Raw genomic sequence first — 138,576 nt, forward strand, 5'->3', positions numbered from 1 at the left:
TACTTAACGTGTCATATCAATAAATTTTGACGTCATTAGCAATAAAAGTGATAAAAAGATTAACATGACTAACTTAAAATTTTTAAAGGACAAATTTGATTAAAAAATATTTCAAGAACCAATTTAAAAAATAAATAATCTTTCATGGACTAATTTAACAATTTGCTCAAACTAAAAATACTTAAAAACTATAGAAATTTATATTTTTAACCATAAAAGGATAAACGTCCTAATACAATATTATATGGACATCAACTATTATTATTTTAGATTAATAATAATTTATATTTATATTTATAAAAATTTATACACATAAAATATATAATTTATATTTAATAAAATTTATTTATTAAAAATAATTTAATATTTGTATTGGTTAAGTATTGGCTAAAATTTATAAAATGTCCTAGCCTCAAAACTTTCTGTAACTAAATCTCCTAATCTTGTTGGACTTGCAATTAAAAAAGTCATCTTGCTTTGACTCCGTTGAACCCGATTCAACTGCAGTGGCCATTTCTGTCAATTACATTTGAAAAATGAAGTTACGAGGTTAAATTCTAGCCGGTATTGAACATAGACAATCCAAACCGTTGGGTATGTTTTATTGGTAATTAGTAATAATATACTAAGCCTATCAAAAAGGTAATAGTATACTAAGTACATTAAAATGAATACTTTGGTTCAATAGGTCCTAAGTTAGTAAGTTTCATAAATATGATTTATGATAGGAGGTAGAATGAATATCGTTTCAGACACTCATGCGGCATCCTCCACAGAATAAATCAGGAATGCGATCGTGTAATTACTAATTACCACCACAGCATTCCTAGTTTACAGTCGTTGAATCTGCTTAGTGTCGTGTTGGGCCCCCACACAAATCCAACATCAAAACATTGGAATTCTCCTTCTCTGGCACTCGTGTTCCACTTGCACGCGCTCTTAGTCTCCCACTTTGCAATTTTGCATCTCATCTTATTAACTAATAATGACATTTAATTTAGGCGTGGAACGAGCTAGCTAGCTCCATTAGGAACCCGGGAGGAGAGATTGCAATATGCATGCTTCTCTCCTCTTTCATTCAAACACCTGTCCCCTGATTATCTTCTTCCCCCTTTACTCTTTTATTTTTTGTTCAATCACATTCAATCTTAAAATTGCATTGGTCATCCCCTAATCCAGAACTAGAACTCCACTTTCCCTTTGCTAACTCAATTTAAGAATGAAAGATCCGGACAAGATAATTTGGGAACACGCTAGGAGTCCCAAATCCGGCACCCCTCTAGGTGGCGCCGCCGCCTCACAGCACAGAACATTGCCCAAGCTTCTGGTTCTGCTTATCCTCTTCGTTTCAGTCACCTACGTCGTCTACACACTCAAGCTCCTCACCACCTCACGTGACTGTCACGAGCCCCCATTTTCCACCCACACCCACATCCTCTCAGGAATAGGACTAACCGCAATCCCCACCATCAATGCCACCGCCTCCACCCTCAGGCTCTTGAACCGCACTTCCGCCGTCACTCGCCGCGAATCTCGGGAAACCGCCACCGACCAGACACAGCTCCGCCACGTTGTCTTCGGGATCGCGGCCTCGTCGAAGCTCTGGGAGAAGAGGAAGAACTACATCAAGCTATGGTACAAGGCGAACGAGATGCGCGGCGTGGTGTGGCTGGACAACAAGGTTAGCTCCGGCGGGATGGGAGAGGGGCTGCCGCCGGTGAGAATCTCGGGCGACACTTCGAAGTTCTCGTACACGAACAAGCAGGGACACCGTTCGGCGATCAGGATCTCGCGGATCGTGTCGGAGACGCTGGCGCTGGGAATGGAGAACGTGCGGTGGTTCGTGATGGGCGACGACGACACTGTTTTCGTGACGGAGAATCTAATTAGGGTTCTGAGGAAGTACGATCACAACCAGTTCTACTACATTGGGAGCTTATCGGAGAGCCACCTTCAGAACATATACTTCTCTTACGGCATGGCCTACGGCGGCGGAGGGTTCGCCATCAGCTACCCTCTGGCCAAGGCCCTCCAGACAATGCAGGACCGCTGCATTCAGAGGTACCCTGGTTTGTACGGCTCCGATGACCGGATGCAGGCTTGCATGGCTGAACTCGGTGTTCCACTCACCAAGGAGGCCGGGTTTCACCAGGTGAGTTCACTCGCTAGCTTCTTTCCGTGTTTTCGTTTTATTATTTTATTATTATATTATAATTATTGTTAAATTTGAGAGTCTTATCGTTTTCACTGTGATAATATGATACGTGGTTTCCTGTCTCTGTTTTGCTTCTATTTACCACGGGATGGGATTTGCTCATTTGCATGAGTTTGTCGGCATTATTTTGGTTTGGTGGGAGTGGGACTCTATTTTTCTAATTTCAAAAAGTTTTCGAATCCATTCTTTTTTATTAATATTTCGATTTTAAGGAGAATTGCCTGGGACTCGGGTGCTCTGGATTTTCTTTTTCGGCCTCAAATATTAGTTTTCATTGTATGTTTGTTAGTATTTTAATTTAATTAAAAAATAATACTTTAATTAGTTGAGAGAAAGGTTGGTTCCTGTTTGTGGACCCTTGGATTGATTGATTGAATTCAATAGTAGACTGATTTGGGTTTAGGCCTTTAGGGGGGTGGGCCCTTACGGGCTCGGTGAGTGTTGTGGGGTCCAGTGATGGGAGCAGCTGTGGATGGGGTTGAAAAACTGGGTTACCCATGCATGGTAGCATAGGTCCCCCAAAATAATATGCTAGTGTTGTGTTTGTGCCTTTTGTGTCGGTGCTTCATGGCATTCAATTTTCATCCGTGCCTACCATACGCATTCATCTTCCCTTTGCGCATTAACCCATAACCATAATGGTATTCACTCTGTAAAGATTAAGTGGAAAAAGGACATGTTGAGGATAATCTAACACGTAGATATAAATCTCCCGTTATTGTTTTATTTTCTTCTTTTCTTTTGCCTATTAGTTCATTACAGACACAATTGGACTTAAGGGTGTTCATGAGTATTGGTACCTAATAATTCGTCCGAATCTGAACCGTTAATAGATAATTGGTATAACCCGAACTGAACCGATGACACTCTATTACTTGATTTGGGTAATGGTTTTCGGGGTGCAGAATCTGAACCGACTCCCTATACTTTTTCAATTAAAAAACATATAAATTTAAAATATATATATTTTTAAGTTTTACTGATTATTAACCTAACCCTAAACTCATTGTAGCCTCCCCAATTCCCACCCACACCCATCGTATTTCTCTCCCAAAAGAAGAACCCTAGCCAAGCTTCCTCACAGTTACTCACCCTAGCAAATCGGTGGCAGCTTCCTCTCTGTCAACGTCTTTGTTAGTGTCTTCATCAGCGTCGTCTCTGTCAGCAGCATCGTCGTCTCTGTCAGCATTGTATTCTCCGGAGCGTCAGCATCATCTTCACCGCCGACTCTTCTTCTACTTCAATGCTTTAGAAATCTTCTTTTGCTTTAGTGCTTCAGCCGTCTTCCTCATTTTCATTTTGTTCTCTTTCATTTTTTGTGAATCTTATTGTTAAATTTTGTCAGTTTCTTTGTTTAGGGTTAATATTCTCTTCTATTATTAGTGAATTTTTGCGAGTCTGTTTGTGAATTTGTTAGTTAATTTTTGTAAATCCGTTGGTTTAGGGTTGATATTCTGTGAATCCGACAAAAGAATTTGAGTATGAATCAAGGTTGCAAAAACCAAATCGGTCATTGAACTGATAGAGTGACTGGTTCAATGGTTTAACCGGAATTCAATCGGGGTTAACTGATGTAATTAAATATAAAATAAAATTATTAAAATTTAATATATAATTTTAAATATTTAAATTCAATAATTTTTAAACTAATAAAATTTAAAATTTTATAATTTCACATAATAAATTGTCTACAATTTATAATTAAAAGTTCACAAACAATTTCAAACATCAATCTTTATAACTAATAAAAATCAAAATGCACTTAAAGATAAAGAAATAATGTTCAACCACAAACAATTATTCCAATTTCATAAAAATCATAAAAACAAAAAAAAAAAATACAATAGAATGAGAAAAGTTAACCATAAGAATTATAATGTTCTACAATAGCAATATCATATTGTTGAATACTATTCCTTGTGATGTTCTCCTTCTCATTCTCCTACAAATTTTCAAACCACATCAATTGGAAAAATCAGTACAAAAACAAAAGAATAACAACAAATAAACTAAATAGTCATAATCATAAATGATATAAACCGAGAGTTTTTATTATTATTATCCACTTCCCTTGAGAATTTCACCAACATTAAAACCAGAAACTTTGACAAACCCAGTACAAAGGGACTTGATTGGAATTTTCAATGCAAAAAAATTTGAAACTCTTTCCAGCATACTTCAAAGTTCAAAGAAGTGTATAAATTTAAACAAAAAATGTACAAGAAAGAAATGTAATTTGTGCTACTGAAAGATGAGAAATCCTGAAAAACAATTTTACCATACCACCATCAACAATCCAGAATCAGAAAAAATCAGCAACCAAAACTAACAATTCAGAGTCAGAAAAACCAGCATAAACAACTCAGAAATAACATAAACAACTCAGAATTAGAAAAAATTCTAGCATTAACAATGTTTATCAACAACGCAGAATAAGAAAAATCAACGGCTAGCAACTAAAAAATCAGAATAAATAAAATTAACAAAATAGCCAAAAATAAATTGAGCCAGTAGTGCTTACCGGCGGATAGGGAGGAAGGAAGGTGACGGAGTGGCGAATACTCCACAGCCGAGCAAAGAGAGACATCGCAGTGAGAGAGACAAAGAGAGCTCGGAGCCTCGGATAGAGAGAACTCGAAGAGAGAGATGGACACCAATATATTGAGCAGAGACGACGACGGAGAAGCCCTTTGCGGCGGCGTCGCCAACAGTTCCGAGCAGGCGATGGGATGGGGCTGGGTTCCTACCATAGTTAGGGTTTGCCCAATGAGAGAGAGAGAGAGGTTCCGAACTTTTGAATATTTTTTTAAACCATTGAACCGGAAAAAAATCGGACGGTTTTGACGGTTCACCAATTAACCGTCAGTTGACCAGTTTTTAAGTCAATTTTTTGTATGACGGTTTATCACATCAACCGAACCGGATGGTCCGGTTCAATTTTCGGAACAATGGTATGAATATGATTCGTTTTAATATTGCTAAAATTGATCATATCTGTTTCTAAATTTTGCTACTGAAAATTTTTTCCCTTTTTTCCCAATTTTTTTAATTTTTTTTTTCAAATTTAAGATGTAATCGAGTATCCGACCACCCAAACCAATCCAATCCGGAATTTAATCGGTTTGGATTGGTTCGGGTCTATTCTCAAAAGATGCCTTACCCAATCCAAACCGATCCGATGACAATTTAATTGGTTCGGTTCTAATTTGCCCTCAAACCCGATCCAATCTTACCCATGAACACCCCTAATTGGACTGACTTGACAAATGACAATTACAAAAACTATTAATAGCATATAACTATAATTAGCTTGTTTTACATGGATTTTGATTGCCAAAATTTCAAATGGTGATTGAAATGAAGCAAATGGTTTTTCCCCTAACTAACTAGGAACTACACATTGTACTTTGAATTTGGTGGTTGAACTTATGATGGTAGTTATTTATTTATTTGTACTTTTAGTCTTTATTAGCGACTGAGTCGAGTGGTTGGTGTATTGTAACAGTATGATGTGTATGGAAACTTGTTCGGGCTCCTTGCAGCTCATCCCGTGACTCCATTGGTGTCCCTGCACCACCTTGATGTGGTTGAGCCCATCTTTCCCAATGTGAGTCGCGTAGAAGCCCTTCAACGGCTTACGGTACCAATGAAGCTTGACTCAGCAGGCCTCATGCAGCAATCCATCTGCTACGACAAATCAAAGAGCTGGACCATTTCCGTTTCATGGGGTTTCGCGGTTCAGATATTCCGCGGCGTGTTTTCGCCCCGCGAGATGGAAATGCCTTCAAGAACATTCTTGAATTGGTATAGAAGAGCAGATTACACAGCATATGCATTTAACACGCGTCCAGTTAGCAGACACCCATGCCAGAAGCCTTTTGTGTTTTACCTGTCAAAGGCAAGATTGAATTCCACAACACAACAGACACTGACCGAATATGAGAGGCATCGCATTCCTCATCCTGAATGCCGCTGGAAGATGGCTAATCCCGCTTTTCTCGACAGAGTGGAGGTATATAAGAAGCCAGATCCACATCTATGGGATAGAGTAAGTATATTATGCTAATGCTACCTCTACTACTTCTAAATATGTCATTAACATTGCATGCTTTCGATGGCAGGCTCCAAGGAGGAACTGTTGCAGAGTAGTCAAGTCTTCTAAGAAGAAGAAAGGGACAATGGTGATACATGTGGGGGTGTGTGGGGAAGGTGAGGTAAGCGAAGCATAGTTCTGCCGTGTGGCTCACGCACTCATATACTATATAGTATTTAAATTCTCTCATTGGGTGGCTAGATCTCACGTGAAATTTTTTAGTTTTTTCCACCCCTTCACTGATTGGGAAAAGCAGGAAACTTTGTACAAAGAGAAGAGTTTTGTTGTTTAAACAACAATGCGCACCAGCGAATGGGGGAGGGAGATGTTTAATTTGTAATTTATAATTTGATTATTATTGTTATTATTATTGTTTATTCCCTCGCTGAAGAGAATCTCAAGATGCGTGCTTAATGCGCCAGTATACCATTTATATACTTTAAGAGTTTAAATTATGCCTTCTTCCCGGAACGGAAAGTCAGAAATCAGAAACAGCTGTTCCTTAGTACTCTCCCTAACTAATTCGATCATTAAGTGTAGCGTACCAGAAATTTTAATAATCCAACTTTTCTTCGTAGATCTTATCCCACCTTCTGGGTTATAGTTTCACACATTATTAAAAATGTATTTCACGTGGTAAAGAGAGCTATGTTCCCCGAAATACCTCCAAAACTAGAATCAGCGCTCCCCATGATCTGGTTCTGATACTAATATTAAGCAAAAGTCGAGATTTGAAGCTTTAATTTTATTTGCTAGCTGATAACAGAATGAACAGCGTCAAAAGTTTCGGCATATAATACGAAAGTTTATTGCCAAACAAGGATTAATAAATACTATGGCTTCTTCTTGCCTTACACTCTACGGTAATTCGATCACATGATGAACCAACAATAATATATAATCCAAATCTTTAGATATTAATCCAAATAACGTTGGTCCTAACAAAAGAAATATGAAGAGGGAACTAGTAAACAAGTTGCCCTCCGCAATAATTTATCAATACTCAAGAGAATCTTGTAGAATTAAAAAATGTTCCCTATGGATACTACAAGACAGTACGTAGTTGCAACCCAACGTTTTCTTCTTTCTTCATTTCTCTATCAAATATAGTAAATGTCCAAAATTTCTTCTCTCTAAATTCGACTGAATTGAGACCTTCACCATCTTTTCCTGCAATAATGGGATTCTCTCTTCGCTGCCACTAAACAAAATATAATGATGGTTGTTTCCTACACCTAACTTGCGGTTATATATAAATTAATAAGTGGTTATACTCTTTCATTTATTTACTCAATAATCATTGTGTTTACTCTTTAATAATTCTTTCGCTTCTAAATTCTACTCACACCAAACCAGTCCCTGCTTTCCCTCTCAAATAAAGGGCAGCTAATAAATAAACACCTTTTTTTCGTTTAATTAAGATAGATTTTACTATTATGTTAGGTTCTCTCGCAAAGTCCCAATACCCGATGAACAGAAGTCAAAGAATTTCTTTCTGGGTATTTAAACAGGCCGAGGCCCAAGTTAAAGAAGACTTTTGTTGGCTCATTTTAAACGAGATTTGGGCAATCAGGAAGCAGGCCCACCTTATAATATGTTCCTCCACGCATACCCAGGCCTATATTATCTGGGTTTACGGCGTTGTAAGCGTACTGTTCGGACCAAAAACAAAGATACCTCTGTATCGTTCGGAAAAGGATCATTCATGATCCCAAAATTATTAAAAAATAAAAATAAACATAATAGTGCGGGTCCAGTCTGTTCTAATGGCCACTGGCCCAGCCCAAAAAAACGAAATATCTAAATATATTGCATAAAAGAATAAAATTGGAAAGATTTCATATTTTTAATGTGTTATTAATACATTAAAAATCTATTGAACATTATATTTTTATTAAGAGAAAGTATAGAAAACTAATTTTTAGTTAACTAACATTAGTCAACTTTAGTGTTTAGATTTAAAATTTAGAATTTAGAATTAAAAGTTAAATTTAAAAAATAAATAAAATAATTTTTAAAAATTTAGTTAATGTTAATTAAAAAAAGTTGGTTATCTAATAATATTTCTCTTTTATTAAAAATTCTTATATATAGTGTATGAATAAATATTCTTAGCATACTTGTAACTTTGTAACTTATTAGTGACACTAAAAAATAAAAAAATACTATGTCTAATTCGCACTAAGAATGGATAATTCTATTGTGAAATATAAAAATTGGTAGAGATCACATATCTTTCTATTAGTTATGCATTTTTTATTTTTTTATTTTGGTTACAAGAATATTGTTACAATTTACTAAATTGCTAAATGAAAATTACTAAAAATTTTACAATTTACAATATATAAATATTTCTAAATTGACTACTTTCGTTCAAAATAATATTTTGATATAAAGATATATGTTTTGCATAAATATTTTTATATATCTAAAAAATCATATATTACTTAACCATATGTTCATATTCTGGCCCAAAATATAATCCAGGCCCAATAAATAAAGTTAAAAGGTTCAATCTAGAAGATTGGCCTCTACTGCTTGTCCGACCTCCTCAAAGAGGTCGACATCAACGCAAGCAGGCAATTAACACTTATCCAAGTGAGTAACTGCCTCCCTAAATCTCTCATCACTCCTGGAAGAGAGATCTCAACAATCTTAAGATAAATGGACGGTTATCTACCATCAGAAGTGAAACTACTTCAATTGTGGTTATTGGTTCATCCCCTATAAAGACACTGACACACTCAGGTAAATTTAAATTCCAATACTTTAAACCTGCTTAACCCCTTGCTAACTTAAGCATCGGAGTGTCTTGCAGGTACCACCACCCACCTTCTCACAAACAACTCGGACGACAACCACAAGACGTCGGACAAGTCGGAGCACACTCCATTGGGGATTTGGGCCTCACTTACATGCCCAAAGCGAACCTTGTTTCAGGTAATCCCCAGAACATTGACGTCGTTGTCGGAGACCTGGAGATCAACGCTCAATCGCGGACAACCAATACAAAGACAGATGCTCTGCGTTTGAGTCAGATCAAGAATACCAAGACATGGTCAATAACGACCAAGCTTTAGTAGTATCCTAGCCAAGAAAAGAGGAGCCACACGGAGAAGGCCCTTCCGGCGACCAAAGGAGAATATCATCCGAGATCCGCCTCCCTGAAGAGGAGGGACAGCATCATGACGCCGACCTCATGGGATGGCTACAAGGACATCAAGGCCGACTTGAATAGCTAGAATGGGAATTAGAGAGCGTGAAGCGGAGAGGATCCTGAAAAGAGAGATCAAAAGGCAAAGAGAGCTAGAGGATAAGCTCTCAAAGCTAGAATCCAACCTTCAAAATAAGGACTCTTGTACGGCTCGAGAAGATAGTCCGCTGGGGGGAGAAGACCTATTCTTTGAGGATATCATGTGGGCTAAATTTCTCAGAAACTTTAAAAGCCCCGACATGAACCTGTATGATGGAACAACCGACCCAAAGCATCATCTCAGCAACTTCAAGCGTCAGATGTACTTGGCAGACGGCTCGGACGCTACTCGATGCAAGGTCTTTCCGACAACACTGACCAAAGCAGCCATGAAGTGGTTTGATAGCTTGCCCCCTAAGTCTGTATCCAGTTTTAACAATCTCTCACGCAAATTTCTTACCAGATTTTGAATCCAGAAAGACAAGGTCAAGTATGCACCCAGTCTACTCGGAGTGAAACAAGAGGTCGGAGAACCCCTGAGGGAATACATGGAGAGATTCAACAAAGCGTGCTTGGAGATTCAAGACTTGCCTACTAAGGCGGTGATAATGGGACTCGTGAATGCTCTCCGAGAAGGACCTTCCTCTCAGTCCATATCAAAAAGACATCCGACTTCCTTGAACGATATACAGGAGCGAGCTGAAAAGTACATCAACATGGAAGAAAATGCCAGGTTACGAGAACCGAACTGGCGACTTGGGAACCCTCACCAATCAAAGAAAAAGGAGAGGGAGCCCAAGAGGAAAGAAGAAGTCGGACCCAAGACACCCAGAAGGTGTCACAACAACACCCCGTTGAGGGCCTCCCTTGTAGATGTATACAGGAAAATTTGCCACACCGAGAAGCTCCCTTCCCACCCCTACCCCCGCATGGAAGTCGTAATAAGTATTGTGAATACCACAAGCTTTATCGAAACTCAAAAAATGATTGCTATGACCTAAAAAATGTGATAGAAAAGTTGGCTCGAGAAGGTCGACTGGACAGATATCTCACGGAAAGGTCAAGTAATCAAGGAAAAAGGAAGAGAGACAACGAAGACCTCGAACAGAGAGGTCCACCCCCACAAACTCTAGAGTGACATGTTCACACGACCTCGGGTGGCTTTGCTGGAGGGGGACTTACTAAGTCGTCTCGGAAAAGACGCCTAAAAGAAGTCTATCAAGTCAGAGATGCTGGACTCGAACTCCCTACCATCTCTTTCACCAAAGAGGATGGACGAGGTATCGTATCTGGACATGATGACCCAGTAGTAATCACCATGATCCTCGCCAATGCTCACCTGTACAGAACTCTGGTAGATCAAGGAAGCTCGGCTGACATACTGTTCAAACCAGCATTTGATAAGCTGGGACTGGACAAGAAAGAGCTAAAAGCTTATCCGGATACCCTCTTTGGATTAGGGGACGCCCCCATTAAGCCACTAGGCTTCTTTCCCCTGCACACGACTTTTGGAAGGGGACTGTAGTCCAAGACTTTAAGCATCGACTTCATTGTTGTCGATGTAACCTCCGCTTATAATGCCCTGATAGGCAGAATAACCCTAAATCAGCTAGGAGCGGTCATCTCAACCCCTCATCTTTGTATGAAGTTTCCAACAACGGAAGGGATTGCTACCATCGAGGAAGATCAGAAGTTGGCAAGGAAGTGTTATAATGAAAGCTTGAACCTAAGGGATAAAGGCAAGGATGTCAATACAATTGAACTCGGAGGAGTCCGAGTAAGGAAAGAGTTACGGCCACAACTCGGAGGAAAACCGGAAGAAGTCCAAATTGGGCAAAAGGTCTGAAAAAACACTAACATAGGAGCTAAGTTAACAAAGGATCTGAAGCAGGAACTTGTAAAGCTCCTACAACAGAAATCTGACCTGTTCTCCTGGAAAGCCTCCGACATGCCTTGGATAGATCCCGAGCTGATGTCACATAGGCTGGCTGTCTACCCGGGATCCCGACCTGTCCAACAAAGGAGACGCAAGCTCGAACCCGAACGGGCTCAAGTGGTCGAAAAACAAGTACAAGCCTTGCTAGAGGCAGGGTTTATCAGAGAAGTCAAATACCCGGTCTGACTGGTAAATGTGGTGCTGGTTAAAAAGCAGAATGGGAAGTGGAAGATGTGTATCGACTATACCGACCTCCACAAAGCATGTCCAAAGGACCCATATCCTCTACCCAACATTGACGCCATAGTGGATTCTAACTTGGGGTATCAATATTTATCATTTATGGATGCTTACTCAGACTACAATCAGATCCCAATGTATAAATCGGATCAAAAGATAACATCTTTCATCACACCCAAGGCAAACTATTGGTACGTGGTGATGCCATTTGGATTAAAAAATGCAGGGGACGCCTATCAAATGTTCATGAATAAGGTGTTTTCACCTCACCTCGGAAGCCTGATGAAATTATATGTAGATGATATGTTAGTACAGATCAAGGACGAAACCAGTCTCCTGACCGACCCCTCACAAGTCTTTGGTACCATAAGGAAGCATGGGATGAGGCTAAATCCCACCAAGTGCACCTTTGCGGTGCAAGCTGGAAAATTTCTAGGATTCATGCTAACACAAAAGGGGATTGAAGCTAACCTCGACAAGTGCAAAGCAATCCTAAATTCTTGTTTAAAGAAAGTCCAGCAGCTGAATGTCCGACTTGCGGCTTTATCTAGATTCTTGGTAGGATCAGCATTAAGATCCCTACCACTTTTTTCATTACTTAGAAAAGGATGTCAGTTCGAATGGACTCCTGAACGTGAAGAGGCCTTTCAAAAGTTCAAAATATTTTTGAGCCAATTTCCCATCCTTACTTGGCCAAAGGCCGGGGAAGAACTTGTATTATATTTAGTTGTCGCTGAGAAGGCCATGGCGTCAGCAATAATACGAGAAGATGAGGTCGGACAACATCCCATCTACTTCACTAGCAAGGTGCTACAAGGTTCTGAATTAAGGTACCAAAAACTTGAGAAGTTTGCATATGCCTTAATTGTAGCAGCCAGAAGGCTTCGACCTTATTTCCAAGCTCATACTATAAGAGTCCAGACGAACCAGCCGATGAAGCAGATCCTTCATAAAACGGATATTGCAGCTAGAATGATTCAATGGGCCATAGAGTTGTCCAAGTTCGATTTAAAGTACGAAACTCAGACAGCAATTAAAGCTCAATGCTTTACCGACTTCATAGCAGAATATACAGGCGATCACATAGAGGCCTCCACGACTTGGGAGCTATATGTGGACGGATCATCCAATAAAGTTGGAAGTGGAGTGGGCATAATATTGGTCAATCAAGAGGGAACTCAAATAGAAGTATCCCTGAAATTTGAGTTTTTCGCCTCTAATAACCAAGCAGAATATAAAGCTCTGATAGCGGGACTAAAGTTGGCCAAAGAAGTTGACGCAACTAAAGTGGTAGTCTTCAGTGACTCCCAGATAGTGACTTCTCAAATTAATGGAGAGTACCAGGCAAAGGACCCCAATATGAAAAGGTACTTGGAAAAAACTTTAGAGTACCTTAGGCAATTCCCAGAAACTGAGGTCAGGCATATAACTCGGGAATTCAACAGTAGAGCCGATGTCCTCTCCAAGCTAGTGGTGCACGAAATCACAATCACAATTTTGCAATTCTGCACAACTAACCAGCAAGTGCACTGGGTCATCCAAGTAATACCTTACGTGAGTAAGGGTCGATCCCTCAGAGATTGTCGGCTTGAAGCAAGCTATGGTTATCTTGTAACTCTTAGTCAGGATATCAATAATGATTCTTAGTTTTAATTGCAGAAAGTAAAAGAACATGAAATAAAGAGTACTTGTTATGTAGTAATGGAGATCATATTGGGGTTTTAGAGATGCTCTGTCTTCTGAATCTCTGCTTTCCTACTATCTTCTTCTTCACACACGCAAGGCTCCTTCCATGGCAAGCTATATGCTGGTGGATCACCGTTGTCAATGGCTACCAGCCATCCTCTTAGTGAAAATGGTTCATGTACATGGCTAATCATCTGTCGGTTCTCATTTGTGGTGGAATAGGATCCGTTGATCCTTTTGCACACTATCACTGCACCCAATATTTATGAGTTTGAAGCTCATCACAGTCATCCCTTTCCAGATCCTACTCGGAATACTGATGCTTTAGCATCTTTTCTATCTTTTCCTAGTGAATTTGCATCTAATTTGTTGAGTTTAATAAAGAATTAATTATCTGTTAGCCAATATGGATGCTACTTTGAGTCTTTTGCAATTTTATTTATTTTAGGTAGCATTCGGCTGGATTTGATGGAGTCTCTACATCACAAGAACAAAAGGAGATGGCAGCGAGGAGCGACGCGTACGCGTGATTGACGCGTGTGCGTGATTTAGACTTTCCACAACGATGCGTACGCGTGATTGACGCGTACGCATGATTTGAAGAAATTTACAGCGACGCGTTCGCGTAACCGACGCGTCTGCGTGACTCGTGAAAATGGCCATCGACGCGTACGCGTCACACGTGTAGAAAACACAGAAACCGCTGGGGTGATTTCTGGGCCCCATTTTAGCACCCAAGTTAGGCGCAGATCCAGTGAAGCCAAGTGGTCCCCACGTTGCAAGACTCGGAGTACTTAGTTGATTCTGATTTAAATTCAAATTTGATTTTAAAATAGGAAAATGTATTATTTTAATTTTAAAAATTAAATTTTAAATTAATTAGGATTAGTTATAAAAATGGGAGACTTATCTTCTATTAGAGATTCCATTAGGGGGATTCCATTAGAGAACTGAGTACATTTTACCAGAATCCTAGTTTTCTTCTCGGAACCATGAGCAACTAAACTTTCATTGTTAAGGTTAGGAGTTTTGTCTATTTGTATGGATTGATTCGTTTGATCTTTCTAATTTAATCCATGTTTTGATTTATATTTCAATAATTGTTTTCATTCTTTATTTTATGAATTTGGGTGGAACGGAAGTATGACCCATGTTCTAATTGAGTTCTTGTAAAATTTGAAAAAGCTCTTTACTTGAACAACTGCTTGAAAACATATCATCCTAAATTTCTAATTATTTGTATTTAACGGGATACGTGACATATAATCCCCTTATTTTTGGATAATTAGGATTTTTGTGGCATATAAATTGGAACTCGATCATCACCCTCTAATTGGAATTAATTGACCAAGGAATTGGCAGTTAATGAATTTTAGAGGATACTAGGAAGGTCTAAGGAATTAGGGTCTAGTCACATATAGTTTGCCATGAATTAAATCTTGCATGATTAAAATAGTTAGTAAGAAAAATTAATCCAGAAAAATAGATAACTCTGAAACCTTAACTATCTTCTCAATATTTTATTCCCAACTTATTTATCTGCATGTCTTTAATATTCCAAATTTACTGTTAATGCTTTTGAACTTCCAAACACTATTTTCTGTTTGTCTAACTAAGCCTATCAAATACTATTGTTGCTTAATCCATCAATCCTTGTGGGATCGACCCTTACTCATGTAAGGTATTACTTGGTACGACCTGGTGCACTTGCCGGTTAGTTTGTGGTTTGTAAAATACCGCACCAAATACCACAGACAAGGTTTAGACTTTTTGAATCTCAGGAATGCTTCCAATTGATTCTAGCTTATACCACGAAGACTCTGATCTCATGGATTTGAATGCTCTATTGTCAGGAGAGGCAATCAAACTCATGAACCAGGAGCCCAAGAGATACACACTCAATCTAAAGTAGAACGGAAGTGGTTGTCAGACACGCGTTCATAGGTTGAGAATGGTGATGAGTGTCACGGATCATCACATTCATCATGTTGAAGTGTGAATGAATATCTTAGAATAGAGACAAGCATGATTAAATGAAAACAGTAGTAATTGCATTAATCCATTGAGACACAGCAGAGCTCCTCACCTCCAACCATGGGGTTTATAGACTCATGCCGTCAAAGGTACAATAAGGAATGTAAAAAATGTCATGAGGTAACAAATGAATCTCTAGAAGTAGTTTTTTTATACTTGACTAGTAACCTAGGTTTACAGAAAATGAGTAAGCTAAGATAGATAGTGCAGAAATCCACTTCAGGGGCCCACTTGGTGTGTGTTTGGGCTGAGCATTAAAGCTTTCACGTGCATAGGCTATTCCTGGCATTAAACTTTAGCTTTTGTGCCAGTTTGGGCGTTTAACTCCAACTTTTATGCCAGTTTTGGCGTTTAACGCCAGAAAAGGGTATAAAGCTGGCGTTTAGACGCCAGTTTGCACTACCAGATCTCGGGCAAAGTATGGACTATTATATATTGCTGGAAAGCCCAAGATGTCTACTTTCGAACGAAATTAAGAGCGCTCCAATTGGGCTTCTATAGCTCCAGAAAATCCATTTCGAGTGCAGGGAGGTCAGAATCCAACAACATCTGCAGTCCTTTCTCAGCCTCTGAATCAGATTTTTGCTCAGGTCCCTCAATTTCAGCCAGAAAATACCTGAAATTACAGAAAAATGCACAAACTCATAGTAAAGTCTAGAAATGTGATTTTTGCATAAAAACTAATAAAAATATTATAAAAAGTAACTAAAACATACTAAAAATTATGTAAAAATAATGCCAAAAATCATATAAATTATCCTCTCATCACAACACCAAATTTAAATTGTTGCTTGTCCCCAAGCAACTGAAAACAAAATAGGATAAAAAGAAGAGACTATACAATAAATTCCAAAACATCAATGAAGCTTAATTCTACTTAGATGAGCGGGGTTGGTAGCTTTTTGCTTCTGAACAGTTTTGGCATCTCACTTTATCTTTTGAAGTTCAGAATAATTGGCATCTATAGGAACTCAGAACTCAGATAGTGTTATTGATTCTCCTAGTTCAGTATGATGATTCTTGAACACAGCTACTTATGAGTCTTGGCCGTGACCCTAAGCATCTTGTTTTTCAGTATTACCACCGGATACATAAATGCCACAGACACATGACTGGGTGAACCTTTTCAGATTATGACTCAGCTTTGCTAGAGTCTCCAGTTAGAGGTGTCCAGAGTTCTTAAGCACACTCTTTTGCTTTGGATCACGACTTTAACCACTCAGTCTCAAGCTTTTTACTTGGACCTTCATGACACAAGCACATGGTTAGGGACAGCTTGATTTTAGCCGCTTAGGCCAGGATTTTATTCCCTTGGGCCCTCCTATCCATTAATGCTCAAAGCCTTGGATCCTTTTTGCCCTTGCCTTTTGGTTTAAAGGGCTATTGGCTTTTTCTGCTTGCTTCTTTTTCTTTTTCTTTCTTTATTTCTTCATTTTATTTTATTTTTTTCGCAAGCTTTTTCCTTTTCACTGCTTTTTCTTGCTTCAAGAATTAATTTTATGATTTTTCAGATTATCAATAACATTTCTCTTTGTTCATCATTCTTTCAAAAGCCAATAATTTTAACATTCATAAACTTCATTATAAAAAATATGCACTATTCAAGCATTCATTCAGAAAACAAAAAGTATTGCCACCACATCAAATACTTAAACTAATTTCAAGATAGAATTTAAAATTCATGTACTTCTTGTTCTAAAAAAATTCTACTATTTTATTCATGTTTAATGATGATGAGGAGAATAAATTATAGCTTACTTGGAGATAATAAAAATAAAAATAAAAATAAAGACCCTAATTATTAATACTCATGTAATTCTTAAGATAGGTTTCTAATAATAAAAGTTATCACAGAATTAAGATTAGGACTCAACAAACTTTATCTTGGGAGATGGATGCTCCTTCAATCTGTGGGGTGTCTGGTCCTTCAAGGGAGAGCCTCTGGCGCTTCAGCTCCTGTAGCTCACACCCGTGCTTTTCTTGTTCCTTAAGCAGTTTGCAGAGCATGCTATTTTTATTTTCATGTTCTTCTTTAAGTTGATCCATAGCTTCTTGCAACTTGGTGACAGATGCTTCTAGGCGGGCCCAGTAGTCAATTTGAGGGATTTCTGGGAGGAACTCCTGTGCCCTCCTCTTGATGGAGTTATCGTGCACTTGTTGTCCTTCCATTGACTTTTTGGTGATTGGGTGCTCAAGTGAGATGAACTCATCTACTCCCATCTTTACCCCAGCATCTTTACATAGCAGAGAGATTAAGCTTGGGTAAGCCAATTTGGCTTCAGCGGAGTTCTTATTTGCAATTGTGTAAATCTCACAAGAAATCAAGTGATGAATCTCCACTTCGTTTCCCAGCATAATACAATGAATCATCACTGCTCTTTTGACAGTGACCTCGGAGTGGTTGCTAGTGGGTAGTATAGAATGCCCAATGAAGTCCAGTCATGAAAGCTTCAATGCTCAGCCCAAGCACACACCAAGTGGGCCCAAAAGTGGATTTTTGCATCATTTACTTATTTCTGTAAATCCTAATAACTAGTCTAGTATAAATAGGACCTTTTACTATTGTATTAGACATGCTGGGATCTTTTATCAGTTTTATGCTATCTTAGACATTAGGGGCTGGCCTCACGGCCATGCCTGGACCATCATCACTTATGTATTTTCAACGGTGGAGTTTATACACACCATAGATTAAGGTGTGGAGCTCTGCTGTTCCTCGAGTATTAATGCAATTACTACTGTTTTCTATTCAATTCATGATTATTCTTGTTCTAAGATATCCATTCGCACACAAGAACATGATGAATGTGATGATTATATGACGTTCATCATCATTCTCAACCTATGAAAGCGTGCCTGACAAACACTTCCGTTCTACATGCAAACGAGCTTGAATGCATATCTCTTAGCCTTCTGGTTCATGATCAGAGTCTTCGTGGTATAAGCTAGAATCAATAGGCAGCATTCTTGAGTTCCGAAAAGTCTAAACCTTGTCTGTGGTATTCCGAGTAGGATCTGGGATGGGATGACTATGACGAGCTTCAAACTCTCAAGTGTTGGGCATGGTGACAAACGCAAAAGGATTAATGGATCCTATTCCAACATGAGTGAGAACCGACAGATGATTAGCCGTGCGGTGACAATGCATTTAGACCATTTTCATTGAGAAGACAGACGATAGCCATTGACAACGGTGATCCCCCAACATACAGCTTGCCATAGAAAGGAGTATGAAGGATTGGATGAAGACAGTAGGAAAGCGGAGATTCAGAAGGAATAACATATCTCCATATGCTTATCTAAAATTCCCACCAATGAATTACATAAGTATCTCTATCTTTATTTTTATGTTTATTTATCTTTAATTATCAAAACTCCATAACCATTTGAATCCGCCTGACTGAGATTTACAAGATGACCATAGCTTGCTTCAAGCCGACAATCTCCGTGGGATCGACCCTTACTCACGTAAGGTTTATTACTTGGATGACGCAGTGCACTTGCTGGTTAGTTGTGTGAAGTTGTTAAAAAGAGTTGAGATTACAATTGTGCGTACCAAGTTGTTGGCGCCATTGAGATCACAATTTCGTGCACCAAGTTTTTGGTGCCGTTGCCCGGGATTGTTCGAGTTTGGACAACAGACGGTTCATCTTGTTGCTCAGATTAAGTAATTTTCTTCTTGTTTTAACCATAATTTTATTTTCAAAAAGTTTTCAAAAATCTTTCAAAATTTTTTTCTTTTTCGTTTTTCTAAAAATAATTTTCGAAAAATCCAAAAAATTTTATAAAATCATAAAAACAAAAAATTTTGTGTTTCTTGTTTGAGTCTAGTGTCAATTTTTAAGTTTGGTGTCAATTGCATGTTTTTAAAATTTGTGCATTTTTCAAAAAATTCATGCATTGCATTCTACATGATCTTCAAGTTGTTCTTGACAAGTCTTCTTGTTTGATCTTCATATTTTCACTTTTTGTGTCTTTTGTTGTTTTTCATATGCATTTTTGAATTCTTAGAGTCTAAACATTAAAAATTCTAAGTTTTGTGTCTTGTATATTTTTCTTTGCTTGAAAATTTTTCAAAAATAAGTTCTTGATGTTCATCATGATCTTCAAAGTGTTCTTGGTGTTCATCTTGACATTCATAGTGTTCTTGCATGCATCATTGGTTTTGATCCAAAATTTTCATGTTTTGAGTCATTTTGTGATTTTTCTCTTTCCTCATTAAATTCAAAAAAATAAAAAAATATATATTTCCTTATTTTACTCATAAATTTTGAAATCTTTGGGTTGACTTAGTCAAAAATTTTTAAAATTAGTTATTTCTTGTTAGTCAAGTCAAGATTTCAATTTCAAAATTTTATCTTTTCAAATTCTTTTTCAAAATCAAATCTTTTTCATTTTTCTTTCATGATTTTTGAAAATTTTAAAAATTGTTTTTCAAAATCTTTTTCTTAATTTCATTTCAAATTTTCAAAAACTTTACTAACAATTAATGTGATTGATTCAAAAATTTCAAGTTTGTTACTTTCTTGTTAAGAAAGGTTCAACCTTTAAATTCTAGAATCATATCTTTTAGTTTCTTGTTAGTCAAGTCATTAACTTTAATTTTCAAAATCAAATCTTTCTAAATTTATTTTTCAAATCTTTTTCAAAATAAATTTCAATCATATCTTTTCAATCATACCTTTTCAAACATATCTTTTTCAAAATCAATTTCAAAATCTTTTCTAACTTCTTATATTTTTAAAATTGATTTTCAAAACTTTTTCAATTAACTACTTAACTCTTTTGTTTGATTTTAAAATTCTTATCTTTTTCAAAACCACCTAACTACTTTTCTCTCTCTAATTTTCGAAAAGCACCTTCCTCTTTTTCAAAATTATTTTTATTTAACTAATTGTTTTAACTTATAATTTCATTCCTTTTCTTAATTTTCGAATAATAACTAATTTTTAAAACAAAAACAAAAATATTTTTCTTCTCTTTTAGTTAATATTCGAATTCCCTCTGTCTCATCTCTTTCTATTTATTTTATTTATCTACTAACACTTCTCTTCTACTCATAATTCGAACCCTCTTCTCTTCTCTCTCTGTGTTCAAATTTTTCCTCATCTATTCTTCTTCTCTTCTACTCACAAAAAGAAATCTCTGTACTGTGACATAGAGGATTCCTCTTCTTTTCTGTTCTCTTCTTTTTCATATGAGCAGGAGTAAGGACAAGAACATTCTTGTTGAAGCTGACCCTGAACCTGAAAGGACTCTGAAGAAGAAGTTAAGAGAAGCTAAAGCACAACAATCCAGAGAAAACCTTACAGAGAATCTCAAAAAAGAAGTAATGGCCGAACCCAACAACAATGCAAGGAAGATGCTTGGTGACTTCACTGTACCAAATTCCAACTTCCATGGAAGAAGCATCTCAATCCCTGCCATTGGAGCAAACAACTTTGAGCTAAAGCCTCAATTAGTTTTTTTTGATGCAACAGAATTGCAAGTTTCATGGACTTCCATCAGAGGATCCTTTTCAGTTCTTAACTAAATTCTTACAGATCTGTGATACTGTTAAGACCAATGGAGTTGATCCCGAGGCCTATAAGCTTATGCTTTTCCCTTTTGCTGTAAGAGACAGAGCTAGAATATGGTTGGACTCTCAACCTAGAGATAGCCTGAACTCTTGGGATAAGCTGGTCACGGCTTTCTTAGCCAAGTTCTTTCCTCCTCAAAAGTTGAGCAAGCTTAGAGTGGATGTTCAAACCTTCAGGTAGAAAGAAGGTGAATCCCTATATGAAGCTTGGGAAAGATACAAGCAACTGACCAAAAAGTATCCTTCTGACATGCTTTCAGAATGGACCATCCTAGAAATATTCTACGATGGTCTGTTTGAATTGTCTAAGATATCATTGGACCATTCTGTGGGTGGATCTATTCACCTGAAGAAAATGCCTGCAGAAGCTCAGGAACTCATTGAAATGGTTACAAATAACCAGTTCATGTACACCTCTGAAAGGAATCCTGTGAGTAATGGGACGCCTCAGAGGAAGGGAGTTCTTGAAATTGATGCTCTGAATGTCATATTGGCATAGAACAAAATGTTGACTCAACAAGTTAACATGATTTCTCAGAGTCTGAATGGATTGCAAAATGCATCCAACAGTACTAAAGAAGCATCTTCTGAAGAAGAAGCTTATGATCCTGAGAACCCTGCAATGGCAGAGGTGAATTACATGGGTGAGGCCTATGAAAACACCTATAATCCCTCATGGAGAAATCATCTGAATTTCTCATGGAAGGATCAACAAAATCCTCAACAAGGCTTTAATAATGGTGGAAGAAATAGGTTTAGCAATAGCAAGCCTTTTCCATCATCCTCTCAGCAACAGACAGAGAATTCTAAGCAGAGCCCCTCTAGCTTAGCAAACATAGTCTCTGATCTATCTAAGGCCACTCTAAGTTTCATGAGTGAAACAAGGTCCTCCATTAGAAATTTGGAGGCACAAGTGGGACAGCTGAGTAAAAGAGTCACTGAAACTCCTCCTAGTACTCTCCCAAGCAAGACAGAAGAGAATCCAAAAAGAGAGTGCAAGGCCATAACCTTACTTGGCGTGGCCGAACCTAGAGAGGAGGAGGAGGACGTGAATTCCAGTGAGGAAGACCTCATAGGACGTCCTCTAGACAAAAAGAGTTCCCAATTGAGGAACCTAAGGAATCTGAGGCTCAACTAGAGACCATAGAGATTCTATTGAACCTACTTCTGCCATTCATGAGATCTGATGACTATTCCTCCTCTGAAGAGGATGAAAATATTACTGAAGAGCAAGTTGTTAAGTACTTTGGAGCAATCATAAAGCTGAATGCCAAGTTAATTGGTAATGAGACTTGGGAGGATGAATCCCCCTTGCTCACCAATGAACTGAATAACTTGATTAGGCAGACATTACCTCAAAAGAAAGAGGATCTGAGAAGGTTCTTAATACATTGTACCATAGGCACCATGACATTTGAGAAGGCTCTGTGTGACCTGGGGTCAGGCATAAACCTCATGCCACTCTCTGTCATGGAGAAACTGGGAATCTTTGATGTTCAAGCTGCTGATGAGCAGATAGTTTATATGCTTTTTGGGGGTAATTTCATATAGATTTTAGTATGTTTTAGTTAGTTTTTAGTATATTTTTATTAGTTTTTAGGCAAAATTCATATTTCTGGATTTTACTATGAGTTTGTGTGTTTTTCTGTGATTTCAGGTATTTTCTGGCTGAAATTGAGGGAGCTGAGCAAAAATCTTATTCAGGCTGATAAAGGACTGCTGATGTTGTTGGATTCTGACCTCCCTGCACTCGGAATGAATTTTTTTAGAGCTACAGGAGTCCAATTGGCGCGCTCTCAATTGGGTTGGAAAGTAGACATCCAGGGCTTTTTAGCAATATATAATAGTCCATACTTTGCACGAAGATAAACGACGTAAACTGGCGTTTAACGCCAGTTCCATGTTGCATTCTGGCGTTGAACGCCAGAAACAGGTTGCAAGTTGGAGTTAAACGCCAGAAACAAGTTACAACCTGACGTTTAACTCCAGAAACAGCCCAGACACGTGAGAAGCTCAAGTCTCAGCCCCAGCACACACCAAGTGGGCCCCAGAACTAGATTTCTGCACTATCTATCTTAGTTTACTCATTTTCTGTAAACCTAGGTTACTAGTTTAGTATTTAAACAACTTTTAGAGACTTATTTTATCTCTCATGACATTTTAGATCTGAACTTTGTATTCTTTGATGGTATGAGTCTCTAAACTCCATTGTTGGGGGTGAGGAGCTCTGCAGCGTCTCAATGATTTAATGTAATTATTTCTGTTTTCTATTCAAACACGCTTGTTTCTCTTGAAGATGTTCATTCGTACTTAACCATGATGAAGGTGATGATCTGTGAGACTCATCACTATTCTCAATATATGAATGCGTGCCTTACAACCATCTCCATTCTACCTTCGATTGAATAAATATCTCTTGGATTTCTTAATCAGAATCTTCGCGGTATAAGCTAGAATTCATTGGCAGCATCCTTGAGAATACGGAAAGTCTAAACCTTATCTGTGGTATTCCGAGTAGGATTCAGGGATTGGATGACTGTGACGAGCTTCAAACTCGCGAGTGTTGGACGTAGTGACAGACGCAAAAGGATCAATGGATCCTATTCCGACATGAACGAGAACCGACAGATGATTAGCCGTGCGGTGACAGGCATTTGGACCATTTTCACTGAGAGGACGGATGGTAGCCATTGACAACGGTGATCCACTGGTGCACGAAATTGTGATCAATACTTTTCACAAATCAAATAATCCCCGGTAATGAAACCAAAAACTTGTTGTTCAATACCATGGCATAAACACAACTTCGCACAACTAACCAGCAAGTGTACTGGGTCGTCCAAGTAATAAACCTTACGCGAGTAAGGGTCGATCCCACAGAGATTGTTGGTATGAAGCAAGCTATGGTCACCTTGTAAATCTTAGTCAGGCAGACTCAAATGGATATGAATGATGATATACGAAAACATAAAGATAAAGATAGAGATACTTATGTAATTCATTGGTAGGAATTTCAGATAAGCGTATGAAGATGCCTTCCCTTCCGTCTCTCTGCTTTCCTACTGTCTTCATCCAATCCTTCTTCCTCCTTTCCATGGCAAGCTTATGCAAGGGTTTCACCGTTGTCAGTGGCTACCTCCCATCCTCTCAGTGGAAATGTTCAACGCACCCTGTCACGGCACGGCTATCCATCTGTCGGTTCTCGATCAGGCCGGAATAGAATCCAGTGATTATTTTGCGTCTGTCACTAACGCCCCGCCCTCAGGAGTTTGAAGCACGTCACAGTCATTCAATCATTGAATCCTACTCAGAATACCACAGACAAGGTTAGACCTTCCGGATTCTCTTGAATGCCGCCATCAGTTCTAGCCTATACCACGAAGACTCTGATCTCACGGAATGGCTGGCTCGTTTGTCAGGCGAGCACTCGGTTGTCAGGCGATCAACCATGCATCGTGTATCAGGAATCCAAGAGATATTCACCCAATCGAAGGTAGAACGGAGGTGGTTGTCAGTCACACGTTCATAGATGAAAATGATGATGAGTGTCACGGATCATCACATTCATCAAGTTGAAGAACAAGTGATATCTTAGAACAAGAACAAGCGGAATTGAATAGAAGAACAATAGTAATTGCATTAATACTCGAGGTACAGCAGAGCTCCACGCCTTAATCTATGGTGTGTAGAAACTCCACCGTTGAAAATACATAAGAACAAGGTCTAGGCATGGCCGAATGGCCAGCCTCCCAATGATCTAAGATAGCATCAAAACAAAGATAACTACCCAGATATGATCTAAGAACTAGATGTCCAAAGATGAAAATACAATAGTAAAAGGTCCTATATATAGAGAACTAGTAGCCTAGGGTGTACAGAGATGAGTAAATGACATAAAAATCCACTTCCGGGCCCACTTGGTGTGTGCTTGGGCTGAGCAATGAAGCATTTTCGTGTAGAGACTCCTCTTGGAGTTAAACGCCAGCTTTGGTGCCAGTTTGGGCGTTTAACTCCCATTCTTGTGCCAGTTCCGGCGTTTAACGCTGGGAATTCTGAGGGTGACTTTGAACGCCGGTTTGGGCCATCAAATCTTGGGCAAAGTATGGACTATCATATATTGCTGGAAAGCCCAGGATGTCTACTTTCCAACGCCGTTGAGAGCGCGCCAATTGGGCTTCTGTAGCTCCAGAAAATCCACTTCGAGTGCAGGGAGGTCAGAATCCAACAGCATCTGCAGTCCTTTTTGGTCTCTGAATCAGATTTTTGCTCAGGTCCCTCAATTTCAGCCAGAAAATACCTGAAATCACAGAAAAACACACAAACTCATAGTAAAGTCCAGAAAAGTGAATTTTAACTAAAAACTAATAAAAATATACTAAAAACTAACTAGATCATACTAAAAACATACTAAAAACAATGCCAAAAAGCGTACAAATTATCCGCTCATCATCCACCAACACACAGCTTACCATAGGAGAAACCTTGCATGCGTGAAGAAGATGACAGTAGAAAAGCAGAGATTCAGAAGATAAAGCATCTCTAAAACTCCAACATATTCTCCATTACTGCGTAACGATTACTAATTTTTATGCTCTTTTACTTTTTACAACTGAAACTAAAGAACCCTATCGGTATCCTGATTAAGAATAATAAGATAACCATAGCTTGCTTCAAGCCAACAATCTCCGTGGGATCGACCCATACTCACGTAAGGTATTACTTGGACGACCAGGTGCACTTGCTGGTTAGTTGTGCGGAATTACATAGTGTGAGTATAATTTTCGTGCACCAAGGTTTTGGTGCTGTTGCCGGAGATTGTTTGAGTTTGAACAACTAACGGTGAATCTTGTTGCTTAGGTTAGGAAAATTTTGTCCTTTGGGTCAGAGTCTTTTATTTTCTTTTCAAATTTTTTTTTAAAATATTATTTTTTAAATTTTTAGTTTTTCTGTGAGTTTAGTGTCATGTTTTAAGTTTGGTGTCAATTGCATGCTTTTCTTTGTCTTTCAATTTTCGAATTGCATGTCCTTCGTTTTTCCTTGATCTTCAAATTGTTCTTGTCAATTTTTCTTGTTTGATCTTTGGTTTGTCTTGTTTTGTGTCTTTTCTTGTTTTTCTTGTTCTTTTTCAAATTTTTAGTTTTCAAAAAAAATTTATGTATTAAATACTTTTTTCAAAACACGTTGAATTTATAGTTCAGTTGGCTAGAGCGTTGGCTTATGTTTTTGGCAATTGGGTATCTTCCTTTTAAAACTTTTTTCAAAAATAATTTTTCTTTGATTAAATCTTGTGCCAAACTTTAATTTGGTGTTCTCTTGTTAATTTTCTTTAATTTTCGAAAATTTATTTTTGGTTTTCTAAAAATTTTAAGTTTGGTGTTCTTTCTTTTGTTCTTGTTGTTCTTGTGAGTCTTCAAGGTGTTCTTGAGTCTTCTTTGTGTTTTGATCTTAAAATTTTTAAGTTTGATGTGCCTTGGTGTTTTCCCTCCAAAATTTTCGAAAACAAGGAGCATTGAATTTAAAATTTTTTTGTGTATTTTGTGTGTTTTTCTCTCTCATAATAAAATTCAAAAATAAAAAAAAAATTCTAACTATTTTTAAACAATTTTTTCAAAACTTTTCATAAAAATTCATATTTCAATTTAAAAAATTTTCAAATCTTATCCTTTTAAATTTTTTTAAAAATCATATCTTTTTCAAAAAATATACTAACCACTCTCTCTCCTCACTTTTTCGAAAAATTTTAAAATATTTTTCTAAATTTTATTTTTATTTTTTATTTTAGTTTTTATTTTATTCTATTTTATTATTTCGAAAAATATTTTTCTTATATAATAAAATAAATAAAATAAATCCACATCATCTCCCTTTCTCCATCATAGACCTAAGTGGAAATGAACAGTCCAGAAGGACTCTAGGGTCATATGCTAACCCAGTACTGCTTCATATGGGAGTAGTATCTGTATACCCTCCATCGGAGTTAGTAGCTTTGAGTTGAATCCTCAGCTCATTATTATGGTGCAGCAAAGTTGCCAGTATTCCGGTCTTCCACAGGAAGAACCTACAGAGTTTCTGGCACAGTTTTTATAAATTGCTGACACAGTACATGATAAGAAAATAGATCAGGATGTCTACAGATTATTACTGTTTTCATTTGCTGTAAAAGACCAAGCTAAGAGGTGGTTAAATAACCAACCTAAGGCTAGCATAAGGACATGGAAACAATTGTCAGAAAAATTTCTGAATCAATATTTCCCTCCAAAACGGATGACACAGCTAAGGCTGAGCATCCAAGGCTTTAAATAAAGAGATAATGAATCCCTTTATGATGCCTGGGAGAGATACAGAGAGATGCTAAGAAAATGCCCCTCTGAAATGTTTTCAGAGTGGGTGCAGTTAGACATCTTCTATTATGGGCTTACAGAGAAAGCTCAAATTTCTCTAGACCACTTAGCTGGTGGATCTATCCACATGAGAAAGACAATTGAAGAAGCTCAAGAGCTCATTGATACAGTTGCCAGAAATCAGCATCTGTACCTAAACAGTGAAGCTTCCATGAAAGAAGAGGCTAAAACAGTAACTGATGAACTCAGTCCTGCAAAACAAGTTACTGAATTCAATCAGCAATTAGATTTTCTAACAAAACAGCAAGTCGAATTCAAGGAGATATTGCAGGAAACAAGAATGGCTAATATTAATATGGAAGTGCAGTTGAAGAAAATAGAACAGTAGTTATCAAAACAAATAACAGAAGAGTGCCAAGCAGTTCAATTAAGAAGTGGGAGAACATTAAATACCTCACTTCAAGGCAGCAGGAAGCCAAGAAATGAACAAATTGCTACCCAAAATCCTTCTGAGGACAGTAAGAGCCCAGAGAGGAACAATTCTGGCATTCAAACACCAGAAAGGGGTGGAGGGCTGGCGTTAAACGCCCAACCCATGCTCAGTTCTGGCGTTCAAACGCCAGAAACAGGCAAGAAGTTGGCGTTGAACGCCCAAAGGAAGCTCAATTCTGGCATTCAGACGCCAGAAACAGGTAAGGAGTTAGCGTCTAACGCCACTCCAGTTTCCACCCCTGGCGTTCAAACGCCAGTGGGGGATCAGACACATACAAGTGCTGATAGCAACCCCTCTAAAAAGGCTTCTCAACCCACATCTGTAGGCAATAAACCTGCAACAACTAAGGTTGAGGAATTCAAAGCCAAAATGCCTTATCCTCAGAAACTCCGCCAAGCGGAACAGGATAAGCAATTTGCCCGCTTTGCAGACTATCTCAGGACTCTTGAAATAAAGAATCCCTTTGCAGAGGCACTTGAGCAAATACCCTCTTATGCTAAGTTCATGAAAGAGATCTTAAGTCATGAGAAGGATTGGAGAGAAGCTGAAAAAGTTTACCTCACTGAAGAATGCAGTGCAGTCATTCTGAAAAGCTTACCAGAAAAGCTTAAAGATCCCGGAAGCTTTATGATACCATGCACATTAGAGGGTACTTGTACCAAGCAAGCTCTATGTGATCTTGGGGCAAGTATCAACCTAATACCTGCATCTACTATCAGGAAGCTCAGTTTGACTGAAGATGTCAAACCAACCCGGATATGCCTCTAACTTGCTGATGGCTCCATTAAATACCCATCAGGCATGATTGAAGACATGATTGTCAAGGTTGGGCCATTTGCCTTTCCCACTGACTTTGTGGTGCTGGAAATGGAGGAGCACAAGAGTGCAACTCTCATTCTAGGAAGACCTTTCCTAGCAACTGGACGAACCCTCATTGACGTCCAAAAAGGGGAAGTGACCCTGAGAGTCAATGAGGACGAGTTTAAGTTGAATGTTGTCAATGTTATGCAGCATCCAGACACCCCAAACGATTGCATGAGCATTGATATTATTGACTCTCTGGTAAAAGAGGTCAATATGACTGAGAATCTCGAATCAGAGTTAGAAGATATCTTTAAAGATGTTCAGCCCTAGAGGAACCAGAGAGAATAATAGAACCTCTGAAAATCCCTCAGGAAGAGGAGAAACCTCCCAAACCTGAGCTCAAACCATTACCACCATCCTTGAAATATGCATTTCTAGGAGAAGGTGATACCTTTCCTGTAATCATAAGCTCTACCTTAGAGCCACAGGAAGAGGAAGCACTAATTCAAGTGCTAAGGACACACAAGACAGCTCTAGGGTGGTCCATCAGTGATCTTAAGGGCATTAGCCCAGCCAGATGCATGCACAAGATCCTATTGGAGGATGACGCTAAGCCAGTGGTTTAACCACAGAGGCGGCTGAATCCAGCCATGAAGGAGGTGGTGCAGAAGGAGGTCACTAAATTACTAGAGGCTGGGATTATTTATCCTATTTCTGATAGTCCCTGGGTAAGCCCTGTCCAAGTCGTCCCTAAGAAAGGTGGCATGACAGTGGTTCATAATGAAAAAAATGAACTGGTTCCTACAAGAACAGTTACAGGGTGGCGTATGTGTATTGATTACAGAAGGCTCAATACAGCTACCAGAAAGGATCATTTTCCTTTACCATTCATAGACCAGATGCTAGGAAGACTAGCAGGTCATGAATACTACTACTTCTTGGGTGGATATTCAGGTTATAATCAAATTGCAGTAGATCCCTAGGATCAAGAAAAAACAACATTCACATGTCCATCCGGAGTATTTGCATACAGAAGGATGCCATTTGGTCTGTGCAATGCACCTGCAACCTTTCAAAGGTGCATGCTCTCTATTTTCTCTGATATGGTGAAAACATTTCTGGAAGTCTTCATGGATGACTTTTCAGTATTTAGAAACTCATTCAGCTCGTGTCTTGACCATCTAGCACTTGTTCTAAAGAGGTGCCAAGAGACTAACCTGGTTTTAAACTGGGAAAAATGTCACTTTATGGTGACTGAAGGAATTGTCCTTGGGCACAAAATTTCGAACAAGAGAATAGAGGTGGATCAAGCCAAGGTAGAGGTAATTGAAAAATTACCACCACCTGCCAATGTTAAGGCAATCAGAAGCTTTCTAGGGCATGCAGGATTCTATAGGAGATTTATAAAATATTTTTCAAAAATTGCCAAACCTCTGAGTAATCTGCTAGCTGCTGACACACCATTTATTTTTGATAAGGAGTGTCTGCAGGCGTTTGAGACTCTGAAAGCTAAGCTGGTCACAGCACCAGTCATCTCTGCATCAGAATGGACATTACCATTTGAACTAATGTGTGATGCTAGTGACCATGCCATTGGTGCAGTGTTGGGACAAAGGCATGACAAGCTTCTGCACGTCATCTATTATGCCAATCGTGTTTTAAATGACGCACAGAAGAACTACACAACCACAGAAAAAGAGTTACTTGCAGTGGTTTACGCCATTGACAAGTTCAGATCTTATTTAGTAGGATCAAAAGTGATTGTGTACACTGACCATGCTGCTCTTAAATATCTACTCACAAAGCAGGATTCAAAACCCAGACTCATAAGATGGGTGTTGCTTCTGCAAGAGTTTGATATAGAAATAAGAGACAGAAAAGGGACAGAGAACCAAGTAGCAGATCACCTATCCCGAATAGAACCAGTAGAAGGGGTGTCCCTCCCTCTTACTGAGATCTCTGAAAACTTTTCAGATGAGCAACTCTTTGCCATCCAGGAAGTACCATGGTTTGTAGACATTGCAAACTACAAGGCTGTGAAATTCATACCCAAAGAGTATAGTAGGCAGCAATCAAAGAAATTAATTACATATGCAAAGTACTATCTTTGGGATGAACGATATCTCTTCAAGAGATGTGCGGACGGAGTAATCCGTAAATGTGTGCCTAAAGAAGAAGCACAGAAGATCCTATGGAATTGCCATGGATCACAATATGGAGGGCATTTTAGAAGTGAGCGAACAGCCACGAGAGTCCTCCAATGTGGCTTCTATTGGCCTACTCTCCATAAAGACGCCCGAGAGTTTGTACTTAATTGTGATAGTTGCCAAAGATCTGGCAATCTGCCTCATAGTTTTGCCATGCCTCAACAAAGGATCTTGGAGATTGAGTTGTTTGATGTATGGGGTATTGACTTCATGGGGCCTTTCCCACCATCATACTCAAACACTTATATTCTGGTAGCAGTGGATTATGTATCCAAATGGGTGGAAGCTATTGCAACACCCACTAATGATAATAAGACAGTACTTAAATTCCTCCAGAAACATATCTTCAGTAGATTTGGTGTCCCTAGAGTACTAATCAATGATGGGGGCGCTCATTTCTACAATAAACAGCTTTACTCTGCTATGGTTCGATATGGAGTCAGCCACAGGGTGGCAACTCCATATCATCCACAAACAAATGGGCAAGCTAAAGTCTCTAATAGAGAACTTAAAAGAATCTTGGAACGGACTGTGATTAACTGTAGAAAGGATTGGGCAAGAAGCTTGGATGATGCTCTGTGGGCATACAGAACAGCATTCAAGACTCCTATAGGGACCTCTCCATACCAGCTTGTGTATGGAAAAGCCTATCACTTGTCAGTGGAATTGGAACATAAGGCCTACTACGCAACCAGATTCCTAAACCTTGATGCCAAGTTAGCTGGAGAAAAACGATTGCTCCAGTTAAATGAGCTAGAGGAATTCAGACTCAATGCTTTCGAAAATGCAAAAATTTACAAAGAGAAAGAAAAAAGATGGCATGATAAGAAACTGTCATCCAGAGTCTTTGAGCCATGGCAGAAAGTTCTGCTGTTTAATTCTAGGCTCAGATTATTCCCCGGGAAATTGAAATCCCGGTGGAGAGGTCCATATGTGACTACAAATGTGTCACCATATGGATACATAGAGCTTCAGGATAATGATTCTAACAAAAAGTTCATTGTTAATGGACAGAAAGTCAAACATTATCTTGAAAGCAATTTTTAGAAAAAAATGCTCAAAACTGAGACTTGATTAAAGCTCAGTAATAGTCCAGCTAAAGACAATAAAGAAGCGCTTGCTGGGAGGCAACCTAGCCATTTTGTTAATTAATTGAATTTTACAGGTTCATACTAATTATCTTCAAGGTAAAATAGCAATTGCATGAGTTCATAGAGTTACAGAAGGATTAAGAGGATAAAATAGCAAAAAGAAGCTCACTGGTGCAAAAAAGCCAGTAAGAGCTGCTTTGGACGTTAAATGCCCAAAAGAAGCATCTACTAGGCATTTAACGCCAGTAGAGATAGCCATCTGGGCGTTAAACGCCAGAAAGAAGCAACTTCTGGGCGTTTAACGCCAGCTTGGCAGCATCCTGGCGTTCAGAAAAATGCCCAGCGATAAAGGATTTTCTGGCATTTAACGCCAGCCAGATGCTACAACTGGGCGTTAAACGCCCAGGAGAAGCTACAAATGGGCGTTAAACGCCCAAAACATGCAGTGTTTGGGCGTTTAAAGCCAGGATTGTAGGGAGGAGGTAAATTCATTTTTCATTTCAAATTTTTTCCATTTTTCATGTTTCAATTCATGATTTCTTGCATAAACATGTTACAAACTCTCATCTTTCAACTTCAATTCCAAAAATTTTTAATCCTAAACTTTTTTCTTAATTCTTCTTCAAAATCTTTTCAAACCTTTTTCAAAACTCAATTATCTTTTTAAATTCTTTTCAAATCTTTTTAAATTCTTTTGAAATCTTTTAAAACTCATCATATCTTCTTTTCAAAATTTAGATTTATCTTTTTCAAATATCTTTCATAACCTTTCAAATTTTAAATTATATCTGTTACCTATCATACTTATCTTTTACAAATCATATCTTCTATCTTATCTTTTTCAAAATTTTCGAAAACCCACCATCCTTCCCTTTAAATCCACATTCGGCCTCCCTCCTCTTCTCCACCATTCGAAATTGGCTCTCCTTCTATCCCTCTCCTTTCCTTTCTTTTGCTTGAGGACAAGCAAACCTCTAAGTTTGGTGTGTTTATCCGTGATCACTAAACCAATACCCACTAAGATCATGGCTCCTAAGGGAAAACAAACCACTTTGGAATCAAGGGAAGTTCTTAACCAAAGAACATTCAGACCATTACTACAAAATAATGGGTCTAAGGTCAGTGATCCCAGAAGTTAAATTTGATCTGAAAGAAGACGAATATCCGGAGATCCAAGAGCAAATTTGAAACAGGAGCTGGGAAATCCTAGCTAATCCTGAAACAAAGGTGGGAAGAAACATGGTTCAGGAATTCTACTCTAATCTGTGGCAAACAGATAGGCAGAGAATAGCTGGAACCGCCTTCTATGATTATCGGACCTTGGTCAGAGGGAAGATTGTTCACCTTCACCCTAACAAAATCAGGAAGATCTTTAAGTTACCTCAGCTGAAAGATGACCCAGACTCCTTTAATAGGAGAATGATGAGAACAAATAAGACTTGGATGAAATTCTAGAGGACATATGCCTCCTTAAACCAAGTGGATAACCAGCACCAAGGGTGTCCCAAATCAACTCAAGAGAGAATATCTCAAACCAGTCGCCAGAGGCTGGCTGGACTTCATTGGGCGTTCTATACTGCCCACTAGCAACCGCTCTGAAGTCACCATCAAAAGAGCAGTAATGATCCATTGTATTATGTTGGGAAAAGAAGTGGAAGTTCATCAGCTGATTTCTTGTGAACTTTACACAATTGCAAACAAAAACTACAAAGATGCCAAATTGGCTTATCCAAGCTTAATCTCTATGCTATGTAAAGATGCTGGGGTGAAGATGGGAGTAACTGAGTATATCTCAGTTGAGCGACCAATCACCAAAAAGTCAATGGAAGAACAACAAGTGCAGGATGACCCCATCAAGAGGAAAGCACAGGAGTTCCTCCCGGAAATCCCTCAATTTGAATACTGGGAGTGCCTTGAAGCATCTGTCACCAAATTGCAAGAAGCTATGGAGCAACTAAAGGAAGAACAGCAAAATCAAAATAGCATGCTTTGCAAACTGCTTAAGGAACAAGAAGAGTAAGGGCGTGAACTGAGGGAACTGAAGCGTCAGAAGTTGTCTCCTGAAGAGCCAAGCACCCCACAGATTAAAGGAGCATCTACCTCCCAAAATAAAGGTTGTTGAGTCCTAATCTTTGCCTTAACTCTGTGATAATAGTTCTTATTAGGAATTTACCTTAGAAGTTATATATTAGTAGTAGTAATTAGTATGTCTATTTTGATTTTATCTCCAATTAAGCTATAATTCATTTTTCTCATCATCATCAAACATAAATAAAATAGTATATTTTTAGAATAAAAAGGCAACATTATTTTTTCGAGTTTTTAATGAGGAAAATTCTAATTATTTAGATGTGGTGGTAATACTTTTTGTCTTCTGAATGAATGCCTGAACAGTGCATATTTTTTATATTGAATTCTATGAATGTTAAAATTATTGGCTCTTAAAAGAATGATGAACAAGAGAAATATTATTGTTGATCTGAAAAATCATGAAATTGATTCTTGAACCAAGAAAAAGCAGTGAAAAAAAATAAAGAGAAGAAAAAAGAGAAGGAGCAGTAGAAAAAGCCAATAGCCCTTTAAACCAAAAGGCAATGGTGAAAAGGATCCCAAGCTTTGAGCATCAATGGATAGGAGGGCCCAAGGAAATAAATCCAGGCCTAAGTGACTAAATCAAGCTGTTCCTAACCATGTGCTTGTGGCATGTAGGTCCAAGTGAAAAGCTTGACACTGAGTGGTTAAAGTCATGATCCAAGGCAAAAGAGTGTGCTTAAGAACTCTGGACACCTCTAATTGGGGACTTTAGCAAAGCTAAGTCACAATCTGAAAAGGTTCACCCAGTTATGTGTCTGTGGCATTTATGTATCCGGTGGTAATACTGGAAAACAAAGTGCTTCGGGCCACGGCCAAGACTCATAAAGTAGCTGTATTCAAGAATCAACATACTAAACTAGGAGAATCAATAATACTATCTGAATTCTGAGTTCCTATGGATGCCAATCATTCTGAATTTCAAAGGATAAAGTGAGATGCCAAAACTGTTCGGAAGCAAAAAGCTACTAGTCTCGCTCGTCTAATTGCTTCTTGATTTCTTTTTATCCTATTTTAGTTAGGTTTTAGTATAATTTTATTAGTTTTTAGGAAAAATTCATATTTCTGGATTTTACTATGAGTTTGTGTATTTTTCTGTGATTTCAGGTATTTTCTGACTGAAATTGAGTGAGCTGAGCAAAAATCTGATTTAGGCTAAAAAAGGACTGCTGATGCTATTGGATTCTGACCTCCCTGCACTCGGATTAGATTTTTTGGAGCTACAGGGTTCCAATTGGTGCGCTTTCAATTGGGTTGGAAAGTAAACATCTGGGGCTTTCCAGTAATATATAATAGTTCATACTTTGCATGAAGTTAAATGACGTAAACTGGCGTTTAACGCCAGTTCTATGTTGTATTCTAGCATTGAACGCCAGAAACAGGTTGCAAGTTAGAGTTAAATGCCAGAAACAGGTTACAACCTGACGTTTAACAACAGAAACAGCCCAGGAACGTGAGAAGCTCAAGTCTCAGCCCCAGCACACACCAAGTGGGTCCCAGAAGTGGATTTCTGCACTATCTATCTTAGTTTACTCATTTTCTGTAAACCTAGGTTACTAGTTTAGTATTTAAACAACTTTTAGAGACTAATTTTATCTCTCATGACATTTTAGATATGAACTTTGTACTCTTTGACGGCATGAGTCTTTAAACTCCATTGTTAGGGGTGAGGAGCTCTGCAGCGTCTCGATGAATTAATGCAATTATTTCTATTTTCTATTCAAACAAGCTTATTTCTCTTTAAGATGTTCATTCGTACTTAACCATGATGAAGATGATGATCCGTGACACTCATCACCATTCTCATTCCATGAACGCGTGCCTGACAACCACTTCCGTTCTACCTTCGATTGAATGAATATCTCTTGGATTTCTTAATCAGAATCTCCGTGGTATAAGCTAGAATTCATTGGCAGCATCCTTGAGAATCCGAAAATTCTAAACCTTGTTTGTGGTATTCCGAGTAGGATTCAGGGATTGGATGACTGTGATGAGCTTCAAACTCGCGAGTGTTGGGCGTAGTGACAGACGCAAAAGGATCAATGGATCCTATTCCGACATGATCGAGAACCGACAAATGATTAGCCGTACGGTGACAGCGCATTTGGACCATTTTCACTGAGAGGATGGATGGTAGCCATTGACAACAGTGATCCACCAACACATAGCTTGCCATAGGAGGAACCTTGCGTTCATGAAGAAGATGACAGTAGGAAAGCAGAGATTCGGAAGATAAAGCATCTCCAAAACTCCAACATATTCTCCATTAATGCGTAACAATCACTAATTTTTATGCTCTTTTACTTTTTACAACTAAAACTAAAGAACCCTATCGGTATCCTGACTAAGAATAATAAGATAACCATAGCTTGCTTCAAGCCAACAATCTCCGTGGGATCGACCCTTACTCACGTAAGGCCTTACTTGGATGACCCAGTGCATCAAACTGGCGTTAAACGCCAGAAACAAGCAACAGCTTGGCGTTAAACGCCAGGAAATGTATAAAAGCTGGCGTTTAACGCCAGAAACAAGTAGTAGTCTGGCATTAAACGCCAGGATTGCACATTAAGGGCATTTTTGCACGCCTAAATGGAGCAGGAATGAGAAGTCCTTGACCCCTTAGTATCTGTGGGCCCCACAGGATCCCTACCTACCCCACCTCTCTCTCTCCCCCTCACACATCTCTATAACACTCTACCCAAAACACCACTCACCTATCAAATTCTATTCTCTTCCCTATATTATCTTCACCAATCACCTCAATCCCTCTTTCCTAAAAACCTATCTCTCCCTCCATCTCCTCCATTTTCTTCTTTTTCCCCTTCTTTCTTTCTTCTTTTGCTCATGGACGAGCAAACCTTTTAAGTTTGGTGTGGTAAAAGCATTGCTTTTTGTTTTTCCATAACCATTTATGGCACCTAAGGCCAGAGAAACCTCTAGAAAGAGGAAAGGGAAGGCAAAAGCTTCCACCTCTGAGTCATGGGAGATGGAGAGATTCATCTCAAAGGTCTATCAAGACCACTTCTATGAAGTTGTGGCCAGGAAAAAGGTGATCCCTATGCAATTCAACTGGATTTTTCATAGAGGAAGACATCCTCATTGAAGAGGACAAGCCCATCACCAAAAAGAGGATGGAGCAAACAAGAGAGCCCACTCATGGACCTCAATAAGAGCATGAGGAATCCCCTCATCAAGAAATCCCTGAGATACCTCAAGGGATACATTTTCCTCCACACAACTATTGGGAGCAACTAAGGATAGGAGCACCAAAAGCACTAAGGATGGAGCACCAAAAGCACTCCATTATCCTCCATGAAATCAGAGAGGACCAAAGAGCTATGAGGGAGGAGCAACAAAGGCAAGAAAGAGACATAGAGGAGCTCAAGCACTCCATAGGATCTTCAAGAGGAAGAACTAGCCGCCATCACTAAGGTGGACCCATTCTTTAATTTCCTTGTTCTTAATTTTCTGTTTTTCGAATTTGATGATTTATGTTTGTCTATGTTTGTGTCTTTACTACATGATCATTAGTGTCTAGTGTCTATGTCTTAAAGCTTTGAATAATTCCATGAATCCTTCACCCCTCTTAAATGAAAAATGTGCCTAATTACAAAAGAACAAGAAGTACTTGGATTTCAAATTTTACCTTGAAACCAGTTTGATTATTTTTGATGTGGTGGCAATACTTTTTATTCTCTGAATGAATGCTTGAACAGTGCATATTTTTTATAGTGAAATTTATGAATGTTAAAATTGTTGGCTCTTAAAAGAATGATGAACAAAGAGAAATGTTATTGATAATCTGAAAAATCATGAAATTGATTCTTGAAGCAAGAAAAAGCAAAAAAAAAGTAGCGAAAAAAAAGAGAAAGAAAGAAAAAGAAAAAGCAAGCAGAAAAAGCCAATATACAGCTCGCAGTGACAGCGCATTTGGACCATTTTCACTGAGAGGACGGACGGTAGCCATTGACAACGGTGATCCCCAACATACAGCTTGCCATAGAAAAGAGTATGAAGGATTGGATGAAGACAGTAGGAAAGTGGAGATTCAGAAGGAATAACGCATCTCCATACGCTTATCTGAAATTCCAACCAATGAATTACATAAGTATCTCTGTCTTTATTTTATGTTTATTTATCTTATAATTATCAAAACTCCATAACCATTTGAATCCGCCTGACTGAGATTTACAAGATGACCATAGCTTGCTTCAAGCTGACAATCTCCATGGGATCGACCCTTACTCACGTAAGGTTTATTACTTGGACGACCCAGTGCACTTGCTGGTTAGTTTTGCGAAGTTGTGAAAAAGAGTTGAGATTACAATTGTGCGTACCAAGTTGTTGGCGCCATTGAGATCACAATTTTGTGCACCAATTCCAAAGTGGTTTTGGATTATTCTCTTTCTTAGATTATTCTCTTTCTTGCCTCTTAGAGTGGTTTATTTTCCTTTAGGAGCCATGATCTTGGTGAGTTTTTGCTCAGGGATCATGGAAAAACACACCAAACTTAGAGGTTTGCTTGTCCTCAAGCAAAAGAAAGGAAAGGAGAGGAATATAGGGAGAATCAGTTTCGAATGGTGGAGGAGTGGGGATGGCCGAACATGTATTTAAAAGGGAGGGGTGGGTTCGAAAATTTTGAAAAGGATATGATAGAAAGATATGATTTGTAAAAGATAAGCATGATATGAAAAAGATGAGATTTTTAAATTTAAAAGTTATTCAAAAGATATGAAAAAGTTAAATCTGAATTTTTGTTGATGCATCTAAGAATTAAAGTTGATATGATGAGTTGGAAAAGATTTGGAAAGAAATTGAAAAGATAAATGAGTTTTGGAAAAAGATTTGAAAGAGATTTTGAAAGAATATTAAAAGGAATTTAGAAGATTATTAATTTTTTGAAAATTGAATTTTAGAGATGAAAATTTGTAACATGTTTATGCAAAAAATTATGAATTAAAATATGAAAAATTAAAAAAAATTGAAGTGAAAACAAAATCACCTCCCCTGTCTGTTCTGGCGTTAAACGCCCAAATGGTATCCATTCTGGCGTTTAACGCCCATTTGTTGGCCAATTTGGGCGTTTAATGCCCAGCCAGGTACCCTGGCTGGCGTAAAATGCCAGGAATTTTTTGTCACTATGCATTTTTCTAAACGCCCATGATGATGCAACTCTGGCATTAAATGCCCAGAACGGTATCTTTACTGGCGTTAAACACACCCAGAATGGTACCCATTCTGGCATTTAACGTCCAAAATGCCTCTTACTGGCATTTTCGAGCCAGTGAGTTCCTTTTCTCTGCTTTGTGCTCTGAATCCTTCTGTAATTCTGTGAACTTCTGCATTTTGACAATTAACCTTAAATATAATTTATATCAAACTCCTATAATTATTATTTAAATAACAAGAACATTTGCTAATGACTGGGTTGCCTCCCAGCAAGCGCTTCTTTATTGTCTTTGGCTGGACTTTTACTGAGCTTTAGTCTAGTCTCGGTTTTGAGCATTCTTACTCAACATTGCTTTCAAGATAATGTTTGACTCTCTTTCCATTAACAATGAACTTTTTGTCAGAGTCAATATCCTGAAGCTCTACATATCCATATGGTGACACACTTGTGATCACATATAGTCCCCTCCACCAAGATTTTAATTTCCCAGGGAACAATCTGAGCCTAGAGTTAAATAAAAGAACCTTCTGTCCTGGCTCAAAGACTCTGGATGACAGTTTCTTGTCATGCCACATTTTTGCTTTCTCCTTGTAAATTTTTGCATTTTCAAAAGCATTGAGTCTGAATTCCTCTAGCTCATTCAACTAGAGCAATCTTTTCTCTCTAGCTAACTTGGCATCAAGGTTTAGGAATCTGGTTGCCCAGTAGGCCTTGTGTTCCAGTTCCACTGGCAGGTGACAGGCTTTTCCATACACAAGCTGGTATGGAGAGGTCCCTATAGGAGTTTTGAATGCAGTTCTGTATGCCTATAGAGCATCATCCAGACTCCTTTCCCAATCCTTTCTACGGGTACTTACAGTCCGTTCCAGGATTTGTTTTAGTTCTCTATTTGAGACTTCAGCCTGCCCATTTGTCTGTGGATGATATGGAGTTTCCACTTTGTGGTTAATTCCATATCGGATCAGAGCAGAGTCAAGCTGTTTACTGCAGAAATGAGTCCCTCCATCACTGATTAGTATTCTAGGGACACCAAATCTACTGAAGATATACTTCTGGAGGAACTTCAGCACTGTCTTAGTATCATTAGTTGGTGTAGAAATTGCCTCTACCCATTTAGATACATAATCAACTATCACCAGAATGTAAGTGTTTGAGTATGATGGTGGGAAAGGCCCCATGAAATCAATACCCCATACATCAAAAAACTCAATTTCTAAGATCCCTTCCTGAGGCATGGCATAACCGTGAGGCAAATTACTAGCTCGCTGGCAACTGTCACAGTTACGTACAAACTCTCGGGAGTCTCTATAGAGGGTAGGCCAGTAGAAGCCACATTGGAGGACTTTTGTGGCTGTTCGCTCACCTCTGAAATGTCCTCCATATTGTGATCCATGGTAATGCCATAGAATCTTCTGTGCTTCTTCTCTAGGCACGCATGTGTGGATCATTCCGTCTGCACATCTCTTAAAAAGATATGGTTCATCCCATAAGTAGTACTTTGCATCAGAAATTAATTTTTTTGTCTACTGTCTACTGTACTCCTTGGATATGAATCTCACAGGCTTATAGTTTGTAATGTCCGCAAACCATGGTATTTCCTGAATGGCGAAGAGTTGCTCATTCGAAAAGGTTTCAGAGATCCCAGTCAGGGGAAGAGACGCCCCTGCTACTGGTTCTATCCGCGACAGGTGATCAGCTACTTGGTTCTCTATCCCTTTTCTGTCTCTTATTTCTATATCAAACTCTTGCAGAAGCAACACCCATCTTATGAGCTTGGGTTTTGAATCCTGCTTTGTGAGTAGATATTTGAGAGCAGCATGGTCAGTGTACATAATCACCTTTGATCCTACTAAATAGGATCTAAACTTGTCAATGGCATAAACCACTGCAATAAGCTCTTTTTCTGTGGTTGTGTAATTATTCTGTGCGTCATTGAGAACACGGCTGGCATAGTAAATGATGTGCAGAAGCTTGTTATGCCTTTACCCTAATACTGCACCAATAGCATCGTCACTGGCATCACACATTAATTCGAATGGTAATATACAGTCTGGTGCATAAATGACAGGTGCTATGACCAACATTGCTTTCAGAGTCTCAAAGGCCTGCAAACACTCTGTGTCAAAGACAAATGGTGTATCAGCAGCTAGCAGATTACTCAGAGGTTTTGCAATTTTTGAAAAATCTTTTATAAACCTCCTCTAGAATCCTGCATGCCCCAGAAAGCTTCTGATTGCCTTAACATGGGCAGGTGGTGGTAATTTTTCAATTACCTCCACTTTAGCTTGATCCACTTCTATCCCCTTGTTCGAAATTTGTGCCCAAGGACAATTCCTTCAGTCACCATAAAGTGACATTTTCCCAAATTAAAACTAGGTTAGTCTCTTGGCATCTTTTTAGAACAAGTGCTAGATGGTCAAGACAGGAGCTGAATGAGTCTCCAAATACTGAGAAGTCATCCATGAAGACTTGCAGGAATTTCTCTACCATATCAGAAAAGATAGAGAGCATGCATCTCTGAAAGGTAGCAGGTGCATTGCACAGACCAAAAGGCATCCTTCTATAGGCAAATACTCCAGATGGACATGTGAATGCCATTTTCTCTTGGTCTTAGGGATTGATGAGAGGATATTTTATACGCTTTTAGGGGGTAATTTCATGTAGATTTTAGTATGTTTTAGTTAGTTTTTAGTATAATTTTATTAGTTTTTAGGCAAAATTTATATTTCTGGACTTTACTATGAGTTTGTGTATTTTTCTGTAATTTCAGGTATTTTCTGGCTAAAATTGAGGGAGCTAAGCAAAAATATGATTTAGGCTTAAAAAGGATTGCTGATGCTGTTGGATTCTGACCTCCCTGCACTCGAAATGGATTTTTTGGAGCTACAGAAGTCCAATTGGCACGCTCTCAAATGGGCTGGAAAGTGGACATCCAGGGCTTTCCAGCATTATATAATAGTCCATACTTTGCGTGAAGATAGATGACATAAACTGGCGTTCAACGCCAGTTCCATGTTGTAGTTTGGCGTTCAGCACCAGAAACAAGTTGCAAGTTGGAGTTCAACGCCAGAAACAGGTTACAACCTGGCGTTCAACTCCAGAAACAGCCCAGGCACGTGAGAAGCTTAAGTCTCAGCCCCAGCACACACCAAGTGGGCCCCAGAAGTGGATTTTTGCACTATCCATCCTAGTTTACTCATTTTGTGTAAACCTAGGTTACTAGTTTAGTATTTAAACAACTTTTAGAGATTTATTTTGTATCTCATGACATTTTTAGATCTGAATTTTGTACCTTTTGACGATATGAGTCTCTAAACCGCATTGTTGGGGGTGAGGAGTTCTGCAGCGTCTTGATGAATTAATGCAATTATTTCTGTTTCCCATTTAAACATGCTTGTTCCTATCTAAGATGTTCATTTGCGCTTCACTATGAAGAAGGTGATGATCCGTGACACTCATCACCTTCTTCAATCCATGAATGTGTGCCTGACAACCACCTCTGTTCTACATTAGATTGAATGAGTATCTCTTAGATTCCTTAATCAGAATCTTCGTGGTATAAGCTAGAATTATTGGCGGCGTTCATGAAGATCCAGAAGGTCTAAACCTTTTCTATGGTATTCCGAGTAGGATTCTGGGATTGGATGACTGTGACAAACTTCAAACTCGCGAGTGTTGGGCGTAGTGACAAACGCAAAAGGATCAATGGATCTTATTCTGACATGATCGAGAACCAACAGATGATTAGCCGTGCTGTGACAGAGCATTTGGACCATTTTCACTGAGAGGATGGGAAGTAGCCATTGACAACAGTGACACCCTACATACAGCTTGCCATGGAAGGAGCCTTGCATTTATGAAAGTGAGGAAGCATTATGTTACAGAAATTCAGAAGACAAAGCATCTCCAAAACTCCAACATATTCTCTATTATTGAGTAACAATTATTTATTTTATGCCCTTTCACTTTTTACAATTGAACTTAAAAAACACTGTTGTTGGTATCCTGACTAAGAATAATAAGATAACCATAACTTGCTTCAAACCAACAATCTCCGTGGGATTCGACCCTTACTCACGTAAGGTATTACTTGGACGACCCAGTGCACTTGCTGGTTAGTTGTGTGAAGCTATGAGAAATAGTCCATTAATATTGGCATACACAATTTCGTGCACCAAATTTTTGGCACCGTTGCCGGGGATTGTTTGAGTTTGAACAACTGACGGTGATTCTTGTTACTTAGATTAGGAAAAATTTGTCTTTTTAGTTTAGAGTCACTAGGATTGTATCTTTTATTATTCCTTTTAAAAAATTTTTCAAAAATATTATTTTTCTTTAATTGAATTTTTGTTTTTTTCTACGAGTTTAGTGTCATGTTTTAAGTTTGGTGTCAATTGCATGCTTTTCTTTGTCTTTCAATTTTCGAATTGCATGTTCTTTATTTTTCCTTGATCTTCAAATTGTTCTTGTCAAATTTTCTTGTTTGATCTTTGGTTTTTTTTTCCTATTTTATGTATTTTTCATGTTTTCCTTGTGCAATTTCAAAATATTAGTTTTTTTTTTAAAAAATATTCATTAAAAATACCTCTTTAAAACAAGTTACATTTATAGCTCAATTGGCTAGAGCGTTGGTTTATGTTCTTGGTAATTGGGTATCTTCTTTTTAAAATCTTTTTCAAAAATAATTTTTCTTTGATTGAATCTTGTGCCAAACTTTAAGTTTAGTGTTCTCTTGTTAATTTTCTTTAATTTTCGAAAATTTAATTTGATTTTTAAAAAATTTTAAGTTTGGTGTTCTTTCTTTTGTTCTTGTTGTTCTTGTGAATCTTCAAAGTGTTCTTGAGTCTTCTTTGTGTTTTGATCTTAAAATTTTTAAGTTTGGTGTCCCTTGGTGTTTTCCCTCCAAAATTTTCGAAAAACAAGGAGCATTAGATCTAAAAATTTTTAAGTCTTGTGTCTTTTGTGTGTTTTTCTCTTTCATCATAAAATTCAAAAATAAAAAATATATTTTTTCCTTTGATTTCACATAATTTTCGAATTACTTGGGTTGACTTAGTCAAAATTTTTCAATTCATATCTTTTTCAAAAATATCCTAACCACTTTCTCTCTCCTCACTTTTTCGAAAATCTTCATAAAATATTTTCAAATTTTTTATTTTTTATTTTATTTTTTATTTTTCATTTTTTTTAGTTTTTATTTTATTATTTCAAAAATATTTTTTTATATAATAAAATAAATAAAATAAATCCACATCATCTCCCTTTCTCCATTATGGACCTAAGGAGAAATGAACAGTCCAAAAGGACTCTGGGGTCATATGCTAACCCTACTACTACTTCATACGGGAGTAGAATCTATATACCCTCCATCGGAGTCAGTAGCTTTGAGTTGAACCCTCAGCTCATTATCATGGTGCAGCAAAGTTGCCAGTATTCCGGTCTTCCACAAGAAGAACCTACAGAGTTTCTTGCACAGTTTTTACAAATTGCTGACACAGTACATGATAAGAAAATAGATCAGGATGTCTACAGATTATTACTGTTTCCATTTGCTGTAAAAGACCAAGCTAAGAGGCGGTTAAATAACCAACCTAAGGACAGCATAAAGACATGGAAACAGCTGTCAAAAAAATTCTTGAATCACTATTTTCCTCCAAAACGGATGACACAGCTAAGGATGAGCATCCAAGGCTTTAAACAAGGAGATAATGAATCCCTTTATGATGCCTGAGAGAGATATAGAGAGATGCTAAGAAAATGCCCCTCTGAAATATTTTCAGAGTGGGTGCAGTTAGACATCTTCTATTATGGGCTTACAGAAAGAGCTCAGACTTCTTTAGACCACTCAGCTGGTGGATGTATACACATGAGAAAGACAATAGAAGAAGCTCAAGAGCTTATTGATACAGTTTCTAGAAATCAGCATCTGTACCTAAGCAGTGAACCTTCCATCAACGAAGAGGCTAAAACAGCAACTGCTGAACTCAGTCCTACAAATCAAGCTACTGAATTTAATCAGCAATTAGATTTTCTAACAAAAAGTTAGCCGAATTCAAGAAGATACTACAAGAAACAAGAATGGCTAATATCAATATGGAAGTACAGTTGAAGCAAACAGAACAGTAGTTATCAAAACAAATAACAGAAGAGTGCCAAGCAGTTCAATTAAGAAGTGGGAAAACATTAAATACCTCACTTCAAGGTAGCAGGAAGCCAAGAAATGAGCAAACTATCCAAAATCCATCTGAGGACAGTAAGAGCCTAGAGAGGAATAACTCTGGCACTCAAACGCCAGAAAATCGGTAGAAAACTGGCGTTGAACGCCCAAACCATGCTCAGTCCTAGCGTTCAACGCTAGAAACAGACAAGGAATTGGCATTGAACGCCCAAAGGAAGCACAGTTCTGGCGTTCAGACGCCAGAAATAGGTAAGGAGTTGGTGTCTAACGCCACTCCAGCTTCCACCCCTGGTATTCAAACGCCAGTGGAGGATCAGACACATACAAGTGCTGATAGCAACCCCTCTAAAAAGGCTTCTCAACCCACATCTGTAGGAAATAAACCTACAGCAACTAAGGTTGAGGAATATAAAGCCAAAATGCCTTATCCTCAGAAACTCTGCCAAGTGGAACAGGATAAGCAATTTGCCCGCTTTACAGACTATCTCAAGACTCTTGAAATAAAGATTCCGTTTTCAGAAGCACTTGAGCAAATACCCTCTTATGCTAAGTTCATGAAGGAGATCTTAAGTCATAAGAAGGATTGGAGGGAAACTAAAAAAGTTTACCTCACTGAAGAATGCAGTGCAGTCATTCTGAAAAGCTTACCTGAGAAGCTTGAAGATCCCGAAAGCTTTATGATACCATACACATTAGAAGGTACTTGTACCAAGCAAGCTCTATGTGATCTTGGGACAAGTATTAACCTAATACCTACATCTACTATCAAAAAGCTTGGGTTGACTGATGAAGTTAAACCAACCCCGATATGTCTCCAACTTGCTGATGGTTCTATTAAACACCCATCAGGCGTGATCGAAGACATGATTGTCAAGGTTGGGCCATTTGCCTTTCCCACTGACTTTGTGGTGCTGGAAATGGAGGAGCACAAGAGTGCAACTCTCATTCTAGGAAGACCGTTCCAAACAACTGGCCGAACCCTTATTGACATCCAGAAAGGGAAAGTAACCCTGAGAGTCAATGAGGATGAGTTTAAGTTGAATGTTGTCAAAGCTATGCAGCATCCAGACACCCCAAATGACTACATGAGCATTGATATTATTGATTCTCTGGTAAAAGAGGTCAATATAACTGAGAGTCTCGAATCAGAGCTAGAAGATATCTTTAAAGATATTCAGCCTAATCTGGAGGAACCAGAGAGAATAATAAAACCTCTGAAAATCCCTCAGGGAGAAGAGAAACCTCCTAAACCCGAGCTCAAACCATTACCACCATCCCTGAAATATGCAATTCTGGGAGAAGGTGATACCTTTCCTGTAATCATAAGCTCTACCTTAGAGCCACAGGAAGAGGAAGCACTAATTCAAGTGCTAAGGACACACAAGACAGCTCTTGGATGGTCCATCAGTGATCTTAAGGGCATTAGCCCAGCCAGATTCATGCACAAGATCCTATTGAAGGGTGACGCTAAGCCAGTGGTTCAACCACAGAGGCGGCTGAATCCAGCCATGAAGGAGGTGGTGCAGAAGGAGGTCACTAAATTACTAGAGGCTGGGATTATTTATCCCATTTCTGATAGCCCCTGGGTAAGCTATGTTCAAGTCATCCCTAAGAAGGGTGGCATGACAGTGGTTCATAATGAAAAAAATGAACTGGTTCCTACAAGAACAGTTACAGGGTGGCGTATGTGTATTGATTACAGAAGGCTCAATACAGCTACCAGAAAGGATCATTTTCCTTTACCATTCATAGACCAGATGCTAGAAAGACTAGCAGGTCATGAATACTACTACTTGCTGGATGGATATTGAGGTTATAATCAAATTGTAGTAAATCCCCAGGATCAAGAGAAAACAGCATTCACATGCCCATCTGGAGTATTTGCATACAGAAGGATGCTATTTGGTCTGTGCAATGCACCTGCAACCTTTCAAAGATCACGCTCTCTATTTTCTCTGATATGGTAGAAAAATTTTTGGAAGTCTTCATGGATGACTTTTCAGTGTTTGGAGACTCATTCAGCTCCTGTCTTGACCATTTAGCACTTGTTCTAAAGAGATGCCAAGAGACTAATCTGGTTTTAAACTGGAAGAAATGTCACTTTATGGTGACTGAAGGAGTTGTCCTTGGGCACAAAATTTCGAACAAGGGAATAGAGGTGGATCAAGCTAAGGTGGAGGTAATTGAAAAATTACCACCACCTGCCAATGTTAAGGCAATCAGAAGCTTTCTGGGGCATGCATGATTCTATAGGAGGTTTATAAAAGATTTTTCAAAAATTGCCAAACCTCTGAGTAATTTGCTAGCTGCTGACACGCCATTTATCTTTGATAAGGAGTGTCTGCAGGCGTTTGAGACTCTGAAAGCTAAGCTGGTCACAGCACCAGTCATCTCTGCATCAGAATGGACATTACCATTTGAACTGATGTGTGATGCCAGTGACCATGCCATTGGTGCAGTGTTGGGACAAAGGCATGACAAGCTTCTACACATCATTTACTATGCCAGTCATGTTTTAAATGACGCATAGAAGAACTACACAACCACAGAAAAAGAGTTACTTGCAGTGGTTTACGCTATTGACAAGTTCGGATCTTATTTAGTAGGATCAAAAGTGATTGTGTACACTGACCATGCTGCTCTTAAATATCTACTCACAAAGCAGGATTCAAAACCCAGACTCATCAGATGGGTGTTGCTTCTGCAGGAGTTTGATATAGAAATAAGAGACAGAAAAGGGACAGAGAACCAAGTAGCAGATCATCTGTCCCAAAGAGAACCAGTAGAAGGGGCGTCCCTCCCTTTTTGCCATCCAGGAAGTGCCATGGTTTGCAGACATTGCAAACTACAAGGCAGTGAGATTCATACCCAAAGAGTATAGTAGGCAGCAAACAAAGAAATTCATCACGGATGCAAAATACTATCTTTGGGATGAATCATATCTCTTCAAGAGATATGCAGACGGAGTAATCCGTAGATGTGTGCCTAAAGAAGAAGCACAGAAGATCCTCTGGCACTGCCATAGATCACAGTATGGAGGACATTTTGGAAGTGAGCGAGCAGCTACAAGAGTCCTCCAATGTGGCTTCTACTTGCCTACTCTCTATAAAGACTCCCAAGTGTTTGTACTTAATTGTGACAGTTGCCAAAGATCTGGCAATCTGCCTCACAGTTATTCCATGCCTCAACAAGGGATCTTGGAGATTGAGTTGTTTGATGTATGGGGTATTGACTTCATGGGACCTTTCCCACCATCATACTCAAACACTTATATTCTGTTGGCAGTGGATTATGTATCCAAATGGGTGGAAGCTATTGCAACACCCACTAATGATACAAAGACAGTGCTGAAATTCCTCCAGAAACACATCTTCAGCAGATATGGTATCCCTAGAGTACTAATCAGTGATGGGGGCACTCATTTCTGCAATAAACAGCTTTACTCTGCTTTGGCTCGATATGGAGTTAGCCACAGGGTAGCTACTCCATATCATCCACAGAAAATGGGCAAGCTAAAGTCTCTAATAGAGAACTTAAAAGAATCCTGGAATGGACTGTGATTAACCGTAGAAGGAATTGGGCAAGAAGCTTGGATGATGCTCTGTGGGCATACAGAATAGCATTCAAGACACCTATAGGAACTTCTCCATACCAGCTGGTGTATGGAAAAGCCTATCACTTGCCAGTGGAACTGGAACATAAGGCCTATTGGGCAACCAGATTCCTAAACCTTGATGCCAAGTTGGCTGGAGAAAAACGATTCCTCCAGTTAAATGAGCTAGAGGAATTCAGACTCAATGCTTTCGAAAATACAAAAATTTACAAAGAGAAAGCAAAAAGATGGCATGATAAGAAACTGTCATCCAGAGTCTTTGAGCTAGAGCAGAAAGTTCTGCTATTTAATTCTAGGTTCAGATTATTCCCCGGGAAATTGAAATCCCGGTGGAGAGGTCCATATGTGATTACAAGTGTGTCACCGTATGGATACGTGGAGCTTCAGGATAATGATTCTAAAAAAATTTCATTGTTAATGGACAGAGAGTTAAACATTATCTTGAAAGCAATTTTGAGCAAGAATGCTCAAAACTGAGACTTGATTAAAGCTTAGTAATAGTCCAGCTAAAGACAATAAAGAAGCGCTTACTAGGAGGCAACCCAGCCATTTACAAAGTTTATTTGTTAAATTAATTGATTTTTACAAGTTTATGTCAATTATCTTCAAGGTAAAATAGAAATTGCTTGAGTTCACAAAGTTACAAAAGGATTCGTAGGACAAAATAGCAAAAAGGAAGCTCACTGGTGCAAAAAAGCCAATAAGAGCTGTTTTGGGCGCTGAACGCCCAAAAGAAGCATCTACTTGGCGTTCAACGCCAGTAAGGATAGCCATCTGGGCGTTAAACGCCAGAAAGAAGCATCTTCTGGACGTTGAACGCCAGAAAGAAGCACCTTCTGGGCGTTTAACGCCAGATTTATAGCGTCCTGGGCGTTCAGAAAAATGCCCAGTGACAAAGGAGTTCCTGGCTTTCAACGCCAGCTAGAAGCAACAGCTGGGCATTGAACGCCCAAGAGAAGCTGCGAATGGGCGTTAAACGCCCAAAACATGCAGCGTTTGGGCGTTTAACGCCAGGATTGTGGGGAGAAGGTAAATTCGTTTTCAATTCACATTTTTTCAAATTTTTATGTTCCAATTCATGATTTCTTGCATAAACATGTTACAAAGTCTCATCCTTCAATTCCAAAAATTTTAATCCTAATTTCTACAATCACTTTTTCAAAAATATCAAATGTATCTTAATTCATAAACACAAATCCTTTTTCAAATTCCATCCAACTTCTTTTCAAATCTTTTTCAAAAAAATCAATTATCTTTTCAAATTAATCCCAAATCTTTTTTTTCTAAATTCATATTTATCTTTTTCAAATATCTTCTATATCTTTTCAATTTTCAATTCTATCTTTTTCCTATCATATTTATCTTTTACAAATCATATCCTATCTTTCTTCAAAATTTTTGAAAACCCACCCCCTCCTTCTAAATCCACTTTCGGCCTCTCTCCTCTCCTCAACAATTCGAAAACTAGCTCTCCTTCTATCCATCTCCTTTCTTTTCTTTTGCTTGAGGATAAACAAACCTCTAAGTTTGGTGTGTTTATCCGTGATCACTAAACCATACCCACTAAGATCATGGCTCCTAAAGGAAAACAACCCACTCCAAGAGGCAAGAAAGAGAGTATTCCAAAACCACTTTGGAATCAAAGGAAGTTCTTAACCAAAGAACATTCAGACTATTATTACAAAATAATGGGTCTAAGGTCAGTGATCCCAGAAGTCAAATTTGATCTGAAAGAAGATGAATATTCGGAGATCCAAGAGCAAATTCGAAACAGGAGCTGGGAAATCCTAGCTAATCCTGAAACAAAGGTGGGAAGAAACATGGTTCAGGAATTCTACGCTAATATGTGGCAAACAAACAGGTAGAGAATATCTGGAACTGCTCTCTATGACTATCGGACCTTGGTCAGAGGAAAGATTGTTCACATCCACCCTGATAAAATCAGGGAGATCTTTAAGTTACCTCAGCTGAAAGATGACCCAGACTCCTTTAATAGGAGAATGATGAGAACAAATAAAGGCCTGGACAAGATTCTAGAGGACATATGCCTCCCTGGAGCCAGGTGGACCACCAGCACTAAGGGCGTCCCAAATCAACTCAAGAGAGAAGATCTCAAACCAGTCGCCAGAGGCTGGCTGGACTTCATTAGGCATTCTATACTGCCCACTAGCAACCGATCTGAGGTCACCGTTAAAAGAGCAGTGATGATCCACTGCATTATGTTAGGAAGAGAAGTGGAAGTTCATCAGTTGATTTTGTGTGAACTTCACATAATTGCAAATAAGAACTCCAAAGATGCCAAATTGGCTTATCCTAGCTTAATATCTATGCTATGTAAAGATGCTGGAGTAAAGATGGGAATAACTGAGTATATCTCAGTTGAGCGACCAATCACCAAAATATCAATGGAAAAACAACAAGTGCAGGATGACCCCATCAAGAGAAGAGGACAGGAATTCCTCCCGGAAATTCCTCAATTTGAATACTGGGAGCATTTTGAAGCATCGGTTACCAAGTTGTAAGAAGCTATGGACCAAATAAAGGAAGAATAGAATAATTAAAATAGCATGCTTTGCAAACTGCTTGCGAAACAAGAAGAGCAAAGGCGTGACTTGAAGGAACTAAAGTGTCAGGAATTATCTCTTAAAGGACCAAGCACCCCACAGACTAGAGGAACATTCACTTCCCAAAATAAAGGTTGTTGAGTCCTAATCTTAGCTTTACTATGTGATAGTTGTCTTATAGATTTACCTTAGAAATTATACAGGAGTAGTAGTAATTAGTATATCTATTTTGATTTTATTTCCAATTAAGCTATAATTTATTTTTCTCATCATCATCAAACATGAATAAAATAGTAGATTTTTAGAATAAAGAGGCAATTTAATTTCGAGTTCTTAATAAGGAAAATTCTAATTATTTATATGTGGTGGCAATACTTTTTTCTGAATGAATGCTTGAACAGTGCATATTTTTGAAACTGAATTTCATGAATGTTAAAATTGTTGGCTTCTGAAAGAATGATGAATAAGAGAAATATTATTGCTGAACTGAAAAATCATGAAATTGATTCTTGAAGCAAGAAAAAGCAGTGAAAAAAAAGGAATCATTGGATAAAGAAAAAGAAAAAGCCAATAACCCTTAAAACCAAAAGGCAAAGGTGAAAAGGATCCAAGGCTTTGAGCATCAATGGATAGGAGGGCCCAAGAAAATAAATCCAGGCCAAAGCGGCTAAATCAAGCTGTCCCTAACCATGTGCTTGTGGCATGCAGGTCCAAGTGAAAAGCTTGAGACTGAGTGGTTAAAGTCGTGATCCAAGGCAAAGGAGTGTGCTTAAGAACTCTGGACACCTCTAATTGGGGACTTTAGCAAAGCTAAGTCAGAATCTGAAAAGGTTCCCCCGGTTATGTGTCTGTGACATTGGTGCACAAAATTGCAATCACACTTTTGCAATTCCGCACAACTAACCAGCAAGTGCACTGGGTCGTCCAAGTAATACCTTACGTGAGTAAGGGTCAATCCCACGGAGATTGTCAGCTTGAAGCAAGCTATGGTTATCTTGTAACTCTTAGTCAGGATATCAATAATTATCAGGGTGGATTGTGAAAAGTAAAAGAACATGAAATAAGTACTTGTTTTGCAGTAATGGAGAACAGGTTGAGGTTTTGGAGATGCTCTATCTTCTGAATCTCTGCTTTCCTACTGTCTTCTTCTTCATGCACGCAAGGCTTCTTCCATGGCAAGTTGTATGTAGGGTTTCACTGTTGTCAATGGCTACCTCCCATCCTCTCAGTGAAAATGTTCAACGCGCTCTGTCACAGCACGGCTAATCATCTGTCGGTTCTCAATCAGGTTGGAATAGAATCCAGTGATTCTTTTGCGTTTGTCACTAACGCCCAGCCTTCAGGAGTTTGAAGCTCGTCACAGTCATTCAATCCTTGAATCCTACTCAGAATACCACAGACAAGGTTTAGATCTTCCGGATTCTCTTGAATGCCGCCATCAGTTCTAGCTTATACCACGAAGATTCTGATTAAAGAATCCAAGAGATATCTACTCAATCTAAGGTAGAACGAAGGTGGTTGTCAGGCACACGTTCATAGATGAGAATGATGATGAGTGTCACGGATCATCATATTCATCAAATTTAGGAACAAGTGATATCTTAGAATAGAAGTAAGTGTGATTGAATGAAAAACAGTAAGTGTCACGGATCATCATATCCATCAAGACACAGCAGAGCTCCTCACCCCCAACCATGGGATTTAGAGACTCATGCTGTAGAGGATACAATGAGAAACATGTAAAGTGTCATAAGGTACAGATACAATATCAAAAGGTCCTATTAATAGTGAACTAGTAACCTAGGGTATACAGAAATGAGTAAATGATGTAAAAATCCACTTCCGGGGTCCACTTGGCGTGTGCTTGGGCTGAGCATGGAAGCTTTCATGTGTAGAGACTTTTTCTGGAGTTAAACGCAAGCTTTTATGCCAGTTTGGGCGTTTAACTCCAATTTTTGTGCCAGTTTCGGCGATAAACGCCGGGAATTCTGAAGCTATTTGCAACGCCAGTTTGGGCCATCAAATCTAGGGCAAAGTATGGACTATTATACATTTCTGAAAAGCCCAGGATGTCTACTTTTTAACGCAATTGAGAGCGCGCCAATTGGACTTCTATAGCTCCAGAAAATCCACTTCGAGTGCAGGGAGGTCAGAATCCAACAGCATCTGCAGTCCTTTTCAGCCTCTGAATCAGATTTTTGCTCTTGTCCCTCAATTTCAGCCAGAAAATATCTGAAATCACAGAAAAACACACAAACTCATAGTAAAGCCCAGAAAAGTGAATTTTAACTAAAAAATAATAAAAATATAACAAAAACTAACTAAAATATACTAAAAACATACTAAAAACAATGCCAAAAAGCGTATAAATTATCCGCTCATCACAACACCAAACTTAAATTGTTGCTTGTCCCCAAGCAACTGAAAATCAGAATAGAATAAAAAGAAGAGAATATACTATAGACTCCAAAATATCAAAGAAACTTAGCTCCAATTAGATGAGCGGGACTAGTAGCTTTTTGCTTCTGAACAGTTTTGGCATCTCACTTTATCCTTTGAAGTTTAGAATGATTGGCATCTATAGGAACTCAGAACTTAGATAGTGTTATTGATTCTCCTAGTTAAGTATGATGATTCTTGAACATAGCTATTTTATGAGTCTTGGCTGTGGCCCAAAGCACTCTGTCTTCCAGTATTACCACCGGATACATACATGCCACAGACACATGACTGGGTGAACCTTTTCAGATTGTGACTCAGCTTTGCTAGAGTCCCCAATCAGAGGTTCCAGGGTTCTTAAGCACACTCTTTTTGTCTTGGATCACAACTTCATATATTTTTCTTTTTCTCTTGTTTTTTGTATTCACTGCTTTTTCTTGCTTCAAGAATCAATTTGATGATTTTCAGATCCTCAATAACATTTCTCCTTTTCTATCATTCTTTCAAGAGCCAACAATTTTAACATTCTTAAAACAACAAATTCAAAAGACATATGCACTGTTCAAGCATTCATTCAGAAAACAAAAAATATTGTCACCACATCAAACTAATTCAACTAGTTTCAAAGATGAGTTCGAAATCCTGTACTTCTTGTTCTTTTGTGATTAAAGCATTTTTCAATTAAGAGAGATGATGGATTCATAGGACATTCATAGCTTTAAGACATGAACCTTAAATTTTATTAATCATGAATTAAGAACAAGACTTAAAAATAGATATAAGATAAGACTAATAGTAATAGAAAACAGAATTTTAAATTACTCTAAAATAGACTCTTAATGATAGAAATTATCACAGAGTTAGAACTCAACAACCTTGATCTTGAGAAGTGGATGCTCCCTCAACTTGTGGAGTATTTGATCCTTCAAGGGAGAGCTTTTGGCGCTTCAACTCCTGTAGCTCACGCCCCTGCTTCTCTTGTTCCTTCAGCAATTTGCAGAGCATGCAGTTTTGATTCTGCTGTTCTTCCTTAATTTGTTCCATAGCTTCTTGCAGCTTGGCAACAGATGCTTCTAGACGAGTCCAGTAGTCAATTTCAGGAAGTTCAGGGAGGAACTCCTGCGCCCTCCTTTTGATAGAGTTATCTTGCATTTGTCCTTCCATTGACCTCTTGGTGATTGGGTGCTCAATTGGGATGAATTCATCTAGTCCCATCCTCACCCCAGCATCTTTACATAGCAAAGAGATTAAGCTTGGGTAAGCCAGTTTGGCTTCAGTGGAGTTCTTGTTTGCAATTGTGTAAATCTCACAAGCAATCAGATGATGAATCTCCACTTCTTTTCCCAGCATAATACAATGAATCATCATTGCTCTCTTGATAGTAACCTCAGAACGGTTACTAGTGGGCAAGATAGAACACCCTATGAAGTCCAACCAGTCTCTTGCAACTGGTTTGAGATCTCCCCTCTTGAGTTGGTTTGGGACACCTTTTGAATTGGTAATCCACTTGGTTCCAGGGAGGCATATGTCCTCTAGAACTTGATCCAACCCCTTATCTACTCTCACCATTTTCCTATTAAAGGATTCAGGATCATCTTGTAGTTGAGGTAATTTGAAGACCTCTCTTATTTTGTCCAGATGGAAGTAAATAATTCTCCCTCTGACCATGGTTCTGTAGGTATGAAAAGCGGTTCCAGTCATTCACTGCTTATCTGTCAGCCATAGATTTGAGTAGAATTCCTGAACCATATTTCTCCCAACCTTTGTCTCAGGGTTGGTTAGAACTTCCCATCCTCTGTTTCGAATTTGCTCTTGGATCTCCGGATATTCATCTTCTTTCAGATCAAATTTAACTTCCAGGATCACTGACCTTAGACCCATTATTTTGTGGTAATGGTCTGCACGTTCTTTGGTTAAGAACTTCTCTTGACTCTAAAGGTCTTTTGGAGCATTCTCTTTCTTGCCTCTTGAATTGGTTTGTTTTTCTTTGGGAGCCATGATCTTGATGAGCCTTAGTGATCACAGAAAAACACACCAAACTTAGAGGTTTGCTTGTCCTCAAGAAAAAAAAGGAAAGGGGAGAGAGAGGAGGAGAGCAAATTCGAATGGTGGGAAGGGGGTGTGGCCGAACATATATTTATAAGGAAGGGGGAGAGATTTCGAAAATTTTGAAGGAGATTTGAGAAGATATGGAAAGAATTTGAGAGACATTTGAGTTTTTTTTTTTAAAGAAGATTTGGAAGGGATTTCAAAGAGATTTGAAGAATGATTTTAATTTTGAAAATTTGAATGTGAATGATGAAAGTTTGAAATGTGTTTATGTAGAAAATTATGGATCAAAATAGGAAAGTTTGAAAAAAATTGAAGTGGAAAGCAAAATCTCTGTCCCCCACCTTTCTGGTGTTAAACGCCCAGAATGGTATCCATTCTAGCGTTTAAAGCCCAAATGTTGGCCAATTTGGGCGTTTAACGCCCAACCAGGTACCCTGGCTGGCGTTAAACGCCAGAAACCCCTTCATCACTGGGCGTTTTGCTAAACGCCCAGGATGCTGCACACCTGGTGTTAAACGCCCAGAATGGTGCCCATTCTGGCGTTTAACGCCCAGAATGGCACCTTTACTAGTGTTAAACGCCCAGAATGGTGCCCATTCTGGCGTTTAACGCCCAAAGTACCCCTTACTGGCGTTTTTTTCGCCAGCAAGCTCCTTTTTTCTGCTTTTTACACTGAATCCTTCTGTAACTCTGTGAATTCCTTCAATTTTGATGATTGCCCTTTGATAATATGTATCAAACTTTGATTAAACAAAACAGATAACCTGCTAATGACTGGGTTGCCTCCCAGCAAGCGCTTCTTTATTGTCTTTAGCTGGACCTTCACTGAGAATCATTCAAGCCTCAGTTTTGAGCGTTCTTGCTCAAAATTGCTTTCAAGATAATGCTTGATCCTCTGTCCATTAACAATGAACTTTTTGTTAGAATCAGTATCCTGAAGCTCAACATATCCATATGGTGACACTCCTGTAATCACATACGGACCCCTCCACCGGGATTTAAGTTTTCTTGGGAACAGTCTGAGCCTAGAGTTGAAGAGCAGAACTTTTTGTCCTGGCTCAAAGACTCTGGATGACAACTTCTTGTCATGCCATTTCTTTGCCTTTTCCTTATAAATTTTTGCATTTTCAAAGGCACTGAGTCTAAATTCATCTAGCTCATTTAGCTGGAGTAATCTTTTTTCACCAGCTAACTTAGCATCCAGATTTAGGAATCTGGTTGCCCAGTAGGCTTTATGTTCCAGTTCCACGGGCAGATGACAGGCCTTGCCATACACAAGTTGGTATGGAGAGGTTCCTATAGGAGTCTTGAATGCTGTTCTGTATGCCCACAGAGCATCATCCAAGCTCTTTGCCCAATCCTTTCTACGGGCAATTACAGTCCGTTCTAAGATTCTTTTTAGCTCTCTGTTAGAGACTTCAGCTTGCCCATTTGTCTGTGGATGATACGGAGTTGCTACTTTGTGGCTAATTCCATATCGGACCATAGCAGAGTATAGCTGTTTATTGCAGAAATAAGTGCCTCCATCACTGATTAGGACTCTGGGAACACCAAATCTGCTGAAGATGTATTTCTGGAGGAATTTCAGCACAGTCTTAGTATCATTAGTGGGTGTAGCAATTGCTTCTACCCATTTAGATACATAGTCCACTGCCACCAGAATGTAAGTGTTTGAGTATGATGGTGGGAACAGACCCATGAAATCAATACCCCATACATCAAACAATTCAATCTCTAAGATCCCTTGTTGAGGCATGGCGTATCCATGAGGCAAGTTACCAGCTCTTTGGCAACTGTCACAGTTACGCACAAACTCTCAGGCATCTCTATAGAGAGTAGGCCAGTAGAAGCCACATTGGAGGACCTTAGTGGCTGTTTGCTCACTTCCGAAATGTCCCCCATACTGTGATCCATGGCAGTGCCATAGGATTCTTTGTGCTTCCTCTCTGGGTACACATCTGTGGATCATTCCGTCTGCACATCTCTTAAAGAGATATGGCTCATCCCATAGGTAGTGCTTGGCATCTGAAATTAATTTCTTCCTTTGCACCCTGCTGTACTCTTGGGGTATAAACCTCACAGCTTTATAATTTGCAATATCTGCAAACCATGGAGCTTCCTGAATGGCAAAGAGTTGCTCATCTAAGAAAGTCTCAGAGATCTCAGTAGAAGGGAGGGACGCCCCATCTACTAGTTCTATTCGGGACAGATGATCAGCTACTTGGTTCTCTGTCCCTTTTCTGTCTCTTATTTCTATATCAAACTCTTGCAGAAGCAGCACCCACCTTATGAGACTGGGTTTTGAATCCTGCTTTGTGAGTAAGTATTTAAGAGCAGCATGGTCAGTGTACACAATCACTTTTGACCCTACTAAATAGGATCTAAACTTGTCAATGGCATAAACCACTGCAAGTAACTCTTTTTCTATGGTTGTGTAATTCTTCTGTGCATCATTTAGAACACGGCTGGCATAATAAATGACATGCAGAAGCTTGTTATCCCTCTGTCCCAACACTGCACCAATGGCATGGTCACTGGCATCACACATTAGTTCGAATGGCAATGTCCAGTCTGGTGCAGAGATGACTGGTGCTGTGACCAGCTTGGCTTTTAGGGTCTCAAATGCCTGCAGACATTGTGTGTCAAACACAAATGGTTTGTCAGCAGCTAGCAGGTTGCTCAGAGGTTTTGTAATTTTCGAAAAATCCTTTATAAACCTTCTGTAGAATCCTGTATGCCCCAGAAAGCTTCTGATCGCCTTAACATTGGCAGGTGGTGGTAATTTTTCAATTATCTCTACCTTTGCCTTATCCACCTCTATTCCCTTGCTTGAAATTTTGTGCCCAAGGACAATTCCTTCAGTCACCATAAAGTGACATTTCTCCCAGTTTAAAACCATGTTAGTCTCTTGGCACCTTTTCAGGACAAGTGCTAGGTGGTTAAGACAGGAGCTGAATGAGTCTCCATATACTGAGAAGTCATTCATGAAGACTTCCAGAAATTTTTCCACCATATTAGAGAAGATGGATAGCATGCATCTCTGAAAAGTTGCAGGAGCATTACACAGACCAAAAGGCATTCTTTTGTAGGCAAACACGCCAGAAGGGCAAGTGAATGCTGTTTTCTCTTGGTCCTGAGGATCTACTGCAATTTGGTTGTAACCTGAATAGCCATCCAAAAAGCAGTAATAATCATGACCAGCTAGTCTTTCTAGCATTTGGTCTATGAATGGTAAAGGAAAATGATCCTTTCTAGTGGCTGTATTGAGCCTTCTGTAGTCAATACACATACGCCACCCTGTAACTGTTCTTGTAGGAACCAGTTCATTTTTTTCGTTATGAACTACTGTCATGCCTCCCTTCTTGGGGACAACTTCGACAGGGCTCACCCAGGGACTATCAGAAATGGGATAAATAATCCCAGCCTCTAGTAATTTAGTGACCTCTTTCTGCACCACCTCCTTCATGGATGGATTTAGCCGCCTTTGTGGTTGAACCACTGGTTTGGCGTTATCCTCCAATAGGATCTTGTGCATGCATCTTGCTGGGCTAATGCCCTTAAGATCACTTATGGACCACCCAAGAGCTGTCTTGTGTGTCCTTAGCACTTGAATCAGTGCTTCCTCTTCCTGTGGATTTAAAGCAAAGCTTATGATCACTGAAAAAGTGTCACCCTCTCCCAGAAATGCATACTTCAGGGATGGTGGTAGTGGTTTGAGCTCATGTTTGGGAGGCTTATCCTCTTCCTGAGGAATTTTTAAAAATTTTTTGTTTCCTCTGGTTCTTCCTGATCAGGCTGAACATCCTTGAAGATGTCCTCTAGCTCTGATTCTAGACTTTCAGCCATATTGATCTCTTCTACTAAAGAGTCAATAATGTCAGCGCTCATGCAGTCATTTGGTGTGTCTGGATGCTGCATAGCTTTTACAGCATTCAACTTGAACTCATCCTCATTGACTCTCAGGGTTACTTCCCCTTTTTGTACATCAATAAGAGTTCGTCCAGTTGCTAGGAAAGGTCTTCCTAGAATGAGAGTTGCACTCTTGTGCTCCTCCATTTCCAGCACTACAAAGTCAGTTGGAAAGGCGAATGGCCCAACCTTGACAATCATGTCCTCAATTATGCCTGATGGATATTTAATGGAGCCATCAGCAAGTTGGAGACATATCCGGGTTGGTTTGACTTCATCAGTCAACCCAAGCTTTCTGATAGTAGATGCAGGTATTAGATTGATACTTGCTCCAAGGTCACACAGTGCTGTCTTGGTGCAAGCACCTTCTAATGTGCATGGCATCATAAAGCTTCCTGGATCTTGAAGCTTTTCTGGTAAGCTTTTCAGAATGACTGCACTGCATTCTTCAGTGAGAAACACTTTTTCAGTTTCTCTCCAATCCTTCTTATGACTTAAGATCTCTTTCATGAACTTAGCATAAGAAGGTATTTGCTCAAGTGCCTCTGCAAACGGAATCTTTATTTCAAGAGTCCTTAGATAGTCTGCAAAGCGGGCAAATTGCTTATCCTGTTCCGCTTGGTGGAGTTTCTGAGGCTAAGGCATCTTGGCTTTATATTCCTCAACCTTAGTTGCTGCAGGTTTATTCCTTACAGAGGTGGTTGGAGAAGCCTTTTTAGAGGGGTTACTATCAGCACTCTCAGGTGTCTGATTCCTCATTGATGTTTGAACGCCAGGATTGGGTGAGGAATGGGCGTTTAACGCCAACTTTTCCCCCTTTTCTGGCGTTTGAATGCCAGAACTGGGCAAGAAATGGGCGTTTAACGCCAGCTTTTCCCCCCTTTCTGGCGTTTGAACGCCAGGAGTATTCCTCTCTGGGCTCTTACTGTCCTCAGAGGGATTTTGAGCAGTGGTTTGGTTATCCTCTGTCAACTGTTCCTTTCTTGTCTTTTTGCTACTTTGAGCAGTGTTATTCAATGTCTTCCCACTCCTCAGTTGAACTGCTTGGCATTCTTCTGTTATCTGTTTAGATAACTGATGTTTTATTTGATTCAACTGTGATTCTATGTTCTTGTTGGCAATTTTTGTTTCTTGGAGCATCTCTTTAAATTCTGCCAACTGTTTTGTCATCAGGAGTAATTGCTGATTAAGCTCAACAATCTGTTCTTGAGGATTAGGATCAGTAGCTACTGCCATAGCTTCTTCTTTTGTAGAGGGCTCACTGCTAGAGTACAAATGTTGATTTCTAGCAACAGTATCTATGAGTTCTTGAGCCTCTTCAATCGTCTTCCTCATATGTATAGATCCACCAGCTGAGTGGTATAGAGACATCTGAGCTTTTTCTGTAAGCCCATAATAGAAGATGTCTAACTATACCCACTCTGAAAACATTTCAGAGGGGCATTTTCTTAGCATACCTCTATACCTCTCCCAGGCATTATAAAGGGATTCATTATCCTCTTGTTTAAAGCCTTGGATGTCCAGCCTTAGCTGTGTCATCCTTTTTGGAGGGTAAAATTGATTCAAGAATTTGTCTGATAACTGTCTCCATGTTTTTATGCTTGCTGTGGGTTGGTTATTCAACCACCTCTTAGCTTGATCTTTTACAGCAAATGGAAACAGTAATAACCTGTAGACATCCTGATCTACCTTTTTATCACGTACTGTGTCAGCAATTTGTAAGAATTGTGCCAGAAACTCAGTAGGTTCTTCCTGTGGAAGACCGGAATACTGGCAATTTTGCTGCACCATGATAATGAGTTGAGGATTTAGCTCAAAGCTGCTTGCTTTAATGGGAGGTATACAGATGCTACTCCCATATGCAGCTATAATGGGGTTAGCATATGACCCCAGAGTCCTTCTGGACTGCTCAATTCCACTTAGGTCCATGATGGAGAAAGGGAATATGATATGGATTCACAAGTAAAGTAAATTTTTTTTTATTAAAGGTGACCAAAAAATTTAAAATAAAATAAAATAAAATTTTGAAAACTAAAAAAATAAGATCAAAACAAATTGAAAACCAAATCAATTAGTTAAAAAAAGATTTTGGAATTAGCAATTGAAAAGATATGATTGAAAACTATTTTGAAAAAGATTTAATTTTTGAGATGAGGAAAGAGAAAAACAACAAAATGACACCAAACTTAAAATTTTTAAGGATCAAGAAAGGACTAAGGACATGCAAATTCGAAAAATAAAAGAAAACAAAAGCATGCAATTGACACCAAACTTAAAATATGAAACTAAACTCAAATAAAAGACTCTAAACCAACAAAAATAAAACTGTCCTAATCTAAGCAACAAGATAAACCGTCAGTTGTCCAAACTTGAATAATCCCCGGCAACGGCGCCAAAAACTTGGTGCATGAAATTGCAATCACACTTTTGCAATTCCGCACAACTAACCAGCAAGTGCACTGGGTCGTCCAAATAATACCTTACGTGAGTAAGGGTCGATCTCACGAAGATTGTCGGCTTGAAGCAAGCTATGGTTATCTTGTAACTCTTAGTCAGGATATCAATAATTATCAGGGTTGATTGTGAAAAGTAAAAGAGCATGAAATAAGTACTTGTTTTGCAGTAATGGAGAACAGGTTGAGGTTTTGAAGATGCTCTATCTTCTGAATCTCTGCTTTCCTACTGTCTTCTTCTTCATGCACGCAAGGCTTCTTCCATGGCAAGCTGTATGTAGGGTTTCACTGTTGTTAATGGCTACCTCCCATCCTCTCAATGAAAATGTTCAATGCGCTCTGTCACAGCACGGCTAATCATCTGTCGGTTCTCAATCAGGTTGGAATAGAATCCAGTGATTCTTTTGCATTTGTCACTAACGCCCAGCCTTCAGGAGTTTGAAGCTCGTCACAATCATTCAATCCTTGAATCCTACTCAGAATACCACGGACAAGGTTTAAACCTTCCAGATTCTCTTGAATGCCGCCATCAGTTCTAGCTTATACCACGAAGATTCTGATTAAAGAATCCAAGAGATATCTACTCAATCTAAGGTAGAACGGAGGTGGTTGTCAGGCACACGTTCATAGGTGAGAATGATGATAAGTGTCACGGATCATTATATTTATCAAATTTAGGAACAAGTGATATCTTAGAATAGAAGTAAGCGTGATTGAATGAAAAACAGTAGTAATTGCATTAATCCATCAAGACACAACAGAGCTCCTCACACCCAACCATGGGGTTTAGAGACTCATGCTGTAGAGGATACAATGAGAAACGTGTAAAGTGTCATAAGGTACAGATACAATATCAAAAGGTCCTATTAATAGTGAACTAGTAACCTAGGGTATACAGAAATGAGTAAATGATGTAAAAATCCACTTCCGGGGTCCACTTGGCGTGTGCTTGGGCTGAGCATTGAAGCTTTCATGTGTAGAGACTTTTTCTGGAGTTAAACGCCAGTTTTATGCCAGTTTGGGCGTTTAACTCCAATTTTTGTGCCAGTTCCGGTGTTAAACGCCGGGAATTCTGAAGCTGATTTGCAACGCCGGTTTGGGCCATCAAATCTCGGGCAAAGTATGGACTATTATACATTGCTGGAAAGCTCAGGATGTCTACTTTCCAACGCATTTGAGATCGTGCCAATTGGGCTTCTGTAGCTCCAGAAAATCCACTTCGCGTGCAGGGAGGTCAGAATCCAACAGCATCTGCAGTCCTTTTCAACCTCTGAATCAGATTTTTGCTCAGGTCCCTCAATTTCAGCCTGAAAATACCTGAAATTATAGAAAAACACACAAACTCATAGTAAAGCCCAGAAAAGTGAATTTTAACTAAAAACTAATAAAAATATAACAAAAACTAACTAAAATATATTGAAAACATACTAAAAATAATGCCAAAAAGCGTATAAATTATCCGCTCATCAGACATTTATGTATCCGGTGGTAATACTGGAAAACTAAGTGCTTAGGGCCACGGCCAAGACTCATAAAGTAACTGTGTTCAAGAATCAACATACTAAACTAGGAGAATCAATAATACTATCTGAATTCTAAGTTCCTATGGATGCCAATCATTCTGGATTTCAAAGGATAAAGTGAGATGCCAAAACTATTCAGAGGCAAAAAGCTACTAGTCCCACTCATCTGATTAGAATATGAGCTTCACTTGAAACTTTGAGATATTATTGCTTCTTAATTTCTTTTTATTCTATTTTATTTATCTAGTTGCTTGAGGATAAGCAACAGTTTAAGTTTGGTGTTGTGATGAGCGGATATTTTATACGCTTTTTGGGGGTAATTTCATGTAGATTTTAGTATGTTTTAGTTAGTTTTTAGTATAATTTTTTTAGTTTTTAGGCAAAATTTATATTTCTGGACTTTATTATGAGTTTGTGTATTTTTCTGTAATTTCAGGTATTTTCTAGCTGAAATTGAGGGAGCTGAGCAAAAATCTGATTTAGGCTGAAAAAGGACTGCTGATGCTGTTGGATTCTATCCTCCCTGTACTCGGAATAGATTTTTTCGAGCTACAGAAGTCTAATTGGAGCTCTCTTAAATGGGTTGGAAATTAGACATCTAGGGCTTTCCAGCAATATATAATAATCCATACTTTGCGTGAAGATAGATGACGTAAATAGGCGTTCAACGCCAGTTCCATGTTGCAGTTTGGCGTTCAGCGCCAGAACAGGTTGCAAGTTGGAGTTCAACGCCAAAAACAGGTTACAACCTGGCGTTCAACTCCAGAACAGCCCAGGCACGTGAGAAGCTTAAGTCTCAGCCCCAGCACATACCAAGTGGGCCCCAGAAGTGGATTTCTGCACTGTCCATCCTAGTTTACTCATTTTCTGTAAACCTAGGTTACTAGTTTAGTATTTAAACAACTTTTAGAGATTTATTTTGTATCTCATGACATTTTTAGATCTGAATTTTGTACCTTTTGACGGCATGAGTCTCTAAACCCCATTGTTGGGGGGTGAGGAGCTCTACAGCGTCTTGATGAATTAATGCAATTATTTCTGTTTCCCATTCAAACATGCTTGTTCCTATCTAAGATGTTCATTTGAGCTTCACTATGAAGAAGGTGATGATCCGTGACACTCATCACCTTTCTGAATCCATGAACATGTGCCTGACAACCACCTCCGTTCTACATTAGATTGAATGAGTATCTCTTAGATTCCTTAATCAGAATCTTCGTGGTATAAGCTAGAATTGTTGGCGGCATTCATGAGGATCCAGAGGGTCTAAACCTTGCCTATGGTATTCCGAGTAAGATTCTGGGATTGGATGACTGTGACGAACTTCAAACTCGCGAGTGTTGGGCGTAGTGACAGACGCAAAAGGATCAATGGATCTTATTCCGACATGATCGAGAACCAACAGATGATTAGCCGTGCTGTAACAGAGCATTTGGACCATTTTCACTGAGAGGATGGGAAGTAGCCATTGACAATGGTGACACCCTACATACAGCTTGCCATGGAAGGAGCCTTGCATTTATGAAAGTGAGGAAGCATTATGTTACAGAAATTCAGAATACAAAGCATCTCCAAAACTCCAATATTTTCTCCATTATTGAGTAACAATTATTTTTTTTATGCCCTTTCACTTTTTACAATTGAACTTAAAAAACACTGTTGTTGGTATCCTGACTAAGAATAATAAGATAACCATAGCTTGCTTCAAACCAACAATCTCCGTGGGATTCGACCCTTACACATATTACTTGGACGACCCAGTGCACTTGCTGGTTAGTTGTGCGAAGCTATGAGAAATAGTCCATTAATATTGGCATACACAATTTCGTGCACCAGGGATCTACTGCAATTTGGTTGTAACCTGAGTAGCCATCCAAAAAGTAGTAGTAATCATGACCTGCCAATCTTTCTAGCATCTAGTCTATGAATGGTAAAGGAAAATGATCCTTTCTGGTGGCTGTATTGAGTCTTCTGTAGTCAATACACATACGCCACCCTGTAACTGTTCTTGTAGGAACCAGTTCATTTTTTTCATTAAGAATCACTGTCATACCTCCCTTCTTTGGGACGACTTGGACAGGGCTCACCCAGGGGCTATCAGAAATAGGATAAATAATTCCAGCCTCTAGTAATTTAGTGACCTCTTTCTATACCACTTCCTTCATGGCCGGAATTAGCCACCTCTGTGGTTGAACCACTGGCTTAGCATCATCCTCCAATAGGATCTTGTGCATGCATCTGGCTAGGCTAATGCCCTTAAGATCACTTATGGACCACCCAAGAGCTGTCTTGTGTGTCTTTAGCACCTGAAGTTGTGCTTTCTCTTCCTGTGGTTCTAAGGCAGAGCTTATGATCACAGGAAAAGTTTCATCCTCTCCCAGAAATGCATATTTCAGGGATGGTGGTAGTGATTTGAGCTCGGGTTTAGGAAGCTTATCCTCTTCCTGAGGAGTTTTCAGGGGGTTCTTCTGTTTTCTCTAGTTCCTTTAAATCAGGCTGAACATCGTTAAAGATGTCCTCTAGCTCTGATTCGAGACTCTCAGTCATATTGACTTCTTCCACCAGGGAGACAATAATATCAACTCTCATGCAGTCTTTTGATGTGTCTGGATGCTGCATAGCTATGACAGCATTCAACTTAAACTCATCCTCATTGACTTTCAGGGTCACCTCCCCTTTTTGGACATCAATGAGGGTTCGTCCAGTTGCTAGGAAAGGTCTTCCTAGAATGAGAGTTGCACTCTTATGTTCCTCCATTTCCAGCACTACAAAGTCAGTGGAAAAGGCAAATGGCCCAACCTTGACAATCATGTCCTCAATTACGCCTGATGGATATTTAATGGAGCCATCAGCAAGTTGGAGGCATATTCGGGTTGGTTTGACTTCTTCAGTCAACCCAAGCTTTCTGATAGTAGATGCAGGTATTAGGTTGATACTTGCCCCAAGATCACATAGAGCTGTCTTGGTACAAGTACCCTCTAATGTGCATGGTATCATAAAGCTTCTGGGATCTTTAAGCTTCTCTAGTAAGCTTTTCAAAATGACTGTACTGCATTCTTCAGTGAGGAAAACTTTTTCAGTTTCTCTCCAATCCTTCTTATGACTTAAGATCTCTTTCATGAACTTAGCATAAGAGTGTATTTGCTCAAGTGCCTCTGCAAACGGGATCTTTATTTCAAGAATCCTGAGATAGTCTACAATACGGGCAAATTGTTTATCCTGTTCCGCTTGGCGGAGTTTCTGAGGATAAGGCATCTTGGCTTTATATTCCTCAACCATAGTTGCTGCGGGTTTATTTCCTATAGAAGTGGTTGGAGAAGCCTGCTTGAGGGGTTTGTTATAAGCACTTGTAGGTGTCTGACCCCTTGCTGGCATTTGAACGCCAGAACTGGCAGCAGAATGGGCGTTTAATGCCAGGTTGCTGCCTTTTTCTGGCATTTAAATGCCAGGATCATTCCTCTCTGGGCTCTTATTGTCCTCAGAGGGATTTTGGGCAATGAATTGGTCATACTTTGTTAGTTGTTCCTTTCTTAGCTTTTTGCTGCCTTGAGTTGAGATATTCAATGTCTTTCCACTTCTTAATTGAACAGCTTGGCATTCCTCTATTATCTGTTCAGATAACTGCTGCCTTGTCTGATCCAATTGTGCTTCCATATTTTTGTTGGAATTTTTAGTATCTTGTAATATTTCCTTGAACTCTGCTAACTATTTTGTTAGATAACATAATTGCTGATTGAATTTAGCAACTTGTTCTGGAGGACTAAGTTCAGTGGATACTGCCTTAGCCTCTTCTTTCATGGAAGACTCACTACTTAAGTACAGATGCTGATTTCTAGCAACTGTATCTATGAGCTCTTGAGCTTCTTCAATTATTTTTCTCATGTGTATAGATCCAACAGCTGAGTGGTCTAGAGATATCTGGGCTTTTTTTGTAAGTCCATAGTAGAAGATGTCTAACTACACCCACTCTAAAAATATTTCAGAGGGGCATTTCCTTAGCATCTCTCTATACCTCTCCCAGGCATCATAAAGAGATTCATGATCCTCTTGATTAAAGCCTTGGATGTCCAGCCTTAGCTGTGTCATCCTTTTTAGAGGAAAATATTGATTCAGGAATTTGTCTGATAACTGTTTCCATGTTCGTATGCTTGCCTTGGGTTGGTTATTTAACCACCTCTTAACTTGATCTTTTACAGCAAATGAAAATAATAGTAATCTGTAGACATCCTAATCTACTTCCTTATCACGTACTGTGTCAGCAATTTGTAAGAACTGTGCCAGAAACTCAGTAAGTTCTTCCTGTGAAAGACCGGAATACTGGCAATTTTGCTGCACCATGATAACGAGCTGAGGGTTTAGCTCAAAGTTGCTAGCCTTAATGGGGGGTATAAAGATACTACCCCCATATGAAGCAGCAGTGGGGTTAGCATATGACCCCAGAGTCCTTCTGAACTGTTCAGTTCCACTTAGGTCCATGATGGAGAAAGGGAGGTGATGTGAATTATGAATAAATTTTAGTTTATTTTATTTAAAAAAAATATTTTTTTAAACCGAAAATAAAAGAAAATTGGAAACTAAAATAATTAATTAATTAAAAGGATTTGAAAAATTTTTGGTTGGTGATTTTCGAAAGTGAAGAGAGAAAAAGTGGTTATGAAGTTTTGAAAAAGATAGGATTTTAAAATTTTAAAGATTGAGACTTTATTAATAAGAAAACACCAAACTTAAAATTTTTCAATCAAAGTAATAAAATAAGACTAAAAATTCGAAAATTATGAGTGATCAAAGGAAGATATATTTTTTTATTTTTAAATTTTTAATGAGGAGAGAGAAAAACACACAAAAGACACAAGACTTAAAATTTTTAGATCTAATGCTCCTTGTTTTCGAAAATTTGGAGGGAAAACACCAAGGAATACCAAACTTAAAAATTTTATATCAAAACACAAAGAAGACTCAAGAACACCTTGAAGACTCACAAGAACACAAAAAAGAATACCAAACTTAAAAGTTTGACACAAAATTTAATCAAAGAAAAATTATTTTTGAAAGATTTTTGAAAAGAAAATAAAAGACTCAAATTTGACGACTCTATACCAACAAAAAAATTAAAAAATCATTTATTCCTAATCTAAGCAACAAAATAAACCATCAGTTGTTCAAACTCAAACAATCCCCGGTAACGGTGCCAAAAACTTAGTGCACGAAATCACAATCACACTTTTGCAATTCCGCACAACTAACCAGCAAGTGCACTAGGTCGTCTAAGTAATACCTTACGTGAGTAAGGGTCGATCCCACAGAGATTGTCGGCTTGAAGCAAGCTATGGTTATCTTGTAACTCTTAGTCAGGATATCAATAATGATTCTTAGTTTTAATTGTAGAAAGTAAAAGAACATGAAATAAAGAGTACTTGCTATGTAGTAATAGAGATCAGATTGGGGTTTTAGAGATGCTCTGTCTTCTGAATCTCTGCTTTCCTACTATCTTCTTCTTCACGCATGTAAGGCTCCTTCCATGGCAAGCTGTATGCTGGTGGATCACCGTTGTCAATGGCTACCAGCCATCCTCTCAGTGAAAATGGTCCATGTACATGGCTAATCATCTGTCGGTTCTCATTTGTGTTGGAATAGGATCCGTTGATCCTTTTGCAAACTGTCACTACGCCCAACATTTATGAGTTTGAAGCTCATCACAGTCATCCCTTCCCATATCCTACTCGGAATACCACAGATAAGGTTTAGACTTTCTAGATCTCAGGAATGCTGCCAATTGATTCTAGCTTATACCACGAAGACTCTGATCTCATGGATTTGAATGCTCTGTTATCAGGAGAGGCAATCAAACTCATGAACCAGGAGCCCAAGAGACACACACTCAATCTAAAGTAGAACGGAAGTGGTTGTCAGGCACGCGTTCATAGGTTGAGAATGGTGATGAGTGTCACGGATCATCACATTCATCATGTTGAAGTGCGAATGAATATCTTAGAATAGAGACAAGCGTGATTGAATGAAAAACAGTAGTAATTGCATTAATCCATTGAGACACAGCAGAGCTCATCACCCCCAACCATGGGGTTTAGAGACTCATGTCGTCAAAGGTACAATAAGGAATCTAAAAAATGTCATGAGGTACCAAATGAATCTCTAAAAGTAATTTTTTATACTAGACTAGTAACCTAGGTTTACAAAAAATGAGTAAGCTAAGATAGACAGTGCAGAAATCCACTTCCGGGGCCCACTTGGTGTGTGTTTGGGCTGAGCATTGAAGCTTTCACGTGCATAGGCTATTTCTGGCATTAAACTCCAGCTTTTGTGCCAGTTTGGGCGTTTAACTCCAATTTTTATGCCAATTCTGGCGTTTAACGCCAGAAAAGGGTATAAAGCTGGCGTTTAGACGCCAGTTTGCGCTACCAAATATCGGGCAAAGTATAGACCATTATATATTGTTGGAAAGCCCAAGATATCTACTTTCCAACGCAATTAAGAGCGTGCAAATCTGATTTCTATAGCTCCAAAAAATCCATTTCGAGTGCAAGGAGGTCAGAATCCAACAACATTTGCAGTCCTTTCTCAGCCTCTGAATCAGATTTTTGCTCAGGTCCCTCAATTTCAGCCAGAAAATATCTAAAATTATAGAAAAACACACAAACTCATAGTAAAGTCAAGAAATGTGATTTTTGCATAAAAACTAATAAAAATATTATAAAAAGTAACTAAAACATACTAAAAACTATGTAAAAACAATGCCAAAAAGCGTATAAATTATCCGCTCATCAGCTAGCAAGATCCAAACAAGGAGGAAATAATAGAAGCCTAATATAATAAACTCTCCAGGAGCCCTCAGTCGCGAAGACGAGTAACGGGTTAGATATCCTACCAGTCACCTTCTTAGACCACGAATGGGTGACTCCCTTGATCGAATATTTAAAATTCGACATCCTACCTGAAGAACAGAAAGAAGCTAAGAAAATTCCGAGGGAGGCATAAAACTACACTTTGGTAAGAAATGTACTTTATAAAAGGGAGATATCTACACCATTACTAAAGTGTATCTCGACCTCTAAAACGGAAGAAGTCCTAGAGGAAGTACACAATGGCATCTGTGAGAATCATCTTGGAGCAAGATCCCTAGCTAGGAAAGTAATCCAAGCTGGGTTCTTCTGGCCGACCCTGCAAAAGGATGCCACCGACTTCGTGAAAAAGTGCCAACTTTGTCAAATGCACGCAAACTTCCACGTTATTCCCTGATGAGCAGATAATTTATACGCTTTTTGGCATTGTTTTTAGGTAGTTTTTAGTATGATTTAGTTAGTTTTTAGTGTATAATTATTAGTTTTTATGCGAAAATCACATTTCTGGACTTTACTATGAGTTTGTATGTTTTTCTGTGATTTTAGGTATTTTCTGGCTGAAATTGAGGGACCCGAGCAAAAATCTGATTCAGAGGCTGAAAAAGGACTGAAGATGCTGTTGGATTCTGACCTTCCTACACTCGAAGTAAATTTTCTAGAGCTACAGAATCCCAATTGGTGCGCTCTCAATTGCGTTGGAAAGTATACATCTTGGGCTTTCCAGCAATGTATAATATTCCATACTTTTTCCGATAATTGATGGCCCAAATTGGTGTCAAAACGCCAGTTAGAGACCCTTTTCTGGCGTTAAACGCCTGAACTGGCATAAAAGCAGAAGTTAAACGCCCAAACTGGCACCAGAGTTGGCGTTTAACTCCAAGAAAATTCTATTCACGTGAAAGCTTCAATGCTCAGCCCACGCACACACCAAATGGGCCCCCGAAGTGGATTTCTGCACTATCTACCTTAGTTACTTATTTCTGTAAACCCTAGGTTACTAGTTTACTATAAATAGGACCTTTTACTATTGTATTTTCATCTTTTGATCATCTTTGATCTTGGGATCAGGTCTTTGAACCTTTTTTCGATTGTTTCATGTTATTAGGGAGGCATGGCCAACTTGTTCTTATGTATTTTTAATGGTGGAGTTTCTACACATCATAGATTAAGGTGTGGAGCTCTGTTGTTCCTCATGAATTAATGCAAAGTACTATTGTTCTTCTATTTCATGGTTATTCTTATTCTAAGATATTCATTTTCACTTCAACATGATGAATGTGATGATCAAGTGACACTCATCACCATTCTCACTTATGAACGCGTGCCTGACAACCACTTCTGTTCTACATGAAAACAAGCTTGAATGTATATCTCTTGGCCTCCTGGTCCACGACGCATGGTTGCCTCTCCTGACAACAGATCCTTCTATTCTGTGAGACCAGAGTCTTTGTGGTATAAGCTAGAATCAATTGGCAGCATTCTTGAGATCCGGAAAGTCTAAACCTTGTATGTGGTATTTCGAGTAGGATCTGGGATGGGATGACAGTGACGCACTTCAAACTCGTGACTGTTGGGCGTAGTGACAGTGTGCAAAAGGATCAATGGATCTTATTCTGACACGATCGAGAACCGACAGATGATTAGCCCTACGTAACCCGTAGCCGGACCATTTTCACTGAGAGGACGAACGGTAGCCATTGACAACGGTGATCCCCCAACATACAGCTTGCCATGAAAGGGAGTACGCATGACTAGATGAAGGCAGTAAGAAAGCAGAGATTCAGGAGGAACAGAGCATCTCCATATGCTTATCTGAAATTCCTACCAATGAATTACATAAGTATCTTTATCTTATTTTATATCTCATTCATCTTTTATTTATCAAAACCCCATAACCATTTGAATCTGCTTGACTGAGATTTACAAGATGACCATAGCTTGCTTCAAGCCGACAATCTCCATGGGATCAACCCTTACTCACGTAAGGTATTACTTAGATGACCTAGTGCACTTGCTGGTCAGCTGCACGGAGTTATGAAGAAGTGTGATCATAATTCCGTGTACCACTCCCCCAGAAGAACTTATTAGTATAACTTCTCCATGGCCTTTTGTAAAATGGGGATCGGACCTACCTCGACTTTTTCTCAAGCGCCTGGACAAGTAAAATATCTTATCATGGGAGTAGATTATTTTACTAAGTGGATAGAAACAGAGCCATTAGCTACTATCACGGCACAAAGAAGTCGGAAGTTCCTATACAAGAATATTATCGCCCGATTTGGAGTCCCTCACTCCATTACCACGGATGATGGCACACAGTTCACTGATTCCACATTCAAAAGCTTGGTGGCGAGCATGAAAATCAAGCACCAATTTACTTCAGTGGAGCATTCCCAAGCCAATGGCTAAGCGGAAGCAACCAATAAGGTCATATTATAGGGATTAAAAAAGAGGCTCCAAGAAGCAAAAAGGGCTTGGGCCGAGGAGCTCTCCCAAGTATTATGGGCCTACCAAACTACACTGCACTTAACCACTGGTGAAACACCTTTTCAACTTGCTTATGGCATAGAAGCCATTATTCCTATTGAGGCCAACGAGCAAAGTCCAAGGGTGAGATTCTACGATGAAGTCAAAAATGTTCAAGCCCACAAGGAGGAACTCGAACTACTCCCAGAAGTCCAAGAACAAGCCCAGATAAGAGAAGCAGTGATAAAGCAAAGAATGACAAATAGATACAACAAAAGAGTCATTCAAAGAAGTTTTGCCTTAGACGACTTAGTCCTCATCCGAAATGACATCGGGATGAACAAGTCGGGTGAAGGGAAACCCGCTGTGAACTAGAAGGGACCCTACAAGATAGCTGAAGTCTTGGGAAAGGGATATTATAAAGTGTCCAACCTAGGTGGATCCGAGCTCCCAAAGTCATGGCACGCTTGCAATATGAAAAGGTATTATAGCTAGAGGCAAACCTTGTAACACCCTAATTAGCCTAAGCTTTACCTCGCGCCATAAAGCAAAGGTTAATCAAAGGTTACGACAATTCTAAGCTCATACATATAATATATAGAAAGAATTAACATTATCTAGAAGCCCGATGAAGGATATAGCTCAAAAACAGGATTTAAAAAGCGCAAAACATACTAACGATGCTTCTAACTTAAAGCACAAGAAATAGATGTAATATAACAAAAGAAAGGAGTATAATCTCATAAGAATCTAGCCACGGCTCGCGGAGTTTAAGCCGGCTAGCTATACAGACTATACAGAAACCAGATAGTTTAAAATAGCTTATAAAAGTTTTTCTCTCTCAATACAAGCCTCTAGGCAAAAGCAAAATACAAAAGATGAGAGTCATATACAAAATAAACAAAAGACTCCAAAAGTATCATGATCCTCCGCTTCTGTCACCATCCAAACAACTCACCGAGGTGGGTTGCGACCTGCATCTGAAAAACAACAACAGGATATGATATGAGAACCGAGGGTTCTTAGTATGGTAACAGTGCTCAGTGATGTAAGATATAAGACCCCAGGACGCCAAAGGCAATCCTAGACTTCATGTTCATAACAAGATTTATCTTAAAGCATACTAAAACAATAAACCATAACTTAAACCATAATACAATAAAAGGGTAATCTATCTTAGGAAATTTTCTATTCTAACAGATCTCCATTGTCCCACAGCCTTCACCAACCTATCCTCCATGCGATCCCATCACCACCTCCTTACGAACGTCTTCAATCCCAGTAGAAAACACAAATAATTTCAATGCAAGTAAAACACAAGTAGAAGCATATATGGCAAGTAATTCAAGTAAGCAATTAGGCATGTTAGTCAATTAGGCATACAATTACAAGTCGACAAAGCAAACAAACAGGTAGAAGATGCACATGATGAATGCCTGTCCTACTGGCTGTGATATCACATTGTCAGTTCAACTTCCAACCTGACACATCTCCATAGAGACGTCGCCCTTTGGAATCATGATTTGGGAACCCCCAAGATATGGTACTCGGATCACCGTCCAGGATTTTATGCTTGCACACTCTATTGATCCGAAGGGATGCGAGCGGGATACTCTTGCCTCAGACCTCACATCTCAACGTAAGCGGGATTAACCACCGTCCTTACGCTGCCGCCACTACCTCGACAGGTGAGATTAACCACTGTCCCTGCCGGGTGAGAGAAGAATTGTTGTCAGTCTAGAATTTTTCTCATAGAAATAAGAACTTTGTTGTAAGCATAGTTCCAAACCAACTAATAACTCTCAATCAAATTTAAAATATTGGTTGTCACAAGTACAAACCCCAAAGAAAATTAACTATCTCACAAGGAATTGCAATGAAGTGTTCAATTATTGGTTATAAAGGAATAAGGGGTTTAGTTTATAAAAGGGGCAAGAAAGTAAAGGGCAAAAAAATAAATGACAAGAAAAGTAAATCAAGTAAGCAATTAAAGAAGACAATTAATAAAGAGAGACATTCATGGCTAGGGTTGAGAATATAGGCTTTCTATCCTAATCATACAATGATTAATTCATCTTATTACGCCATCCCCGAAGATGGAAGAAGGTATAATATTATCTTCACACTCGAAGAAAGTCTAATAAGACTAGCTAATCTCAATCCAAAAGTCCTAATCAACTTATTACTAATTGAATTAGCAAAAGATTAGTGTCAATGGAAACAATATTAGCTAACAACTCTAGGTCATCAACATGAGTTGGGTTTTAATGACTCAAGATTGCCTAATTACTCTTTCCAAGCCAAGAATGCTCAAAAAGCTACTCTAACATCCAACCAAGTATTTTGTCAAACACTTGGAAGGTATAAAAGGAAAGCAAAATAAATTGCAAGAATAATAAAATCTACCAACTACCAATTGCAAGAAAAGTAAAATCAACAACTCAAATCAACAATAAAAGAACATCAAACATCAATTGCATTAAAAGAGGTCTAAATCCAACATGAGTGCATGAACATAAAAGGGGCATAAAAGTAAAATTGACATTATAACTTAGAGAATGAAGGAGTAGAAACAAGAAATTGTAAAGGGAACAAGATGAAAACAAGAAATTGAATCTAGATCTAAGAGAATTCAACCTAAACCTAACCTAATTCTAGAGAGAAGAGGGAGCTTCTCTCTCTAGAAAACTAACTAAAGGCTCTTCATGACTCACTAAGTGCTCCCCCCTTGTCCAATCTTCAATTCTGCCTGAAATAGTCTCTGGAATCAGTTGGATTTAGGCCTAGGAAGCTCAGAAATGGCCCCCAGCGTTTTCACTTTAATGAAGTAACATGCGAGCATCAATGCGTACACGTGGGTCACGCGTACGCGTCGCTTGACAATTTTCAATCCACGCGTAAACGTGCACTACGCGTACGCGTCACCATGCGACTTCATCATCCATGCGTGCGCGTCGGTGTCAGCACTCCAAATCCTTGATTTCCAATGTGTTCTCCACTTTGCATGCTTTTCTCTTCAATCCTTTGATCCATTCCTAGTCCTTTTTAACCTGAATTGACTAACAAACACATCAAGGCATCTAGTGGAATCAAAGGGATTAAATTTACACAAGATAAACCACAAAATTGGGGTTTATCAAACCTCTCCACACTTAAACCAAGTATGTCTTCATGCTAAAATCAAGAAGGAAACAAGGGGTATAACATTTATTCAATGCAAGTATACTATTTAAATGCATGCAATCACTTGGTCAAAACAAGTCAATTCCCAAGAAAACATATATAAGCATACGGCCTAAAGCGATAACAATCAAACCAAACCCACAATTGAATTGAATTATTAAGAAGATTTACAAACTTTCAAGAAAAGGGATGAATATGGTGAAAATATGTAATTGAGCAATCGTACCCTCTCCGGATGTGTATCCGCTCTAATCACTCAATTGTATAGGGTTGATTCACTCAATTCTCTCCTAATCGTGCTCTCCAAGATTTGTTTTTCATCTAACAATCAACACTTATTTCATGCATGCATGCAAATATCATGAGGTCTTTCCCATAGGTTGTAATGGGGATAGGGTCAAGGTAAAGATGCATATGATCAAGTGGACTAGAATTTGAATTTTTGATTAACCTAAGCTTCCCACCTAACCTATATAACAACCTATAAAATTCTAAACAAACCTAACTACCCATAATCCTCACTTTTTCACACACTCATGCATTTTCTTTTCACTTCACAACACCTATGCATTGATCATTATTGAACTTTACTTCGAGGCATATTGTCTCCTTTTTTGCTTTTCTTATATATATATATATTCTTTTTGCAATAAAGTATATACACAAGTATCAATGCATATGATTTTGCCTTTAATTAACACATGAGTATGTACCCAATTCCCAAGATTTTGACAAATATAAAAACACCCTTTTATCCCAACCCAATGTTCCCAACTCTCCCAAACTTGAATGATAAGCACTCTCACTAGCCTAAGCTAATCAAAGATCCAAACAAAGAGAAGAACTGAGAAGATTCTGTGATTTCCTTACTAGTTGATGCGGAATTTATAACCCACAAACTAACTGGCAAGTGCACCGGGTCGTACCAAGTAATACCTCAGGTGAGTGAAGGTCGATCCCACGAGGATTTATGGACTAAGCAACAATGGTTGATTAATTCACTTAGTTAGACAAGCAGAAAATGGTGTTTATATTCCAATTGCATTAAAAAGTAAATTCAGGATATTAGAAAACAAATAGTAAACGGGTTGTAAAATATATGGAGAAAACAATTAAGACTTCAGAAATATCTATTTTCTGGATTGACTTTTCTTACTAACTATTTTAATCATGCAAGATTTAATTCATGGCAAATTGTATGTGACTAAACCCTAATTTCTTTTCTCCTTTTTAGTCTCCTCTAAAATTCATCAACCGCCAATTCCTTGGTCACTTAATTCTAATTAGAGAGTGAAGTTCAATTCTAGTTTATATGCCATAGAAATTCTAATTACCCAAATATAAGAGGATTATATGTCACGTATCCCGTTAAGTCCAGATAATTAGAAATTTAGGAGAATATGTTTTCAAGCTGTTGTTCAAGTAAAGAGCTTTTCCAAGTTATACAAGAACTCAATTAGAACAAGGGTCATACTTCTGTTCCACCCAAATTCATAAAATAAAGAACGAAAACAATTCTTGAATTATAAATCAGTACATGAATTAAAATAGAAAAATAATAGTATCAATCCATACAATAGATAGAGCTCCTAACCTTAACAGTGGAGGTTTAGTTGCTTATGGTTCAGAGAGAAAACTAGGATTCTCAAAAACTGTAAATTATGGAATGAGGTAGAAGAGAAGAGAAAAAAACGAAAGGCTGATTCTTTTCCCTTTTATATCTAATCTTGATTAATGTAAAATATATTTTCTAAAACTAAATAATATCTTTTCCTAATTATAAAAGAAATAAAGTTTAATCAGAATAAAAGTATAATCTTCGTGCGTTTTTAATTGACGACTGGGGACCACTTGACTTCACTAGAATACATGCCTAACTTAGGATGGGTTGTGCCTTACTTGGAGTGTGGTCAGCGAGAATTAGATTGGAGAGCTTTTAATGCTACGACTTACTTGAGATTGATTGCGCCTTACTTGATCATGGCAGCATGGATGGGAGTTAAGGTGAGTGATGTTGCGCCTAACTCAAGCTTTAGTGCGCCTTACTTGGAGTCACGCTAATTGTTGCGTGTTGTTGATGATGTCTTGCGCCTAACTTGAGAAATCTCAAGTTAGGCGCAGCCTTGGCAGAACTGGTGGAAGAAAAGTATGAACTATTATACATCGTTGAAAAGCTCTGGAAGTTATCTTTCCAACGCCACTGAAATCATGTCCATTGAATCTCTGTAGCTCGAGTTATTCAAGTTTGAGTACAAAGAGGTCAGGGTTGACAACATCATTCGCCTTCTTCTCTTTTTCTGCGGAAACTCCATCAAATCCAACCAAATGCTACCTAAAATAAACAGAATTGGACAAGATTCAAAGTAGCATCCATAGTGGCTTAAAGATAATTAATTATTGATTAAACTCAACAACTTGAATGCAAATTCACTAGGAAAAGATAGGAAAGATGCTCATGCATCACGAGTTTCTTAGGTGAGTTTTGTAGAGCTCTTCACAAGGAATGCGTAGCCGTAAATAGTGTCGCGATCGGAGCTCTGTAGCTCAAGATATGAGCTTGGGAAGCTCTATGTGAATAGTGACAATGGGGTTCTCTTTTCCCCTTCCCCTTTCAGCTGGTGTGTGTGTTTATGGGAGTGTTATGCTGAAATGGGTCTTTAATGAACCTATTTATATGTTGGGCTTGGGCGCAACTTGGGCTCAGTCCAACCCGTTAGCGTTTTTAGCCCGTTTGGCCCAACTTCGGGCCAAACCTTTAAAATTAACGCCCGGTTTTCAACTTCTAATATTTTTCTAAGGTTTTCGACTGTTTTCACTTTTTCTCACGCAGAATCGGGTAGACGGTTCAACCGGTTCAACTAAGAGTGAAGAGTTAGGTATTAGCATAGCCAATGTCAAGTTAGGTTAGAACTTTAGTGTGAAAGGATTGTGTCAAACCTGTGGAATTGGTGTATGTAATACTTTAACTTTAGTAGAAATTTCATCATTGTTGTGGTGGAGACTGGACGTAGGTTGCATAGCACAAGGTAACCGAACCAGGATACATGATGGTGTTAGCTTTTCTCTTCTCTGCTCTGTCCTATTTTCTAATATTCATGAGACAAAATAAAATTGTCTCATAAATTTTCCGCTGCTAAGTTCAAATAGATTCAGACTGCAAGATCATTTTAAAAGGGTCTGTTCAGTAAGTTAAAAGAGAGGCATAGATTCAACCCCACTTCTCTAAGCCTTCTAAAACCTTCAAAGAGAGGTTCATTATTTTCATTCAGAAAAAAGGGATGATGGCCCTTAACAGCTCGGACTTTAAAAAAGAAGTTTTTGAAATTGTGGAACGACTCATCAAAAATACAAAACACCTTCCAACCTTGAATAGCTCGGAAAGAGACCCACTGCTGTTTGTTTTGAGGATTAAAAGGTCTGGTCAAGTGAAAAAGATAGAAAAAGACTATCAAAGAGATCGAAAAACCAAATTCACGGCTAACAAGCTGGTAAATTTTAAGAAACCCCCAAGAATTGGGGTGGAACTGGGAAAGGGCCACCCTATAATGGGACAACACCACCATTTCAAAGGTAGAAAAAGGAAACGTAACTTCTAGACGAATAAACAAACAGTCATTCATGAAAATAAAGTGGGGTTCCGACTCAGTCACCCTCCTATAGCAAACCCGATCCTCAGGGTTAAGGGCAACTATTTCGTATTTAGCTTCGTCCTCAATAGAATTACAGATCCTATGATGCTTACGAAGTTCTTCTCCGAAAATATTATCAACAAAAGGGTTAGTTACGAGAACAGAGGAATCTACCCATCGCAACAAATCTTCAGAAATCCAGGAAGACATTTTGGAAAATAAAGGCTGAAAAAATAAAAAGGTATACCTACATAGCACAAAGAAAAGAAACCATAAAAAACAAGTTGGATAGAAAGTACTTCTCTTCAACAAAATAAAAGAACAATCAAACAGTTACAAAGAACCCATCTTTCATAAGAAGAAAAGCGCAAAATTCTCAAAAAGCTCCTTGGTGCACGAATTTGTGATCTGCACAACTAACCAGCAAGTGCACTGGGTCATCCAAGTAATACCTTACGTGAGTAAGGGTCGATCCCACGGAGATTATTGGTTTGAAACAAGCTATGTTTATCTTATTATTCTTAGTCAGGATATTAATTAAAATTATCAGTTGGAATTATTAGATTGGAAAAATAAAAGAGAATAATAGCGTTACTTGTTATGCAGTAATGAGAAATATGTTGGAGTTTTGGAGATGCTTTGTCCTCTGAACTTCAACTCTTCCTTGAAATCCTTCTCCACACGCAAAGTCCCTTCCATGGCAAGCTCTATGTAGGGTGTCACCGTTGTCAATGGCTACTTCCCATCCTCTCAGTGAAAACGTTCCTATGCTCTGTCACAGCACGGCTAATCATCTGTCGGTTCTCAATCAGGTTGGAATAGAATCCATTGATTCTTTTGCGTCTGTCACTAACGCCCAGCCTTCAGGAGTTTGAAGCTCGTCACAGTCATTCAATCCCAGAATCCTACTCGGAATACCATAGACAAGGTTTAGACTTTCCGGATTCTCATGAATGCCGCCATCAATCCGGCTTATACCACGAAGATTCTGAGTAATGAATCTAAGAGATACTCATTCAATCTGATGTAGAGCGGAGGTGGTTGTCAGGCACACGTTCATGGATTGAGGAAGGTGATGAGTGTCACGGATCATCACCTTCTCCATAATTAAGCGCGAATGAACATCTTAGATAAGAACAAGCGTGTTTGAATGGAAAACAAAGGAATTGTATTAATTCATCGAGACGCTGCAGAGCTCCTCACCCCCAACAATGGAGTTTAGAGACTCATGCCATCAAAAAGTATGTAATTCAGATCTAAAAATGTCATGAGGTACAAGATAAATCTCTAAAAGTTGTTTAAATAGTAAACTAGTAGCCTAGGTTTACAGAATGTGAGTAAACTAAGATAATTGGTGCAGAAATCCACTTCTGGGGCCCACTTGGTGTGTGCTGGGGCTGAGACTAAAACTATCCACGAGTTGAGGCCTTTCTTGGAGTTGAACTCCAAGTTATAACGTGTTTTGGGCGTTCAACTCCGGATCATGACGTGTTTCTGGCGTTTAACTCCAGACAGCAGCATGTACTTGGCGTTCAACACCAATTTACGTCGTCTTTCTTCGTGCAAAGTATGGACTATTATATATTGCTGGAAAGCCCTTGATGTCTACTTTCCAACGCCGTTGAGAGCGCGCCAATTGGACTCCTGTAGCTCCAGAAAATCCATTTCGAGTGCAGGGAGGTCAGGATCCAACAGCATCAGCAGTCCTTTTTCAGCCTACCTCCGATTTTTGCTCAGCTCCCTCAATTTCAGCCAGAAAATACCTGAAATCACAGAAAAACACACAAACTCATAGTAAAGTCCAGAAATATGATTTTTGCCTAAAAACTAATATTATTCTACTAAAAACCAATTAAAACATGCTAAAATCTACATGAAATTACCCCCAAAAAGCGTATAAAATATCCGCTCATCACAACACCAAACTTAAACTGTTGCTTGTCCTCAAGCAACTAGATAAATAAAATAGGATGAAAAGAAATTAAGAAACAATAATATCTCAGAGTTTCAAGTGAAGCTCAGATTCTAATTAGATGAGCGGGACTAGTAGCTTTTTGCTTCTGAACAGTTTTGGCATCTCACTTTATCCTTTGAAATTCAGAATGGTTGGCATCCATAGGGACTCAGAATTCAGATAGTATTATTGATTCTCCCAGTTTAGTATGTTGATTCTTGAACACAGCTACTTTATGAGTCTTGGCCGTGGCCCTAAGCACTTTGTTTTCCAGTATTACCACCAGATACATAAATGCCACAGACACATAATTGGGTGAACCTTTTCAGATTGTGACTCAGCTTTGCTAGAGTCCCCAGTTAGAGGTGTCCAGAGTTCTTAAGCACACTCTTTTGCTTTAGATCATGACTTTAACCACTCAGTCTCAAGCTTTTCACTTGGACCTGCATGCCACAAGCACATGGTTAGGGACAGCTTGATTTAGCCGCTTAGGCCTGGATTTATTTCCTTGGGCCCTCCTATCCATTGATGCTCAAAGCCTTGGATCCTTTTTACCCTTGCCTTTTGGTTTTAAGGGCTATTGGCTTTTTCTTTTTTCTTTATCCAATGATTCCTTGTAAATTTTTTTTTTCGCAAGCTTGTTTTTCACTGCTTTTTCTTGCTTCAAGAATCAATTTCATGATTTTTCAGATCATCAATAACATTTCTCTTGTTCATCATTCTTTCAGGAGCCAACAATTTTAACATTCATAAAATTCAATATCAAAAATATGCACTGTTCAGGCATTCATTCAGAAGACAAAAAGTATTGCCACCACATATAAATAATTAGAATTTTCCTTGTTAAGAACTCGAAAAAATATTGCCTCTTTATTCTAAGAATCTACTAATTTATTCATGTTTGATAATGATGAGAAAAATAAATTATAGCTTAATTGGAGATAAAATCAAAATAGAGATACTAATTACTACTACTCCTATATAACTTCTAAGGTAAATTTCTATAAAAATACTATCACAGAGTTAAAGCTTAAAATTAGAACTCAACAACCTGTATTTTTGGGAAGTGGATGTTCCTCTAGTCTGTGGGGTGCTTGGTCCTTCAAGGAATAGCTTCTGACGCTTTAGTTCCTTCAGTTCACATTCTTGCTCTTCCTGTTCCCTTAGGTTCCATGATCTTGATGAGTTTTAGCTCAGTGATCATGGCAACTCACACCAAACTTAGAGGTTTGCTTGTCCTCAAGCAAAAGAAAGAAAAGGAGAGGAATAGAGGGAGAGGCAATTTCGAAATCCAGAAGATATGATGAGTTGAAAAAGATTTGAAAAAGATTTGGATTGAAAAAAGATTTGTGTTTATGAATTAAGATATATTTGATACTTTTGAAAAAGGATTTTAGAAATTAGGATTTTGAGAAAACTAATTTGATTTAAGGGATGACAATTTGAAACATGTTTATGCAAGAAATCATGAATTCAAACATAAAAATTTAGAAAAATTATAAAGAAAAATGAATTTTACCTCCTCCCACCATCCTGGCGTTAAACGCCCAAACGATGCATGTTTTGGGCGTTTAACGCCCAAATGCTGCTTCTCCTGGGCGTTCAACGCCCAGCTGATGCTTCTTTCTGGCGTTGAACGCCAGGAAGTCCTTTGTCACTGGGCGTTTTTCTGAACGCCCAGGATGCTAACAATCTGGCGTTGAACGCCCAGAAGGTGCTTCTTTCTGGCGTTCAACGCCCAGAAGATGCTCCTTTCTGGCGTTAAACGCCCAGATGGCTACCCTTACTGGCGTTGAACGCCCAGTGGGTGCTTCTTTTGGGCGTTCAATGCCCAAAACGTTTCTTACTGGCTTTTTTATGCCAGTAAGCTTTCCAAATTTCCCTGTAACTCTGTGACTTCAATCAATTGCTATTTCACCTTTTGAAGATACTCTGGCATCTACCTGTAAAACTTGATCAATTAGAAAAAAGAACAAATAAAATTAAATTTTGTGAATGGCTAGGTTGCCTCCCAGCAAGCGCTTCTTTAATGTCATTAGCTGGACTATTACTGAGCTTTTAATCAAGTCTCAGTTTTGAGCATACTTGCTCAAAATTGCCTTCAAGATAGTGTTTAACTCTCTGTCCATTAACAATGAACTTTTTGTTAGATTCATTATCCTGAAGCTCTACGTATCCATATGGTGATACACTTGTAATTACATATGGACCTCTCCACCGGGATTTTAATTTCCTGGGGAATAATTTGAGCCTAGAATTAAATAGCAGAACTTTCTGCCCCGGCTCAAAGACTCTGGATGACAATTTCTTATCATGCCATCTTTTTGCTTTCTCCTTGTAAATTTTTGCATTCTCGAAAGCATTGAGTCTAAATTCCTCTAGCTCATTTAATTGGAGCAATCGTTTTTCTCCAGCTAACTTAGCATCAAGGTTTAGGAATCTGGTTGCCCAGTAGGCCTTGTGTTCCAGTTCCACTGGCAAGTGACATGCCTTTCCATACACAAGCTGGTATGGAGAGGTCCCTATAGGGGTCTTGAATACTGTTCTGTATGCTCACAGAGCATCATCCAAGCTTCTTGCCCAATCCCTTCTACGGTTAATTACAGTCCGTTCCAAGATTCTTTTGAGTTCTCTATTTGAGACTTCAGCTTGCCCATTAGTTTATGGGTGATATGGAGTGGCTACCCTGTGGCTAACTCCATAACGTACCAGAGCAGAGTAAAGCTGTTTATTGCAGAAATGAGTGCCCCCATCACTGATTAATACTCTAGGGATACCAAATCTGCTGAAGATGTGTTTCTGGAGGAATTTTAACACTGTTTTAGTGTCATTAGTGGGTGTTGCAATAGCCTCCACCCATTTGGATACATAATCCACTGCCACCAGAATATAAGTGTTTGAGTATGATGGTGGGAAAGGTCCCATGAAGTCAATGCCCCATACATCAAACAACTCAATCTCCAAGATCCCTTGTTGAGGCATGGCATAACTGTGAGGTAGATTGCCAGATCTTTGGCAACTGTCACAATTAAGCACAAACGCTCGGGAATCTTTATAGAGAGTAGGCCAGTAGAAGCCACTTTGGAGGACTCTTATGGCTGTTCGCTCACTTCCAAAATGTCCTCCATACTGTGATCCATGGCAGTGCCATAGAATCTTTTGTGCTTCTTCCTTAGGCACACATCTACGGATTACTCCGTCTGCACATCTCTTGAAGAGATATGGTTCATCCCAAAGATAGTACTTTGCATCTGTGATCAATTTCTTTGATTGCAGCCTACTGTACTCTTTGGGTACGAATCTCACTGCCTTGTAGTTTGCAATGTCTGCAAACCATGGCACTTCCTGGATGGCAAAGAGTTGCTCATCCGGAAAAGTTTCAGAGATCTCAGTGAGAGGGAGGGACGCCCCTTCTACTGGTTCTATTCGGGATAGGTGATCTGCTACTTGATTCTCTGTCCCTTTTCTGTCTCTTATTTCTATATCAAACTCTTGCAGAAGCAACACCCATCTGATGAGTCTGGGTTTTGAATCCTGCTTTGTGAGTAGATATTTAAGAGCAGCATGATCAGTGTACACAATCACTTTTGATCCTACTAAATAGGATCTGAATTTGTCAATGGCGTAAACCACTGCAAGTAGCTCTTTTTCTGTGGTTGTGTAATTCTTCTGTGCATCATTTAGAACACGGCTGGCATAGTAAATGACGTGCAGAAGCTTGTCATGCCTTTGTCCCAACACTGCACCAATGGCATGGTCACTGGCATCACACATCAATTCAAATGGTAATGTCCAGTCTGGTGCAGAGATGATTGGTGTTGTAACCAATTTAGCTTTCAGAGTCTCAAATGCCTGCAGACACTCTTTATCAAAGATAAATGGCGTGTCAGCAGCTAGCAGGTTGCTCAGAGGTTTGGCGATTTTTGAAAAATCCTTTATAAACCTCCTATAGAATCCTGCATGCCCCAGAAAGCTTCTGATTGCCTTAACATTGGCAGGTGGTGGTAATTTTTCAATTACCTCTACCTTAGCTTGATCCACCTCTATCCCTTTGTTCGAGATTTTGTGCCCAAGGACAATTCCTTCAGTCACCATAAAGTGACACTTCTCCCAGTTTAAAACCAGGTTAGTCTCTTGGCATCTCTTTAGAACAAGTGCTAAATGGTTAAGGCAGGAGCTGAATGAGTCTCCAAATACTGAAAAGTCATCCATGAAGACTTCCAGGAATTTTTCCACCATATCAGAGAAAATTGAGAGCATGCACCTCTGAAAAGTTGCAGGTGCATTGCACAGGCCAAATGGCATCCTTCTGTATGCAAATACTCCAGATGGGCATGTAAATGCCGTTTTCTCCTGATCCTGGGGATCTACTGCAATTTGATTATAACCTGAATATCCATCCAGGAAGCAGTAGTATTCATGACCTGCTAGTCTTTCTAGCATCTGGTCTATGAATGGTAAAGGAAAATGATCCTTTCTGGTGGCTGTATTGAGCCTTCTATAATCAATGCACATACGCCACCCTGTAACTGTTCTTGTAGGAACCAGTTCATTTTTTTTCATTATGAACCACTGTCATGCCACCTTTCTTAGGGACAACTTGGACAGGGCTCACCCAGGGGCTGTCAGAAATAGGATAAATAATCCCAGCCTCTAGTAATTTAGTGACCTCTTTCTGCACCACTTCTTTCATGGCTGGATTCAGCCGCCTTTGTGGTTGAACCACTGGCTTAGCGTCATCCTCCAGTAAGATCTTGTGCATGCATCTGGCTGGGCTAATGCCCTTAAGATCACTGATGGACCACCCAAGAGCTGTCTTGTGTGTCCTTAGCACTTGAATTAGTGCTTCCTCTTCCTGTGGCTCTAAGGTAGAGCTTATAATTACAGGAAAGGTATCACCTTCTCCCAGAAATGCATATTTCAGGGATGGTGGTAATGGTTTGAGCTCAGGTTTAGGAGGTTTCTCCTCTTCCTGAGGGATTTTCAGAGGTTCTACTATTCTCTCTGATTCCTCTAGGTCAGGCTGAACATCTTTAAATATGTCCTCTAGCTCTGATTCGAGACTCTCAGTCATATTGACCTCTCTTACCAGAGAGTCAATAATATCAACACTCATACAGTCATTTGGGGTGTCTGGATGTTGAATGGCTTTGACAACATTCAACTTGAACTCTTCCTCATTGACTCTCAAGGTTACTTCCCCTTTTTGGACATCAATGAGGGTTCGGCCAGTTGCTAGGAAAGGTCTTCCTAGAATGAGAGTTGCACTCTTGTGCTCCTCCATTTCCAGCACCACAAAGTCAGTAGGAAAGGCGAATGGCCCAACCTTGACAATCATGTCTTCAATCACTCCTGATAGGTATTTAATGGAGCCATCAGCAAGTTGAAGACATATCCTGGTTGGTTTGATTTCTTCAGTTAAACCAAGCTTTCTGATAGTAGATGCAGGTATTAGGTTGATACTTGCCCAAGATCACATAAAGCTTGCTTGGTACAAGTACCCTCTAATGTGCATGGTATCATAAAGCTCCCAGGATCTTTAAGCTTCTCAGGTAAGCTTTTCAGAATGACTGCACTGCATTCTTCAGTGAGGTAAACTTTTTCAGTTTCCCTCCAATCCTTCTTATGACTTAAGATCTCTTTCATGAACTTAGCATAAGAGGGTATTTGCTCAAGTGCTTCTGCAAACAGAATCTTTATTTCAAGAGTCCTAAGATAGTCTGCAAAGCGGGCAAATTGCTTATCCTGTTCCGCTTGGCGGAGTTTTTGAGGATAAGGCATTTTGGCTTTGTATTCATCAACCTTAGTTGCTGCAGGTCTATTACCTACAGTAGTGGGTTGGGAAGCCTTTTTAGAAGGGTTGTCATCAGCACTTGTATGTGACTGATCTCCCACTGGCATTTGAATGCCAGGGGTGGAAGCTGGAGTGGCGTTAGACGCCATCTCCCCATTTGTTACTGGCGTCTGAACGCCAGAACTATGTTCCTTTTGGGCGTTCAACGCCAGATTCATGCTTGTTTCTGGCGTTGAACGCCAGGAATGAGCATGGGCTGGGCGTTCAGCGCCAGCATTATTCTTCTCTGGGCTCTGATTGTCCTCAGAGGGATTTTGAGTAGACATCTGTTCATTTCTTGGCTTCCTGCTGCTTTGAAGTGAGGTATTTAATGTTTTCCCACTTCTTAATTGAACTGCTTGGCATTCTTCTGCTATTTATTTTGACAGTTGCCTTTCTGTTTGCTTTAATTGTACTTCCATATTCCTGTTAGCCATTCTTGTTTCCTATAGTATTTCCTTGAATTCGGCTAGCTGCTTGGTTAGAAAGTCTAATTGCTGATTGAATTCATTGGCCTGATCTACAGGACTGAGTTCACCAGTTACTGTTTTAGCTTCTTCTTTCATGGAAGATTCACTGCTTAGGTACAGATGTTGATTTCTGGCAACTGTATCAATAAGCTCTTGAGCTTCTTCAATTGTTTTTCTCATATGTATAGATCCACCAGCTGAGTGGTCTAGAGAAATCTGAGCTTTTTCTGTAAGCCCATAGTAGAAGATGTCTAATTGCACCCACTCTGAAAACATTTCAGAGGGGCATTTTTTTAGCATCTCTCTATATCTCTCCCAGGCATCATAAAGGGATTCATTATCTCCTTGTTTGAAGCCTTGGATGCTTAGCCTTAGCTGTGTCATCCGTTTTGGAGGGAAATAGTGATTCAGGAATTTTTCTGACAGCTGTTTCCATGTTTTTATGCTGTTCTTAGGCTGGTTATTTAACCACCTCTTAGCTTGATCTTTTACAGCAAATGGAAACAGTAATAATCTGTAGACATCCTGATCCACTTCTTTATCATGTACTGTGTCAGCAATTTGTAAAAATTATGCCAGAAACTCTGTAGGTTCTTCATGTGGAAGACCAGAATACTGGCAGTTTTGCTGCACCATGATAATGAGCTGAGGATTCAACTCAAAGCTACTAACTCCAATGGAGGGTATACAGATACTACTCCCATATGAAGCAGTAGTGGGGTTAGCATATGACCCCAGAGTCCTCCTGGACTGATCATTCCCACTTAATTCCATGATGGAATAAAAGAGATGATATGTATGTTGATATTATTTATTTTATAAAAATTAATTTTTATAAAATAAAATAAAAACGAAATAAATAAAAGAAATTGGAAATATTTTGAAATTGAAATTTGAATTTTTATATAAAATTTTCGAAAAATGTAGTTCAAAATTAGTTAGAAAGTATATATTTTTTTTTTTGAATTTTGAATTTTATGATGAAAGAGAAAAATATGCAAAAGACACAAAATTTAAAATTTTTAGATCCAATGTTCCTTATTTTCGAAAATTTTGGAGGGAAAACACCAAGGAACACCAAACTTAAAAATTTTAAGATCAAAACACAAGAAAGACTCAAGAACACCTTGAAGATTCACAAGAACACCAAGAACAAAAGAAAGAACACCAAACTTAAAATTTTTAGAAAACCAAGACAAATTTTCGAAAATTAAAGAAAACTTAACAAGAAAACACCAAACTTAGAGTTTGGCACAAGATTCAATAAAAGAAAAATTATTTTTTGAAAAAGATTCCAAAGAAGATACCCAATTATGAAGAACAACTACTAAAACTCCAGCCAATTGGGCAGTAACTTCAATGTTGATTTTAAAAATGTATCATATTTATGGATAACAATATAAATTTTTGAAAGTTAATGTTTTGAAAAAGCACAAGAAAAACAAGAAAAGACACAAAACAAGAAAAACTTGAGATCAAACAAGAAAAATAAACAGGAACAACTTGAAGATCAATGAAGAACAAAGAACACAAGTCGAAAATTTAGAGAAAAAAATATAAAATATGCAATCAACACCAAACTTAGAACAAGACACTAAACTCACGAAAATTAACAATTAATTAAGAAAGATAATATTTTTGAAAAGAAAAAAAAAATTTTTTTTTGAAAAGAAACTATCCTATCAGAATTTAATGACTCTATAACAACAAAAATAAATTATTCCTAATCTAAAAAATAAAATAAACCTTTAGTTTGTTCAAACTCGAATAATCCCCGGCAACGGCGCCAAAAACTTGGTGCACGAATTTGTGATCCGCACAACTAACCAGCAAGTGCACTGGGTCGTCCAAGTAATACCTTACGTGAGTAAGGGTCGATCCTACGGAGATTATTGGTTTGAAACAAGCTATGTTTATCTTATTATTCTTAGTCAGGATATTAATTAAAATTATCAGTTGGAATTATTAGATTGGAAAAATAAAAGAGAATAATAGCGTTACTTGTTATGCAGTAATGAGAAATATGTTGGAGTTTTGGAGATGCTTTGTCCTCTGAACTTCAACTCTTCCTTGAAATCCTTCTCCACACGCAAAGTCCCTTCCATGGCAAGCTCTATGTAGGGTGTCACCGTTGTCAATGGCTACTTCCCATCCTCTCAGTGAAAACGTTCCTATGCTCTGTCACAGCACGGCTAATCATCTGTCGGTTCTCAATCAGGTTGGAATAGAATCCATTGATTCTTTTGCGTCTGTCACTAACGCCCAGCCTTCAGGAGTTTGAAGCTCGTCACAGTCATTCAATCCCAGAATCCTACTCGGAATACCACAGACAAGGTTTCGACTTTCCGGATTCTCATGAATGCCGCCATCAATCCGGCTTATACCACGAAGATTCTGAGTAATGAATCTAAGAGATACTCATTCAATCTGATGTAGAGCGGAGGTGGTTGTCAGGCACACGTTCATGGATTGAGGAAGGTGATGAGTGTCACGGATCATCACCTTCTCCATAATTAAGCGCGAATGAACATCTTAGATAAGAACAAGCGTGTTTGAATGGAAAACAAAGGAATTGTATTAATTCATCGAGACGCTGCAGAGCTCCTCACCCCCAACAATGAAGTTTAGAGACTCATGCCGTCAAAAAGTATGTAATTCAGATCTGAAAATGTCATGAGGTACAAGATAAATCTCTAAAAGTTGTTTAAATAGTAAACTAGTAGCCTAGGTTTACAGAATGTGAGTAAACTAAGATAATTGGTGCAGAAATCCACTTCTGGGGCCCACTTGGTGTGTGCTGGGGCTGAGACTAAAACTATCCACGAGTTGAGGCCTTTCTTGGAGTTGAACTCCAAGTTATAACGTGTTTTGAGCGTTCAACTCTGGATCATGACGTGTTTCTGGCGTTTAACTCCAGACAGCAGCATGTACTTGGCGTTCAACGCCAAGTTACGTCGTCTTTCTTCGCGCAAAGTATGGACTATTATATATTTCTGGAAAGCCCTGGATGTCTACTTTCCAACGCTGTTGAGAGCGCGCCAATTGGACTCCTTTAGCTCCAGAAAATCCATTTCGAGTGCAGGGAGGTCAGGATCCAACAGCATCAGCAGTCCTTTTTCAGCCTAACTCCGATTTTTGCTCAGCTCCCTCAATTTCAGCCAGAAAATACCTGAAATCACAGAAAAACACACAAACTCATAGTAAAGTCCAGAAATATGATTTTTGCCTAAAAACTAATATTATTCTACTAAAAACCAATTAAAACATGCTAAAATCTACATGAAATTACCCCCAAAAAGCGTATAAAATATCCGCTCATCACTCCTATTGCAAACTACAGTGAAAGCACAATAAAACTCTCTCTCAAGCATGTAGTTCACTTAACAGAAAGTACTGAAAAAACCAAGAAAGTGTGAGAGCAGCAAGGAACTAACCTTTTCAAAGAAGGGGAAACGGAGATAGAGCAAGCACCAAAGAGCCGGGAGCCAAAGGTTTAGAGCACAAACACTAAAGATACAAAGAAATAGGGGTGAAAATGAAAGCACGAAAGGGCGTTTGCAGGGAAGACGAAAAAGAAGAAAAGAAAGAATTGGAAAAGTATTTATAAGGCACCAGGGGCATGATCGTAAAATGACCCACTCATTTAAAGGATGCGCCGTTACCAATGTAACCACTCCCCACGTGCTAATGCGAAAAGCCAACGTACGCGACGGTTGAAAATTTTAAACCACGTTAGTTTTAAGTTGAACTCACGTCGGTCTTACGACTTGAAAAGAAGCTGCCGAGTTACGTATCTCCATCCTTATCCAATACTTGAATCCAACTCAAATGAAGAGATCGGACTCAAGTAGGGGCACTGTTCATACCCTAACCCAAAATTTAAGTCATGCCCAATAAAGTTAAAAGGTCCAATCTAGAAGATTGGCCTCCACCGCTTGTCCGACCTCCTCAAAGAGGTCGGGATCAACGCAAGCAGGCAATTAACAATTATCCAAGTGAGTAATTGTCTCCCTAAATCTCTCATCACTCCTGGAAGAGAGATCTCAACAACCCTAAAATAAAGGAACGGTTATCCATCATCAGAAGTAGAATTACTTCAACAGTAGTTATTGGTTCATCCCCTTATAAATACACTGACACACTCAAGTAAATTTAAGTTCCAATACTTTAAACTTGGTTAACCCCTTGCTAACTTAAATATCGGAGTGTCTTGTAGGTACCACACCCCACCTTTTTCACAAACAACTCAGACGACGGCCACAAGACGTGGGACAAATCGAAGCACACTTCATTGAAAATTTGGGCCTCACTTACAAACCTAAAAAAAAATCTTATTTCTGTTTTTTAAATAATTCTCAGAACACATATTAATTTATTATTGTCTAAATTATTTAGTTGAATTCTATTTTTTTTATTCACATATTTTAATGGCATTACTATGTTACATTATCAAGGGATCCAACAACTATTCCCAGTCAAACAAGCTAACATTTCCATCAAATATTCTTCATAAATATATCTCTAAAGTTTCTAGAAAGTTTGTAATTAACAAACAGGTGGACACAGCTAGCAAGACACAGCAAAAGGTAACATCTCATACACAAGACAGTACAATCTGCAAAACTTGTATGTGGTCTGCAGTCTGCAGACATTTTATTAAAAGGTTATTTGGAAATAAAGGCAAAATTTACAAGTTAGTTGAGTCGGTCACCTCAGAAAATAATTAAGTATTTCGATATACTGATATTCTGGGTCTCATAATAATTAGTATAGAATTATAGATGAATGGATTAATAACATAAGACATGGACGTGTGGAAGACGCGGTCCTGAAGCCCATTGCTGTATGTGGGTCTTAATTGATAATAATAATATTATTGTCTGCGTACTCGTTCGCTCAATTAATCATACCTAGCTAGCCACATCTTATCACCATTCTCATAAATTCTCTTTCCCCTTTCTCAATTCTCCAATCACCAAACACCCCAGCTAGCTAGTAAGCTTAAGCTTATTCTTTGTTTTAATTTGTAATAATTCAATTGTTCATTAATTATATATCTCTATAGATCAAATCACGAGTCAGTACGTGTGCTACATTTTCCAACCTAGTAGAAAATTAAACTAGTTTCTGAGATCTTAATTCCTCTATGATGTATATCGCCTTATGTTGGATATATATTAGTCAACCACGTGGCTACTTAGCTTATCTGATCTCTTTCTCTCTACATATATATGTGGAGCATATATACACCAACACCAGGGAACTCATGAAATTGACTTGTTTAATTTCTCATGTTTCCTTTCCGTGTTAAGAAAATTAAATAAATAACTTTCATGTCTTGGGTGTTTCTTAATTCTTAGTATACCGTATATCATGGTGTTCCAACTTCCAAATTCACAGTCACACGGCCTACCCAAAATTTAATTTGTAAAAAAATAAATAATCATAATTTGTTACTTATTAACATGTCAGCGAACAAATTAAACATTTTGGCTACATAACACTGGAAATATAGTAGAGAGGCTGGCTTGCATATTCATGAATCATATGATGAGTCATGGTTAGTTGGTACATCTTTTTTCCTTAATTATTAAGGTCGTTTATTACGTAACTGTACGTACTTGAATTCGTCTTGATTAGATTTCATCATGTGTTTATATATATAAAAAAACTAATTATAAAAAGGATACATCGATGACTCCATAGTTTAGTACGTGGAGATATATACTTGAAAGTCCAAAAAATATATTCCACGTAGTTTGAATTCTTATGAAGGAAACAAATAAAAGGACAAAAATATATATACATACATCTAACCATTTTAAGTGTTGTAAGTTTGTAAATTAATGTTGATAAATCAATCATTTTGCTTGATGAAATATTATTTTACTGATATTTACTTGTTGCACGCAGTCCTGATATTGTATCAATGAATTGAAGAGGAGTTATATTGGATTTTTCCCATTAAAGAACAAAGAAAATAAGTATGTAGAAGAATGAATATTTATGACTTTTTACCCGTAACAGAATCATTTAATCGATTAAACTTGGCTTGATTGTGTACGTATAGATACGCGATACATATTCTATTCTGTAAATTATAAGCATTCGAGAGAATACAAGTTACGTTCTTGAAAAAGCATTGATCTGGTGATAAAAACCCTAGTGGCTCCAACACTAAACTTATGAAAAGGCAAATTTTCATTGTCAAAAAAAGAAGGGGCACCGATAAAACAATGAGAAAAGGGACAAATAATAAAAAAGCAACCAATCTCATTGGCACGAGAAGTTGTCTTTCCTGAGGTGAATACTTAGGGACCACAACGAACCGGAACCACCATCAAAATTATCTTTGATATTTATTCGTAACTCTTAGCTTTTCTTCTACCTAGCATCCAAACAAAACCGTTCGGCCAAAATGATTTATTGTCCTTTTATAATATTCTTTTTCTTTCCGCGTATAAACTACAAATATCTTCAATCCTAAAAAAAATCTCATGTTAATTTCCACTTGTTTTGTTAGGCCACTGGTGGTAAATGGAAGCCCCCGGCCCCATCAACCTTCTCATGAGGCTTTCTAAAAAAGAAGCTATGCATATTTATACGCCAGTATCATAACAAAAATAATCTTTTGATAATTATTATGGGTGTATATATATATAGAAAGACTTATTAAAATTTGGCTAGCATTTAACTATAAAAAAGAAAATGAATAATTTTACACTATTAAATATTGATAATAATTAATTAATAGTTACTAATCATAAAATTTATTAACCCCTAATACTCTTTATATATATTAATTATTTTTACAAAATATATATTAAAATATAAAAATATATACGTAAGAATCTAGCATCAATATAATTATATGAAAGATTCAATTCGAAAATAGAGAAGGCATGAATTAATATCTTCAGTTCATCAAACTATATATATAATCATCTAATCACTAAGTGTCCGATCCGTAGCAAATTGAAGCTTTATGTATAAAAGCATTGTGAAGTATTGATTTTAATATTCAACTACAACTAATTAATTTCTAAAAGAATAATATTATTCTCTGTGTCCTTCTTTATCTGTTACCATAAAAATTTGTATAAGATACTAAATTTGTAGAGCAACAGATAAAAGAAAAGGAAGAGAGTAAGCGCATTATTTTCTATCCGGCCAAGTCATGAAGCAACTGGGTCCCCATCAAATTCCTGTAGGGCATGGCGTGTGCTTCGCCATCCAAAAGAGAGTACTGAACTGGTTGACTACAGTCTTCAATAATCTGGTCCCTTGATGAGTAGAACATGGAGGCCTGATGCTGATGATGAGTTTCTGGCGGGAAAGCCAAGCTCACCCCATTTCCACCGTGTTGCTGTAACCCTAGCGTCAAAGAAACCGCACCTCCTCCACTGCTATTGAAGCCCTCAGGATATGATGAGAAATCAATCTCCACTGATCCAAACGTGTCTGCGACACCTCGCCCTAAGTACTGTTCCTCCTCTTGTTGATTCATCTGCTCATGGTTATCTTTGCGATGATCAGAGTTGTTGTTGATGATTGAGGACATGCATTCCGAATCGATTCGAAGTAGGCGAGGCTTCTGATCCTCTGGTCTTGCTGCTGCTGAATTTGGAGATAGGTTTTGAAAATCTTCAGTGTTGCTGCCTCCTCCTCCCTCCGAGGATGCTGCAGCAGCCTCCTTCTCTTCTTCCAAGTACATTTCCTCCACCATTGGCTTCCATAGCCTCACCCTTGCATTGATAAACCAATTTGAAACCTGCTTGTATATGTATTTGTGTCACCAATAATAATTAATATTAAATACATGATGGATTATAATTAATTAGGTGAGAAGTCACTTGCCGAAGATGTATTCGTAGTATAAAGTTGATAGTTGATAATTATTAGATGATAATTTAGTTAAAGATGTTAAACTATCAAATAATTTTTAACTATTAATTTCATGTAAAGATAATTGCAAGTGAATCTTTTTCTTATAATTATATATGTAATTAAAGTGAATAAAATGGAAGAGTAAGGGAATTAGGGTATGGGTGGACGTACCTGGCTTCTAGAGAGACCAGTTTGGCGTGCTAAAATATGTTTATCAACATCACTTGGGTACCTGCAAACGTTTTTTACCCAAAAAATTATAGGAATATGACCTTCCATAAATACTAATATATTGAGATAACAAGTGGAAAAGGGGTCCTACTCAGAAGAATTCAAACCCAGAATTAAAAGGTAGTAGGTAGAGAGATAAAGAATTAACAAATTAAGCAAACAAAAGAATTGCATATATAAATATATCTTGTAAAAATAAAATACGGAAAAGGTTGGAATCGGAATGGTGATGCACAGAAAGTGGCAAAGCATAAATGATTGATGATGAGAATCTGCAAATATGAGAAATGAAACTACTTGCGCTAACATATATATTCGCTTCTACTCAGCTACTTGTTGCTTTCCTTTGGAGAGAACTAACATTGATTCTTTAGAAAAATCAATTTTGCAGCATACTTAATCCGGCACTGAATATAATTTTGTGATCTACCTATATTACACAGCATGAGATGGAGTAGTTGTAGTAGGAGATAATTAGGAAATAGGAAAAATGATTATATATGGTAATTAAGAATTGAAGATTATTATTACGGGTGAAGAAAATGCTCGAAAAGCCAAGCGCGGAGAAGAGAAACGGAACGTTCAGGAAGGCCACGTTGGGGTCTCCAGGGATGAGATTCCATGGAGATGGTTTGGTGAAAAGCCCTTTGCTGTCTCAAAGCCTGGTCAATGATTCTAAGCCTGGGGGTTTGGCCCTTAGTGGTGCCCGGTGCAATTGGATCCTTCTCTCCCATCCCCTTCCGAGTGGCCTCTATCTGTTCCAGTATCCCATCCTTCAAGCATCTGAAGTGGCGTGACATGGCCTTCAGCGCAAGTGCCGAGTACACGGTGGCCGCTCCCTCCCCGGCCATGGCCTCAAATGACGCCACCACTCCCTTCATCTGATTACAGTAGTGCTCGTATCTTGTGTCCACCTGCTTATCATATCAAATTAAATCATCACATATTAATAATTAATTATTGAGTAGCACTAGCGTTACCTCTTGGAGCATGACAAGGAGCTTAGCCTTTCTCTTGTGCAATTCAACCAAGTCTAGAGAGGTAAGAGGTGGGGGGTTGGTGTTGTTCTTGTTACGCTTGATGAGTTGATTATTGAGTTGCTTGGTTCCTAGGCTACAGAACTCGTTGAGGAGTTGCTGTGCCGGTAGCAAGAACCTGGACGCCTTGAGCGAGTAATGGCCTTGCAGCGCCATCTCATGGTGTTGTTGTCTTAGGGGAAAAGATTGGAGAGAAATAGAAGAAGGGTTGTTTGAGCTAAGAGATAGTGAAAGGCCTTGGCTTGGCGTGTTTTGGAGTATTAGATCAAAACAAGTAGGAGGTGGTGGTTCGTTGTTGGCGAACAAGGTTTTCCATTTCATCTCCATCTCTGGGTCAGATACAAAGCCGCTTCCTCCTCCTCCTCCAGGATTATCGCTGTAGGTGTAGCAGAATCCACCACTTGATGATGAAACCATCTCTCTCTCTCTCTCTCTCTCTTTCTCTCTGTGTTTGTTAATAAGGCAAACAAGAGATCAGATCAGATAGATGACGGAGTACGGTGTATACTATGAAACTCAGAGAGAGGTAGACGAGGGGGTCATCATCACCTCCATCCTATTATCATCATCATTTCCTCTCTCTCTCTCTAAAGACACCATTCATGAGTCAATGCATTATCATCATAATATAAATATAAATAATACAACCAAAATAGTGTTCGCACAAGTCCAAAAATATCAACGAAATTTTCCAAATTAATATTATTATTATTTTGTAGTCACATTAGATTAAATTATTAGTAACAAACTTAAACTTAAGTTTAAGTTGAATAGACAATAGACAATAGTAAAAGAATAAATAAAAAAATACTAGACCTCTAGGAATTGAAGTGTGTATGGAGGAAAATGATAATGCCTGCTACATAAAGTACAAGCCGCCACATCGCTCCGGTTTCCTTTGATTATCCCTTTATTAATACCCCGAAACCCAAACCAAAATCAAAATTAGGAATGAAATCAGCCCTAGCTGGACTTTCTCAGATGGGTTTGAGTGAACCAGGACGGTTCTTTTAGTAGGAGTAGGTGGGTCCTCCTCTTCCCCCCTTCTTCTTCTTCTTCCCTTGTGTGGCTATTTAGAAGCCAAAGAAAGAGAAAGAGAAAAAGTGTAAATGAGTTTAGGAAGGGTCATGTAAAAAGTAAAATAAGGAGGAGAGGATGGTGTGGTGGTCCTGCTGCCTTAGCTTGCTTAGCTTTGCCTATCTAATTCTTATTAATTGGTCACTTAAAGTACTCCACCCATTCTACTCTCTCTATCCTCCATGCCTGGGACCGCATCTTTTTCTTTTCTTTTTCTTTTTCTTTCATAAAATAAAAACAAAAGGAAAAATTGGTGCCTTCCATATTAGTTAGCTTATCAAGATCATACATCAACCCTATACTCAATAAAATTCCCATTATATAAAATAGGTGCTTTAACAAAATCGAAACTAATTAAATATTTGCAATTTACGTTTTAAGCCTTTTATTACGCGCGGAATCACATACATATTTCTTATTATATATTAGTTAATTTTAAACATATATTTTCTTTTTATTCGTTCATCAGCAACAATGCTTTCCCTTCCACGCGCATTTACATAATCATTTAGTTTGGATATACTCACACCTTTTCGGAGAGAAAAAATAGATAAGGTAAAAATTTGCATGTAATTATTTTTATATAAAATTAATAGTTAAAAATTTATTAAATAATAATTTAATAAAAAAATTAAAAACTAATTCACAATGTAATTAATTGTAGCCAATTAAGGAAAAAAGTTTCAATAAAGAGATCTTCATCCCATCAACCGTACATACATAGTAAGAAAAAACCATCACACAAAGTTTTATCCCTTTATTCACATCTATGTGTACGCCGCTGCCATATCTGCCAACCATTGCCGCACGCACGCGCCGCCATTCCACCCCCGCACGGCGGACATAGCGCCCCCTCCCACTGCCGCACCCACAGACGTAGTGCCCCCTCCCACACACTGCCGCACTCATGGACGTAGTGCCCCCATCGCCGCACGCACGCATGCAGTCCTGCTGCCGCACACACAGACGCAGTGCCCTCCCTCTGCCTCCGCATGCATTAGCGCCCCTCCCACCGTGATGTTTTTTAAGTTTGGGATGTTTCTCATCTTTGTCTTTTGCATGTTTGGGGGGATGGTTGGATGATTTTTTGATAGTTTTAGATTTTTTTTGTTTAGTTTGTGAAATTTTTTAATATTTTTTGGATATTTTATTTTGTTAAATTTTAAAATTTTTATAATAATTTTAAATATCTCTTTTTTTTAAATTTTGGATTTTTCTTTACATATTGTATGTTTTTTTATTATAAATGTTTAGAATGATTTTAAAAATGATAATCGAATTTTCGAAATGAATTGTAAAATTTTTTTAAAATGATTTTAGAATTTTAAAAATGAATTTTGAAGTTTTTAAAAGAATTTTAGATTTTTTTAAAGTTTTTTTATTAAATTTTAAATATTTTTTTATAATAGTTTAAATTTACATCCTCTTTAAATAAAAATAAGAAAAGTTATTAATTAATTACAGTTGATTATATTTTTAATTAGTTATCTAACAAAATTATTTAGTCAAATAAGTTATATTATTTTACACTATTTTTGCTATGCATTAATTTTTGTCTCTATTTTTGCTATGCATCAATTTTTGTCTTTTCCTTAGTTTTGTTTGTATTGGTTCCACTTCCACTTCATTCTGTTAAATTGAATTGTGATGCTAGTTGTTTTGCTCCTTTTGGCTATACTAGTTTTGATTGTATCATTCGCAATCTTGATGGATGTTAGTTGAAAGGTTGCACTCGAAAAGTCGAAGTGTACAGTATTCTTTTTGCTGAATTGTATACAATTTGGAGAGGTTTACTTCTTGTTTGGGAGAATGAATTTCGTGAGGTTACTTGTGAAACGGACTGTTTAAAAGTTCTTTTCTTAATAAACCAAAGAATTCTTGGTAAAGATATTTCGGAATGGAATTTGGTAAAGCATATACAGGACATTTGGAATTGGAGAGTCTCTATTCTTTTAATTTAGAAGAATGCAAATAGTATTGCAAATTGTATGGTTAAAACAGTTGCTTCTGACGCGAACATTCACTCGAATTGGAGCCAATTATAGAATAAGCTTCAACATCTAACAGATTTATATATGAATCTAGCCATTTTTTTTTCTTTTCTATTTACTCACAAAAAAATACGTTATATTATTTAACAATTTTTAAGTTAAGTTAACTTAAGATAAACACAAGTACATTAGAGTCTTCACCGATCGATAATTGTCAAATACAATTAGCGTTATTTATAAACAATGTTTTTTGGTGGATTTTACGTTTTTTTTTATTACATGATAGTAGAGAAAAGTGAGTGTATATTTTGGACAGATTTCCGATTTGCAGTACAGTGTATATATATATATATATATATATATATATATATATATATAAACATGCTGTTGCTCGTTTAATTTGTCTAAATCAAGAAGGCAATTCGAAGAATGAATGCTCTGTTGTTACGTACCAGCAAGAATGTTGTCTCTTATGTTATACATACATGACAAGAATGCAGCGAATATAACGAAGGTACATTTAATGTTTTAATTTCATGTTGGCTTATTTTATTTCTGATTTATTTTGCAAGTCATCATTTTCAATCACAGAACTATATATCAGCATGTTTTGCTTTTCACCAATTGTTCTTTTCCATGCTGGAAAAATAGTTCATTTCCTTTCCGAAATATAATGAATTATTAATTAATATACTAAATTTGATGTATTCTACTGATAGAACGGGGAATAGACGCGCGAGAGGGAGACGAGGTTGTGAGGTGAATGGCTTTATATTACACTAGCAGCTCATCAGACATAATTGTATTTATTTAGTCGATTTTTTATTATTTTTAAAAGATTAATTTTTATAATTTTATTTTTAAAAATATAAATTTAATAAAATAATTTAAATATTAAAAATAAAAAATTTTAAAAAATAAAAAGTTTTATAAATTATTTAATTTTTAGAATATATTAAATTTATAAATTTAAATTAAATAAAATATTAAACAAATTTATTATATTATTAGTATGTGTATAAAATCAAAATAAAAATTTAGAAATAATATTTATAAATTAACTATTTATAAACGTTTATAATTATTTTTTATAGTATGTAATTTAATTTAAAGCAAAGTAAAAAGTTTATATTTAAAACATTTTTTTATTTTTATATATAATTTCAATTGATAAAAAATTATTTTATCTTTTTAATTTTATATTTAATTTCTTAAATTATTTTTTAAAATTATTAATTTATATTTTATTATATCCTCTCATTATATCAAACATTATTCTTTTTCTTACTATTATTTTTTATACACGTATCTGTCATTATCTCATTGTCAATATTATTTACCTTGTTTTTCTTTCTGATTTTTTTCTCCTTTTACCTCCTCTTCACCCGATCATAATTAATTATCACCAAGCATCATTATCACAACTTTTAATCTTGTCTATTACATTGATTTATAACTATATATTCTGTTAACTTTTATGAGTTATTAAAGTTTTGCTAAAAAAATTAAGACATAAAAGCATTTAAAATTTGTGCACAAATTATCAAAATTTAATGTTAATCTTAAAAAACAATATCAAAACATATTATTTTTAACTAATAATTATAAATTTAAGTCACGGTTTAATATAGTACCTTAGGACAAAAGGCATTCATTAATTAAACTGTACTTTATTATTTTATTTTACATGTTTTGATATTATGCCATCATATTCTAAAAATGAGATTAATTTTCATAATCTAATGCGAATTTTCTTATTATTTTGTTTGTCATTTGAATACTATCTATAAAAAATAATAACTTAAATTAAAACATTATATAAAAAAAGACAGAAAAACTTTTAAATTTATGTTTTACTTCTTAATCCTCACTTAATATACTTAAATTTAATAATTTTAATGGTGGTAATATTTTGTAATTAGTTAGAAGATTTTAACTTTTTCTTTCTCTCCGTCTCTCTACCATTTTAAACAAACTCAATTTTATTATTAAATAATTAAAAGCTTAGAATATTAACTTTCTGTAAGAACTTGATTTTCAGTAAACGGATTTTTTTAACCATTTTAAAATTTATTTTGCAAAATTTTAAACCAAAGCCCAATAAAAAATAGTGAGGCTGGCCCAATGGTAAAAAAAATAAAAATTAAAGGAAAAAAAAGAGAAAAGAAAGAAAAAAATTAAAAATTAAAAAGAAAAAGGCCATTAATATGGTTAAAATTGACTTTATTAGGGTAATTAATCTCCCTAAGTCAAGTTTGACTAGTAAATAATAAATATTAGCTTACCATTAGTTTATTTTTCTCGCTAGAGACTTTTTGAGCCGAAATTTCACTTTTAATGACGGTTTTGCGTGTGTCGAGAAAAATTCTAATAACCGAAAACTTCGGAACTAATGGTCAAAATAATTTTTACCCAACTAAATATGTCTCAAAATTTATATTAGCCATCCATTCATGATTTACTCCTTTAAGAATAAATAGTAGCCATTAATTATTTTACCATACGGTAAAATTTACTCTTAACCGAATTTCTGACTAGTATTCCGTAAATGACTCATAGAGACTCCAAATTTTCTTACTTGGCATCTAAGTAACTTGTATCTCCTTCTCAACCTCTAGGCCAAGACTATATTACCTTTTACCTCTCTTTGTTGTGTTTTAACCTCAAGTAACTAGCTGCGGTTAACTGTGGATAAGCTCAACAGGCAAGTGCTGATTAAACTTCCTCGTTTTCATGCCCCTTATTCATTGAAATTCAGCCCTTGACTACGAAACTTTTAGCCACTTTTGTCATCATAAATTCATTAAGACTTTGATTTTTTATTTAAGGAAGCACTGGTCACAAAATTCACAAAACACTTTACACATTTTTACAATTTTTTGACCAAATTTTTGAGAGAGAAAGAGAGAAAATTATTGCACCTATTCTCTGCACCACAGCCCCTATTTCAATTCTTCTTCCATATTTCTTCATGTGTTCTTCAAGGAATAAAATCATACAAACACAAACTCTTATCTGTTTTCGCTAATTCTTGCATTTATACTGAAATCTCGGTTAGGTAAACCCTTGCTCTTCCTCTTTCCTTTTCTATTTTTAAAAACAGTAGCCATGATGAATTCTTACTCTCCTCCATATTAGAGAAATCCTCTTGAAACATCCACGAAACACGCCTAAGGAATTAAAGAGATTCGAGCTCAAAGTGGTTGAATTTCGATATTTTTGCGACACTTTCGGCAAAAAACGAAACTGCACCATCACCAGCTGTGTTTCTATCTTTGTATGCACGCTTTCTAGTATGAGAAAGGTTTACTAACTGAATTAGATAAGAGGTAAGAGTTAGGATTAGTTAGAGTGTGTTTGTGTTTGTTTTCGGTGTTCATATGAGCTACTTTATGATGATTTTGTACTTGATTCTTAATTCGAGAAATTTAGTGATACTTCTCTATTTTTAGACTGTTATTTGAGTAATATTTGAAGCTTATTTGCCTCTGAAAAATGTATGGGATAGCCAAAAATTAATGGAGCACTTGGGGTTTAAGTTTCAAACCTTGAAAGTTACTAAAAGTGGATAAAAATGAAAAATTACACCCCTGAAAATTCAGCCACTAAATGATCATGAAAATCACGTGTATAAAGATTAGAAAGAGGTTAGAAAACTGATTTTAATCCATAAAACAAAGGTGTAAAATTAAAAAAAAAAGATGTTATGGTCATTTTTGGGTAAAAAGATAGTTAAAAATGTAATTTAAATGAAAAATAAATAAAATTCTGAACTTAGTATCATTAGGAGTAAAATAGTAATTATATAAATTAATTGGGTCAAAATTATAATTACAATAAAATTTCGGAGCTAAATAAAAATTTTAGAAAAAAATTAGAAGTAAAATGGTAAAAAGTGGTAACGAGAATAAGTAAATAAATTAATAAAGGGTAAAATGATCTTTTAGGTCCCTAAAAGTGGAATTGGCATTAATTAAAAGTATTATGGATAATTTGGTCATAGAAAAATATTAGGATTAACTCGGTAACATTTTGACGCTAAATCAGATTAAACGGTAAAACTAGAGTATTTAAGAACATATTAGTAATTCTAAGAATAAAGGATAGGAAGGTCTTTTAGAAAAAATATGAGGGTAAAATGGTGAAGTACACTAATGATGAAAGCATCACTAAAAGTCCAAAAAAAACTAGAAAAACAAAGTTATGTATAAAAAAAGTAAAATTGAAAATGTACAAAATACCGAGGATAAACTTTTGACAATACGGATGTTTCCTTTTGCGTTGGACAAGAAAATATATTTTCTGTCGAGGATTTTTTATGAAATATGATTCGACTGTAAGAAAATAGTTTCAACAAAGTTGACTAATACTCAATTAATTTTTCAGTTGAACTTTTAATGTTTTAAGATGTTGTTGCCGTTATATATGAAGGTATCAAGAACCTAAATCAAACACTTAGAGAGCTAATAGAAGATTCAGAGAAAAGAGAGAGAAGTGAAAAAGAGAGAAATAAAGAAATGAATCTGTGAATTGTATTGTGAAATTGAAAAGTGGTTACTATAGCAGTGTGTATTGCTACTTATAGTCAAAGAGTCTCTAGAATTTTCTAGCTACTAACTAATTCCAGCTCAGTAACTGGCTGGCTAACTAGGGTGGCAACGGAGCGCATAGGGGCGAGTTTTTGCTCTATCCGACCCCGCCTCACCCTACAAAAACCCGCATCGAATCCGTCCCGCTCCTATCCGCGAGTAGTAAAATGTTAAACTCTAACCCGCCTCTGCGGGTACTCGTCCCGCCCCTATAATTATTAAATCCAACAAATAAAATTAAATTTTAAAAATTATATAACCATCATTTACATACATAACATAAATTAACACTACAAAATTCTTGCTTGTTTGTGGAAGATTTTTAGTGGGGGTTATTATAAACCTCCATAATATATTTTAATAGTGACTATTTTTAAAACCTCCCTAAATCATTAACAATAACTCCCACAACCCAATCAATACTAAAAAAAACTTCTAGCCCAAATAAATATCAGCCCAAAACAAGAAATAAAAAAAAAGAACATTCAGAACTGGGCTTCAAGCGAGAAATAGAGAGAGAGAGAGAGGAGAGGAACCTCTGTGAAACCCTAAAATCTCCATGTCACTGCCGCCGTTCATCTCCTTGCCACCGCCATTCATCTCCTTGCCGCCGTCGTCTCCGATCCTCCGTCAAAACGTTGCCACTGGAGTTATGAATGGAGATCGTGGAGCCTCTGAATTTTTGTTGACCTCTCAGTGACGATTTGATTCAAATTGTTGAGGTAATGGTTTAAATCTTCCGCTTCTACGTCGTCTTCCACCACGGGTTGTGCCGCTGGTTCTGCTTTTCCTCCGACGGCTTAAAGCACTCAGAGTGCGGTTTTGGCACGGATTCGATGGTGTGGTTTGGGCGCGAATTCGGTAGTGCTAGCTGAGGAGATCAAGAAGGCGAGCTAGTGAGTCTCTGTAAGCTTCGATTGAAGATATGTTCAAAGCTATCAGATCTCGTGGACTGATTTTCATGTCGTGTCGAGTCATTACAATGAGGATTTGTTCCTAATTTTTTCTCGTTCTTTGCTTTCTTCAATTCTTCAAATTTTTTCAAAGATACTAGTTTTTGTGATAATTTGATGATATAGTTTTAGCAAAGTTATACACAAATCCTACTTCTTATGTTCTAATGTACTCTTCTCTTCTGTAAATTTTTCAGGCCAAGGCAGATGATTTGATATATATTTAGTTAAGTTGATTTGATATATTAAGTTAAGTTGATTTGATATATTATAAAGGTGAAGAGACATAAATGGAAAATCGTTATTCTCTATTAAAAATTTTGATTTTTCTTGAAGTAAAAAGGGTGTTAGGGTTCATAGTTTAGGTGATCATTAGGTTCAATTGTTTTCATTAGAGGTTATTCTCTTTTATCGATGCATATTTGTTTTCACTAGGAATTGCTTAAAAGAATATAAATTCTTCACTTTATTACAACTGTAGTGATGAACTGATGATTGGCCTCGTTCCTAGTGAAATAAATAGCTATTGCTATTGCTTAAGATAGTTTATCCTTCTTGATTTTTTTCCCTGTGAAAGAACTTGCAAATACCAATAAAAGTGCAAGAGCTAAATGACTAGTTGCTTTCCAGTTTCCATTATTCATATTTTTTCCTTTATAAGGTTTGAAGCTGCCTTTTGATGTGTTTTTTTCTTTCATTTCTTGTAGTAATTAGCCTCATGCCATAAAAGAATATGCTTTGTGGTTTGGTGATCTTAATGACTTGAAGATTCTACCAGATGCAGGCCAAGATCTTTATATTAGAATTCCTGCTTCAGAGTTAGGTATGTAATACATTTACTTGGCCTTAAACTGCTCTTAATCTTTCTCTAATTCTGAATTATATCATATGGTTTATCTTTGTGTTTTGTACTGTGACATTAAACAATTCAAGAGACAAAAAATGGATGCAAGGGCAAGATACGAATTGCAGTTTGGGTCACAATTGGCGTATGATGTGGCATGCTCTTCGTTTCATGTTTGATATGGAATGGACGAAAAAAGGCCACTTTGAAAGGTAAATAATTCTCCTTTCTTTTTTTATTGTGCAGTAACTTATTGAATTATTATCATTATAATGGAGAGTAATTATTAATTTGTCTTAAGATAATTTAGAGACCGATATAGAATTAATGGATCATATCAAGAAAGAACAAGAGGAGGATCCAGAGCTTCTATTGTATGACCTATCAGTTATAGCTTTTTGCATTGATAACTTTTTAGACAAAAATAAGCTTGGAGAAGGTGGTTTTGGATCTGTGTTTAAGGTAAGAAACATATTACTTTTTTCAAGGATATTAGAATAGCAAAATGAAAAACTTTAAGCTAATTTGCAATTGATAAATGGCAGGGTACATTGGAAAATGGACAAAGAATAGTAGTTAAGAGGCTCTCAATCGGTTCTGGACAAGGGATCAAAGAATTTAAGAATGAAATTGCATTAATTAATGAAGAGAAATTACTTATATATGAATATATGCCTAATAAAAGCCTGGATGTTGTTATATTTGGTACAAAATCTAGAATTTAGATGCATGCTAAAATTAATATTAGCTGTAAAACTTCTTGCTTTGATATGTGTAAAACATGCTAAAATTAATAATAGCACAAGAGAATTTTCTTATTTTTCTTGTTAATCTTTTTTTAGCATTGTTGGAAATTCCCTTATTTGTGCAACTGGAAAAGAACCAAACTGCTGTGGCATGAGTCAATGTCCATGAACTTAAATGGCACTGAAGGTAAGAATAAGATCTCTCAAGAGTTTCATCTTTTTTCAAATTAATTGTGAAATTGTGTCATTGTTTTTATGCCGACATCAATAATGGATGTCTCTGCCTTATAGTTCTCGGTTTCGGCCTTGTTCTTTGGTGGAAGTACAAGCACAATCAACAAGCATTTTTTGATGTTAAAGGTACTTTCCAATTAGCATCATAGTTAGCATTTTCTTCTTCTTTAATACTATAATAGTTCCTTCAATTCTTGTACAGCTAGGAGTCTGTTACTTATCCACTGACTTCCCTCACGCCCACTTCTTAAGGGTTCGCTTTTTTACTTTTCTTCTTCTCCACTTCCTCCATTTTCATTTCAATTACTTTACTGTGTGCTTGATTTTGCTTGATTATTGGTGTGAAGGTTGAAGTGGAAGAACAACCAGAGATATCTGAGGCTTATTCCGTCTCTGCTGTCCCGTTCTTTGTCTTCTTCAAGGTAATTTGCACATTTTTCTCTCTTGAATAAAAAATTCTGCTAATAGTTAATTGCTCGATAAATAGTTAAACGGCACCATAGCTGAATCAATCAAGTGTAAGGATCAATGACAACTTATAATTCTCTGTATTTCAATCTATTGGGGCTTTTCTGCCTATCTTAGGTTCGGTTTGATTTGACACGACTTGTATTGATCCATCAATAATAATGTTTCTACTTTCATGATCAATTTGGTAGTATAGTTTCTTGCAGTGTGCTTGTAGTTGATTGGTTTGGACACATTCACATTACTTTTAACCACTGATGGTGACTTACATATATCTTGATTTATATAGTTGCAAAAAGCTGCATTTATATATCTTGATTTGAACAGAGCATGCTAATTAGTTTGCACTAGTCACATGTTAATGTGTCACTTACACAATGTTTATTATCATGCATTTTTTAATATATAAATAATTTCATCTATTTGCCTTTTAATGATAAGTCAAATGCTAATGCATAATCCTTCTACATCTATTTCAGCACTAGTCACATGTAAATGCAACTGATTTATGATCTGAAGCCCTTGAAAATGAGTTCGAACAACATGCATCTCTGAGGTTTGTACTTGTACTCTTTTCAATTTTAATGTTAATTATTTTTAGCCTTTTGTATTTGTTTCTTTATTGCTTTTCAGTAGCTGAAATAGAAAATATGTAATCTGCAGATTCAAAAAAGAATAGAAGAAATGGTTAGTGCTGGTTTGGACACTAGTTCACTTGAGATATATATTTATGTACATAGTGTTCTCTAATTGTTATATGTTTAATACATGTTATTTTTAATATTTTGTTGTTGTAATTAATGTGATTGAAAAATGATGGTAATATATTATATTGATTGTTTTTTAAGTATTTCTTTTGTTTAAATATGTAATATTTTAATTTTCTTTTACATTTTTAATGTCTTGCTTAAGTATTTCTTTTAAATAGTAAATGATTAGTATAATAATATAATTATAACATCCAGATTAATATTTTAAGAATAATATTGATAGGTTTGTAGAGGTTTAAAACCCCTACAGAATAGCTATTTTTTTTAAAATGGAAAATTTTTTTTGTGGGGGTTTTGAACTGCCACAAAAATTAACCAAGAACTGTCACAAAATGCTAGCACAGAACCCCCACAAAAAGGATAGAAAACCGCCACTAAATGATATTGTGGGGGTTGTGAAAAACCGCCACAAAAAAGCTCGTGGCACCTCAAATTTTGGGAGTTTTGGAAACTGCCACAATCCTTTTTGAGGGGGTTTGAAACCTCCACAAATAGAAAAAAAACTGCCACAAATAAACAAAAACCTTGTAGTGTAAGATAAAAATTTAAATATGATATAATATTTTTAATTATTTTACTAATTATTTTATATATTACATATATTGTATATTAAAAATATATATTTATATAAATATTATATATACCGAAGCGGGTAGGAGCAGATTTACTCTAAACTCGACCTCGTCCTGCCGCGTTAAAATCCGCCTCGCTGCGGGGGCGACTAATTAGCCGTCCCAAACGAGTACGGATGGAGTGGATATCCGCGAATTTAAATACTATTGCCACCTTTATGGCTAACCAACTGTGTTAACACCATGCTAAGTTGCTAACTGTATTTTCTTGACTCAGCTAAAGATAATTATCTAAAGGTAATTATTGGAACTTAAACATGCCTAACAATATATATTTCTAATATTGAGTTTACACTTCTTCTTAAGAAAAAAATAAATGCTAAAAGTTAATGTTTTTAATGAAAAACATAAAAATTAATTAATATTAAGTTTCTAACTCAAATAAAAGATAAATACAAAAAACTAATAATTTAATAATAAAAAAAGTAGTCAAATTTATTTAGAGTTACTGAATTTGTGTAGTGTTATATATATATACATGTATATATATATACCATTTAAATTTAAATTTAGTAACCCTAAACAGACTGTTACTAAATTTGGTAGCTTTCTCCGCCGCTTGCTAAATAAGTAAATGAGTTGCCTATGAAATCTGCACTCTGATATGCTCCAATTAAGCTCTGTCACCATGACTCGTTATGTCACCCTTCGCTTCCTCTTATTTCTACTACCACCTCCATCACTTCATTTTCAATAAAAATAAGATCATTGCAATGACTTTACTTCAGTTAGTTTAGTGATTAATAGTTGACTTTTTATTTAATCTTAATTTTCACAATTTTAAATCTATTATTTAATTTAAATATCATTATTCTAAAACATATTATCAATATATCGTTATATTTGTATTAAAAAAACTGTTTGGGGGTTAACTGTCTTAGTAAAAAAAATAGAAAATTAATTGATTAAAAACTTGTTGGCCAACATTTTTCTTAAGAACGATTCTTCGTATACATATTAAACCGTACCGTGCCTCTAAAATCCTATTTTGCATTATGACTTATGAGTTATATATCACAGTCAACAACAAAATGCACTGTCCACCCCTTTAGCTAGCTAGCTATGTACTGTAAAAGAATGGGTGAGAATCCGAAGAGAAAGCATGCATAATTTTAGAGAATGATGATATATAATTGAATACATACATGTTCTCCTTAATTCGTATGTGTTTGTTCATTGTTCAACACTGACAGTGGTAATATTAATTAAGTTCCCCCCTTTTCCCGGAACTTGTCTCTCTAATCTGTCAAGAGGTTAATTATATGCTTGCTAATATATGAATGAATTTAAATATAATACCAAATAAAAAAGAAATCAAACCTCCCCACCGTAGTACATTTGAACATTCTTTAATTAATATTTATTTCGTGTAAAATTTATACATTTTTTGTGGAAAGAGATGTAGAGGAAGTGTGTTACAGTGACGTAGAGTTACAGATTTCAAGGGAGGAAGAATTAAAGGCGTGGCTATGGGGGAGATAGAGAAGGGTCAATTAACTAGGTACTCCACAAATGGCGGGGGATACTGTAGGAATAAGACCCTGTTTCAGCTCTATTTTTGAACACAACATAGGGCTTCATACTTGAAACTTGCAACTACTCTAGCCTATTAGGGTGGTCCATCCCTTAAATTTTCTTTATGTGTATAAAAATAATAATAATGCTTCTTTATCATATTGGTACGCAGTTAGTATATTTGTGGTGTGTTAGGACCACCCTAGTATTAATCATCATATGGTAGGGTTACTGCTAACAAATAGGGAAGGCATGCATAGCTATATAGCCAAAAAACAAAAATCGTATCATATTGTATATCATACCATATCATATATGCAGCTTTTATTTAATGTCTGAGATTGAGAGAGAGATCCTATTCCTATATTGGAAAACCCACAAACCCAAACTATAATTTGCTCCCTTCCACCATTAACATGCATGTATAGTATAGTAACAAGAAACATTCTTTTGTCTCCATATTCAAATCACCGTCAACTCCAAGTGTAGCATTATTATATGCCTGTCATGCACAATGTTTAAGAATTAACACATAAATTAATTAAAGGAAAAGTCTAGGGGTTAGCAATTTTTGTATTTTCTGGTCAGCACTTAACCATCAAAATAAAAGTGAGTGATCTCCCACCATTAGATGTAATCTCACATTATTAAAAATACTATTGATGGCCAATTAATAGTTACAAAATATCAAAATTGCTGGCCCTTAATATTACTCTTAATTAAAACCGTATCTATGTTACTATACCACGGTCATAATAACGAGTACAAGCTAAGCACCGTACTGTAGATCAAGCAACGAGGACTTGAACTCCATGGAAACCTATTTGTATCTGGCTCGTTGAACATTTAGAGAGATTACCTGCCACGCTAATTGTAGCTAGAAAAATGTCCCTTCTTGTTATACTTCTACTTCTATTGGGTTAATGTTTAAATTCATCCCTGAAAGATAATGCGATCTTCATTTTCGTCTCCGAATAATGTTAATGTTTAAATTCGTCCTTGAAAGATAATGCGATCTTCATTTTCGTCTCCGAATAATTTTTTTAATCAAATTAGTCCCTGAGAGATAAACTGTTAGTCAAATTAGTCCTTCCATCAATTGGATGATGACGTGTCACGTTAAGTGCCACGTGACATATTACGTGACAGGTTAGTGACATGTGGCATGCCACGTGTCACTTGACATATAAAAAAGTTTTTTATTAGTCAAAATAGTTCTTAAAAGTCCAGACGTAAGTCATTTTTATCCCTCAAATTTTAAAAATTAGTCAAACTAGTCCTTATATAATTTTTTTAATTTTTTCTTCATAAAATTATCTCTCTCCTTTAATTATTCTCAAAATCTCTCTTATTCTTTTCTATTCTAAAACCTTTTTTTGTTACATTACTACATTTTGTTGGAATATATATATAGTCAAAATTGAAATGTATGTATTTATTAACCTAAACAAAGTTATATACTCAAAATCAAAATTTATGTATGTTAACCTAAACAAAGTTATATTACTATTTTTTTCTACTACATCTTTTTTTCCCATTACAGTATTACTTATATATAGGAGGTAATGATAGTGATACTTAGAGTCAAAATTCAAGAAGATTCACAAATTTTGCTTCGATTTCAAACTTTACAAAATATTGGAAATTTGTTGGTTAATTATTATTATTATTATTATTATTATTATTATTATTATTATTATTATTATTATTATTATTATTATTATTATTATTACAAATGAATTACTTCTTAAGCATAATACGTGCAAACATCATAATAAATTTTTGTGTGTTTCATATGTTTAAAATAGATTATATAATTTTCTTTTAATTTCACAAATCAATGAGATAAAATGAAATAGAAAACATTATACCTATGCATAACACAGGCTACTCCACACTAGTACATTATATAAATAAATATGCTTCGTATTAAAATAAAATTCTTTTTGTTTTAAATAAAATATTTAAATAATTATATTAGAATATTAAGATTCAAAAAGTGATTCCATAAACCAGTTTTTCAATTATTGAGTTTTACTATATAAATTACATAATAATAAAAATTATAATTTTAAAAAATTTAAAAGATTTAAATTTAAAATAATTACTATATTATTTAGTAAAATTTAAAATATTAAATTTTTAAATATATAATCAACAATAATTTGATAAACTCATTTAAATAAAAAAATCACATAAAAATTTACAATTTGAAAATATAAAATTTTAAAATATAAATGACAAAATAACTTTATAAAAATTTTATTATTTTTATTATTTTATGTAAAGAGAATTTTGTTTATTAAGGTTTAAAAAATAATATTAAAATTAGTAGTATAAAAAAATATTATAAATTTAATATTATAAAAAATTATATAAGGACTAGTTTGACTAATTTTTAAAATTTGAGGGATGAAAATGACTTACGCCTGGACTTTCAAGGACTATTTTGATTAATAGAAAAAATTTTTATATGTCAAGTGATATGTGGACCTGTCACGTGGCGTGCCACGTGTTACTGACCTGCCACGTGGCGTGTCACGTCATCATGCCACGTGGCACTTAATGTAACACGTTATCATCCAATTGACGGAATGACTAATTTGACTAACAGTTTATCTTTCAGGAACTAATTTGATTAAAAAAATTATTCGGGGACAAAAATAAAGATCGCATGATCTTTCAGGGACGATTTTGAACATTAACTCACTTCTACTTTTACTTTGTGTTTAATATCCTTTTATTATAACTAGTGTATAAAAATAATAAAATTAAATTAGTGGAGGTGGCAAATAATTTATAATTTAATTATTAAAAGGTCTTGGATTTAAATTTTGGAAAAAATGTTATTTTATAAATTATATATAACAAAAATTATTTTTTTAAAAAAATTAAATACTAATTCTTTTCATATTTCCCTTATATAAATCTATTAAGGGGAAAAAACATTATAGGTTATTATTAAATTCAACTATAGTCTGTCACGCCCAATTGGAAGGATACATCTTTGACTTTCAAGTTTCAACCAAGTAAAGTAATACACATTATATTTACCCTTGGCCTTGGGTGAAAATCTTGTCATTAATCACACAAGGTATGATTGGAGTGACTTTAATGCGATCAATTGTACCGTGTGTAGATATAAATTGAGACAAGGGTCATGTCATTAGATGCTAAGGAAAAGTTAATCCTAATTACAAAAAGTTAAAAGCTTGTACAGTACAAAATTAGCTACCACCATCATGAATAGTCAAATATTTAATTTGTGCAGACAGTTATAGACTCAGTACTTCAATTTCCCATCTACAATTCGTCAATTCCACATCCTTACCCTTTTATACACGATATACTATAGGTTTCCCAAATTAATTAAAGATGTAACGGCATATATACTTTTTTCTAAGTTCTAATTCTTAAAAGAAGGTTATACCTTTTTGTTCAAAGACCACCGTTACCTTATTGTATGGGAAGCATGATAACAACAACTTTTGGCACCAACCTATATATACGTGTTTTATTAAATTCATTTTATTAGTGTTTCACTCTATTATTGGTAGTCTGGATAGGGTGTCTTGATAAAATATCGAATCAAACTTGTATTAAAATTTTAGTTCGTAGAATAGATACGAATTCTTTGAAAAAGAGTGGACTCGATCTAGAAATTATTTAGTGTTCGTATCAAAAATATATAAGATGCTTGAATTGTGGCAAAATAATAAAAAATTGCGATAAAATAGATGAAACTTTAAAATTGAAATTGAAAGCAAGCAAAATACTTGAAAAATAGAAGTAAAAATAAAATGCGTAAAGCAAATAATGAAAAGAAATGGAAAAAAATAAAAGAAAATAAAAGAAAAGCAAATAAAAGTAAACTTCCAACACTCACATGAACTTGTACTCCATGGTCTTCTTTTTCGTCGTTGGAACTGGAATTTTGACAGAGACTTATGTGTGATGATCTAGTATTTTTGAAGAAGTCTCATAACTCTTCTGAGTTTCTACTATTTATAGGTCATGGAGATAGTCATGCCATGAAGCATGTTGTCTACTATCTTACTTCCTCCTTTTTCTCAGTCATGACCTTGCATTGACCATGAAAAATCTTCACCCCCAAGTTTTGACACTCACGTCTTCTTTGGTCTTCAAGTCCTACGTTTTCTTTATCTTGCTCCTCAAATCTCGCACCCATGTTTTTCACTTAACTTGATAGTCGAGCAACAAGTCTTGATGCTCAAGGAAAGGCACTAACTACCTTTCTACTTCGACGTTTTTTGTACCATCGTTCTTTGACTTCAGCTTGCCCGTTTTCACTTCTTGTAGCCGAAACTATTGCTTTTGTAGTCAAAACTATTGACAGTTGAAATGTCCTTATGTCGAGAAAATCCATTTTTTGTACCAACAAATTACCCTTTAAAACTTGTTATTTTGTTCAAAAATACAAGTTTTAATATTTCTTGTGCCAGCACGTGCAACCTTTTCAAATATTCAAAATTTGAAAGGACAGTTACGCATCATTTAAAATGACGCGTGCTTTTCTGGGAATACATAACGTTTCCTAGGCTTTAATGAGCCGTTCTTTAAATAGAGTATTCCTCACTCCATCATTAATTTTGCAATCAAATCATAATTTTCGAAAATCTTACCTTTTGAAAAACCTAATCTCTTTTCTCTCTGCACGACGCATCTTCCATGGCTTCCCAATCCATACCTCACTCGAGTTCTACGCTGGCTATCATCGCTGCTTCTTCTTTGGCAACCATGGCTGCTATTTCTCATTCTCGTGAAGAAAGTGATAAAGTCATTCCCCCTCCTCCATTAGTGGATGAAGTAGCGTAGTTCTACAATAAATCCCCAAACCTAAATACAAAGACCTCTGATCTCTAGCGCTGCTAGGTACGTATTTCTGCTATTTTCAATAAATAGAGTAATACATTCTTTCTTAGGCCCTTGACAACCCAAGAACAGATTGAGTCTATTTCTTCTTTCTTTCCATCACTCTTAGAACATTTACCGTTGATTTTCTGCAAGAATGTCAAGACCTTATACTTTGCTGGTCGAGTCTTTAGAACTGCCCTCCCTAAGGATTTGAGTCCCCTTTTTTCGACCTGGATGTTTCGACTTGCACCTGTGTATAAACCTATTTGGGAAGCTCTAAATATTGTGCATGCCGTAGAATTAGCTACCTTCGACCTTTCTTACACTGCTCCCTTACTAGAGGCTAGTCTGTATTAATGGTGTCCTGCCACTAATAACTTTCATTTTTCTTATGGAATGATAGGTCCGACTCTGATGGACATTTCAATCCTAACCGGTTTATTGATCGATGGTCAATTTGTGTCATGGCCGACCAATTATCCTGAGGATAATTTTGACATTAATTTCGACTCAAATTCTATATGGAGACCCTGTTTTTGATAGTGAGCATATAGCTTTCCTCTTACTTTGACTCAACTCTTTTGTTTTCTACTCGAAATCAGTCCAAATTCAAAAGAATAACTATTTGTCCCTGACCATTATGCTTCATCACAAAAAATTCATCAACCTTCCTGCCTTGATTCTGAGTCAGCTTTATGAAACACTTTCTTTGGTTGTCGGTGAAATTCATCAAGAAAATCCTTCGTTCAATCCTTCCGGTCTCTACTGGGTTGTAAATTTATGGCCAAAAGTTGTTCTTGAATCTCAACTCATAGCTTCTGATTATATAGTTTCCAACACTCCGATTGATGGTATCCGTATCTCCCAACTTTCTTGGACGAAACCAAAGACCATGTCTCTCATTGGTGTCTTTTGACACTTTGTTAGGATTCTGTTCGACATAAAAAAGGATCACAATATTTCTTATTTTCCAAACCTATTCTCATTTTGGCCCAACTTTGTTTCATGCCTTAACTCTTTTACTAGCTCTTAGCTAGAGAATCAAGCAATAGTCAATGATATATAGGCTAGGATCTTAACTCCTTAAATCCTCCCTGTCGCCCTACCTCATGAATTAACCTAGACTCTTAAAAAGAAATTAGTCATTTATTCTCCCTAGTATGTAGCCCGACAGTTTGGATTAGCTCAAGCCTTATCTTCTCCTCTGTTTCTCGACTCTAAAGCTCAAATGATTCACTAGGAGGTGTCAAAGACAAAAGAATTTGACAAGATGTTAGAGATGAACCACCAAAGGATGTCGACTCAATACCAACATCTGAATATCAATTGTTGTTTCTTGTTGGCTCCTGATTTTCATGAATAGTGGTCAAAATATTTTTTTACTCATTGTACATCTGTCGATCAAGCCTTCTTGAATCTGGTTTTTTCTACTGCGCAGATAGCGTCAAAAAAAACCAAAGGTGAGTATATAGAAGAAATCTTGAATTTCTTTTTAAGTACTTCATACTTTTTAGGCATCATTTTGATACTTAATTCACCTCACCTTTTAATTTCTTCAGTTACTTGATAGACACTCATCACTCAACTTGCTGTTGACCCAAAACTAATTAAGAAAAAATGAGAGACTGATGAAGATGCATCCCCTAAGAAAAAGACCAAACAAGGGGAGGTCGAAGTAAAGAAAGGTCAAGTGGTGCAACCTTTACCTCAAAGAAGCGTAATTTCATTGATATTCTGACGAGAGCTAAAACACCAAAGCTTCAAAAAATTCGACCTGAAACCTCAAAGGTATATACTTAATGATGTCTATCGTAACTAAGAAATTTCACCTTATACTTGCAAATTTTTATTTTTTTCTAATATATTGTAGTCGAAGCAATCCCAAAAAGGAAATTCCTCTCAAGCAGCTAATATTAACAATTCTTCTAATCATGGATAAGTCAATTTATGCTGAAACATAATTCCTTCAACTTATTCAGACTACTCATATTGTTAGTCTGTCTACGCCTGTTCTGACTCTGACTCAGAATCCATCATCGACAACAGCATCTCATCTTTCGACCTCTTCTCTATTGGTACTTCTTTTGTTTAGATTTTCAATATTAAGTTCCTTTCGACCGCCACCTGATCCTTATATTTTTACCCTTTTTAGGTTCGCTATATGCCTCTTCCTAGTGATGCTGAAACTCACCAAGAATCTGGGCCTGCATATGGATCAGGGTCGACCGTTGCAATTTTCACTATTGTTCCTGGACATTCGACATAGAAATTCGTCAAATTGTCGACATAGAAATTCATCGAAGAAGACATTACTCCTGTACTGTCGACACAAAAATTCGTCGATCAAGATACAAAACCACCTTTTAATTTTCCTTCTCCAGAAGCTGGAGATTTGAATTGACCTGGAAAATATCTTGTCTGAAGCTCGACAGATTTGTTCCTCTGAAGGAATTATGGGGATGTCTTCTAGTCCAGAGTTGAGCACTGTTATCCCTCAAGTTGAGAAGTCGACTCAGGAAGCGTCGATCAAAGAGGAAGATGTTATAGAAGAATTTACTTCCTCTATGCCCACGGGTCCATATCCTCAAGTTGTCGACAGAATCAACATTGTTCTTGATTGCTTGAACCATTTCATCGAGGATATAGATGACAATACTGTCCTAAAGTCTCGACTTACTGATGCGCTTGCCTTTCTCAATCAACGTATTTCCTCCGACATGCATTCATCTCTTGGCTCATTTATTGAGGACGTCTCCTCCCACTTTTCCAGAATTCATGATGCTGACCAAGAACTGAACAAGTCACTTAAGACTTTAGCCGACTGTGATACTCAGCTGAAAAAATATGACATAGCTAAGTCTTAGGTTACCGAGATTTTGTTAGAGGGTCTGGCAAAGGAACGAGAAATGGAGTCAAAGATTTCAGCCTTAGAGAGAGAACTGGCTAATCTAAAATTAGGAAAAAATAAAGTCGCATCCACCAATGATGTTCTCTCTCTTCGACTGCAAATGATTGAGAAGACTCATGCTTCCAAACTTTTGAGTCGAGGTGCTTTAGTCGAAGTAGTCACTCGAGCCACCAATGCCCAAGAATTAGCGCAAGAGTCCTTAAGTCTGGACCAATGTCAAGAGAATTTGAAACTCATGTTTAGTAGCTTGCTTTAGCACTCTTTTGCAGTTATTTTGTTTAGTATTCTTGGCTTATTTTGTTTTAGTGACAATGGTATTTTTTGAGATACTTACCATTTACATGCTAGTTCGACTACTGTTTGTATTTTTTATTCCATACGCATTGCTATCGAAAACTTTTTCTATTTCAAAGGGTCTTTCCCATAAAGGAGATCATTTGCCTTTGACTTCTTCAGTCGGAAGTACTAATTTCAATATGAAGTCACAAATTGCAAATGTTTTACCTTTTACTTTTCGATTGTATGACTTAGATATCATCTCTTTTTGCTTTATCATTCTGTCTAGCACCATGAGTCAAACTTGATCTAATTCATCTAATTCATCAATCATACTCGACCAATATTGTTCAATTGGCAAATCATTTTGCCTTGCCACCTTTATGTTTTACAAATTTATTTCAAGTGGCAATACAGCTTTTTGGCCATACACTAACTCATAAGGTGTCGATTTAATTGATTCTCTTAGAGAACACCTGTAAGCCCATAGCACCTGACTTAGTGTAGTATGCCAATTTTGAGGCTGCCTCCTTATATGCTTCTTTATCAAACTTATCAGAATTTTATTAATGGCTTCGACTTGGCCATTAGCTTGTGCATAATGGGAAGTCGATTGTACTATTTTAATTCCTCGTGACTCAGCAAACTCTTTTATTTGTTGACCAGTAAACATGGTCTCTTGATATGTAACCAGCATTTAGGGAATGCCAGATCTATGAATGATCGACTCCTCAAAAAAGTTGATTATCTTGGCTTTGGTAACTTCTTTCATGGGCACAACTTCTACCTACTTTGTAAAATAGTCGATTGCCACCAAGATAAACTTATGTCCCTTAGTCGAAGGAGGATGGATCATTTCTATTAGGTCAAGAGCCCAATCTCTAAATGATCAATGCCTGATTATAATATATAAATCAGAGGTAGGAACTCTATGAATTGGTGTATGCCTTTAGTATTGATCACAGTATCGAGCAAAATTGATACAATCCTTCATTATTGAAGGCCAATACAGTCCTTGTTGATGTAGGGTCCAATGTATTTTTTTATTTACTTGATGAGCTCTACAAATACCTTCATGCACCTTTGCCATAGCTAAATATGCATCTTGCATATTTAAATATTGGAGCAAAGAACCATCGACACTTTTCTTGAATAGATCCCCTCCAACCAATACAAAGCTCAATGATAAATCTTAATTTTTTGATCTGTTCTTTGATTGGACTTTTTAAAGAAGTCGATGATCTTATATCTCCAATCATTTGGATCGAGAGTGTTTGCACAATAAACCCCTCTTGCTTCTAAAGGAGGTAGGTTAGTTTCAATTTCACTATACTTCTTTATCAACTTGAGAGATATTTTATAGGCAGAAGCCATTTGAGCTAATTCGTTAGCTTCCTAATTTGACTCTTTAAATATGTGCTTTATTGAAAGTAAGTCAAACTCAGCTAAGAGTTGAACGGCCACCATAAAATATTTGGATAAATTTTGACTAATAACTCAATAGTTTCTAGTCAACTGTTAAATTATTAATTGTGAATCTCCCATAATTTCGATAAGCAAATAAAAGTGAATTTTCAACACTCGCATGCACTTATACTCTATGGTCTTCTGTTGCATTGTTGGGATTAGAATTTTGGCAGAGACTTATGTGTGATGATCTAGTATTTTTTAAGAAGTCCTAGAACTTTTGAGTTTTTACTATTTATAGGCCGTGGAGATGGTCTTGCCATAGAACATGTTATCCACTATCTTACTTCTTCCTTTTTCTTAGCCATGACCTTGCCTTAACTACGAAGAATTTTGACCCCAAATAAATTTTGACACCCACATCTTTTTCGATTTTCAAGTTTCACGTTTTCTTCAACTTGCTCCTCAAATCTCGCACCCATGTTCTTCCCTTAACTTGATGGTCGAGTAGTAAGCCTTAATGTTCAAGAAAAGACACTAACTATCTTTTGACTTTGACGCTTTTTGTACCATCTTTCTTCGACTTCAGCTTGCCCATTTCTTTTTCTTGTAATCGATACTAATACTTTTGTAGTCAAAATCATTAGCAATTGAAACGTTCTTATGTTGAGAAAAAATCATTTTTTATACCAACAATTAAAAATAAGACTGGCCATGGGCGATGTTAATTTTGCTCTCATGAAATGTAGATTTATTATAGTTTGTATTATTTTCTTTCTAAATTATGCAGATTTAGAAGCTTATAAGGATAGCAATGGTTATAGTGTATCTCGTTTTTATTATTGAAAAGAATAGACCATTATTGGACTGTCAATATCCAAATTAAAAATATAGACAGATGAGATATATAGGCCATTTTAGTTCAGAATAAATAAATAATCGTATTACTTCTTCATCAATTAAAATGATATTTTCCCCTGTCAAATCCTCTTGTCAGTACTTATCAACTGATTAAAATTGAAGGCTTAAAATTAAAGGCTTTTAAGAGACGAAAAAGAATATTAGCGTACAGCGTTGCTTGGAAAGTAGATGCCAGGGTGAAAGGGAAAGAATGAATTTTGAACGTATTAAGATATCTAATAATTTAATACTACCTTTTTTTATTTTTTTTTTTTGGTCAGTTAATCAGTTAGAAGTTAGAACTGGAAATAGTAAGACTTAGCTTGGGAACAAAGTTAGGACATTACGTCTAACATTGCGAACACATATATATTAAAATGTTGGAATGGTTATTTTATGTAAAATCTTTAAAAAATAACAAAATACTATTATAAGTATAGTAAAAACTAAGAATTATCCTCCATGAGTTTTGTGCAGTATGATATTTTTCAAGAATGGCAGAAATTGAACAGAAGTTAATCCAGCAGAAATGATGAAACCGCAAACAATTAATTAATTAATTAATTAACTAAATCCTTTCTCATTGACAGTTTATTTTTTTCTAATTCCACATACAACCTAACGGTTGCGTGCACTCTTTGTGTAGCTTTATTCTAATCCATCTATGATAGCAGTATTTAATTAATTAAATATGAGTTTATCCTGGTAGAACCCCCCGGCCCCCTTTGTTTAACCTTAACTCTGGATGATTATGTGTAAGGCTTTTCGCAGACGACAACTCTTGTGAAAGCTACCTTCAATACATTTTTGTATACGCTGTTACAAAATAATAATAAAAACAACAATGCTAGGAACCAACTCTATATAAGTCAAGAATCAGCCAACTGGTAAACCAGAGGCACTGGTGACTTTAACCGGATGTTGCTACTAATAGGCACACGGATGTTTCTTTTTCTTATAAATTAGATGATTTTGGATATGATTTCTATGTTTCATATGTTACGCATTGCTAATACATAATAAATTATTACGGCCCAGCCCAAACGGCTCGCAGGTCAACTCGTCCCGATGACGACCCGACCCGACTGACCGGATGCGAACGGATCACAACGCGACCCGGACACGCGTCCCTGGAAGCTTCCCGCTACAGCTGTGAGGAAGCTTCGAGGAAGGTGGGCCCGCCCTTCACCTCTGACACGATATAAATAGGGAAGGACCTGCCCTTCCCTCGAGGTACGTCACCTTTTCACCTAACATTCCTTCGCCTGCGCACGGACTGACTAGACCGTCGGAGTGTCTTTGCAGGTGGCACCCCCCTTTCTCTCACAACAAGTGCTCGACTTCACGGCAGACCGGGTCCCAACACAACCGCGATTGAGGAATCCTCGCTCCCATTAATCATCACCCGACCAGTCCGGAAACCGACAACCGAACATTGGCGCCGTCTGTGGGGACTTTTCCTTAATGGACGTTGTGCAGGGTCCTGGCGATCAGGGCCGAGGAGCCGGAGCGGAGGGGGCAGCCTCTGTCGCCTCGTTGAGAGTTCGGCGAAGGTCCCCCCGACAACTCACTGAACAGCACACGAGGACACGACCTTTCGGGGGAACGGGCGGCGACAGCGCCATAATAATGCAGGAATTACGGCACAGGGTCCAAAATTTGGAGCGACAGTTAGCCGACCAAGAGCGCGATGGACGAAGCACCGACCCCAGCTACACCCCGTCCCTCGAGCACCAAGAGGGAAACTCCCATCGAAGCCGCCAGCGACACACCTCCGCATCCCGAACGGAAGCGGAGAGCACCCGGGAAGAGTCTCCAATCCCGAGAAGACGAAATGACACCATCATCTACTCCCGTGGCAGAGAGACGCGCCGCACAGCACGAGATCGCGAGGACAGCGAAGGAAGGTCCGGGAGGACACGACAACCTGTGATAATGGGCGTCACCCCGTTCCACCGTTCCATCCTCGAAGTCCGGTTGCCGAAACACTTCGACAAACCAACGGACATGAGGCACGATGGAACTCAAGACCCCCTAGAACATCTCACGGCCTTCGAGGCAAGGATGAACCTAGAGGGGGTAGGAGACGAGGTAAGGTGCCGAGCTTTTCCGGTGACCCTGGCGGGACCCGCGATCAGGTGGTTTAACGGCCTCCCGCAGGGATCCATCTACAGCTTCTCGGACATCAGTCGCGCGTTCCTAGCCCAGTTCACGACGCGAATAGCAAAGGCAAAACACCCTATCAATCTTTTGGGGATAACACAAAGACAGGGAGAGCCGACCCGAAAGTACCTGGATCGGTTCAACGACGAATGCTTGGAAATCGACGGCTTAACCGACTCGGTGGCCAGCCTTTGCCTGACGAACGGCCTCCTCAACGAAAACTTCCGAAAGCACCTTACCACGAAACCAGTTTGGACGAAGCACGAGATCCAGACGGTGGCCAAGGAGTATATAAATGACGAGGAAGTCAGCCGAGTCGTGGCTGCCAATAAACGGCAGTCCGGCTACAACCAAGCTCGGCAACCGGGTAACGGAGAAAGAGCAAAGGAACAAGCCAGGGAGGAGGCACCAAACAAGGCACCCAGGCCGTTCCCTCGGGTCGGGAAGTTTGCTAATTACACCCCACTCACTCTCCCCATCGTGGAAGTCTATCAACAAATAGCTGAGAAGGGAATTCTCCCGAAGCCCCGACCACTCAAGGACCGTACGGGAGGAAACAAGAACCTTTATTGTGATTACCACAAGGGTTATGGCCACCAAACGCAGGACTGTTTCGACCTGAAGGATGCACTCGAACAAGCGATAAGAGAAGGTAAACTAGCAGCATTCTCTCACCTTATCAGAGAACCGAGGAGGCGCTACCGCGACCAAGACGAAGAAGGCAAAACCCACTCGGCGAAACGGCGACAAGAGCCAGAAGAAAGGGACCACGGCCTCACCGTGATAAACGTTGTGACAGCCAAAAACGCCGCGCCAAAATCCCGATCGGCACACAAGAAAGATGCTAAGGTCTTGACGGTCTCCTCCCCGCTGGTGCGAAGCTCTAAGAAACCTCCCTTCATTTCTTTCGGCCCGGAAGATCAATGGTTCGACGACGTCCCGGAAAACCCCCCCATGGTCATTACGGCCAGAGTGGGAACCGGCCTCGTCAAACGAATCCTTGTCGACACAGGAGCCGATTCAAACATCATGTTCCGCAACGTGTTCGACGCACTAGGGCTAAAGGACGCCGACCTGACGACTCACCAGCACGGGGTTATTGGGTTAGGCGACCACTTCATCAAACCTGACGGAGTAATATCCCTACCGATCTCGGTAGGGCAATCCCAAGGACGAAGATCGGCGATGGCCGAGTTCGTAATCCTCCGAGATTCCACCGCCTACAACATCATCTTGGGAAGGAAGACGATAAACGATGTTGAAGCGATAATCAACACTAAGCTGCTAGTCATGAAGTTCGTTACCGACGACGGGTCCATAGGGTCCATAAGAGGGGACCTCGAGACGGCAGTCGCATGCGACAATGCTAGCTTATCCCTAAGGAGGAAATCCAGAGAGGCATCCGGTGTGTTTCTAGCCGACCTGGACGCCAGAGTAGACGACAAACCGAGACCAGAACCGGAAGGGGATCTGGAAAAATTCGTGATCGGCGACACGGAAGAGAAGTTCACGTTCATCAATAAGAACCTGCCGCGTGAGTTAAAAGAAACCTTGATCGAAATGATAAGGGCCAACAGGGATTTGTTCGCCTGGACACCAGCCGACATGCCAGGCATAGGCCCAGAAATCATGTCACACCATCTGGCTGTCAGGTCGGAAGCACGCCCGGTAGCACAACGAAGGAGAAAGATGTCGGCAGAGAGGGCAGAGGAGGTGGCCAGGCAAACGGCCAGCCTCCTGGAAGCAGGTTTCATACGAGAAGTGGACTACTCGACGTGGCTCTCCAATGTAGTCCTAGTGAAAAAACACAATGGCAAGTGGAGAATGTGCGTAGACTACTCTGACCTTAACAAGGCATGCCCTAAGGATTGTTTCTCCCTCCCTAACATAGACGCACTCGTCGACGCTGCGGCGGGCTACCGCTATCTAAGCTTCATGGATGCCTACTCCGGTTATAACCAGATACCGATGCATCGTCCAGACGAAGACAAAACAGCGTTCATAACGCCAGGAGGGACCTTCTGTTACAGAGTGATGCCTTTCGGCCTGAAAAATGCAGGGGCGACATACCAAAGGCTTATGAGCAATATTTTCCACGATCTGATAGGCAAGACAGTGGAGGTCTATGTCGACGATATCCTCGTGAAGACAACGCAACCCGACGACCTCATAAAGGATCTGGGAAAGGTTTTCATGTCTCTCCGACAACACGGCATGAGGCTAAATCCCCTCAAGTGTGCCTTCGCCATGGAAGCCGACAAGTTCCTGGGATTCATGATAACGCAGAGAGGGGTAGAAGCTAACCCGGAGAAATGCCAGGCAATACTCCAGATGAAAAGCCCGGGTTGCATCAAGGACGTCCAAAGGTTGGCGGGGCGGTTGACCTCATTATCCCGGTTTCTCGGAGCCTCAGCAGCAAAGGCCCTGCCATTCTTTAATCTCATGAAGAAAGGGATGGCGTTTGAGTGGACACCTGCATGTGAGGAGGCCTTTCGGCACTTCAAGGAAATCCTGGCGGCACCACCCGTCCTCGGGAAGCCGAAGGACGGGGAGCCACTATACCTATACCTAGCTATAACGGGAGAAGCCCTGGCTGCAATTCTGGTGCGGGAGGACGGGAAAGCTCAGCAGCCGGTCTATTTCATAAGCAGGGCCTTGCAAGGGGCGGAGCTAAGGTACAGCAAGTTGGAAAAACTAGCCCTGGCACTCTTGACTTCCTCACGAAGGTTAAAGCAGTACTTCCAGAGTCACCAGGTCGTCGTCAGAACGGACCAAGGGATCCGGCAAGTGCTTCAAAAACCCGATCTGGCGGGAAGAATGATGACTTGGTCCATCGAACTCTCCCAGTATGATATACGATACGAACCCCGGCAAGCCATCAAGGCGCAGGCGATGGCAGATTTTCTAGTAGAGGTGACAGGGGATCCAGGCGAAGAAACGAGTACACGGTGGAAGCTCCATGTGGACGGAGCCTCCAACCAGACTTTTGGAGGTGCCGGGATCATCCTAGAAAGCCCGATTGGGGTCGTATACGAGCAGTCGGTCAGATTCGAATTTCCCATCTCGAACAACCAGGCAGAATATGAAGCCCTTATAGGGGGCTTAACCCTAGCGGTGGAAGTCGGAGCAAGAAGGCTGGAAATATGCAGCGATTCCCAAATCGTCACCTCCCGGGTAAATGGGAGCTACCAAGCCAAAGACTCATTATTACAAAAGTACTTGGAAAAAGTTAAAAGCTTGAGCCAAAAGTTTGAAGAGGTCACGATCCATCACGTACCTAGAGAAAGGAACACACGGGCAGACCTCCTATCAAAGTTGGCCAGCACGAAGCCGGGAGAAGGCAACCGGTCTCTCATTCAAGGTATGACAAGGGAACCAGCGGTCACACTGCACATGTCAAGCCTAGGTTCCTCATGGCTAGACCCCATCACCAATTTCCTAGAACACGGCAAACTCCCTAACGACGAAAAGGACGCGGCGAAATTGAGAAGGGAAGCAGCCAAATACGCCGTCATCCAAGGGCAGCTGTTCAAGAAAGGGCTCAACCAGCCCCTACTGAAGTGCCTACACCCCGACCAGACGGACTATGTCCTCAGGGAAGTCCATGAAGGCTGCTGCGGACACCACATCGGAGGCAAGGCCTTAGCGAGGAAATTAATCCGAGATGGATACTACTGGCCGTCCATGATGGCGGACTCCAAGGATTTTGTCAAAAAATGTGTGAAGTGTCAACAGAATGCCAATTTCGCCAGGGCGCCGGCCTCCGAGTTGAGCTTGCTAACGACCTCCCGGCCATTCTCTCAATGGGGAGTCGACCTCTTGGGGCCCTTCCCAGTCGGCCCTGGACAAGTCAAGTACCTCATAGTCGCAATTGACTACTACACCAAATGGATAGAGGCCGAACCACTAGCTAGCATATCCTCGTCCAATTGCAGGAAATTCATGTGGAGGCAGGTGATAACACGATTTGGGATACCAGAAGTCGTCATCTCAGACAACGGCACCCAATTTATTGACAAAAAGTTCACGGAATTCCTTAACGGCCTGGGCATAAGACAAAAGTTCTCTTCGGTAGAACACCCCCAGACGAACGGGCAGGTGGAGTCTGCCAACAGGATTATCCTTTCAGGGCTGAAGAAGAGGTTAGATAATAAAAAGGGTGCTTGGGCCGACGAACTAGCCTCGGATCTCTGGTCCTACCGAACAACCGAACAATCCTCCACCAAGGAAACCCCCTTCCGGCTAACCTATGGGGTGGATGCAGTAATACCCGTAGAGGTCGGCGAACCGAGCCCGCGGTTACTTTTGAAAGGAGTAGAGGAAACTGTGGAAAAGGACCTGATAGATGAAGCCAGAGAAATGGCTCACTTGACAAAAACAGCGTTAAAACAAAGGATGGCTCTGCGCTACAACACCAAAGTGCTCAAGAGAGGATTCGAGCCGAACGATCTCGTCTTGAGACGAAACGACATCGGCCCACCGACCCCTGGAGCAGGCAAGCTAGCGGCAAACTGGGAAGGCCCCTACAGAGTCAAAAAAGTGATGGGTAAAGGTGCTTTCAAGTTAGAAAGGCTTGATGATAAGGAAGTCCCGAGGACATGGAACGCGGACAACCTAAGAAGATTCTACTCCTAGCGGGCGGACCGACATGCCGACCAACCTAGCTAAGTAGTTAATTTGCAAATTTGAACTTTTCATAGTGACCTACGAGTCCTTTATATGGTTACCGAATAAGATATACTTGTGCAAATTTTCTCTCCTGTCTTGTCCCCCTGTTTTCCAGATAAACCATCCCATCATGACCAACGACGACGCGCAACCCCGGGACTGATCACCTCGGGAGCCCGTCAACTGCCGTTGCAACAAATGACTACGCGAAAAGCCACAATCAGTTGATATAAACGACGACTATAAACCAAAAACGGTTAATAGAAACGATAACACAATCAGACGAATAAGAAAAAAGTTTACTATGCCAAAACGGGCAAACGATTAAGAAGTCAAAGTATTCACAAGCCAAAATAAAACGGCTAAACAAAAGTCTTAAACGGAGGATTCATTTCTTGGGAACGTCGACAATTTTGCCGTCCTAGATAACTTTGAAAACACCAATCGCCGACGTGTCAAACTCGGGAGCAACGATTTTGACCTGAGCTTTAAGAGCCTCCTTGGTCGCCAAAATCGCACCCTTCCCCTGTTTAACGACGTCCTTATACTTTGCTTTCCATGTTGCCAATTCGGCCTCCACGGTCTGTTTTTCCTTCTCTATGTCGGCCACCCGTTTCTGCGCCGCGCCGACCTGGCTCTCCAAAGCCATCTCACGATCGACAAGACGAGAAACTGTGGCGTCCGACTCTTCCAACTTCTTCTCAGCAGTGGCGGCTTTCTTTTCGGCAGCAGTAGCTTTCTTCTCGGCGGCGTCAAGTTTTTCATTTGATTGGATCAGCTGCTCCCAGAGGGTCTCAACTTCACTCTTTAGCTCATTGTTAGCCTTCCCAGTAGACTCCAACCTTCTACGGAGGGACTCCATCCCGGATAGCTCAAATTCGGCCTTCCGGGCTATCACGGCGCCACGTAAAAGGGTACGGTACATCCACCTCGCCTGCCCGGCAAGGGAAGACTCATGGAAATACTCCTCAGTACCAGGAATCAGCTGGGAATCTATAAAGTTCCCGGCGTCAAAATTCCTCTCCATGACAGTAAGAACCCCCTCAGGACTGGAGGACGTCTTCCTCTTCCTCTTAAGGCTAGGGACCTCTTCCACCCCGTCATCGGCATCCGTGTTAGACGTTGAACCCCCGGTGCCTATCACCTCGCGGAAGGGGGAAACATGAACCGTTTTGTCGTCCTCGACCTGGGCAGCTTGTGCCGAGGTCCCGGTTCCGTCAACCACGGCTTCTTGCTCGGTAGTAGCCTTGTCCTCCGGAGGAGCTGCAGACTTCTCGGCGGCAGATTTCTCATTGTCCCCTTCGTCGTCACTGGCGCACAGGAAAGTTTGGAATAAGTTAGGAAGACCCGTCACCGATGCAGACATCTCCACTGCGGAAAAGCAAAGGAAGTCGGTTAATCGCTACAAATTGTTAGTAAAAGCAAAAAGATAAGGGACAAGTAAAAGTTTCTCACAAATATAATTACGACCGGCCTCCCGATCACCCATGAGAAGATGAGGATTTACATGATTCCTCCCAAAGACTGCCATCAACACATCGGCAATCTTCCTATCCACCGCCGACATGCCTCTATAGGTCACCTTAACAAAGGCGTTTGACCCCGCTCCGAAACTCCAATAGGTCGGAATAAGGCGTACCCCCTCTAATGACAGCCAAAAGGGATGACGACCTTTGACAGGGCGGACTTTGAAACATTTGTCCTTAAACCCATGATAAGAGTCTTCAAACAAACCAAAAATCCTCCGACCTTGGGCAGACCGGAAAGACATGAATCCTTTTTTATGTTTCCCCTCCTTCGAAGGGTTAGTAAGGTTGAAGAAGAAAAGGAAGACATCTACAGACACCGGGAGCTCAAGATACTCGCAAACCATCTCGAAACAGCGGATTGAGGCCCAGCTGTTCGGATGCAACTGCGACGGCGCCACGGACACACGGCTTAAGAGCGCCATCTGAAAGGCGGAAAATGGGATACGGACCCCAACTTGAGTAAACATGGACTTGTAGAACCAAATCCAGTCGGCTACTCGGGGGTGGTGGAAATTGATCTCGTACAACCGCTCGTGAGGAGCCGGGACGAAGACGTCATAATTGGCTTCTTCATCAGTCCCTCCGCACAAGTACTCGGCTTGTCGGAACTCGGTGAGTTCCTCCTCACCCATTTGGTTAGGCGAATCCTTCACGTCGGAAACGACCCAAGCATAGGGATCGTACGCAGCGGGAGAAGGGGAAGCCCGGGAGACCGTGCGAGCCATACCTACATGGGGGGACCATCCAGTCAGTCTAAGAGATCGGTTGCTCAGGCCGAGCACAGACACTACCCCCACTACTCCCCAACTAAGGATAAAACACTACAAGTAGACAGGGAAAAACCTACCCTGGAATGACATCCCCCCCTAACGCGTATAACCACCATTGGAAGGCTACACAACAGCAACAAAAACCAGACAACAAGCATGCAAGAACGAAGCAAAAAAGAAAAGAATTTAAAGAATTACCTGAATTGATGGAAAGAAGATGAAGTTGCAAGTCTGGGAAGGTGCAAGGAAGATGAACGAAGGCACCGCAGCAACACTCTGAAATCTTGTAACAAGGGAAAAGAAGGAGAGAGATGGGAAGTATGAAGAAATGCAGAAGCGTAAAACCGATCGTTTAAAAAACTGCCTCCCCAGAAGCGCGAAACACCTGGGGGCAAAATGGTCTTTGCAGATAGGGTTTTCCACCCCATTATGAGCATTAAATGCTTCGCACAAGGAACGATGCGGCGAAACGGTTGCTTATGCAAACCAGGGGACACGCGCATTGAGGGCGTATTCTCCCCACGTGCGGCCGAGTTGACGAGAACAGACGAAACAGGAGACGACACGCCACTAATAGTCTCCACGACTACCACTGGCGCGTGGGGGCACTGTTACGGCCCAGCCCAAACGGCTCGCGGGTCAACTCGACCCGATGACGACCCGACCCGATTGACCGGATGCGAACGGATCACAACGCGACCCGGACACGCGTCCCTGGCAGCTTCCCGCTACAGCTGTGAGGAAGCTTCGAGGAAGGTGGGCCCGCCCTCATAGGGCCCACCTCTGACACGATATAAATAGGGAAGGACCTGCCCTTCCCTCGAGGTACGTCACCTTTTCACCTAACATTCCTCCGCCTGCGCACGGACTGACTAGACCGTCGGAGTGTCTTTGCAGGTGGCACCCCCCTTTCTCTCACAACAAGTGCTCGACTTCACGGCAGACCAGGTCCCAACACAACCGCGATTGAGGAATCCTCGCTCCCATTAATCATCACCCGACCAGTCCGGAAACCGACAACCGAACATAAATTATATAGAATCAACTAATGAATGATCAAAGCATCTGTTCCGTGATTCTCTCCTATCACTAGCGTATCTTCCCTCATGTTTTAAACGTGGTCAACAATAATTTAAAAAATAAATTAAATTATAAATTAATAAAACTAATTATAATTAATTATATTGTTCTATTTTTGTCTGATTATTAGTTGGTTTCATATACTTTTCCTAATGAAAATTAAATAAGGTTGCGAAATTAGAGAGGATAAAATGCAAGTACAAAGTAAAACAGCAATGAAACCGACGCTTTTCAATTTTAATTGTGTTCTCTTCTCAATCCATGGTATGATAATTACTAGTGGACACATAAAAAATACGTAAAACAGAAAACTGTATCAAGATTTAAATTATTAAAATTGTCTAACTTATTATAAATTGATGATTTATTTAAAATTATAATATCAAAAGAGTTTAGAGTTAAATCGATATTCTAATTACTGTTTTGATGGGTTATACTCTGTATAATTGTTTTTACTTGTTCTTTGAGGTTTTATTAGATTGTATAAGGCCTTCCAATTTCTAATTAATTTCTTTGTTCGTCACGTTCCTCTATAATTTTCTAACTAGCAGTTTCTTGAACCTTTTTACAGCTACCTCATACATCTTTAATTTCAGCCAATTAATGGACATTAGCGTTTCGAATAATTCATCCCTACTCTGGCTTTGTATGGTGTAATAAATAGTACTGGTGCTGGAATAAAATAAAACATGATAAATGATATTACTATATATACTATATGTTTATTCAGATATAGAATGAAATAGGTTTAACCGATACATCCTTTTCATGAAATATCCACGCCAATTTTCAGCAAAAAAAACTTTAGGTTCTTGTTAGGGAATTAGTGACAGTTATTACTGGTCAATCATGAAAGTTGAAAGTGTGCCCCGTTGCCGAGGGTATTAGGCAACAACTCCTAATATGTGGGGAGTCCACTCCATTCATTACCTATCATTCTCCATTCCAACTTTGACCCTTGCTTTTCTTCCAACCATACTCTACCACAATTAAATTATTTCTTTTATCCACTCTTTCTTAGTTATTAATCAAAAGAAGCAAGAATTTTTTTACAAAAAAAACAATCAAAGAAAAACAAATTATCATTCCTGAAGCTATTTCATTACTGAACTCATTTCAACTTTTAAAGTAAGACCATAATTCTTTTATTTGGATTTTTTTTCTTGTGAAGAGTGAAATTCGATGAAGCATGAAAATTATAGTTAATTTTTCTAAAAAAATTTGCATTATATATTATATTTTTATTTTTTATCATAAAAAAATACAATCTTTACTCTTCACTCAACATCGATTTTCACTATAGATCCGTTTTATTCTACTAATTTTTCTCTAACAGTAGTAGGAGTTTTTTTTATCAATTTAAACTTGTGTATTATTAGTGAAAAAAATATTTTTTTTGTTACAAACAGTAGTAAATAATTTAATGACAAAACATTTTTTCTTACAAAAGTATGCATAGAATTTTTTTTTCATAAATATAGATTTTTCTGGATAAAAAAAATATGCATACTAATTAAACCTTTTTTTCTTTTTTTTGCTTTCGTTTTTGGGTAGGGGTTTGGGTTAGGTGAGGTCAACATGTGTAGGTCAAGAAGACCATAATGCGTGGGCAAGCCGATATTGAGAGCTTTGGACCCAATAAACAAATAGCACGCTTTCCAAGTCAACAGAGCCCAAAAGAAACGTCAATACGAATTAGATTCCTTCTATAACTGATCTTTCGTTTTCGTTTTTTTTTTTTTTTTTTTTTTGTGTGGCTGAAAGTAAGAAGAAAAATCGTATAACTGATATACAAACTCTTGCTCTGTTCATCTCTGAATTAGTTTGATGTTAGTTTTTATTTTATTAATTTTTAAGATTTATATTAAAATATAATAAACTTATAATACTTACGTGAAAAGTAATTAATAGTTCAAAATAAAAATATCGTCTTGTTCTCCCAACACTTAAAATTTTCTACCACAATCCAAAAGTGAGAAGGGGTTGAAGGAAAAGCAAATCACATGGTAGTAGCCTTGGCACAATAATAATTCATTTGTCTTGTGAGCAGGGACGGATCTACTTGGTAACATGTGGGGGGCAAATATTCTATTAAATTTTATAAAATTCTCAAGTAGCATATAGTATTAAATTTTAGTTGTTTTCATTATATAAATAATTTTGACCTCACTTTTTACAATTATAATATTATTGAAAAATATTTAACTAAATTTGATTTTATAAATATATAAAATTTAATTTTAAATATTTAATAAAAAAGTAATTAAATAAATAATAATAAAAAAATAAAAAAATCAAAATAAGTAACCTTAATCTTAATTATTCTCAAAATCAACTTTCTTGCTATTATCTTTTTTCACTTTTTTTTTCAGTTTTCTATTTTTTCTATTTTCTTTCTTTTATTTTTTAATTTCTTTTAATTTAATTAAAAGTTTTTTTTTGTACTTTTTATTTTATTAAATTATGCTGCATTTATTTCGTAATTATACTATTGTGTAATATTTTTATTTTTTAGATAATGATTATTGTACAATAAAATTTTATTAGTATTTTTTAATGATTGGTTTGCTGAGTATTTTATACTATTATACTTTTAATTTTTTTGTGAAATTATAAATTGTATTTCTATAATATTTATATTTATTAATAAATTAATTTAAGTTTATAAATGTATTTTTTAGTAACGAAAAAATATTTTAAGATAAAACCATTACCATTAGAGTTTGGATCTCAAAATAATTTATCAATCTCTTTCAGTAAAAATATGTTTTTAAAATTCAAAGTAAAATGTCTTATATCATATCTTGGACAATGACAAAAAATTTTAAATTATGTTTTATAATAAAATATAATTATAAAAATTAGAGTAAAGTATAATTTTTGTCCTAATGCTTGCGGTTTTTTTTAAAAATATTTCTTATGATTAATTTCATTCAATTTTTTTCCTAACATTTTTTATTCATTCAATTTTATTCTTAATGTTTTCGATTTGTATCTGTCACAATAAAAAATGAGTCATGACCAGCGCTCAGAAAAATAATCCGATAGCAAGCCTAATATACTCAAATATAAATTGAATAAGAAAGTTACAAGTATTTTACAAGTTCTAAAATAAATAGTTATACATTTTTAACAAAAATTAAAATAATTAAGAATGGTTGGACTCTGCCTGTGTCATATGGAGCATATACATCTAGAAACTGGTCAAGAATAAATACTCATTGCAGATAGTTACATCTTGAATAGAAAGTCTCACATAGATAAGTAATTGTTCCTGAAAAATAATTTTAGAAAAATGGGGTGAGTTTTGCAACTCAGTGACTAAACAATACATCTATAATAGACATGAGACCATATAAACATTATATCAAAATAATTTTAATTAGAAAATAATAGTTGATAATAATAAATGAATCAATAAGGGAGTTATCATACAGAAATCAAATCAAAAGTCCACACCTGGGCGGCTCCACCTCTATGGGTAGCCTTTTTCTCTTGTGTGTCCTAACAGAATAACAAATCTAACGTGTGGCCTACACGTTAGGCTAGTAACACCCCTGCTAGCTGGAGTCTGAGTTAGATGCATCTAAGTTAATGTTATAACCGCCGTTAACTACGGTTTTCTAATACGAGCCTCTCAAACCAATTCAAAACATATAATTTCAAATACAACATATCTTTGATATTTCTAATATATAAGATATCGAATCAAATCAAATCAGATAATTCTTTTTCTTCAGAGATCTTTTCCAATCACACTTTTTCCCTCAAAAAAATTTCAAACATATTTCACAATTTTAAAATAAGCGAGTACCAATAAATACCTTAATGCTTCAAAAATAGATATTCAAGCAAAATCGAACATTTTGAAATAATGTAAAACTTCATCAAAAATATATATGATCTCATGTATAGTTCTTAAAGTATAGACTTTACAAAAATGAATTATTCAATTCTAATAAATCAATTATTCTAATAAATTTAAACACGTTCAAGACAAATATAGTGAGTATAATGCAAAAATCATAATAGATATATGTCAAAATAATTAAAAATAGACAATCAAATAATTATAAATGTAAAATCTACTTACAACTTGGTCCCAAGGGACCGAAGATACCAAACCCGGAATGCCAAAATCCAAGGTGAGGAGGATTGATGTAGAATGGAACGAATGAGCACAGAATTTGGATTGAGGTAGCAACAAGGTGGAGCTGGTGATAGTTTGGATTAGTGACAGGAACGGTTCAGCTCCAGCAACATCAACAGCTCCAGTAACAACCAAGGTTCACCCAAACGGCGATGCAACAATGGTGACGGAACAACCCTCTATTCACGGCGGCTCCTCTCGCACATCCTATTTCTCTGCTCGAGCTCTCTCTTCTCTCTCAACAATTGCGACGGCGACGACGACTTGGCATAGCGGTGGTTGACGCTCAGCGGTGACGAAGACAAGGCACGGCATAAAAGTTCAATAAATTACAACATAACCACACAATGCAACATATTTCTGCCATTTAAAGATATAAATACATTTAAATAGCTAATCTAAGACTCAAATCATATATCCAAACTTCATAAAAATCATATGATCAAGATAACTTTATAAATTTCAGTATAAATTTTCAATCAAAACACGTGTTATCCTGGTAAAAATATAGTTTCTAATTAATTTTTTTTGAAAACTTATATGATGCATTTAAAATTACTTATTTATTTATACTAATTGTAATATATAAAGTAACTCTTGTTATTACTATTACTATACAATGGAAGTTTGGTCTTGATCCTTTTTAAGTCAATGGCACATAGGTGAGAGCTAAGGTAAAAAGGGGTATAGCACTCTTGATATACTCACTTACAACAAATAAGATGCATCATCTATAGACATGTATATCAAAACATATGAACTTGTCTCATCATCTAAAATTCTCTAAAATGTTAGAGAAAAAGAAAAAAAGACATCAATCAAATTGAATGAAATATAAAGCAGTATGGCGTGAGTGACAAAACTTACACCGTTATGAAAAGAGAGAATGAAAGAAAATATTCAAACACAATCAATCAAAGTATACTGATAAAGGAAAGATTCAAAACAAGCAAATGCAATTCATGATAAAATCCAAAATAAATGAACCAATAAAAAAGAAAACTCATGAAAAGAAAAAATTGATAAATTTTACATATTCAAGATCAAACTATAATCAATCCATACCCATTATTTTTTAGGTTAACAAGCTATGATGGAACAACTCAAGATCAAACTCAATACTCAAAAGGAACTAACAATACAAAAAATCATTCATCAATTTATTTAGAGTTTAGACATCCCCAATTTTTATACATTGCAAATAAGAAATTTCTCAAACTCCATCTCCCACAATTTCAGTGCAAAGTGTCAAATATGAATGGGCTGGAAAATTAAAATGTTTTCGACATAATTCTATAATCATAAAAGAAAACATATGCAATATATAGGAGTTTATGCCACAATACAGTATTTATTGTACAAGTACATAGTTCTCAAGTGAGCATTACTATACTAATCATATGAATTTAAAAGAAAAAAAATTCTTTCTTGATATCTTAAAAGCGAAATATCTAAAGAAAATAGCATCAACTAATCGAGAGTCATCACTATATCATAAAGATAATGACGTATAAGTTGAGCAATTAGAACTTAGTTCATTCACTCTTTGTTCATGGAAGAATAACAACAAAATAAATAAATAAATAAATAATCGCATAAGTATGAAAGTCAAGTTTAAACCATAAACACTTTAAGAATAAGATAAGACATGAGAACCTCTTAGCTCACTATTAACTGACGTTAGTAATTCTCAACCAAGATTCATCAAGTTACAACCACATCAATCACCAATTTAGCAACAATTACATATTATTAAACTACTTTACAGCAGCAACCAATAACCTCATGCATCCCTTGAAAGCAATTAATCCAAATTACTTATTTGTTATATTAATTACTGTAATAATCACTAATCAAGCAACATATAACGGCAAGCAATTATATAAATTAGTAGCTAACACTCACGTGCAAGCTACAATTTAACACATTTAAGATAATCATCATATGCTTTATAATCATTAGTTGAATATAACAAGAAAAAAAACTTATATATAAAATTTGTTCAGCTTTGAGGATTTAGATATCTAGACTTTTTCGTTGAAAATCAATAGAAATTCTTTTCAATGTGTAAGATCTAAAATCACAGTTTCACAAGACACTACAAATCAAGAAAACCAATCTCTCTAAACCTTTGAGAATAAAAACAAGTTGAGAGCAGAAAAATTTTCAAAAAAAAACTAAGGTTGAGAGAATTCTCAAATTTTAGATCTTAGCTAAGAACAAAATTTATCATCTAATCACCAACAAAAAATAAGCGTTCATAATCAAATCACCTGAACAATCAGAAAAATAGTTCTATAATAGAAAAGCCATATTTGACAACATAGTACCATAATAAAACCAGATCAACAAATTAAAAAAGCTCAATCAAACTTCTAGATTGAAAAATATTTTCAATCCAACAAATTAATCACTCGAATAATTCACTACAACTAAGCATAGAAAACCCTCAATCAAACAAACAACAATAACACTCCATTCATATGTTTATAGCATCATTCTTCTCCTTGAGCAACTGAATAACAATTTTTAAAATTATTGATTCGAAAGAAAGACAGAATCACAAACAAATTAAACCTCA

At 37.7% G+C, this 138,576-nt stretch overlaps 4 protein-coding genes and 1 long non-coding RNA gene across 6 annotated transcripts; 3 read left to right on the plus strand and 2 right to left on the minus strand.

Moving 5' to 3' along the window:
* Positions 1-740: 740 nt before the first annotated feature.
* Positions 741-6,763, plus strand: LOC112790862 (uncharacterized). Of its 2 annotated transcripts, XM_025833459.3 has the most exons (3): positions 741-2,152; positions 5,721-6,263; positions 6,337-6,763. In XM_025833459.3, exons 1-3 carry the CDS (start codon positions 1,220-1,222, stop codon positions 6,442-6,444), a joined length of 1,584 nt encoding a protein of 527 aa, XP_025689244.1. In that variant the 5' UTR covers positions 741-1,219; the 3' UTR covers positions 6,445-6,763. The 2 variants fall into 2 exon arrangements, with proteins under 2 accessions (XP_025689244.1, XP_025689245.1); XM_025833460.3 differs by lacking the exons at positions 5,721-6,263; positions 6,337-6,763 and adding an exon at positions 3,228-3,624 and having other exon boundaries at positions 933-2,152.
* LOC140183827 (uncharacterized) lies at positions 3,935-5,068 on the minus strand. The gene is made up of 2 exons (XR_011880080.1): positions 4,737-5,068; positions 3,935-4,157 (listed from the first exon to the last, which is right to left on the minus strand). It is a non-coding gene; the product is annotated as an uncharacterized lncRNA (long non-coding RNA).
* A 3,286-nt stretch (positions 6,764-10,049) lies between the features above and the next one.
* Positions 10,050-93,153, plus strand: LOC112779536 (uncharacterized). Its single transcript, XM_025823836.1, has 5 exons — positions 10,050-10,446; positions 11,091-11,341; positions 11,654-13,093; positions 92,852-92,881; positions 93,064-93,153. The coding sequence occupies exons 1-5, from the start codon at positions 10,050-10,052 to the stop codon at positions 93,151-93,153; spliced, it is 2,208 nt and encodes a 735-aa protein (XP_025679621.1).
* A 2,026-nt stretch (positions 93,154-95,179) lies between these two features.
* LOC112790864 (homeobox protein BEL1 homolog) lies at positions 95,180-98,648 on the minus strand. Its single transcript, XM_025833462.3, has 5 exons — positions 98,267-98,648; positions 97,394-97,895; positions 96,945-97,327; positions 96,354-96,414; positions 95,180-96,066 (listed from the first exon to the last, which is right to left on the minus strand). The coding sequence occupies exons 2-5, from the start codon at positions 97,865-97,867 to the stop codon at positions 95,458-95,460; spliced, it is 1,527 nt and encodes a 508-aa protein (XP_025689247.1). The 5' UTR covers positions 97,868-97,895; positions 98,267-98,648; the 3' UTR covers positions 95,180-95,457.
* Positions 98,649-107,231: 8,583 nt separating this feature from the next.
* On the plus strand, positions 107,232-107,629 carry LOC140183543 (G-type lectin S-receptor-like serine/threonine-protein kinase At1g11410). The gene is made up of 2 exons (XM_072231991.1): positions 107,232-107,366; positions 107,450-107,629. The coding sequence occupies exons 1-2, from the start codon at positions 107,232-107,234 to the stop codon at positions 107,627-107,629; spliced, it is 315 nt and encodes a 104-aa protein (XP_072088092.1).
* The last annotated feature ends 30,947 nt before the right edge of the window (positions 107,630-138,576 follow it).

This window comes from Arachis hypogaea, chromosome 3 (genome assembly GCF_003086295.3).
Source record: "Arachis hypogaea cultivar Tifrunner chromosome 3, arahy.Tifrunner.gnm2.J5K5, whole genome shotgun sequence".
In the NCBI taxonomy this organism is placed as follows: Eukaryota; Viridiplantae; Streptophyta; class Magnoliopsida; order Fabales; family Fabaceae; genus Arachis; species Arachis hypogaea.

What these genes read in the sequence shown, in the direction of transcription:
- LOC112790862 (XM_025833459.3), top strand. Translation starts at nt 1,220, where the DNA reads ATGAAAGATCCGGACAAGATAATTTGGGAACACGCTAGGAGTCCCAAA. An exon ending in AGGAGGCCGGGTTTCACCAG is followed by an intron (nt 2,153 to 5,720) that starts GTGAGTTCACTC and finishes GTATTGTAACAG; the next exon opens with TATGATGTGTATGGAAACTT. An exon ending in ATCCACATCTATGGGATAGA is followed by an intron (nt 6,264 to 6,336) that starts GTAAGTATATTA and finishes TTTCGATGGCAG; the next exon opens with GCTCCAAGGAGGAACTGTTG.
- LOC112779536 (XM_025823836.1), top strand. Translation starts at nt 10,050, where the DNA reads ATGGAGAGATTCAACAAAGCGTGCTTGGAGATTCAAGACTTGCCTACT. An exon ending in CCGCATGGAAGTCGTAATAA is followed by an intron (nt 10,447 to 11,090) that starts GTATTGTGAATA and finishes ATGCCCTGATAG; the next exon opens with GCAGAATAACCCTAAATCAG. An exon ending in CTAGCAAGACACAGCAAAAG is followed by an intron (nt 92,882 to 93,063) that starts GTAACATCTCAT and finishes CATAATAATTAG; the next exon opens with TATAGAATTATAGATGAATG.
- LOC112790864 (XM_025833462.3), bottom strand. Translation starts at nt 97,867, where the DNA reads ATGGTTTCATCATCAAGTGGTGGATTCTGCTACACCTACAGCGATAAT. An exon ending in TCCTTGTCATGCTCCAAGAG is followed by an intron (nt 97,328 to 97,393) that starts GTAACGCTAGTG and finishes TATGATAAGCAG; the next exon opens with GTGGACACAAGATACGAGCA. An exon ending in TTCGAGCATTTTCTTCACCC is followed by an intron (nt 96,415 to 96,944) that starts GTAATAATAATC and finishes AAACGTTTGCAG; the next exon opens with GTACCCAAGTGATGTTGATA.
- LOC140183543 (XM_072231991.1), top strand. Translation starts at nt 107,232, where the DNA reads ATGGATCATATCAAGAAAGAACAAGAGGAGGATCCAGAGCTTCTATTG. An exon ending in GTTTTGGATCTGTGTTTAAG is followed by an intron (nt 107,367 to 107,449) that starts GTAAGAAACATA and finishes GATAAATGGCAG; the next exon opens with GGTACATTGGAAAATGGACA.